This window comes from Solanum stenotomum, chromosome 10, assembly GCF_019186545.1.
Source record: "Solanum stenotomum isolate F172 chromosome 10, ASM1918654v1, whole genome shotgun sequence".
In the NCBI taxonomy this organism is placed as follows: domain Eukaryota; kingdom Viridiplantae; phylum Streptophyta; class Magnoliopsida; order Solanales; family Solanaceae; genus Solanum; species Solanum stenotomum.
This window is the reverse complement of record NC_064291.1, coordinates 55,841,803-55,972,525: the sequence shown is the minus strand read 5'-3', so window position 1 is coordinate 55,972,525 and position 130,723 is coordinate 55,841,803. Positions and strand designations below refer to the sequence as shown.

The window sequence follows — 130,723 nt, the reverse complement described above, 5'->3', positions numbered from 1 at the left end:
CCCCCCCCCCCCCCCCCCATATGGTAGCGCTTAAAATGTGATCCTCAGGTTATATAGAAAAGGACAAAATGAGTTTTTTTTTTAAACCGAGAAATTCGTTTGTGACCCGTCCTTTGGACCAATCACAGCCTTCTAAACTCGGTGGATAATGGGCCCGCCCCTCTACCCTTCTCCACTTAAATACCGGGCTTTGCTTTGCATGGTGTGGGGCTTGAACCTGCGACCTAAGACACAAATCCTCCACCTTTTGCCACTCAAGCTAGGCCTTGGGGGCAGGACAAAATGAGTTCACGTGATGAATAACTCTGAAAATACAAGAAGTATATTCAGCTTAATCATCAGCATAATTGGATAAAAACTGACTGTTCCTTAAGATTAGTGGTTGCAACTTTTCCACGTCCTGAAATGGGTTCGGGTTATAATCTACATGTATTTCGACTAATTCAATGGATACTTGCTACGTTTTATCCGTACATGTATCAAGTAATTCTATGTATCAAGACTTGAATAAAATAAGAGTAAAGTAAGCTTTTTTTTTTTCCTTTTATTTCAGTCTCTGTATACCTTATTCTTATGGGAATGCTTTTAAAAAAATTTATACCTAGCTAATAAGATCCACTGATTGATTTTTATTTTATTTTAGGAAACAATTATTGAGTTAGTGTTACGGTGGATTTGGACTTAATTAATTGAGAGACATTCTCACCGCTAAAGTAGTGCAACTTTTGTACTATTCTCAGTGGGTTGCCTTCATTCACGGACTGGAAAATAAGGTACAGATATTAAATTCATATGAAACTTTTTTCGTTGACACCTAACTATATTTAATAATGAACTGTCTCATGTTCTCGTAAAATTAAATTGGATATGTTATTGCATCCTTTTTGCAAATCGATTTTATCCAGATTCCAGATAAGAATTCCTCCTTCCATCAATCGTAATTAGGGGGTGATAAATGCGCAATTTGAGCCAAATATTTATTTGGTTAAAAAACGAATTATTGTCTGATTACTTGGACTGAAATGAGCTGATCATATAAGCTAAACAATAGATTATAATTAATCTCGCTCAAATCTTATTACGCTTTAATTTCTTTTATTTCCTAATAATTTGCTTAATTATCAAATAAAACTAATAGAATATTTATCCCTCCTTTTCAGTATAACTTTATACTATAATTTATCAAATAAAACCTTTTTGAATTCAAATGTATTTTCAATGAGTTTCATATGCCAACTTAGACTAAACATTTGGTTCAAATAAGCTCAACATTTAGATGAGCCGGGTCAAAATAATTTAGTCACTAAGTAGGTGGATAATCAATCCATTCAAACTTAAACATTGAACGTTTAGATGAGCCGGGTCAAAATAATTGAGTTGCTTAATAGGTTGATAATTAATCAAACGTTTAGATGAGCCGGGTCAAAATAATTGAGTTACTTAGTTGATAATTAATTGTTCAAACTTAAACAAATTGGACGGATTATACATTATGCCATCCTAGTAATAATATTGTTCATTCATGCATTTCGAAATTTGATGATAAATTCAGAATTGAGAAATAGGCAAATGCACAAAAAAAAAAAAAAAAGTTACCTGAGAGCCGAGAAGAACGGCGTCTTTGTCGAGATACAGAGTAAAATGGCTCGTCAAATTGAAACTCCCCGTCAGCCATTTTCCGGCAGGTACATACAGCATCGAACCGCCGTCCGATTGAAACTGGCTCAGGTGATCAACCGCCGTTCGAAATGCGTCAGTATTCAACGTCGTTCCGTCGCCGATTCCGCCGAAATCCGTCAACGAAGCAGTGTGTGCTCTGCAACTTATGGCGGAGTACTCTACGGTTTCCCATTTGTGTACTTTGTGCCGGCCGTGAACGTTACCGAACGCCGTTAGAATCACCACGGCGAGTAATAAAACTCGGCGAATTGCCTATCAGAAGAAATTAATTCAATTAAAATGAGAAAAAAATTTAGTAAATAATGAGAAATAGGGAAGAGAGAGAGAGAATTTACAGGAATGTGTGTGAGAGTACTAAGTGGAAACTCCATTGTTATGTATGTTGGGCTTCACGGATTTGTCAGACATATATACAAAACCGTTTTAACTTTTATAAAACGTCTCTCCATCTCCGCAAGGTACAGGTGAGATAAAATTCGCGTATATTCTATCTCGATATGTCATTAAATATACTATTGTTATTATTGCTACTAACATGACATTTCAAACTTGTTATAACATTTATGCGAGAATTAAAAAAATTATTTGCATTTTGTGTTTATATCAAATTAATGTGCTTCAACATAATCAAGTAATAATTGAGATAAACATGCACACCAATTTTGTTAATGATTTGAAGTAAACGTCCATATATTTTAAATTGTGTAGAATTTTAAACCATATAAAATTATTTTTTTATATGTATAATTAGTACTTTTATGTTAAATCTCCTAATTAATTTCTTTGTTTATTTATCACTTTATTATATTTTGAATTTCAGCGGTGATAATTCTGATTCTGACATTATCGATTAAGTGTTAGGTGAGAAGTTGAACTAATGTTTTGCGGAATGTGAGAGATTTTTGGACTGATGACTTTTTTGCAATTCTCCACTACTGTTCTTTATTACTTACCTTAGACATTTTGTTTTGATTTGCATTACTTCCAAGTTTTAAATAGTAGAGTATGATGCTCCTTAGGAATAATGTGTAGCTTTGGTTGTTCAATTTTGACGTAAGTTAGTTAAATTTGGATCGAGTTCGAGAAGGTCAGAAGAAAATTAAGAGTAAAATAATATAATATAGGTACTATACTAGCATGTGTTTAATTACAATTTTTATCTTAATATCATATATTTATATAAATGAGAACCCTAGACCCACCTACATGCGCGCGCCACCACAAGCTAGAATTTCCTTTTAAATTTATTTATTTTCAAAAATAGTCTTCCCCTTTAACGAAAAGATGTGACTTTTATGAAGAGCTGTGACTTTTACGAAAAAATGTGGCTTTTATGAAAANAATTAAGAGTAAAATAATATAATATAGGTACTATACTAGCATGTGTTTAATTACAATTTTTATTTTAATATCATATATTTATATAAATGAGAATCCTAGGCCCGCCTACATGCGCCACCACAAGCTAGAATTTCCTTTTAAATTTATTTATTTTCAAAAATAGTCTTCCCCTTTAATGAAAAGATATAACTTTTATGAAAAGTTGTGACTTTTATGAAGAGCTGTGACTTTTACGAAAAATTGCAGCTTTTATGAAAAGTTGTGATTTTTATGAAGAGTTGAGACTTTCATAAAATGTTGTGACTTTTATGAAAGGTTGTGCCCTTTTCGAAGGGTTGTAACTTTTCCAAAGAGTTGTGACCTTCCCGATAAGGCACAATAAATATTTGTTCACACTATCTTTTGTTTTCTATAAATAGAGGGATTTCGTCTCATTTTAAAACAACAAAAATTCTGAACTTCTTCTTCTGCACAATTAAATATTATTTTTGTATCAATACATTGCTGAATAGAATCGTTCTATCCTAAGAGGATTTATTCCTTTAAATCTCGGGTACTAGATGAGAATAATTTCCTTAAGGGGACATTGTCCATTCAATGGGCTCGATTTTTTCCTTCCTGTTTCATTCTATTATTACAGATCCTAGTATGTTTGTTTTATACTTTGTTGTTTATGTTTCTGCAAAGTTATTATTATAAGTATTTGTTATTACATATTAAATAACACACGTTAATTGAGTATTCACGCAAGTTTTCTCTACTGAAATTGTAATTTCAAATTGTACTTCATCACTCTGGTATGTTGATTTTTAAAAAACACCCAAATAAACTTAATAGTTTTATGTAATATTTTCCCTTTCAAGTATAGATAGTAAGTTGAATTATTGTCCTATATGATACATTCTCCCTTTAATTTTTCATTTTAATAATTACTTATGATACATTTAAATGGGAAACTTTAAGATGATATATGTGAAGCAAACAGTATGGCTAAACTTTCTACACGATATTTGTTCACTTTTATCAGTCTTTTAAATTTTATTTATCTCTTCACCAACGATTATTTATTTATTAGAAAATTTAATATCTTCGGTTGATGTTCATTTGATTCCCCAAAATATCAAATAGTAACACTTCTTGGAAGGAAAAGGATAAATTATAAAATCAAATTTAAGATGATTGATTGAAGGATAAATGATAAGATGTTATAATTGTCATCTTCCTTTACATTATTAATTGTTTGTTACTACGTAATTTTATATGTAAGATAATATAATGTTTTAGTTTTAGCAACTGATAGATTTTAAGTATTATTTTATAAATTTCGCGATATTAAATTCTCGCGCGAGGAGCGGGTTATTTTTCTAGTTTAATATATAATTAAGTAACTTAACTAAAAAAATTTTTATTGTAGATGATATTGAAATCAGACATTAATCTTCAATTTTAGTCTTATCAATTATCGTCACTTATAATTAAATAAAATATTCAATTTCATAAAAAAAAAATTAAGCTAGCACACGATGATTACATATTGAAGATATGAATACATAAATAAATAATATTATAATATATTATCTTCAACAACTTCAGATTTTAGAGAAAATGATATTGATTTTTAGTTAATTAAAATGGTTTGAATAAAAAATGGAAATGCAAGTTAGGTTAGTTAATTATGATTAAGTGCTAGAAATCTATAAAAAAATATATACATATATCAATTTGGTTTAACTGTATAAGTACTCGATAAATTGAAGTAGTTAGGTGCAAGTTTAAGACTATGACCATATTACCAATAATCAAACACATTGTGCGATTAACTTACTACCCTCACCTAAAATCTCATATCGTATTGTGATAGTTGAAATTCCTCTATCTATAATTAGAGGTTTTAAATTTGAGTTTTTTAGAATGGAAAAATTATATTGGGAATACTACCTCTAAAATTGCATTTTGAGATGCACAAATTTAAATTTAATCAGATCTCAATACGTATAGATCGGACACTAAACGTGAAATTGACCAACCAAATAAAAAAAGACTTGAGGCCAAAAACAACACGTTATTACCTGCCCATTTTGTTTGTTAAAGTTGACGTATGCTTCTAGTTTCACAATTACACAATGGAATTCCAAATTCAAAGCAATATTAAATTATTCCAACAAGCCATATGAGTAATTTTTCTTCTTCTCTTTTACTACTTGTTTTGGCATCTATCTAGCTAGTAATAATAATTTTAATACTAATTGAAGATCAAGAGTGGGATGCCTCATTTAGGCTTAGCTTTAAAGAAGATTACCGTAGCTTGTTCTCTCCAAAAAAATAAATGATAACATTAAAAAGATTGCCTAATTAAGTTTTAGGAAATTTAATAGGATTAATTCTTTAAGTTAATTAGCTACATATGCACATGTCATTCTTTAATTTTATATGGTAATAGCCCATGCTAGGGAGAAATTTACAAACGCTAAAAGATGTAGCACGTGAACTCAACTAGCGTACTAATCAGGTAAGATTGCGATGGAATGAATAAGATTCTTTCACTCGTAATCACGAGAGTGATACAACATGTATCAAAGGGATGTCAACTGACATGATCATTTTGTTGGAAAACTACGTTGTATAAATAATTTTTTTTTTATATATATAGACTATATGTGTTGTATCCTATACATTGATATTAACATTTCACATTTTGACTTTCTTTAATAAAGATTTTTGTTCAGTCCGCTATTGAACTAGGGGTTTCGAGTTCAAGCATCAGGAATGAAAAAAATTCTAGCTGAGAGGTATTGTACACTATAATTAAAATAGAACAAAAGAAAATTTTAAAAATATCCTTGCTGAAGCAGACACATCGATAGAGACCTATCTATTTTGTTTCGTCTTCCCCCTAATCCATCCCACCCCCACCCCCACCCCACCATCACATTGCTTGAAAGTAGAAAGCTAATGGGTACAAGGGAAGTTATGGAAAGAATTGCCACTTTTTAAAGTGANGCAGACACATCGATAGAGACCTATCTATTTTGTTTCGTCTTCCCCCTAATCCATCCCACCCCCACCCCACCCCACCATCACATTGCTTGAAAGTAGAAAGCTAATTATGGAAAGAATTACCACTTTTTAAAGTGATAAAAGTATAGTAACTCCATGGAACTCCACCTCTCATTCACTTTTCTTGCACCATATATATACCACTAAGTTATGTCCATCATGGTTTTAGGTTGGGGATTTTGGTACCATACCACTAAATTATATTATATATATTAGAAATTGTTGAACTACTTATAAATATTCTATTAAAAAAAATGTTTAGTTGACCATTGGTTAGTGGTATTTGTGGTCTACACATGCATGACGAGTTGAGGATTCTTTTTGTCGGATTTTGCTTCCCATTCCCGTGACTCATTTTCACCACCACAAAATTTGGTGTCATCAAATAAATTATTTCGAAAGGCGGAGCAGTGTGACTACTTCATTCGTAATCAGAGGTTTTGAGTTCGAGCTTTGGATATAAAGAAAATTATGTTGGTATCATCAAATAAATCTTACAGTATGCGATTCGAATTTAGTCGCGAATTCTAAAGAGCAGGTGAAAAACCGAAAAAATATATATACATTTGTTCCTTTTTGCCCACCAATAATAGTGCACTCTCCACATTCAATTAATTAAAATCACGGGTTATGGTATGTGGGGATGATCTACCACCTTAGGAGGGGACTAGTCACAGGTCACGGTACTTTTTTTTTCTTTTTTGAAATTTAATATTATATAATCACACTAAAATAATAATCAATAATCATATTACAATTTATTTTATGTTAATAATAATAATAATATATAATATACATGTTTTATACTATCACATAATTTAAAAGATAACTGATTATAAGTTATAACGACTTGAACTAATAATCTAAGAAATAAGATAATTTATTTGTTACAATAAAAATAAATTACTTAGGTCCTACGAAAAATTTAATACAGTATCGGTGTATATAAATTATATTTTTATTATATACACCGCACTAACTTCAAATAAATTGCTTTGAATTCTTGATTCTATTGGGATGGTGATGGTGAATTTGTCACTAGGATTAGTGACTAGTGGTGGGGTGATTAAGCACCACATGGCCAAATTAAATGACCAAATATTCTGTTTAAGCCTTATCTTTAATTTTGCGTCTATTTTTTTTTAAAAAAAATTGAGAACCAAAAGCAACTCAGCAGAATCACACTTAATTCTCAAATTATGGAGAAATTTCCTAATATCGTAAGTAAGAGGAAAACTTTGAGGTATGGAATTTTGCACATTCTTATAAGCAATGTCTTAATTAAGCTCTACGTAATTAGTTAAAGACGTAGCAACAAAGAAATTTCGTTTTGAGGTTTAATTATCTAATGTGTTATGGATATTTGATGGAATGACACGTTGCATGTCCATATGACCAATATCGAATAGTAAGAATTAAATTTATTTATTGAATTGGTATAAACGAGTACATTCTTTTCATGTTATGAATTTGTGGATGAAGAGTGAATAACTTAAATGGTCATTCAATTTTAGCAAATTTGATTAGCTCACTGAAGTCACTTATATTTATTTTGTATTTACAAACTCACTCAATTTAATCTAATTTTATCTATATAAAGTTATTATAGCCGTAAACTAAAGTGACAAATGATAATACCTAAACCTCACCTCAAGTTTCGTTGTTGTAATTAATTATATTTGTCTTTCTTGATATAATATATTTTTTAACGTAATTAATAACAATATAAAAAATATGATTTAACTAACTTGTTTTTTATGATATACTTATTTTTGTTTAATTACTTGTGCAAACATTCGTTTTTTTTCAAGGGAAAAAGTCATTTTCGAGAGATTCTATTTGTGCCTTGATTTATCTTGATTGATTTTTTATTTTTTTAAATTTTAAATCTCACCTACAACTTCGTACTTAACACGTGAAGATCAGATACATTATACAACCAGTAGTAATTGAGGAGAAATATTAGCCTACAATTTTTGAATTTTATGTCTAAAGTTGTATTCATCTCCACGATATAATTGATTGGACTGATTCATATTGACAACTCTAATTGAAACCATGATAGGATTATTTTTTAATCATAAAACTAAAAAGTGGCTTGTCAGTACCCGGAGTGGTAGGAGCGTGTCGAGACCATATCACCATAGAGTAACAACTATGTTCAGATTTGATCTATTTACTCAGCAATTCATTCGTTATTACTTGCCAGTGGATTAGGCCTGTCATGACCTGTCACTACAACAAAAAAACAACTTTTAGTGGCAATAAATATAGACATTAATAATGAGTGTTAAAGTTTTTACCGGCATTAGTTAAATGACATTAGACCAATGTCGCTAAAAGTTTTAGGGACATATACAAAGAGTGCTAATTGCCACTAAAAATACATATTTAATGTCAATTAAGCTATTGTTGTTAATTAATTGTCGCTAATGATCATTTTGTATGGTGTGTGATTAGTGGCTTTTCAGCCCAAATTTAATGGGTCATCTACAATATGAGTCCACTAGCCTTTTAGCCCAAATGGGCCATAACAAACAGCCCACTAGTCTACTAGCCCAAATGGGCCATTGGTTGTATGAGCCCACTAGCTTTTTGAACTCCCTAATAGGAAAGGTGACAAGCTAAAGAAATTATTTATATAAACCTTTACTTATATCATATCATATATGGATGATTTCTATTCTTAAGTTTATAATTTATTTGGAGTTTTAAGTACATTTTATAAATGAATTAATTGTTAAGTATCGTATAAATGATAACTAACATGCTATTACATGTTAAAAGTACATTGACATCCTAAAAGTCTTCTTTAATTTGTTGTTATTCAGTCCGCAAAATGAGTTTAAGTTATTCGCATTGTTGGGTATTAGGATTTTAATCACATTAAGTTAAATTCACTAAAACAATAAGCTCTTGACAAAATAACTAGTAGAAAAATATAAAGGCGGCCTCTTCAACAAGCTAAATTGATCATATAATGTAAAATTTCTCTATACAGAAGTGTCAGTACGTATACATTTGTAAAGTGTTAATGATATTCTTCTATTATTTTCTTCGTTTTAATTCGTTGCTTTTTTTTTAGTCAGTTTTAAAAAAATCTTTTTTTTTTTGTAATCTTGTAATTTTACCTTCCACGTGACATGTTTAAAAGGCAATAAGATTAAAATTTTTTTTATACATTTTATGTATTGTTTCCCCCCACACCCTATCAGGAGGATCTATTGTATTCTCACTTATTCTCCAACGTGACTCGAACCCTTAACCAACTAGTTGATGGTGGAGGTGCTCAGCCAAAGACCATAATATTAAAAAATCTACTTATTTTTATAAACTCGTGTCAAATTAAAATCAGACAAACAAATTAAAACGAAGAAAGTATAACTTTTAAGAATGGAGAGTACAAGTAGGGCAGGAATTAAGCAGCATGTCAATCTTAAACCCACCCCTGTCTGAATAAGGAGTCGACATGATTATAATGTTGAACCTTAATTATAACCATGCAAATGTTATCTCTAATCTAATCAACTCCTAGTCCCACATTATACATAATTAGTCAAGATCCACTTGTTATTAATTTGAAATTTGCATCACAAAATAAATGTGATTATTAATGCAGAAAATAATTAATTAACCACCATCAAATAACATATTCTACATGACAAAAATGACAATGTCTAAACCACTGAAAACAAGGCTTTAGTCATTTCAAGTTCCATTATCATTGTTCTTATTAAAAAAGTTCAATATTCATATATATTATGTATATAATAATGATAATGGGCTTATAAGTGGCTGGTGGAACAATAAATTTAATTACCATAAGAAGCAAAATAAGTAGAAAACAAAACTGAATAGTACTAGAGAGTACTCCTTGAGGAAGTTGCTATATATAACTGGAAAAATATTACTAGCTTTTTTCCCTTCTTTATATACAAAAATATAGCTAAGAGAAGAAGAAAAATAGTTTGTTGCATTACGTTCTCGCTTTGTGCTCGATTTATTTGGGGAAAGGTTGAACCACATTGTGTACTAGATGATATTATCTTGCATATTGATGGATGTGTTTAATTTGAACTCGTGACTTTCTGATCATACACTGATAAGTTTAATTATTGTACTAAGGGGGGGGGGGGAGGATCTAGGCTAGGGTGGTGGAAACAGATTTCTAGGAACCCAATAACTTTTGCACAGACCATGTATATAATTATATTGAGAAATCTATAAAAATCTATAAGAAATAGGTGTGGGAACACAATAATCATGAAAGTAGTTTCCTGGTCTAATGAAACTTGCTTAAGTTTTGTTACCTCTCTTGATTAGGGTTCAATTCCTTTTGGCCACATAAAATAAAGTTCTTGTTTTATTTTGTAATTATTGGAAACTCATAATCTTCAAATTTTAGATTCGTCTTTGTGCACATCGGGCCACATGCCTCACAGCTAGGCGTGAACCATCCACACCAAAAAATTATATTTATATTCGTAGATATTGATCAATTCCCTCAACTTTTTCGTATATTTACTACTTTAGTTTATATCTTGATTTTCCTTATAAAATTCTGACTCCGTCAATGACCGAGAGAATGGGGTTGGTGGGGAGAGAGGAAGTAGGGTTTTGTCCAAGCAAAGGAGAGCAATATCCCCACTAATAAGGAAAGTATCCAATTGCATCAGAGGCAGTACTGAAAATGTTGAGTTTTTTTAATTGAGAGCATGAAACTATAATCCATTCTTTAATTGTGGCCAACAAAAAAGGAACATAAAATAACTCATTTATATTCTAATTCTAAAAAGAGAGAAACAAAAGCAATGACCCCAGCAAATATTATTGGGGGGAAACTATAATATTCTATGAAAAGAAAGAGGATATTATAATTAATATTTGGAAAATATTTGTTCAATGCTCTTTTCAAATCAAATTTGGATCATGACAAACTTAGAACAATTAAAGAAAGCAAAGACCTTTTTATTACATTACAACCTATATATAAAATACATAATACTGAAAACCTTACAAACCCTAAACAAACTTGCATGATGATCTTCATCATATAATATACACAAATTAACTTCTCACACAACCACACAAATTTAGATTAATAAATTACTAATTAATACTAGCACACACAAGTACAAACATTGGAATTCCAAGATACAAGTTATATGCAAATTTAAGGGGGTGGACAGCCCGATCGCACAAAGTACTATCAATGTGTGATGTAGAAAGTTTGTCCTAATGCAAGCATTTTTTACTATCTTCATATGAGCTCGAACTCGTGACCTATAGGCCACACAGAGATGACTTTATTGTTGCTCCAAGGTTCCCTTGCATAGGCAAAACATAAATATTGAAACTATAGAGAAATTGGAAATTTCTCCATTATTCAAACCCTAATTAATTAAACTTCAGCCATGCTTAGAAGTTAATTAGATAGATCATGAAGAAATATCAAGACTTATCTCCAAACAAATAGCCCAATGATGAATCTCCTCCTGGAACTGAGTTCACCTTTGTTGATGGACGACCCTAAATTCAAATTTTAAATTAAATAAACAAAGAAAAATAATAATTAACAACTATATTATATGAATCAATATTGAAAGAACAAAAGAAAAGGTGCATGAAGAAATAATTAACCTTTAAGGTCGGCTATATAAATTCTTACTGATCATGTCGGTCTAATTAAGCTTATCTCATATCAACATTATACGAAACAAATGAACAAACTCTTGATAATAAACAAATAAAAATGAAAATCATTAGAAGCCCTCTCTATATATTTTCAAGCTACTAGTAAATAAATCTGAGAACTATAAATGAATAAAAGAGTAGAAAAGGAAGTAAATCAAATGAACAAAATTATTGATTATTAACCAAGATCAATTAAAAATGAAAAATCATTAAAAGTTCTTGAAAAGAAGGAATTAGACAAAATTTTGCTAATTTCATTTAGATATGGATTAGCGATGCCTTATAAGAAAATTCAATTAGCTAAGAGCTATTTAGCTACAATTATCCAGAAATTACTGAAAAATTTCATAGCTGATTCCATGTTTTCTAGTAGAATTCTCTATATTTTCAAGCTACTAGTAAATAGATCTGAGAAGTGAGAACTATATATGAATGAATGAAAGGAAAAAAGGAGAAATAAATCAAATGAACATAAACAAACTTTCTTGATAATTAATAATTAACCAGAGGCAATAAAAAAAAATGAAAATCATGAAAATTCTCCACATATTCAAGCTACTAACCAATAAATTTGATAACTATGAATAGATGAAAGGGAAAAAAATCAAATGAACAAACTTTCTTGATAATTTTTTTAAAAAAACCAATGGAAATCACTAGATCTAAGTTCTCTTTATTTTCAACATAATAAAATGAATATTCTTTCTTGATAATTAATTAACCAAGGACAATTATATCTATGTATATAAACATAAAATCATATATACTCACAGTAATGAAAATTCCTGAATTTTGGCCTTTAGATCTTTGATAAGTAATTGAAGTAGTATTAGAATTATTTTGTGAATAATTTGTATCATCATCAATTCCATAAGGAGGTGCAAGAATAGTTGGAGAAGGTGGAGGTTCATCAATTTTTTGTTGTTTTTTATCATCACCAAATAAATAACCTAATGAACTTTGTCCTCCACCATAGCTAACACCTCTAGATGAATTTGGAGATTTCTCCATTAAAAAAAAACAAATTGTATTGAGAGGGATTAAGGAAGAAAAAAAGGATTAATTAACTTGTGTTTAATAGAAAGAAAGATTTAGCCCTTTTGTCCTTGAAAGTTAAGTGTGGTTTCCCCTTTTATATTAGTAATTAGTACAAATAATGTAATTAGGTCATTCTCATAAAAAAAAAAATAGTTAAGTGAAATTTTGATGGCGTTTGGATATGAATTGATTGATATTTGAAATTAAAAGAATAATATTTGAATTTTAAATTGAAATAATTGATTAATTTGATAAATAAACACTTATATTTAAAATAATCTCCAAATTTTATTTCAAATTTATGAAATTAATATGGATAAACAAAATTCGTAATGGCAAATTGGCAATGGGGCTATAGAGAGAAGCAAGTGTCTTATTTAACCACCAAGAGTGTAGTGGGATTGTGATGGATGAGTCTATCTTCATTCTTAATTAAAAGTTTTGAATATAAATTCTATGAATTTATATTCATTTATATACTATATATTTAAATTTTCATAAAATTTTACACATAATTTTATACTTTATATCGAGAGTGTTGGGTTAGATGAACCTGGCAACAACAATACGTAGACAACTCCATGGACCATGGTATACCATATTATAATTTAGGTTTGAGAAAAGACATAAAGTGATACCTGAAGTTATCTCGAATTTTTAAAAAGACACCTTAACTACGCAAGCCTCCTATTACCCCATAAAAATATTAAATATCTTTGTAAATATATCATTTTGATCAATTTTCTCCCTATGTTTATGAACACGATGATGACAACGCTTGAATGTATCACTTTACTTCCAAAAACCAATTAAAAGGAGACACATTTAAGTTATTTTGTCCATTAATTAATTATTTCATTTTTAAATGCACCATCTTCCCCAAAATTTCAAGAGACCCTTTGGTTGAAGGTTTTAACAGAAAAAACTAACACTCTCCCTTTGGTGAAATCGGCTCAAAAAGATAAGAATTCGATTTAATTTTCAATCCAAAAAATTAATTAGAAGTCATTTGATAACAAAGTTGGAGAAACAGTAATAGGAGAAGAAGAACCAATTGGATAGCTATGGTGACGTTGAAAAGTTGTTCCACGGAGGGAAAAATGGAAATAGCCGTCATTGTTGTATATTGCAGGATCAAAAACTAGATATTTCTGAGTCAATTTAATCGATCTAAAGAGTAAAATTGTGAATTGGGTTGATGAATCTGAGTTAGAATTTTGTGGGTTGTTGATTAAAAATTGGAAGTTTGAAGGAAGATTTTGTGGGTTTTTCTATTTTTAAGTATTACCAAGAATTTTTGTTTATGAAACATTCGGATCAAGTTAATCTGCTTTTTAAATTAAATTTATTAATTAAAAGGGGTAATAATCACGCACTTGTTCATAGATGAGAAAATGGTTCAAAATGCTATGTTTGTAAAGGTATTTAATACTTTTGTGGGGTAATAGAACACTCGCATAGTTAAGGTGTCTTTTTGAAAATTCGAAACAACTCCAAGTGTCACTTTATGTCTTTTCTCTTTAGGTTAATCAATTATTTTTTACTTGTAAGTAATTATCATAGTGTATATATAAATTAAATCCATAAATATTAGCCAACATTCATACGCATAGGATTGACTAACGTCACGGTTGAGTCAATAAGATTGGGGGTCTAAAGTCAAACTTTATGAAGGGGCCGTAATATTTATTTATTTAGTTTAATTGTCACATTTATTTTTAGGGATGCAATAATTTAAATTATTTAGGAGTTCTTGATTATCGGAAACTATGCCACATTTTTCACCAACTTCTTCTAGATTTTCTTCTTGGATATTATAATCATCGAACTCAACTCTATTAGTGACTTGTTCTTTTGAAGAACATCCCCCATATTTTTCGATTCAAAATTTATTATTTGTTAAAAATCTATCAAGTGCTCTTTTTTGAGATTTATTTAATTCTTCAAAAAAAAATCTTTTTCTCTTTTCTTGTAAGATCGAAATCATTTTTTCTAGTTGAAATATTTAAATTGAATAAATTTTAATAATAACTAAAACAAGAATATATATACTTATGAACTAAGAATATCAACAATTACAAATTTTCAAGAAAAATCATAAAATAAAGTTAGAATAATAAAATCTAGCTCAAGAATTTGATAAGTTGATATAAAGATACCAAAATAGTGTTGCGTTGCTTCAACATAATGTTTGTGACACTTCTTGAAATTTTGAAGAAGACACCAAAAAATTGATTTTGTTTGTTTGTAACTTGTAAGCAACAATAATTCAATAAGTTTTATAGGAGAGAATTCAATATTAACAACAAAAATAATAAAATAAAGAATAAAAAAGATAAATATATGATAAATAATCAAATTATTAAGAAATAAATAAGGAAGTACAATCTCCTTTTCCCACATAAGGAAAAAATTCCCAATTCATTTCATTCTCTTAGGAAAGTGGAAATTAACCACTTTGAATAATTACTTCTTACCCTTTTGTTTTAAAGAAATTTAGAAGTACATAAAATTTTATTTTTAAAAATATATGTATAAGTACTCTTTCTTAAAAATGGGATCCACACAAATATGAAATTTCAAGTGATGACTTTAATGACTTATGAATTAAGACGCCCTGAGTAACGCAAAAGCAAATGTAGTGTTGGATATCAAGTACTTTGATTGTGAAATATAAATTTGTACATTTTTGTACATATAAGATAGAAAAATGTTAAATCATATTTTTTTCACTTTTTTTTGGTCAATGTTACCAATCAATTTTGCTTGACAGATATCCTAGGACTTAGGAGTAGTACATTCTAGGACATAGGTTTAGCATAGATCTATTCAATTTACATACAACATAATAATTTTGTTCTTTCATTGACTAGAGACAGGAAAAATATAAAATTATAAAATAAAGATTCTTGAATTAGCTAGGCCAAATAGATCAATGAAATGATCATGAACAGAAAACAACAACTTTAATTTATGTAACCTCGTAAGTAGGGTACGAGAAGAATAAAATATTTTATGCATACATCATCTCTATTTAATAAAGATAGAGATTGTTTCTGACAAATCTTAATTCAGATAAAACATTTCAAAGTATTTTGAAAAATGAAGTACGAAAATGAAATTAGTAATAACAACGAAATAGAACGTATACGACAATCAAATCACATATTATACCAACAATTGATGAACAAAAAAAAAATACAAGAAAGGGTTAATAGTATCGGACTAACATCATTCTAGCTATATTGGGAATATGTTAATGTAAAGTGTAAACTATGATTCAACTATATATTGTCAATCAACTTTATTGGGTGACATGAGTTGACCCGTGTTAGAGCTTAAAAAGAAGTTCATTAATGGTGTTAAATCAAGATAATTAGATATTCTTTTACTTTGAATAAATAAAAAAGGTGAGTAGTTATAGACTTGATTGTCAAAAAATATCAAATATGGACCCAAAGAGTGAATCATACTAGTTTTGAAAATTAAATGGGTAAAAAAAGAGGGTAAAACCGAAAGAACTAACTAGTTTTGTTTAGACCAGGGGTATAAAGATTTCGAATTCGAGCCTTCGAAATAAGAAAAATACTATTAGTGAGTATTTCTGAATAGGGTCAAATTCAAATTAATCAAGTTTTAATATGGATATTGAATATTAAATCTTGAATTTGAGCCTTGGATATAAAAAAATTATTATTAGTGAGTGTTCATCCTCAACAAGGTCTTACTAATGTGAATTCGAATTGATCAAATTTTAATACGAATACTGAATATTCGAACACCAAATAGAAAAAAAACAATTACTTAGTAAAAGGGAGAGTTCGGTAGGAAGGGTACTTGTAGGGTAAAGCTATTATATTGATTTGAGTCATCATCCTCTAGTTTAGCTTGCCCACTGATTTGTGATGTAATATCACTATCAGAAAATCACAATGTCCTATCAAAATTAGCTTATCCATAAAATATTTTCGAAGAAAGTAACATCAAAAATATCATTGATGAGTCAAACTTTAATGAATTTGATCGAAAATTGGCGATTTCTTGATAGTATATATTCTAATAATATATCAAGTATATTTTGATTCTAAATTAATTAAAATTGATTATATGAGTTTTATGTGTTTATTTCGTGTGTACCTAGCAAAAGTGGTGTGTATTTGACATATTTTAAAAGAAAAAAAAATAGCGTGTAAAAAATTTCCCGCTAAAATAAGAATTTTGATACAAGTTTGAGATTTAAAACAAATTACTTGTTCATGGCTCCCATTGTACTTCAGTCTTAGTTACACATGTAATTTCCAGATATTATTGACAATTTTAGACTTATATCGATGTCTTTTCAAATATATATCTTCATAAAATTAAAATTTTAACTTAGCTATATAGTATATTTTTTCGACAAAGCAACCCATACAATCGATTGTGTATAAATATAGCTTGTCATTGTGTCAATCATATTGATTAACACAATATCATCGTCAATAAGACATTTTAAATAAGTAATTGATATTTAGCTAATTGTCTTTTTCTTAAATACCTTGGACAGTATATTTATGATCACTCAATGAGGAATTAGAATTGAAAATATATAGTGATCTTCTCAATACAATAATTTTTATTATTTAATTTATTTTTATTTATTTAAAGAATAAGCAAATAAAGATTCCAAGAAATATAATGATGTTTAGTTCTATATGGCCCTCGAAAGACATCTTACACTAATTGAGGATGGCATAACCTAAATAATTAGCTGGCTGTACCCCATGGTTTAGACCAAAAAAATTTATCTCATTGATTTGTTAAATATTGTCTAGCAAAGGATTTAAGTAATTAACGATTTCAAATTAATATACAATAATTTACAATCAGATATTCATAAATAAAGTCGGATAAAAATTACTGAATTCATGTGAATCCATAAGCGATACTCTAAATTCCTCTGATTTAAGGACTTAAGTGCACATATATATACCCTATCTAGGACCATCATTTAAGTTATACGTCCCACGATGCATAAAAAATTGTAAGTTTATCCACTTTGAAATAACTTTAAATATATGGTATCCTAAATTTCAATGACTAATTGCAATGGATAAATAGTTATGAATAGGTACAAGTTCACTATCAGATGGCAGTAGGTTTAATGACTAATTGCAATGGGGTTACAGACAATTAAACCCCATTTAGGCTTAGTGGGTTCCAATTGTTGAGTTATGTGTTTTATGAGTTGTAATCTACTAATTAAGATGTTAGGTTTCATGTCTTTTTAGGTTGATATAAAAAAAACTTTCCACCTTAGTTAATTTTTCTCGTATTTATCATAGTAAAGGTGGATTTAAGATTTTATCATCCAATTTTTAAGATTTTAACATGAATTCATTAAAAAGTTTAAATTATTATTTCAGATATAATATTTGTTGAAATTTTATAGGTTTTTAATAAAAAATAAATCAATAATTCGTGGTAAAATATGGGGTTTGGATAAATTAAACAGCGAAACAATGCATATGACAATGACTACAATGCGATAGGGTGACTATGTCGTTATAGTCATGAAAATACAAGTAAAACCACATAAATTGCATGTTTTATCTTTCAAATAGTTTGATCTTTAATTTTACCTTTTAAAAATTGAATTTATGTCTAATATGACTTTATAAATGGAAAACATGCCCGTGCACAACTTATGATACAAAAATATAAACCTATATCCTACGAACTTTGGGTTTGGCTACACACGTTTTTTCCCTAAAAGTTAAAAACCGACACAAAATAGGGACAAAAGCGCAAATGACCCGTGAAATCACTAGTATAATGGTGGGAAAATTGTATGAAATAACAAAATATTAATTCAAATTAAATGCTATAGTCATAGTTTCTTTTATTTGTAATTTGCAGCAAACATTCCATGTTTTTGCCCTCCCATTTGTATACCGAAATATACAAATACAGGACCCATTTGTATACCTAAATATTCAAATAAATTGAAATATACAAATGCAGGATCCATTTGTATACCGAAACATACAAATGCAGAACCCATTTGTATACTGAAATATACAAATGCATGACCCATTTGTATACCGAAATATACAAATAGACCCAAATACATATTTTTATGTACATGTATACCGAAATATACTGATTAATAGCCATAGCAAACATAAAGTTTGTTATAGAGCGCAATTATACAAACTATATGTATAACAAACAAATATGATTTTTATGTTTGATAAACCTAAAATTTACTCTATAATGGTCCAGGTAAAGAAACGGACTAGCCCAACAATCTTCAAATGGGCTCTATTTGCAAATGTCAGTAATAATATAGGCCCAAATAATCCTCTTTCACTGAGGCCCATATTAAGGCCCAGCCCGTACCCAAAAACCCACTAGGCCCACTTGAACTTTCAAGAACATTCTCCAGCTCCTTTTTGTTCCGACCACCTTGGAACTGCTGACAACTTTCTAAGAGAAAAAAAAATCAGTTTTTTTTAGCAAAAAAATTTAAGATTTTGTGGTATGTTTCTTCAATTTCATCGATCTTTTTAATCATGGGTTTTCTTAGTTTGTTCCTTAATTCAACATTTTATGTTTATTTTTCACAAATTTCTTCCATGTTTTGCAGGGATTTGGTGAAATGATTCGAACTAAAACTTTAGTTCCTGGGATAAGCAAATTCAAAAACATATTTCCATCTGGGAGTAGAATTGGTAATTTCAAAACTTCTTTTATGTTTTATTTTTGAATAAACTTGGTATGTGAGCCAGTTTTCGTGCAACTCGACTAATTACGTATATTGTTTAATCTCAAAGGTTGGTAGTAAGATAAAAAATTATGCTTTCTTCATTTTTTGTGTGTAGATGTTTGACTGTATACAAATTTGTTTAACGTTGATTTGACTTGATGTATCATATTGATGGTAGTGGAGAAAATTTTAGTTTGCAAGAAAAATGAAACAAAAAAGTTCAGCATGTGAACATTGAAATGAATTTGAATTCTTGGAAGTTTTATTGATGTCGTGTAAAATAACATTATAAATGGAATAGTATAAGAGATTATCTCGTTCGGAAACAGGAGAGTGTCATATAAATTTGTATGGAGATAGAATTGTTATTACAAATGTACAAGAAGATTGTAGTTGATGAAAAAGTTGTTGACTATGAATAGTTAGAATAATGGCAAACTTTGATACAGTTGGAACAATGACCCCTAAGAAGCAAGCAAATGATGATGCTGGAGAAGCCCTGATGAAGGCGGAGAACATTGAACCCCTCGTTGCTTTTAGCAGGCCGCCTCCGGTCCCTCCTTTCCTTGGACCTCTAGTTGCTCTTTCATTGCTTGAATCATGGTCAACACGAGATAGCAACGATGATTGATAGCTGATATAGTTAATGGCTTATGCCTTCTGCCAATAGAAGTAAGAAAAGTTTTAAGGTTTTACTGTGCTTGTAATGAATGTGAAGTCTTGTCTTGTCTTCTACCGTCTATATGTATGTAGGGAAAGTGAAGTCTTGAATGTTGTCCGATGTCATGAGTGTCAAACTGTGTACATGTTCTACTCGTGGAATTTCTTTATAATGAACATGAATATTGTGTAGATAAGTGTAAGAAAGGCAACTATGATACTCCATAACTTGCGGTAGCAGGCAAGAATTGGAAGTATGCTTGGCTGGAGAGCTATATTGTAGATACTTGGTAACAGAAGGTGACTCATCAGAAACAACCCTGCATATGAATTTGTTTTTACCATGTTGAGATTATTTCTGTTCGCTTGTTTGATGTAAATATAAAGAACATAAAGAAATCAACATACATTCCGCAGCCTCAGGGAAAGCATCACATACTGAAATGACCTTCTGGAACACTTCCTGCATTTTTCAAGACAAGAACACCGCGTGCATCAATTGAATAGAAACTGAACAAGAATCAAGAATTGCAGTTGTTGACTTGCCAATATCAGGAAAAAACAATGAACGTCTTGGTACTGATATTCATACCAAAGCGAAGCTTCCTGGTTTGATTGGCGATTCAAGGATTACTTGAGCTTTCCTGCATGAATTTCCATTTCCAGGGAATTTAATGCTAGTGATAACAGAGTAATAGGGTTAAAGCTAACATGACTTTAGAAAACTTTTGAAGTTTACTTTATGACTAGTTCTTGATCTCCGTGTCTTGATAACTCGTAGCAGCTGCAGCCTCTAGTGAAAGGAACCTGTTTCTTGTTCCACTCTGCATTAACCAAAATATACTTTTGTCATGTTCCAATATTTTACATTTTCATCAGATGTAAGAAACAATTTATTCGTCGTTACCTAAATGCCAGTTAACCACAGTTGTGAGATCAACTCCCTCATAAATGTTCTCAATGTAGAACTTTGTGTTCTTCCCCATGCATGTGGTTAGTTTCCCCAGAAATTTCAAAGCCTCCTGCATCAATTTACAAATCGGAGATATAACCACTAGAGTATATTAAAGAATCCTTAGTGTTAGATAATCCTTAAGTACTTAGTTTAGACATATTATGGATCGAAACAGAGGATTTATGAATATACAGTTGATTGCAACTAGCTTGGGATTGAGCTCAGAAAGTTGGACAAAAGAAAAGTACAATTCATATCTCTGTGAGAAAAGGAGAGGTAACCTTTCGCCCTTGGAATGGTTTAGGAAAGGAGAAATCATCAAAGAAACAATCTTTATCTATTAGCAGTGCTAGTTGGTTCATGTCTTTGTTGTTGATGCTAGAGTAGAACTTCTTGATTGTGTCGGATGGAGAAAATGTACTCATACTTGTGCCATTCTCAGGATTTAACATCGAAAGTGTGACCAAACAGTTATATTTGCTCTTGATGCTCCGTATTTTAAGTCTTAGTTGTGATACTTTCGTAACTGATTCATGGATAGCTTTCAATGGAGGGACGCTCAGGGTATGCATAAACTCCGGTTTAGACCATATACTATGCTGGAGAAGTTGGCCTGAAAATGCCATTTTAGTGTATATAGCAGCACTATAGAAACTATGTGTTATCTATTTATGGACCCATAATAGGAAAAGGCATAAAAACTTTGGTTCTAAGCTTTGGCATTGAGAAAAGGACCTATTCTTTTCCTAAAATTGTTGCTTTAATGTCTCTGCCTTGCTCTGTACTTAAGGTACCAACTTAGTATAGAGCCAAATTTAGTCATCTTCAGATTACATGAGATTCTCTACTTTCTTGGTTTTCATTTTCTGATTATTTTCTTATCCTATTCTTTCATTCTTTTTTGGTTGGGTGGGGGTGGGTCCATATGTCCAATCCTTTATGGGAAGAGTTACCCAATACCTATGTTGTTGCTCGGTCGTAGGTACTGGTGGAATTAGTCGAGGTGTGTGCAAGCGGCTCAAACATTAATAAAACCGATGTTGGGAGAGTATGGGTTATGCTCCTCTAGTGGAATTAGAAAAGGTTGTAGACACTCATGCTAATACTGATATTTATAATAAAAGTGGAAATATGATCGCACTAGATTGATAAAGACCTTGTTTTCTAGGTGCTCTGGACACTAAAAAATTGTCATTACATGGAGGAGGAAACAATGTCTAAATACAAGAAATCAACGAAAGTGACACTACAAAACTCTCCAAGAACCCTGAGGTTACTCGACTCTGACTTATCAATCTCTTGCAAGATGGGGAGGGATTAGGGAAAAATGTCTAAATACAAGAGATTAGTGAAACTGACACTAACTGATCAATCTCCCATCATTGTTATCTCATGCATAAAGGATTTTTCACGCTTTCCATCCATCAACATACTTTTTAGATGATAACCACTCTTAGCTCCTCAAGCCTAGGATTTGGGGAGGAATTTGAACGTCGAGTGGCAGCCATGTTCAACGACTGCTACGCCATGGCAGCTATCCTTGTCATAACTTTCCCTCTCTTAGCAAGTGGTCTATGCCCTTTAATCTTCTTGTCAAGTAACATAGGAGTGGCTTCTGCATCATTTATTCTAGGGCCATCTTGCTGGAAGCTTCGTTTAACGACTAAACAAGATGATTATTAGTGTTTTGACAATGCAGTTGCATGAATTGTGACTATTTATATCAACCACTAACATTGCTTGCTCACTCAAGAAACGGTGCCCCTTTCGTTGTCGCTACGGCAGCTTTTGATGACAAAAGGACAAGTTATTAGCAACCTCTTGTAGTAGGTTCATCACTAGGTAAGTCAATGGGGAGGGTATGACAGCTAATTTTTTCTTGACCAGAAATTTTTCCTATATTTATTTTAATGTTTATTTTCAAATCATTAGTTGACTATAAAGTTAAATAAATCCATGCAATTCATTTGTCAACCAATGACCAATTAGTTGAACATACAAAATTGGGCAACTAATCATTTACAATATGTGCTTGTTTGGCTTTATGTGTTTTCTTTTTCTACGACCCATGTAGGCATGATGATTCTATCCTATAAAGAAAACAATGCAGAAGTTTTAATTATACTCTGTCTGGTTTTCCATTAAAGTAAACTTTTTCCTGAGAAAGAACTGCCACTTGGATTCATTTTAAGTCTTGAATTCTTATATATGGTTTGACTATTTTATTTTTAATGATTGTTAATGCACTGTAATCCTCCTATTCATGCTTATTTGGACAGGTCACGTTCTCCAAAGCTCACATAGACGGGTGTGAGAACAATTTTTTTTAACTTGTAGGTTTGGACATGTCATGCATCGATCTACAGATGCACCTGTTCGTAGGTTTGCTACTGAGAATCACTAATAAAGAGACTCACAACCATAAAAGATAAGTCTTTCCATAAAGAATTGCTTACCACTTGAATTTTTAGATCGAAATTCAACACAGTTTATTCAACAGTCAACAATAGAGATATCTGTAGTGGTTCCAATTTTTCTCGAACCCAACGCTCAATCATACAGTTGTTTTCGGGTAGATTTCATCAGATATGCTCAAGTTTTACTATTTTTAGTAGCACTAGTCTTATTACAAATATGGCCAAACATGCCTTAGGACTTAATTACAAAGCTAGTCATTCTTTGGAGTTTGATCCTGATCTTTTGAATGACTCCAAGGACTTAAGGTTGACATGTAATTGAGCCATGATGTGTAGCGGGAATAGGAAGTTATCAGTTGAGGACTCATCTGGAACAACCCTGCATAGGAAATTTTTTGCCCTGTTGAGAATAATTTTGTTCTCATGTTGGCGAAAAAATAAAGAACATAAAGGAATTAACATACTTTCAGCAGACTGAGGGAAAGCATCACATACTGAAATGACCTTCTGGAACGCTTCCTGTATTTTGTGAAGATAGGAACACGACGTGCATTAATGAAATAGAAACTAAACAAGAATCAAGAATTGCAGTTTCAAATTGCCAATATCAGGAGAAAAGAGTGAACATCATGTTGGTGAATTAGCTTGTCTAGTTTGTGCGTTTCTAAGATAGAATTTTGGTGGTATTCATACCAAAGCTAGATAACATAAGTTGATAAGTTAGCTTGTCTAGTTTGCGCTTTTCTGAAATAGAAGATTGATGGTATTCATACCAAAGCTATGCTTCCTGGTTTGACTGGTGATTCAACAATTACTTGAGCTTTCCTGCATAAATTTCCATTTCCGGAGCACTTAATGTTTGTGCTGACATAGTAATAGGCCTAAACGTAACATACATGGGCTTAGAAAACCTTGAATTTACCTTATGACTAGTTCTTCTCCGTCTCTTGATAACTCGTAGCAACTGCAGCCTCTAGTGAAAGGAACCTGTTTCTTGTTCCACTCTACATGAAAATATACTTTTGTCATGTTCCAATATTTACATCTTCATTGTAAGAATTAAGTTACTCGTCGTTACCTAAATGCCAGTTTACCACAGTTGTGAGATCAACTCCCTCATAAATGTGTTCAATGCAGTACTCTGTGTTCTTCCCCATGCATGTGGCAAGTTGCTCCAGAAATTTAAGGGCCTCCTGCATCAATTTACAAATCGAAGATATAAACACTAGAGTATATTAGAGAATCCTTAGTGTAAGATAATCCTTAAGTTGATCTCAACGAGCTTGGGATTGAGGCGTAGTAGTTGTTATTGAGCTCAAAAAGTTGTACAAAAGAAGAGTATAAATCATGTTTCCGAGTGAAAAAGAGAGGTAACCTCTCTCCCTTGGAATGGTTGACTGTAGGAGAAATCATCATAGAAACAATTTTCAGCTAGGAGCAGTGCTAGTTGGTTCATGTCCTTCTTGTTAATACTTGAGTAGAACTTCTTGATTGTGTCGGATGGAGAAACTTCACTCATACTCGTGCCATTCTCAGGATTTAACATCGAAAATGTGACCAAATTGTTGGATTTGTTCTTGATGCCTCGTATTTTAAGTTTTCGTTGTGATAGCTTCTTAACTGGTTCATGGTTAGCTTTCAATAATGGAGGGACACTCAAGGTACGTCTAAACTCTGAGTTGGACCATATATTATGCTGGAGAAATTGGCTTGATAATGCCATTTTAGTTGATAATAGCAACACTATTGAAACTATACATTATCTATTTATGGACCTATGATTGAAAAAAAAGCATAAAAACTTTGGTTTAATGCCTTGACATTGAGGAAAGGACCTGTTCCTTGCCCTTTTTTTTTTTTGCTTTGATGTCTCTGCCTTGCTCTGTACTTAAGGCATCCACATGGTATAAAGCCAAATTTAGCAAATCTTCAAGATGGTTTTATGACAATGTGTAACATGAGATTTTCTACTTTCTTGTTTTTGTTTTTTGGACACTGGAAATTTGTTACAAGACAGGGAACAAAAGATGTAATACAACAAACCAATGAAAACGACACTATACAAAACTCTCTATAAACCTTTGAGGTCAGTCGACTCTGACTGATCAATCTCCTGTCATTGTTACACGCTTCCCATGCATCAACGTATTTCTTAGGATTTTGGGGTGGAGTTTGAACGTCGATTAGCAGCCATGGTGATCATGGCTGCTAACGACTGCAACGCGATGGCAACTATCCTTGTCTTAACTTGCCCTCTCTTAGGAAGTGGTCTATGCTCTTCTATCTTCTTGTCAAATAACATATGCTTCATCTTACTTAAACCTTTGTTTAACAATAAAACAAGATGATTATTTGTGTTTTGACAATTCAATTGCATGAATTATGACTATATATAAAGCATAAATTTTGCTTGTTGATTCAAGAAACACAGCCCCTTTCTTTGTAGCTACGATAATAAGGTTGTTTTGATGACAAAATGACAAGTTATTAGTAGCCTCTTGTAGTAGGTTCATCACTAGGTAAGGCAGTAGGGAGGCAATGACAGCTAATTTTTTCTTGACCAAAAATTATTCCCTAAGTGGATTTTAGTGTTTATTTATCATTAGTTGACTATATATGCAACAACAACATATTCCGTGTAATTTCATAAGTGGGGTGTGTACGTATTGGTTGTTTCTGATAAGACTCTCAACTAAAGTAAAGCATTTCAAAGCACGTATGAAAAGGGGTATACAGTAGTGAAGAGAAGAACAGTACAACAACGTCTAATACTATGATAATTGAAGCAAAGAAAATAATAAGTAATAATAAAATCGAAGGATTAGTTGACTATGTATGAAGTTAAATAAATCCACGCAATTCACATTTGTCAACCAATTAGTTAATTTAAGTATACAAAATATTGCAACTAATCATTATTTAAATACACAATTAGAGTAGATTGTTAGCTAATAGAGGTCAAGATTAGGATTGATACATCATGGCTTGCTTGTTAGGCTTTTTGTGTTTTCTTTTACTACAAACCACAAAGGCATGATGATTCTATCCTATAAAGAAAACAATAGTACAAAAGTTGTAATTTATACAAATTTATACTCTTCGTCTGGTTTTATGTTCATTAAAATAAATTTTTTCGAAGTGTGCTACTTTTGCCTTGAGAAAGAATCGTCACTTGACAAGTATTAGATAACTCTGTCCACTAAAGCGTAATAGTAATTTTTTGAACTTGTAGGTTTGTGTGATCAACTAGATAATTCAAATATTTATGTATCAACTAGATAATTCAAATATATACTTCAATCACAATCAATAATAAAGAGATTCACAACCATAAAATATGTTTTTTTTTTTAATTTATAAAGAATTGCTTACCACATGCTACTGTATTTTGGAATGAAAATTGAATTATTGGTGACGTGCATTGGGAAGCTAGTGTTTTCATTAATTTAATGTAAAGAAGTTTTTTACTACCACTTGTTATCTCATTTGGTTGAAAATTGGATAAATGTCTAGCAATATAATTACATTTCTCGTTCTTTGATCAGTGATTCATTGACCACTATATCGATGATTAATTTACTCGAAAGAACGGGCAATTAGTGATCGAGACATTCACACTATATCGAGAATTATTGATGCATGCAACGAGTAATTTTGCCACCTTAGAATAATATTGTTGTTTGAGGTTCATCTATATTTTTATTCAAAGTTCGTAACACTTCTCCTTTGTCAACTTTCTTAAAAAGCTTTTTTTAAAAAATAAAATAAAAATATTCTATAAGTTTCCATTGGAATAGGAAACTGTTTATTTTTTTTTTCTTTTTCTGTGAATGAGTATTTTACCATTTTTTGTTGGTAATAGGCAACAACCTTACTGACCATGTGCACAGCAGCATAAAGTTATTACTATGTTGTTTCAATTTCAATTCACACACTATATTATATTTTCTCCGTACCATTTCATTTTAACGGTCGTTTTAACTTTTTTATATTCATTATAAAAAAACAATAAATAGAAAGTATAATTTACTAATTTACTCCTATTTATCCGTCTAAAATAATAGTTCACTAACAAAAGCGACAGTTGAAATAGGACGGAGATATATAAAGAATTGTTTTTATATTTTATATTACATTGGATAAGCTTGTCAAATTAAATTCATATTATGAAAATAAAAACCAGCAAAATCTTACCGATAGATTTGTATTGAAATTTGTCTGCCGCATACTTTATGTTAAAAACGTAGCAAAATGAAAACCAGACAACTCATAATGTATATTATAAACTGCTTCGTATACACGAATTTGTTCTCAGTCAGACAGGCTTATACCATTATACGATATTAAAGTGGAGTAAGCTATTACGTCAAAATGAATGAATAAATAAATAATTTGACGATTTCTAGATGCCACCAGTTGGGGAGAAAAGAATCTTGTTTAGCTAAGACAATCCTGCTGGCATGCCACCCAACTCCCCTACCTAGTACGCAAATTTAAGATTTTAAATTTATAAATATTACTTTCTCAATTTGCTTATGAGATTTATTCAACGTTTGATAAATTATTATACATATTAAAGTGAATTCAGTATTTTAAACATGAAATATAGATGAAGCTATTAAATTTCAAACTAATATCGATTTACATATGTAGAATCCATAATTTTTAAAATACTCTAGTTGTTATGTTGTGCTTTTCGAGAGGACTAATTTTCGATATTTTAAAATAAAATTTTAGATATTCAAAAGTTATACAGAAAAGTACTATAAATTGCAACATTTTTCATATCAATATGATTAAAAAATACGTTTTAAAATGTTAGTCAAAATTTACATCATTTAACTCTCGAAAAACATAACATGACAACTAAAAAAGGATGGAGGAAGTATAATATATTAGATGTTTAAATTATGAATCCGCCTCCATTCCAAAACCATTTGTCATAAAAACCTCTCCCAGACAAAACTTTATCTTTCCTAACCACTTGACAATAAACCTTTCCCAAACAACCCTTTCTCTTTATGTACACTTCTATATAAAGAAACCAACTCACTCAATCAACACCAAGATCAAAACCAAAACCAAAACCAAATTTATTTGACAATTTTGTCCTTATTGAGAACTTTCATAAAACAATTTCAAAATTACACTCACTAAATCAATTGAACATTCAAATGATGAATCACAAAATTGCTAGAGTTTCTACAACAGTAATTGAAGGTTTTAGGGGCACAAAGCCTTTGCCAAGAAGGGGTCAAATAAAATCAAGAATTGCAGCAAATGCTTTCCATTCCATCATTTCAGTGTTGTCAAAAGCTTCTTCACATCACCATTCTACACTACAAGAAAGTCGAGATACGATAAGAAAGTAGAGATACAATGACATTTATTTAGTGAGAGTCGTAGAAATCTTGAAAATGCCTGATTATGGTATTTGTTTAATTTCTTAGTTTATTTCTTTTCTATGCCCTGTAATTCATCAGAGAAATGAAATTACTATGTTGGTTGAATCTGAAGTGTTGGAGCAGCAACTTGATAAGTGATTCTGAATCACCGAGCGTTGTTGTAGGATGGATATAATCACTTCATCATAACTACAGGTCTCGAGTTTGAGTTTTGTGTACCAAAAAAATAAAATTCTAACTAAAGATTCATTAGGTTAAGTTGCCTCTTTTTTGTCCCCACTACTACATAATAAGCTAATTGACTGCCTCAGCAATAGCCATCTTTAGACACAAGCACTTTGGATAGCAAAAAAAATGGAGAAAATTGCAGAAATATGAAAATCGAAACTCGATCATTCCAAAACTTCTTTGGATTTGAACTGCAAGAAAGTCTTACATCTGAAAGAATATAACAGTTTTTCTTGCAACTTTTTTTTATGACCGACAAAAGGTAAACTTTCTAATACTTTCTCAGCAATGCTAACTGTTATCAGAGCCAATGGCTCAACCAAAAGAACTTGAAATCATCAGGACTGTCATCTTGAGAGCTCTCAGGGGAGTTGGAAAAAAAGTTTAGAGGATATCGACTGCATCCACGCGATTATAGCAGCAGGACAGAACATATAATGTACTTACGTTGATATTCAGGCAGGTACATACGACTCGAGCATCAGTTGAGCTGGGGAAGGTGATTTGATCTCAACAATCAAATATGTGAACTTCCACTGCTTATCCACCTTGTCTTGAAACATCTCTGTATAAACCTTGCCAGCTCCATGTGGTCCGCGAATATAAAAATTGACCTACATTCAGTTTTTAATTATATATGAGTGGGAACCTAAATATATTGGAGAAGAGGGTATCAAAAGATAGGGATCACAACAAGAAAAAGTCACCTCAACATGCTCAACTCCATCTTCATCAGTCCATATCCTATTAGGGATGCGTTGGCGCGCAGCACGATTTCTACTTTCTGATCCATAGCCTGTTACAGGGGATCCAATTCTTGCCTTGACCTGGAGTGAAGTAGCAAACACATGCAACTGATCAGTTCAAGTACAACCAGAATCAAAATACATAAGAAATTAGGATATTTAAGTGCTGACTCACAGTATTCAGTATACAACTCATTCTCAAAATTATATGCAGTAAATTCAAGGTAAGAACAATAGGGGCAACAAACATACTTGACCATCATTTTGAACCCTCTTGAGACCTTTGTTGAAAATTTTGTACCTACAACACAAAATTACTTTAAACTAAATTGAAAACAAGAACTCAAATTCTCTTTCAAACTATGTAGAGCATAAATGTAACCCTTACTCTTTTGGCTGAAAAATGAGTTCCTTAAAAACTCCATATGCTGCAGCACCGGCAACTGCAAGTCCAGCAAGAATGATAAGACTATAGGAAGCTCCCTCAGTAAACGTCACAGGCTTCTCTGGGATATTGTAGGTAGGAGCATCAAAAGGATCCTCAACAGTAGAAACATCCTTTCGAGCCTGTACAAGTCGGACAAGAAACAAACACATTCGTTATCATTGATTTGAGAAATGCATTCATTGTTACATTGGGAGATATACATTTTGGTGCGAGAAGGGTAATCTCCAAGTTATACACAATTCTGGGATAATTTTCCTCTATAATATAACAAAACAGTGCAACTGCACACGATAAAGATATGAGGTTCAGTATCGTGCTTCTTCTCCTCTTGAACTACTCTACTGGAATCATGTTTTGGAAAAACACCTTTACAATGTTGTATTGGGATACCACATCAATACATTAAGGGGTCATTTGGTTGGTAAACAAGTTAGGCCAGGAGTATAATATGGGGATTAAATAATGATGGGATTATTTAGAGGATATACTACTAATGGTAGATGGTTGATTCATAGGACTTAAAACAGGGTATGACTATAATATAAAACATGAGTTTGGTTTAACATGAGATAAATTGGGAAAATTTTAATTTCCAACTTTAACCTTGTCTTTTTTGTAAAGGACTTTCAGAGAAGAGCCTTGGAGAAGGGCATCTTTGTCATTGTGGTGTTTTATCCTGAGACTGTTAATCCCAGATTCAAAAGCTTAACTAAATGCGGAATTAAATGATCGTGTATTTTATCCTGAGATTGTTATCCCCTATCTCACGTCCTTTTGGTCTGCAAACAAATTATACCTAGATTATAATGCGAGGACTATAATCTGGGAACTAAATAATGAAGGGACTATTTAGTAGATATACTTTTATTGGTAGATGTTTAGTTCATTGGACAAAAATGGGATATACCTATATTAAACATGTGTTTGGTTTAAACTAGATAATTTGGATAAACTTTCATTTCCAACTTTAACCTTGGTTTGCTTAAAAATCTCTGGAAGAAAAGCTTTGGGTAAGGGCAAATGTGTCATTTTGTAGTTCAACCCCGGGATTATCCCACATGGAGTATGGTGTAAAATTAATATTACAATTGTGGTATGAACAATCCCGGGATTACTAATCCCATAATTGAAAATTCTACCTAATGTAGAATCTTTAAATACTTTAACCCCCCTGATAAACATTACACGTATTCGTATTTCACATTCTGTCATACATAAAACAATGTACAAATTCCCACATAATTTAATGCAGTTTTCATTTAACACAATCAACCAAACGCTGCACAAAATTATACATGCATTATTTTCATATGCGACATACTAAATGATGCATAAGTTATGCAGAAAATATTTTTTAATCTCTTTAACTCAAACATATGATAAATTTTATGTTGAGATTATTTCTCTAATCCATCCAACCAAACGGTCGCGGGATCAGCTCTAAAAAGAGAGAAATCTGATGAGGTGATCCTAGGATACCAACATTAAATAGGTTTCAGACAGGAAATTGTATTCAATAGGGCATAAATCTTAGACAATAAGAAATAGAAAAGACCAACAAGCCATGCTGTGGAAAAAACTTAGTTTTGACAGCAACAAAATCAATGATTTGTCAGTGTTACTTTCAAACATCATACAGTTTAGAGATCATGAAGGACAAATGACCTGATAGCAACTTAACAGACTTGGCACTGAACCTAACAGAAAATAGCAGTTGCATTACAAAGCTTTGTTATGTATCATCATATAGTTCATTAGCTCTAGTAACACTATGTGATCCAAAACTCAGGAGGTGTCTGTTAAAGAAGGTTCTTCACTAAAAACTTCACTCCTTTGATCCTTTCCCTTTAACTTCACTTATTTGGAAAGTTGTATTGCCCTAGAAAGTACACCTATTACATTTTCTTTGACTCTTCGGTATATAAAATTTAAAAACATAATAGGAATGACTTGTTGCAGGTACACACACCAATAAGGTCCATGTCCTAAAGCTTGACGTGGGTTTGGAGCATATGGTGGAACTCATAAGCATCTCCTACTGCAATTTGCATAAACTGTGGAGAAGATCAGAATTTAGGAGGAAAGCTATTGTAACATTCTCCTCATTAAATGAGCATCACACGAGATTTTTTTAAGTTTTGGGGGGAAATTATAGTGACTCTTTCTCATTGAATGAGCTGCTAGCAACCAGGTACAGGATAAGGGAAGGTAAACTGGTACAACATGCAGCTCCTTTGAGACTAAATAGTGCTTATGGTAAAGAAATATAACAACATTTCAGGACCAATATACATCAGTTGACTTGGTCTAGAGGGAAACATTCTTTCTTACTCTTTTGTGCACCGAGAGTAACGGTTTTTAGGGAGTGTAGAACTGGGAAACCTGAAACAAAGTGACTGTAGCGGAACAGTATATCCTCTTGTTAGTCCATTTTTGCCTTTTAAAGACATGTTATCTTAGATAGCATTGATTTGTGGAATGGGAATGAGTTTGAGTTCACCAGTAACCTATAAACATTTTTTTTTGATAAAGACCAGTAACTTATAAACATTTCACTAAGAGTGGGCTTCTTCAATTCATATGTCAATCTACTTAACTAAATTAATAATTGTTTCACAAGTTGGAATTGACAAGCTTAAAATAGTAAAATACCTTGATATTGGGATCACATGTTTCTTAAGTTGAGATGCATTTAATGACAAATATTGCTATTGGAAGGTAAAACAAAATGTTACTAACTCAAGATTGTCTTTCTATAAGTAATTTGGACCTAAATTTTGGTCATTCGAATACCTACTGTATTATTAACATAGTGGCGATACTTAATACATGATTTGCTGGGGAATTAGTTAAGTGTGGTCCTTGGAACATTTTACTCCTGTTTGCCTTTCAACTAAGTTCTCCTTTCACAATCTAAAAGAAAAAGGAAAGGCACATATGCATGATTTAGAGACAGAAATAACCTCTGATTGCTTTTGCCTCGATCCAGAAGCCTTTGATGCAAATGATCTAGCAAAGCAAGACGATTGAGGATTTACGCCAGCGGTATTGACAAGCTGCAACGGTGATCTGAAGGTCATTAAGCATGGTGTGCTCCTTCTATATCTGTATAGAACAGGAATTCCTGCAAGATCTACATCTAAGTACTTTTCTTAACATAGAATACGTTCCTACAGAAGTATTAAAATTGATATCACATGGACACAAGATTGTGAAATGGATTGGACACAGGAATTACATGGTTAGACACAAAATCTTACAATTAGAAGCAATTGCATGAATGCACATGTAGTTTTCTAAAGATCTCAACAGGAAATGATTCCGGTGAAAGCATAAAGACATAATTTAAAGTATTGATCCTTTCGGACATGAGTGCCACAACCGTTAGGCACAGCCATGATAATATAACAGAAGTTTCAACATGAAATTAACATCTGTACGCTAAAGTATTGACCATTTTTCGCAAGAACCCCACAACTGCAAGACATAGCCATGTAACATTATGACCCATGCAACATAGATGCAGAACATTCAATTAAACCTTTGTCCTTTTACTCCCCACATAAGTAGATAGCAAGTCCACAATATGTAGAATCAAGCAAGGCACCTCCTTTTTCTTAAGGAAAACAAAACCGTTCTCTATAACTATATGTTTGAAATCGTCATCTTAAAGTTCTCAAGAAAACATATATTTTCTGAGTACAGCAAAATTGCTCGAAGGATCCTTTTGAATGGCACACGTGAAGAACTAAAACCACTGAATGGATGAATGTTAAAGCAGACTCAAGATCCACTTTATGAAGAGAAATGAACTAATCCTAAATAAATATTCTTTGGAGATCTAACACTTGCAGAAATCCAAATTGTTCTTTTACAGTTTGCAATTCTTCAATCATGAATGTAGCATCTACTAACCAGCAGGTTCATCGATAACCTGCAAAACATAAGAATTTTGGGGGGCAAAAGTTATCAATAGGCAGCCAACAAACTTTAGGATCATCGTAGTAGCAAGACATTTCAACTCACCTTCGCAGCAGGATAAGAAGCATATACTGATCTCCTCGCACAACCTGATTTTACCAGTTCCTGCAAGTACATCATAATCAGAGAAAGAACAGAAGAAGAACCAAACATAGGATATGAGGATAGGCACACATCACGCGTTCAAGATCTGCTAAAAAGCCTAGTATTTAACTGGGAGAAGGGGAGGGCCCCATACTCCCCCAAGTTCCACATCTGTGTGCCAATCGAGTTCAGGCAGCTAACCCATAGGGAACTTCTCGGTTATTAAAAAAATTGGGACTAGAATTGGTACGTCTATGGATTTTCTTGCTGAATTATTGGAATACTCAAATTTTGGTGCTTGATCTGAAGTTCCAACTTAGACATAATTTGAGGAGCTGTAGTTCAATAGTCACACATAACTCAACCACTTAGCTCAGCAGTCATAAGTTTAGGCTGATACAACAGCAAAATGTAAGAAAATGAGCTTACAAATATCTACATTCATTACACGAGTCAAACTGAAACTATGGAGCAGTAGCTTTCAGTACCTTCTGGTACTCATCAGTAAATTTTCTACCTTTCTCATCAAAAAAGAAAAGAGAAACTATGGTGCAGTAGCAGATAAGTTTCATGGATCACTTTTGCATACACTGCAGCTTATCTTCTACAACTACTAAGCTTACCTCCACCAGTCTAACATAAAGGTGCTACATTACCACTAAGGGATCATTGGTGTGATGAATTAGAGAATCTACCAACATTTCTAATACACCCTATCCAATACTATTCTTAAACACTCTACCAAACAGCCCCTACGCATATAAGAAAAAGTCACCAGCTTCTTATTTTTGTCGATAAATCACTCTCATCACTATAAATGCAACAGTTGAGACAAAGTAACCCTTAACATTTGATCAAAATCATCAATCACAACATAGAGAAAGTTCAAAATGCAACATCTAATAAGTACTAAACTGTCTACAAGGCCCCAACAATTCATACATATCCATTCCAGCAGCAACAAGAACAGGAAAAATCAATCACAACAATGTGAAATTTTTAACACAATTTCACATACCCTTTTAGCAGAAACATTGAAAACAGCACTATCAGCAGCCATTGACGAGAAACGACCGATACCCACATCAGATAAGCTTCTTGATGGCACATATTCCAGTAAAGAATCAAACTTGTTGCATGATTTTGCAGCATTCGATAACAACCACCTCGTCTTCAATGAAAACCCGGTTCTCCTGACATGCTGCATCTTGGATAGTGAGGTTTTGATGGACTTGTAGAACAAGATTAGGGCACTAAACGGACATAGAAGATCAAAAATGGAGGAAAATTTGAACACAACGAAGCAATTGAAGAAGAAGTTCAATAGAAATTTTTGTAGTGACCCTAAAACCCCAAAAGAAAAAAAAAACCCGGACTGGGGTTTTTGAGTTGCAAAGGTCAAGTGCAGACGGGTCAAATTAAAATTTCAAGACAATAACGCATTGCGTAAAAAAAAATTTATTTAGACACTCGAATTATTGTTTGTCTTTATTGAACATATGATAATGTGTATCTATTTTATATTTTATATGTGCATGTTTGTGATTGCTCGTGACGTACATAAGTTAACCAGCTAAAGAATGTCACCTTCTTTCATTATACGAATTAGTTTGAGTAAGTTGTATAACCTTAGACATGTTTCAATTAAGAATGATGTGTATGGTTAAAGGAGATAGTATATTTTAAGTGATAAACTAGTTGAGTAATGAACATTTGAGATTGTGCACGAAATAATTTTTAAAATTCGTTAAAAGTGTTTAGCATAAACACTTTATCATATGTTCAATTGTAGTTCAAGTGTCTAAGTGAAATTTGCTGACAAATCGGATATGTGACACAATTTGAAGGAAAATGGGCAAGAAGCTATATTGCTTGATCCAAAAGAGTTTGGGCTCAAAGTTGCCCGGCAAGATTATTTTTGCAATTAAGAGCTTATCTCTGCATGGCCCAAAAACCCAAATTTGAACAATTTGAAGTCACTATGAACAAATCTTTCAAACACTTTTTTGGTTTTATGATCCCATCTTTCATTATCAATACCTATTAAATCCTCCCGCTTCAATTAGAGATCTCGGATTGATGCATTGAACATAAAAAAAAAAAATCTCATAAAATACAATTATTATAGTCCTTACGCGATGCAAATTCACAGAGTGTTGATATTCATTGTGATAAATAACAGGGGCGGGGAAGTGGGGGTGGGGGGAGAAGGAAATAGACAAGATTAGTTGGTTAATCCCTTCCTAAATTACCTTGTTGAGTGTAATTATCATGTCCTCTTTAAATAAATATTCGACATAAATATGATAACTATCTTTGATATATAGTGGTTTCTATTACACTAATCTTTTACCCAAATAGTAATTGAAAGATATAATTGTTTACGTTAAGTTGTAATTACTTTTATCTTTTTTTAGCAAATGATTCAAAGAATTTATCTTTGAACTATTACCATCAAGTGTATCACATATGTGTATATATATAAAGTTACGTTATAGGTGTTGAATTTTGGAACTACTTAAATTAACAAGTTATCATATACTATCATCTAAAATATTGTGAAGCATGACGTTCACATACATGTCATATTTCCCAAAAAAAAAAAAATCTGATATGAGTCATGATAATTCAAAGAATACCGTAAATATTTATTAATTTAAATTTGAAACTCCTAAAAATAATGACAATTTAAAATTTTATTAACTTATTCACTAAAAAAGAAACCAACAACAACAAAAAGTTGAGAATAGTGTTAAAAAAAATAATTTCCAATGTCTCTATCTTGTTTATTTCCATTTATTATAATTTTCTACTTAAAGAGGAAAAAAATGTGAAACTTTCCTTTCTTTTTTCTTTTTATATGGTGACCAAATTATACTTGTTATTATTTTTTGAATTTACTGTCAACATAAATGTGTGTTGTTACTAATTTTTTTTTAGATATATATAAGTCGTACTGAACCGACTCATCTGCTGAGCTAATATTTTCTTTAATTACTTTTCCTTATATTACAAATACTAAAATTAGTAAAAAAAAAACAGATATTACAATAGTGGTAAATACATAATATAATGTTGGATATATATAAACGCACAACAGACCAATGACGAAGATAAAAATAGATATACTTTTGGAGAAAAAGATTCAAATGAATCTTTTTTTCACCCTTTATATATACTCTACCTCTAATATTAACCAACAACATAACTATATATGATGGAGAATGGTCAGTTGAATTTTCACTATAAAAAAATTATGATGATTGAAATACATTATTATTATTAGACTATTAATCGTATATATATATATAACGTATAATGAACATGGATATGAAAATTTAGTCCAGGAAAAAAAGATACAATTACAATTAACGAGTAAATGTATGGCTATGACTTGTTAGTTAAGTGGAGGAAAATTAAAATTAATGAAGGAGTAGTAACTATGGGGCGTTATAGTTGGCATATTAATTAAAGACTTAAAGAGTAGAAGTATTTATTTATTTTATTTTATTTACCAAACCCAAAGGTATCTAAATTAATTATGTCATCCCTTTGTTTTGCACGGCAAAACGTTCATTAATTGTTCACACACCTAGATCCGTCAAAAAAAAAAAATCGTAAAGTTTAATCCAACACAATTATATTTTTATAACTTCAATATTTTAATTTCTAAATAAAATTAAAAAGTATTTGGAATTACAATATCTATGTAGTATTTCTTTGTTGGTAAGCTATAACTACCCTAGAGAGATCATGGACGAATTTATATGCAAAAATAATTAAAATATATGAAGTTGTTATCTCTTCGTAAAATTAAATATTTTTGTATAATATTATCTAACATCTGTTGTCACCCATGCTACAATAAGATTAAATGATGCACTTGGTTGAAGATTAAGTTATTTATCTTAAGGATCAGAGATTAATTTCCATTACATATATTTTTTTTTATTGATGTATTCATATTTTAGAAATTATAGATTCATCGAGACATAAAAATAACTTATTTGATTTTTTTCTCTATTTTCCCAAAAATATAACCACTTTTTACTTGGTAATTTTTTTTAAAAGGAATATTTAAGTTGGAAATGGAGTAACATATTTTCCACAAAAAAAAAGAAAAAAAAAATCCCCGACATTTGGCAGGTCGCAGGTACATAGATTTAAGTGGGTTCACATGGGATCAAATCCCACCGACCCAAGTAGCCAATACACAACACCGCCACGTGTTTTTCTCTCAGCTTTATTATTTAGACTTCACACGTGTCCCCAAAGCAAAGCACACCGACACAATACGAACTATTATGAGATGATTGAGATCAATCTGTCCTTAATTTAAAAAGTTTGAGTTTGAATCACTTGGAAATAAAAAAAAGAATAATCCTATCGTGAGTGTTTTCTATAGTATTAAACTCTACAATCCACGAATTCAAATTGAATCGAATTTCAAGCTAAATACCGAACGTGAAAATTAATAAGAAGTGGGTTGGAACTACCAACCCAACCTGACCCGACCCGATAAAAAAGTAGTATAATTAGAGCCTGTTTGGATGGGCTTTTAAGCTGGTCAAACTGGCTTAAAAGCCAGTTTTTGACTTATTAGAGTGTTTGACAATTATCAAAGTGATTTATTTTAAGTCAAAAATGACTTATTTTAAGCCAAAAATGACTTATTTTAAGCCAAAAGTTAAAAGCTAGGTGAGGGGAGTTTTTTTTTTTTTTTTTAACTTAAAAGCTCTTTTATGTTGACCAAGTATATTACCTTTTTGCCCTTAATTCTTTTATACAATTTTCAAATTGCCCATATTGAATTATTATTATTATTATTTTATTTTTTAAATTATTATTATTATTATTATTTTATTATATTATTATTATTATTTTATTATATTATTATTATTATTTTATTATTATCATTATCATTATTATTATTTTATTATTATCATTATCATCATTATTATTTTATTATATTATTATTATTATTATTCCTCTTATAAATAATTTGTGGTGGTAAAGAAATATGTGAATAATAGGAAAATATTATTACTTATGGATGTAAAATATAAATTAATTTTGTTTTAATTTTTTTTAAAGTATAAAAACCTTAAATTAATCAACTTTTCATCATGTTAACAGCTTAAAGGGTATTTCAGACATTTTGATAAAAAAGATGTTTACCAGCACTTATTTGCCAAACACATCAACAACTTTTTTTTTCAACTGCAACACTTTTATCCAAACACATAACTACTTATTTTAAAAATAAGTTCCAGCACTTTAAAAAGTTACTTTTTTTAAGTCAATCCAAAAGGGCTCTTATATTGTTTCATTATTTATTTTATATATTTTGCGGAAAATAGTGGTCGTGAATTGTGGGGTAGAATATAACTAAAGAAAATATAGTACGAAAATTAGTATGTGCTATCTTTTTTATATTAACATATCAAAAAAAGTCGAATAATTTTCACAATAACTTAAACATGTAAGAAAATAGCACATAATATTAATTGAAAGTGTTGGGTTTAATTTATTAAAAAATGTGGTTCAATATAGTTTAGTTATGTTCTAGGTGGACTACCAAATACACTAATCATGATTAGTTAGTATTGAAAAGGGACAAGAACTTATATTTATTTGAATGAAAAATCGTGTTAAAAGAGTTTATAATATGATATGACAAAATGATTTTCTTTTTTTAGAAGATCCAAAGTTTTCTTAAAATGAATGGAGATCTGGTCACAAGAAAAAAAATGATGAAAGCAAAATTATTGACACGAATAGCAAAAAGGTTGAGATTAAATTAATTACATGCATAATAACAAAGATAAAATATAGAGAATTTATTTAATTTAGTATAGTAGTCCCTACCTAAACAATTCAAAATTGAATGTACTGCGAAATTGCTATTATTAGAACTTTTCATATGGTTCAATTTAAATATAATATTTACCCTCTTCGTTTAAAAATTTAAGATAAAATTAATTTTTTTCTATTTTTTTCACAATAGTAGTTATTTTTAAAAAATTACAAAAGTTCAATTATGAGATAATAATACGTAAATAAAAATAAATATTTAATAAAATATTATGTTTCGGTGAGAAGATGTGAGAATTTGAATATAGCGGATTGTGAAAGAGGTCGGGAAAAATCGAAAAAAATATTAAAGAAAAGTCATTACTCGTTAGACATAGTATGAAATATTTGTAATTTATCAAGGACATAATTCAAATTAGAAGGATATTAAGATCGAGAATTAGAGTATTTCTTTTATACACTTTTCATTGCGGGAAAAATCGAAAAAATATTAAAGAAAAGTCATTACTCGTTAGACATAATATGAAACATTTGTAATTTATCAAAAATATAATTTTAAAAAGAAATATTAAGATCGAAAATTAGAGTATATTTTTTCATACACTTTTTATTACTATTTATTTATACATACGTAACTCTAACCAACGAGCTCCGTTGCATTATGGTTTGTTGCTCATCTTATGTTTTTAACTTAAGAACAAAACAAATTACTACTAAAAAGATGACAACTTTAGCTTAAAAGAACCCTCTTTTTTCCTTCTCTCCCTCTTAGCTGTTGCTGAGAGAAATCACAAGAGTTGCAGTTTTTCTTCTTCTTCTTCTTCTTGAAATCAGCAATTCCCCAATGCATGTTGTCCCCTTTTCTTCATCTCTCTGAAACCCCCCCTTACATTTTTTTTATAACCTTATCTCTTTATTGATTCTCACAATTCCTTTACATATTCACACACCCTTTTCTCATTTTCATCAGATCCATCACTCATCTTCTCAAAATTCTGTGAAAAATCCAAAATTTAGGCTGAAAAACTGTTACCCAAATGGGTTCTTGAAACATTGTTGTGAAGCTTCTGGGTTTTTTTTTGTTGTTGAGGGGTCGGTTTTAATGACGATGAAAGTGACCCAGAAAGTAAAAGATTCAGAAAAAATCATCTGGGATCAGATGAGAAGTGTTTCTGGGTCACAAATTTCAATTTCTGGTTCACATAATCGAGCTTTTTTGAAGTTTATGGTATGGCTTTTCCTTTTTGCTTCCACTACCTATATGGTTTATACACTGAAGCTCGTTTCGTATAAATCTTGTAACAATAACGACGTTTTTAGTCGTAATAGTTTGTTTATTCACTCATCGGAAATCAATTCCAGTAAATCCAGTAAATCGATCCGGCCGGTAATAGTTAAGGAAGAAACAGAAGAGAAATTGGAAGAGAAAACCGGGTTGGAGCATATTGTATTCGGCATTGCAGCTTCTGCGAAGCTGTGGGATAAAAGGAAGGAATATATAAAGTTATGGTGGAAACCGGAGGAAGAAATGAGGGGGATTGTTTGGTTAGATAAACCGGTGAAAACTTCGAAAGGTGACGGAGAATCTCTGCCGGAGCTGAGAATTTCCGGTGATACTTCCCGGTTTGCTTACAGAAACCGGCAGGGTCATCGGTCTGCAATACGGATATCGAGGATTGTATCGGAGACATTAAGGTTAGGGAGGGAGAATGTGAGGTGGTTTGTTATGGGTGATGATGATACTGTGTTTGTTACTGATAATTTAGTGAGGATTTTGAACAAATATGATCATAATCAGTATTATTATATTGGAAGTTCAAGTGAAAGTCATTTGCAGAATATTTATTTTTCTTATAGTATGGCATATGGGGGTGGTGGATTTGCTATTAGTTATCCTTTAGCTAAAGCACTTGAGAAAATGCAAGATAAGTGTATTCAAAGGTACCCTGGGCTTTATGGTTCTGATGATAGAATGCAGGCTTGTATGGCTGAACTTGGTGTTCCACTCACCAAAGAACTTGGTTTTCACCAGGTTAGTTTAGTTGCTATTTCATGTTTTTTTCTTATTATTTATGTTTCTGGCTATAATGCATTTGTTCATGGGTGAATCTTGAATATGTGTAATAAACAAAGACTCAAACTTGGCCTTAGCCGACAAGTAAGCACTCCAACTTTGAAAGTACACATCTAGACACCTAAACCTTGTCTCAATAGACAACTAAACACTCAAACTAGTCCCCATTGTGTGACACATAAATTTTGGAGGTGTCTAGATGATCATTTTGTAGGTTGTAGATAATCATTTTGTAAGTTGGAGTGTTCATATTTGTCGAGGCCACGTTTAAGTGTTTGTTTATGTATTATGTATTTGTATGATTTGTTTTACCATTTTACAATGTTCTCCATGCTCATTCTGACAACATCTCAGGATCTCACATGCTGGTTTTGTAAATTTGGCAAGCATTTTCACAATTGGTAGTTGGGTTCTCTTAATGAGTCTTAAAAGACATCACATGTGTATCTGCTTAGTGTAAGTCACAAGAGGAGCCTGGTGACTTTGTAAATTATGTGATAAGTCAGAAGAATTAATTGGCACATGTGTGCCAAATTCACAGAAGAAGAAAAACAAGAGTGGTAGTAGAAGCATCGAGACTTCTTTCTATACTACTTGAAGATGACTTTTTTATGTGAAAGAAAAGGGAATAAAAGCTCCCTTAATAAGCAGATTGAACTAAATCTGCTTCCTTGAAAAATATGGTTGTTTGTATTTGTTTTTCTCTGTTTAAATCTTTTTAGCATCCGGTTTGAGTTGTCCGTGAGAAAGTATTTATGTTAGTGATGAAATCTGGGATAATTTGGGGTGGGATATGGAAAGTAGTAGTTGTTCTTGGTAATTGAAATGCTAAATGATGTTTTTTTTTGTGTAACGAAAGATTAAATCAATTGCCGGATTCTGCATAGAATATCTTAAATGGTTCGTCTATATTTGTCTTTGTAAGCAGAAAGACCTTATAATCTGTGTGTTCTTGTTTATCAGTCTCTGGCTTGTGCAACCGCGAATTTATAGTGTTTTATTGTTTGACTGCATAATTTCACACTGTATTTTATACGTTGTTAATCATTTCAATGAAGGCCTATCTGATTATGACTTCTTTGGGATGCAGTACGATGTGTACGGGAACTTATTTGGTCTGCTAGCATCACATCCAATAGCGCCATTGGTAACATTGCACCATCTTGATGTGGTGGAGCCAATCTTTCCCAATGTGACTCGAGTGCAAGCTTTACGGCGTCTCACAGTTCCAATGAAGCTTGACTCGGCTGGTCTTATGCAACAATCCATTTGCTATGACAAAGCTAACGGTTGGACCATATCAGTGTCATGGGGATTTGCAGTTCAAATATTCCGTGGAGTGTTGTCCCCCCGTGAAATAGAAATGCCATCAAGAACTTTCCTAAATTGGTATAAAAGAGCAGATTACACTGCATACGCTTTTAACACGAGGCCTGTTGCGAGGAACCCATGCCAAAAGCCTTTTGTGTTTTATTTATCAAGTGCCAAAATGGATCCTTCCAGAAACCAAACAGTGATCCAGTATACTCGTCATCAAGTTCCTCATCCAGCATGCAAGTGGAAGACGACAGACCCTGCTGATGTTGATCGCGTTCAGGTTTATAAGAAGCCTGACCCACATCTATGGGATCGGGTAAGTTCCTTTTGTTAATTAGCTTATTTTGCTTCATAAACATCGAATATGTTTGCAACCACAGTGTCTTTCAATTGTGTTCTTAGCTGGACATACCTGTTCTTAGAATGATATCTGATAGGAATCAGTGTATTCTGTTAAGGGTCGATTTGAACTAGTACCTTACCCCAAAACAAAGAAGAAAAAAGATTTACAAAATCTCGATAGCTACTTAAACAACAGAATCGGAGCATGCTAAGGCACTTGCATTTGGAAAAAAATTGAAGTTAATTTCTTTTATTAAGTAACCAATTGTTCTCTACATATAATTGACCGGCGTATTTTGAAATTTGGCAGTCTCCAAGGAGGAATTGTTGCAGAGTCTTAAGCTCAAAGGGAAAAAACATGGTGGTGGATGTGGGTGTATGTAAGGAAGGTGAGCTCAGTGAAGTATGATGATGAATAACTCGAACCTCTCTCCTTCCGTCTTCTCTCATTGTATTCGCCCCTCAATTGATTCTCGAATGTATTACTTCGTTTGTTGAACTTAAGAAAAAATTTCTTGGATCCATCCAAGTTTCTTTCACTTATGACCACTATATTAGGGAAAAAGATGAACTAATGTAAAATATCCTAGGTATATAAACTAGATATCCTTGTCTGACTATTAGTGTAGCATAGTTTTTTCAGTAACTTTGATCTTTCTTGCTTCCAATAAGTTTTCTGAGTTCAATTTTCTGCAATTTAACTTGAAAGGTCTTATTCTTCTTCCTTCCTAGTGGCTCCCTCTTTTTTTTTGGTAAGTAACGCCTTTGGAAACAGTCTCTTTACCTTCATGAGATGAGGTAGGGGTATAGTTTGTGTACACTCTATTCTCACCAGACTCTACTGGTAGGATTTCACAGGGTATGTTCTTAGTGCTTCCTTCATAGTGTTCTTTAATATTTTCCATATAAACTTTCTATGTGAACTAGAAGCTAGTATACTATAACATCAATTTTATTATATGATTAAACATTTCTACATCTTAGTGGTACCTTTCCACAAGGGTACTTTTATATTATTATTGTGTTTATATGTCAAATATGTTGGACTATGCAATGTTGGACCTTAGTCCTTTGGACAACATTTGTCAAAGACAGTTCTTGGTCCTCACCTACAACATCAATGATTTGGTTAGTAAAATATTGAAGATTTGTGTCTCCATCAAGACTAGAAAAGTGGATCTTTTATTCATTATTTCATAAATAAAATGAATTTGTGGGGACACTTACCTACTTTTGGCTCTAGTTTGAATTAATGGTCTTTTGATTATTGGCTGTTAATTTTAGTACAATATGTATTACTTTTGTCAACAAGAAAGTATGGTGTTGCTTTGAAAAATATGGCAATTGTTCAAAGGCAGTGGAAGAAATGTCAATCGACATTTTACTATTCATACTTGGATTCGGTAAAAAGTCGTATCACTTGGCTAATACCTATGAAAAATTGAGGAAATCGCTTATTCATGTAAATTGGTCCCGAAATATTCAAAAATCCCTCTAAATATTGTTGTACTGCACTCTCAACTCTCTACAAATGGTTTTATAAAGTTGCAAAAAATTCGTCATATATTCATGGTTAACACATGAAAAATTGTGTAATTTATGTAAATTGACTCCTAAATGTCCAAAAATCATTCTAAAAATGGTGAGACTGTATGTACTGTTCCCTCAACTCTCTACAGAGGGTTTCATAAAGACTTTGCAAAAAAATCATTTGGAAGTCATATCACCAAAATATTCATTGACCAAAACATAAGAAAAATTGATAGAATCGTTTAATTTTTGTAAATTGGTCCTTAAATATAAAAAAATCACTCTAAAAATGGTCTTTATGTAGAAGCTTGCCTGAAATTTTTTTATGAGGACCTCCGTAATGAGTGGGGGAGCATTACGTATAATCCCACCATTTTTAAGGAACATTTTTGCATATACAGGCCACTTTTAAAAATTACGCGATTTTGGTGGTTTTTCGTGTGTATTAACCCATAAATTTGGAGCCCTGGGGAATCCAAAAAAAATTTCTGAAAAAATTTATGAGGACCTCTGTAGTGAGTTAGGGGAACATTATGTATAGTTCCACAATTTTTTTAAGGCATATTTTTATATTTATGGGCCAAATTTTAGGAATGACGTGACTTTGGCGGTATTTCGTGTGTATTAGCTCTTGGAATTGAACCTTGGGGCGCCAATTTTTTTTTTCTGAAAAAAAATTATGGAGACATCCGTAATCAATTGGCGAAGCATTACGTATAGTCCTACTATTTTAATGCATATTTTTACATGTACGACCCAACTTTAAAAATTTAAGCGACTTTGATGGTTTTTTGTGTGTATTAGCTCTGTATTTGTAGCCTTGGGGCGCCTAATTTTTTTTCCTGAAAAAACTTTATGAGGACATTCGTAATGATTTGAAGGAATATTACGTATAGTCCCACCATTTCTCTAAGGTATATTTTTGCATTTACGGGTCAACTTTTAGGAATTACATTACTTTGTCGGTTTTTCATGTGTATTAGCCTATGGATTTGAAGCCTTAGGGCCTCAAAAAAAATTTCTAGAAAAACTTTATGGGGACCTCCGTAATGAGTTGGGAGAGCATTACGTATAGTCTCACCATTTTAAGGCATATTTTTGCATTTACGCACCAACTTTTAGGAATTACGTGACTTTGACGTTTTTTTATGTGTATTCATTCACCTATGGATTTGAAGCCTTAGGGCGCCTAGAATTTTTTTTCTGAAAAATCTTTATGAGGACCTCCGTAATGCGTTAGGGAGCATTACGTATAGTCGTACCATATTTAAGGCATAATCTTGCATTTACGAGCCAACTTTTAAGAATTACACGACTTTAGCAGTTTTTTTGTGTGTATTAGTCCATGAATTTGAAGCCTTGAGGTTCCCCAATTTTATTTTTTTTTAAAAAAACTTTATGAGGACCGTTGTAATAAATTGGGGGAGCATTACGTATAGTCTCACCATTTTTAAGCATATTTGTATTTACAGACTTAATTTTTCGTATATGTTAACTCATGAATATTTTAGTGATATGACTTTCAAATGATTTTTTTTTGAAACTTTTATGGAACCCTTTGTAGGGAGTTTGAGGAGCAGCACCTACAGTCTCACCATTTTAAAAGTGATATTTAGGCATTTAAGAGCCAATTTAAAGGAATTAAGTGATTTTCTTTGTTTTTTCGTGTGTATTAGCTCATGAATATTTTGAGTATATGGTTTTCAAACGATTTTTTTGCGAAACCTTTATGTAACCCTCCTAGGGAGTTAGGGGAGCAGTTCGTACAGTCTCACCATTTTTAGAGTTATTTTTGGACATTTTTAGGGGTCTATATTTTTTGTGTGTGTTAACCCATGAATATTTTGGTGGTATGACTTCTAGACAAATTTTTTATGGAACCCTTGGTAGGTAGTTGTGGAGTAGTACATACAGTCTTACCATGTTTAGAGTAATTTTTGGGCATTTTAGAGTCCTATTTACAAGATTTAGGCGATTTTCTCAGTTGTTTTTTTGTTTGTGTTAGCCCGTAAATATTTGGTGTTATAGCCTCTGGAAGAACTTTTTGCAAAATCTTTATGGAACCCTCCATAGGGTGTAGAGGGAGCAATATGTATAGTCTCACCATTTTAGGGTCTTATTTACAAGAATTAGGTAATTTTCGTAATTTTTCGTGTGTGTTAGCCCATGAATATTTTGATGTTAAGGCTTTCGAATGAATTTTTTGTGAAACTTTTATGGAACCCTTCGTAGTGATTTGAGGGAGCAGTACGTACATTCTCACTATTTTAGAGTGATTTTAGGAATTTAAAAAAGTCAACTTACAAGAATTAGGCGATTTTCTTAGTTATTAGTGTGTGTTAGCCCATGAATATTTTGGTTATATGACTTCCAGATGAATTTTTTACAGAACCTTTATGGAACCCTTCATAGGGAGTTGGTGGAGCAGTACGTACAATCTCACCATTTTTAGAGTGATTTTTGGGAATTTAAGAGCCAATTTACAGGAATTAAGCAATTTTCTTAGTTTTTTAGTGTGTGTTAGCCCATTAATATGTTGGTGATATGGCTTCCGGACGATTTTATTTGCAAAACCTTTATGGAACCCTTTATATGGAATTTTGGGAAGTATGTACGGTCTCACCATTTTTAGAGTGATTTTTAGGCATTTTGGAGCCAATTTATAGAAATTAGGTGATTTACTTAATTTTTCGTATGTATTAGTCCATAAACATTTTGGTGATATGGCTTCAGCCGTGATTATTCTATTGACTAATATAGTTTGAGAAGATGGCAAGCATGGTTTCTCATCTTTGTTAGTATGTTAAATTGAACACTCAAAATTTGATTAATATGACAAAGGGTGCAAATACTTTTTTGACAAGATTAAAATTGCTCTAGCGGTAAGGGACCATTTTAATGTTTTTTTTTCAAAGTAATTTGAGGCCAAAATGATAGTATAGTGGCATTATGGTATAATAATAAAAAATATATTAGGTAAAGTGGCAAAAAGTCAAAGTTAGTGATGTGTGTTAGGTCAAATTAGTGGAATAGGAAAGTGGGGGTGGCAAAAACACAAACTTAGGGAACATGATTGTTTGTCCAAGGTTTCAACTACTCTTAGCATTTTTTCTTTTGATTTCCCACTCGATGTCTAGTATCCACATTAGAGTCTAATTAAATTTTGATTGGATTCACTCTTGAAAGTCCCATATTGGGATGTAAAGTGCTCTCTAACAAAGACGACTCCGTACCTAGAAGGACTCAAACTCAATACCTCTGATTAAAGATGAAAGAGTACTTACCATTCTACCACAACCTTGTTGGTCTTTTTTATGTTATAAACACACAACATTGAACTCGGTACATTCTTTACAGTTTCCTAGATACTCTATTTTATATTATTCGACTCATGTAGAATTGACATATTTTTAAAGAAAAATTTAATTCAAAGTATATTTGATTAAATTAACTTTATTAGTGATGTTTTGGAACTCTAAATTTGACGACTACTATATGAAGGGTGTAGTATGGAAAAAAGTAGTAATAAATCTCTTGATTTACTACAATAGGTAAGTAAAATGAAACATCTATTTTTGGTATAGAAGTCAAGTAAAATAAAACGAAAGAGAGTAAATTTTTTTAGTCAACTTTGTTGGAAACAGTCTTGTTGGATGGAAATGTAACTATTAGTCTCGATGAATTCTTAGTTTCTGAGAGAGTGAAAAAGAGTGATATTTTTTTTTATATTTAGAAATATTTACTTCTAAATTTCTTATAAGTTCAAAACCTAGAAACAATTCACGAGGATCCAATCTTGATGAATTTTTTTTATGTTTTACGTAATTTTCGACGTCCGAATGGACTATTCTATCTAATTCCCCTACAACCTCTGGGCTCTCACCAACACATATACCAGCTCGATGCAACAAAACTTGGATAAATGAAAAGATATCACCTAATGTTATTATTCCGAATTCCCTACTATGTTGTGCCTCATTTAGACAACTAAACTGCTAAAGAAGAGATTTTATTCATTTTAGACAGGCAATTGATTCTGAAACAACTTCTCTATCTCCACAGGGTAGTGGTAAAGACCATATAGACTCTACCACCATAGAGCCATAAAATGGGATTTCACAGAGTATTTTGTTGTTCTTAGACAGGCAATTGAAAGTAACCTACCAGAGTTTAATGCAAGAAGATGGTTTACAAACTTGGTTCAAGCATAAACAAAGTTAGTATTGTGGAATTTTTACAATGTACAATGTATGCACCACAAGGGGGGTAGGGGTGAGGGTAGGGTAGAGAAAAACTAAGAAGAAATACAATGAAATGAATTTACTTGAGAAAGAAAACACCAGTAAAACTAGTCTTCTTCTTCTTCATCTTCATCAGCATCATCAGCACCAGCATCATCACCTATACCTTCCAGCAATGTATCTACATCTTCACCTAGTTCTCTCAGTCTAGTGCTAAGTTTCTCCACTTTGCTTTGTTCTTGTCCGAGGCACACGAGCAAATCACTCAATTCAGCTTCACTCTCCTTCAGAGCTTCTTCCCTTGCCTCTTCCTTTAACGCCTCGATGTCTCCACTCTTCAAAGCCTCAACTTCTTTTTCTAGTCGGAAGTTGGCTTGTTCCAGACTGTTGTATGCATCAGACAAGCTTTTAAGATCAGATTCCGTCTTTCCAGCTAAGTTTTTGTATGTTGAAGCTTCCGATTCAGCCTTGGCCTTATCTGCTTTTAGCGTTTCTATACGTTGAGAAGCCTCTTGAAGATCTCTACGCAGAGTCTCCAGTTGAACTCTGTCTGAACCCCCACTGACTTTGCGCTCAAGCGAGGATGAGTTGTTCCCACCAGTTCTGGCCAGATCCTCTGCCAAAGTGGCATTCCGACTCAAAAGGTCCTATTTGGCATAAAACAGAGCAGGGAAATATTGTCAGGAAAGCAAAGGTATGAAGCAAAAGTAAAGGAGGAATGCAAACATGCATCCTCGCTATGCAGAAAATGCATAGGAAGCTATTTGTAGTATGAATGCTAGTTTTTGGCTGCCCGGTCGCATTGGAGGATGTGTAGATAGGAACTTTTCAAAGTATAAGAGAGCAAATTACTTGGCAAAGATTCAGAAACTTTAAGCAATATGACTAGCATTCAACAACATACCCAGTATGTATGCAAACCTTACCTCTGCCTTGTCAGATAGAGAGGTTGTTTCCGAAAGACCCTCAATAGTGAGAAATACAGAAATAGTAAAATACCGAAGATAAAACTAGTATTACTAGGCACAGAGACCAGATACGGAACTACGTACTACTAGCCTTCTACCCGAATCATTGACCTCCTCACCCAACTATCAAGGGTCACACCCTCCTAGCATTCATTTTGCAAATTTAATACAATGGTTTATGAGTGGAGGAGCCAGAACTTTTAAACAGTACAGACTCCAAAGAGGCTCATAGTTTAAGTAGAAGGATATAAAAAGAATTATACCACTCAGGAATCACACAGGTAAAATATACTCATATAAATGCAGAATTAAAATAGACCAACTCACTGAGGTGGTAGAGGTTCATTTTCACCTATAATGATGGTCCAACTAGTAACTTTACCTTTCTACGCTTATCAAGAGAAGATACTTTACCTTCTTTTAGTTGTCGTGCTGCAATTTTCAAGCATATTGAATTAGGATGACTGAATTATTTATAGAAAAAATTGTCATAGTTTTTCTCAAGTAGATTAAGTTTTTATTGAAATAGAATTCTCAAGTGAATTAAGTATCACCAGCTTTGTTTATAACTAATTTTGTCCTGCAGCTGAGACCTTAACTGTGCATGCAAAACTATATTCAGGTGTAAAATAGTGAGATGCAAATAATTCTAAGCCTGTACTAAATGGACAGAGTGCATTTTATTAGGACCATAATTTATCCAAAAAGTCCTTACTACCTGTATCTCATGACATTGCTTCTCCACAAAAGTTTTCAGCCGCTTGATATAGTCAACATCGTTTTCTCCACTCCTTTGTTCCAGTTCTGCTGGTACCACGGTCACCTGGCTCTTTGGGCTGCTGTAAGCTTCTACCATCTTTTCTCTAATATCAGCCTCTAAGCGCTTCAAAAAATACACGAATGGAGAATCAAATACTGATGCAAGCATTGGATGCTCATTCTTCTGATCAGATGATTCATTTGCGCCATCTTCGATCTCAGCCATACTGGCAGCGGATGATCTTGTCAATGATTTACGTGGCAAAAATGGCTTAGCAGATGTGAAAAGAGAGCTTTTCTGCATTTCGTCAAACTTTAAGAAGTACGATGTGAGCCCAACTTTTTGGCTTATGGCATCAACTATGCTATAGGCATCCCTTCCACTAGCATTGCTTTTATTGTAGATTACACATTCCCCTAATAGAACTGCAGCTAATCCCCTTACACTAACAGTTGTGGTAGGATTTGAGACCAGCTCCAGCAAATACGTTAGGTGAGGACGTGAATCCAGGAAGCATTGCACCGCATTTGGACAATCAGATAGCCAAATAATTAGCAGTTTCAGGATAATGGGCTGAACAAACACATTCTCAGATGTGCTTGATTTTCCATCTTTACTTTTCATAGAAGAGGCAAGAGCCAGATACTTCACCATACGGTGTAACAAAGGCTCCGCCCTTCCTAAAATGGGCGTAGGTGCTTCAAGTTCAATTTGCAGAACCTGCAATTCACTTATATGTTATAACCAAAGAATAAGGTAGACAAAACTTCTGTATCTTATAATTCTTATCACAGAAACAGCAACACAGTCCAGCATGACCGTTCTCCCGAATATAAGGTGTATCTTGCTGTATCTATAAAACGTAAATGAATTCTAGCTCCACAAAAATTTAATAGTTCAGACCACACACGAATACTGAAAGCAACAATAACAATATAGGGTGCTGAGAAAACTATTGACAACAGCACTCCAAGATGATTTTATTTTTGTTGATGGATAGAAGTTTTTATAAATACCAAGATCCCTCGCACCCACAAAAAATAAAAAAAATAAAAAATCCATTATTGGTTCATCCACTCCAAGATGAAAATATTATCTCTTTGTTCATGTGTATAAAAAAATTATTTCACTCAGATTAAGATCTTTGGATGGTAAGAGGAACATAGCATACCTTTTCCTTGCATTGGTTATTACCCTTGATGACATGCGAAAGAACACTGGCAGCTCTAGAACAAGTCTGCATATTAAAAGTTAACATGCTGAGTCAATAACAACATGACAGTTAACACTCCAAAGATGCAAATCAATACCTGAATCAATAGTTATGTCCCGACTGAGGGCGAAGCACCAAGATTTAAAATCTTTTGATACAATTATTCAACACATATTTAGAGCTAATTTAAACAAGAATTTTGCTTTCTTTCTTCAGAAATAATGATAGTGGAGTAAATGACAATGGATTCAAGAAAAATAATAGGTCAATTTTCACCTCTAACACAATTTTCTAATTCTCATGAAAGATGCAATCAGGAAATCGTAAAAAGTGGATGTTTTACCCAAGGATGTGGGCCTAGTGGTAGTGGTTAATGAAATTGATTAAGAACCATGAGGTCTTAGGTTAAAATCCCAGTAGGGACAAAGACACTAGGTGATTTCTTCCCATTCTTCCTAGCCTAGGTGGGCAGAGTTACTTGATACCTATTGCAGGTGGGAGGTGGCAGGTGCCTCGTGGAATTAGTCGAGGTGAGAAAATGAATTTGTTGCCTTTGAGAACATGACATCAAGATTGAAATAATTAATATCCCCTCACATGATTTAATAGTAAATATCCTTATAAAAATATCAACAACATACCCACTGAAATCCCCTGATAAAAATTATTAAATTATTAAAGTGTCTTTGAAACTTCTTCAGTAAAGTAACAAGCATTAAAGTGTCTATTTTGAAACTTCTTCAGTAACAAGCATTAAAGTGTCTATTTTGAAACCTCCTTCAGTAACAAAGTGTCTATTTAAAATTTTCAGAGAACCACCAAGAATGTGTATAAAACATATGACATTACCTCAACATCACCTTCATTTTCACCTGTGGTAAGACCATGTAAAAGCATGCTGCCAAAAAAGAAAGACAAAAAAAAGAGATAAATAGAAAAGGGGGGTCAGAGATGTGAAGGTCATATTGAAGCAAATTAAAGTGTTCCTTTTCTATATCTTTCACTTTTTTATTTTTTATTTTGAATGTGTAAGTGTATTTATGGGATGATCGGGGGTAATTAGTGGACACTTAAATCAATTAGAAGACATTTCGAATACTCTAAAAGTAAAACTAGGAAATAAAATATTCAACAGCATAGATTACCTTCCAAATGACATGTTAATATCCTCCTCAACAGGGGCATGAATCATTGACTGTGGCTGCAGAATTAGAGTAGATGCCAACATTGTCTGGCCATCTGGATTTTGCTGCACCGATCACATAGAACATGCTTTACGAAATGACACATTTCAAGAAAGCATAACACACAACTAAAGACCCAACAAAGGAGATACTAAAGGAAGCTCTGTTGAACAATATCTAACATCATTCTGAAAGCATAACATACAACTGGTCGAAATATCTAACCATTTAAGCAAGAACTCAGTTAAGATGCTAACCTGACAGAAGTTCTTAAAAAGATAGTCAGCTGCCATGAATTCTTGCTTACTAGAAGTGCGCAAAAGTATCTGGAGGACAGAATTCAAAGCAGGCTCTAAATCTGGTTCCTCTCCGAGCCTTTTGCTTGCAAGTTCTTCGAGATTCTTTGGGTGATTCGCAATCAGATCACCAATGCAATGAAGTGCCTGACATTGACAAAAGCCGTTTCGAAGATAAGAGTTACAAGAATCAACTAGCTATAGCAGCATCTACAGTGAACAATGTTCACTACATTATAATGTAAATGGAATTCAAAGTAGAATAGTCGTAGCAACCGGAATATCTGCTCACTCCCTTATACTTTTTTTAATTTAATTTTGCCTAATCAACTATTAAGAATTCAGTAAGAAACCATGAAAGTTGATTTAATTAGATAAGAAAGTCAAATACTTGAAGGCATAAAGAACTAGTCAACTCACCGCACAACGCACTGGAACTGGAGCCCATTGACTTTCAACTCCTAACATGAAAAGATGGTCCAAGACCTTTTTCTATAATATCAATCAGATAAGTTAGGAAAGTGATGCAATAATCCAAACGTAAGCAGTTTTCACACTGATGGAAAGAACAAACCTGAACCAAGACTGTTTTATTAGTCAGCTTATTTGAATCTCTGCCAGGATCAGTTTCTGGGCCACCAATGATTAGCAAATTAATGGTTTCTAGCACACTGAGTAGATTTATTGTCTACTGGCAATCATTTAAGGCAGAGAAATGAGAAAAGACCAGTAAGGCTTAGGTACATGAGAAAATCATATCAGCGGCACATGAATTATATAAATGGATTATGGGTTTAACCTTCTCTTGTGTAAATTTGTAGGTTGTCCCTCTCAGCTTCAGAACTGATAGCAACTGATCAAAGCCCATCGTCTCTCTAAGCAATACCTGCAATAGATTCATAGTAAATACTAGGAAAATTAAAATTATATGAGTAATGAACATTGGGGAGGCACCCAAGCAGAAACCTGATTTGATGCACTATTACGCAGGAGATTGTTCAGCAGTTCAAGACAGTCCTGAAGAATTCCCAAAGTAAAAGCAACAAAGGGGTTCAGATAAATGTTCAATAACAATGCAGTGATCAGAAATAATCTTCTTTGATATGCTTTTCCTTGAGCAGAGGGAGGGTCTATCGGAAACCTCTCTACCTCCCAATGCCTCCCAAGGTAGGGGTAACCCCATTTGTGGTATTACATTGGGTATGTTGTTGTTGTACTATCCCACATTTTCTAGGAACCCAGGAGCAAGTGCACTTGTAACACATATAGGCAATTTCTAGAAACCATGAATTACAAATATTTACAATAAAAATGATGGTGATTGAATGCCAGAAATAGGTAAGAACAAGACGGAAGTTATGCTCAGATATAATGAATAGAAAAGGTAAAAAGGCAAGATAATGACAGACTACACAAGTTCAAAACCTTTGAATCTCTACTATTCTACAAACAAAAACAAAAAAATAGACTTGAGCTTAAGATTACTTGTCCAAACCTGCACAACAACTCCTCCTTCTGAACCTCCCTCCTCTTTAATAATGCTGAATATCTTTTCAAAAGCACCTTCAAAGACCACAATTTTTTGAATTTCCTGTAGATTTTAAAAGGAGTCAAGCCAAATGCTAGACACAAAGTAAGTTAATTATGAAGATTTAAGACAGGGGAGGTAGCCACCAAGGAAGGAACAGCACTCACTTCAGCCTCACGGGTCAAGTAAGTCAGAAGTAACAGTGCCTCATTTCGTATGACCTTCAAGACATGCCAAAGTTAGAATCCCACAATGACAAAGAGCATAATAATTTTATCATTTCCACTACCTCACGATCCATAAGCATATCCATCAGCCGTGTGATACCACGGGGAATGCTAAGAATAGCTTCCTGTAACCTGAATATTATTTCAGCATGTCGTCTCCTCAAAATGGGCTTATAAAAACGTACTTGAAACAATATGCAGTGGAAGTACTAAACATACCTTTGTGGAGAATTAGTTAGGAGGGCCGTCAAAAGTTGAAGTGTATAGTATCGTACATAGAAATCCTCCTCTGACTGCCAGAGTATTATTAGATCAGCCAATTGAAAAGAGATTACTGACTATACAACAGATACAAGCAAGAATAATAGCAATAACATGCTTACCAACAAGCTTAAGAGAAGAGAGATATTATCTACTTCTCTAGAAAGCAAATCGCTATTCATCAAAGTTGGTTGAACCTCATTCGCAGGCCCTTTTGCATGACCAATTGGAGATAAAGCGCCCACAAGAGTTTCCAGAGCCCCCCTGACCTTCAAGTACCCAATATGAATAACTTTTAGTACTGATTCAGATGAGGAAAGTAATAATGTTGCATAAAACAGACATCAATTGACAAAAAAGGGAAGGATTTTTATCATTTGCCACCAATGGAAAATGAAAACCTTTTCAGTAAAAAGTTGTTGTGTATTTATTTTTTGATAAAGTTAAAAGTAGAGGCTCTATCATACAGGGATCAACCAAAACAACAAAATGCATTAGATCTTTCAAAAGTAAATACCTTGTAGTCCCAAACTTTAAAAGACAAAAGAAAGGGTTTCCACCAACACTACTGAGATAATTGCACAAAGTTTTTAGTTTTTAGTTTTGAGATAGTATCTACCAAGAATTGTTCTTCACCGGCAGAAGACCACGCAGTTTGATCAATGACACAAAAAAAATATTCCAGAGTAATAGTGAAAAAGATCTCAACAGAATTAGGAATTTGAAAATTATTTCAACTGTACTACTCTGATTGGCTGTTGGCCTTAGAAACTGATATGGAAAGTCGAAATTCCACAAACAGTTGCTTGCTTTCCATGGCGGTTGGCAGAAGAGGCAGTCTTGACACATAACAACCTTATCAAGAGATGATACCAATTATTCTCCAAATGTCACTTATGTGGAGAGGAGGCAGAAATAATCAATCATCTCTTTATGCATTGTAAGAAGACATATCAACTATGGAAGATATATCTCGATATAAGGGAAATCATGTGGGCTATGCCAATGAGAATACCTGAAGTTCTAGCATGTTGGAACAGAAACATAATCTCTTAAACTGGAAAGAGATGGAGAATTGTCCCAGCTAGTATTTGGTGGACAACTTTTTTTTTGTTTGTTTTTTGATTAAGGTATTTGGTGGACAATTTGGAAAGAAAGAAATTAAAGCTGCTCTGAAGATAAACACGGTATTATACAGAAGCTGAAGTGTCTAGTCCTTTTCATGTTTAGGTGTAAACAAGAGTACCTAGAAGATCTTGAATCTATTTTGATGTTTTAGAATCCTTACAAGAAGAGCGGATTGGAAACCTTCCTGTACTCCACACTTATGTTACCTTTTCCAAAAACAAAAAAAAATAGAGAGAGAGAAACTGTAGTTCTCAAAAAGATCCCTTCCTCTGGTTAGTCTCTTTTGAACAAAATCTAATATAAGTAGTAATTCTTAAAAAAAAAAAAAAAATCGAAGGGGAAAAAGGAAAGATCTTATATAACAACCAGTGCATAAATTAATGTGAGACATGTTTTATGCCTTTTAGAATCAATAAAAGAGACATGTATCCGCAAGTAATCATCACCAGCTGTAGGTAACGAAACATAGTTACAGACAACATTAACCTTTAACAAAAATAGTATTGATTTCACTCTTTTTTTTATGACAGTATTGATTTCACTCTGACCATCAATATGTTCTCCCAAGTCAAATTTACACCAATCTTTGGTACCACACAAGCAATAAAGCATCCAATTAGCTAGCACTATATACCAAACATCATGAAAAGACAAGATATTCTACAAACATATAGCTTGAACTTTCAGCCAATAATACACAGAATGCATAAGCCCCTCTAAAATAACATTAACATATCTTAGTGTTAAAATTGGCAACAAAGCAATTGTACCATCTCAAAATCATCACGCTCCTCCTTTAAGACGCTCAATATCACTGGGAATCCTGCAAGAAATAAAAGATTTAAATAAACATCATTATATGATGGTGAAGGAAAATAGGAACAGACTTCGCATGCAGATAACAAGATATAGACACTAACCCATTGCTCCAAAGGCCATTTGTCCAGCACGACTTTCAGAGACAACAGACTGAAGTTCGAGCATAGCAGCTCTCCTGTCCTCAGCCAGCACACCGTTGCTAATCCGGTCAAGCAAGCGTTCGACATAGCTATTGGTGAAGACAACAAACTAGATTAATTAACATGCTGGACAAGTTGGACTAACTGCCACATGGAAATTGTGTTGTCCTAACTTAAAAAAAGCAAATAGCAGCACAAGATAATCAGCTGGACAATCTAAGGGAAAAGCTTAATTTCCAGGATCATAATGTCTTTAACATTTCCCAATTCTAGAAAGAAGCATTTCTTCTAACCATACCAAAAATATTATTACTGTACATGATCTCTACCAAGGGCTCACATTTGATGGATGCTACAAACACTTAACCCATCAAGAAATATGATTAAATAAAAGTATTTTTCTGAATTCACGGTGAATAATTACAGAATGGAATCCATTTTCCTTCCAGGAAGTGGATCATTTATGTCATTATCTTTTCTTTGCAAGGTTATTAGGTTTAAAAGGTTTTTTCTTGATAACAGAGAATTCCTCAAAGATGAGCGGCAACAACTTGAACTTAAAGGATAATGGGTCCATCCCTTTACCTTTCTTCACTTATATTCCAATTTTTCAAATGATTTGAGTATCTTCCAAACGAGTGAGGATTCATATAGCCGACGTCAACTGATTCGAAATTGAGTTGGTAGTTATTTTTGGTTTCAGGTGCACCAATTGTTCATTGCATAAACAACAGCAATTCATAAATGCACATTAGAATTTATCTCATAAGAGACTGCTAAGTTACGCGGACACATTGAATTTATCTCGTTAGAGGCTGCTAAGTTGCGCAGACACATTGGAATTTATCTCGTTAGAGGCTGCTAAGTTGCGCGGACTCTTCACTTGCTGCACCTGTGTCATACACTACTTTTGGAGAATCCGCCCCGCACCCGTGGACATTTTTAAGAGTCCGAGCAACATTCACTTAGAGCTATCAATACGGGAATTGATTAAAAAAAAAAAAAAACCTTACCTATCTTCACTTGAACCTGAGTTTTCATTCCGAAACACCCTTCCAACTACACCCTGCAAAACAAAACATAACATATTCAGTCACACCTAGTTACACATAGTCAAAACATTGATCATCAGCCATCCACACTATCCTTTTTTATAACCGCGGTGTCTAGGCCAGCTTATGCAAACTCGACTAGTTCCACATGATACATTTCACCTTCCACCAGCAGCATGTACCAGGATTTGAACCTCACACCTGATGGTGCTCTCATTGACCACTAGGCCACACCCTCGGGTATCAACCATCCATACTACATTTTCCATGAAATAAAAAAGCACCCATTTTAGGAAACCAAAAAATACCTGATACTTTGCAACTAAATCCATCCGTCTATAAGCTGATCACAATTCTTCAAGTTCTGGAATACATGAACAAAAAAAAAAAAATCCCCTCTATTAACAATAGCGAACATTAGGGTCAAACCCAAATCTCAAATTCACAAAAAATCAAAACTTAAGGAGAAATTGACATTAATTTCAATAATTTTTTCTATGAAATTCAAAACTATAACAAAAGACTATTGACTTTACCAGAAAATCAACGAGAAGGAACAATTCAAAGCTCAAAAAAACCGCTTTCTCTGTATAAAAGAAACGAATAACGAAAAGCTTAAATAGGCTATGGTGTTGTGAATTTACCTGAGGCAAAAGATGAGATCGCAGAGAAGAAGTGAAGAAAGAGGGAAAGAGACGGAAATAGAGAGGGTCGGGTCAAAACGTTAAAAGGGTGTGGACTGGATTTGAAATGGGCCCGTGTTTACTTGGGCCGAACTGGATTTCGCGACCCGAATTGTAGCATTAAAATTTGGCCACTCTAAATAACTTAATTAGGCTCTATAGTTATAGTTTGCTAGTTATGATCCATAGCTACATGTTAAGGGAGGAGAGAGACGAGCAAGATTGGGAGAGGGAGAAGAGAGGCGAGCGAGAGAGGGCAATAATTTGTATAATTCGCATCTCGTTTGTATAATTCGTGGGTACGTTTGTATAATTCATGTGTATTTGTATAATTGAGTAATACAAATTATGGAATTATACAAATATGATAAAACTCGAAATAAAGAATTGATACAAACATAAACATATGAACTTAAAACAGTTATACAAAATATGAGAACTACACATTTATACAAACGTTAAAGAGTTATACAATTTTTAAAAAAAATGTATTGGTGATAAAACTGAAAAATCAAAGGAAATCGTTGTCATATATAAATACAAACCATCGTATACAAATACAAATCAAACGAAGAATTGTTAGTTGCGATTTATACAAATGTGGTGAATTATACAAACTTGGACCCAACCCACTTAATTAACGGTTACTGTTAGTCGCGAGTGGTAATTATAGCTATAGCTATAATGACTAATTAAGTAGTATAAATTTGCTTAACCGCGTAATTTTCCCTTAAAATTACATCATGAATAAAATTAATATATAATTAGAAGCCGAATCTAGAATTTAAAAATTTTGAGTTCTTATTAAGCTCCTAAATTAATATATAATAATGATTGGGTTCATAATCACATATTATAAATATTTAATGAAGGTCCTATACCAATGTTAATCACGATCCTCATGTCAACCCATAAACTATGCTATAGATGCATCATTGTATATAGTGGCGAGACATAAATTTTATTAAGAATTGTTAAAACATTAAAAAGAAGATTAAATAAAAAAAGTCAACATATTGTATTAATACACAAAATAAAGCTTTTAAGCTAGCCGAATAATGTTATATTCTGGAGTAGTGATAGATAAATTTCACTCTCTCCTTTTCAATTTATATATGAAATATTGTTTGATTGAACACAATTTAACGAAGAAGTATCATCAAATTGTTTTAGACTTATGTCTTAAATATGACTTTGTAGCTATATATATAAATCTTATTATTAGGAGTTATATAGAAAAATCAGGTTAACTTACCGGAATATACCTTGAGTTAATGGGTTTATAATTTCATTGCTGGAAATATTTGTTTGAAAACTTTACTTTAGGATTCCTATTCAAATTTGCATGTTTATATATCATTTATTGGAATTTTATACTCCTTCTGTCCTATAATATATCTTTCACTTTTTAAGTGTAAAATAAAGTAAAAGGTTTCATCAAATTTGTAAATGTCTTATGTCATATTGTTGAAAATGGAAAAAGTTCACTTGTTGAAAATAGACCAAATTAACTTGTGTTTCTGGCTAATTACGATTATTATTACGCGTCATAGTGTTTCTAATAAAGTAATTTCTAATTTATCTGTCATAAAAATATCGATAACAGAAAAAAGAGAAACTATCAAATAAACTACGATATCATCAAAAAGTTGTCTTTGCTCCTACTTTTGCTAATACGTCCACTATATCCTATTTTGCTCCTTAGCTTAAAGTTGTAGCTAAGCATAGGATCCCAAGTTGCTTATGTCGTTAAATTTCTCGTAACTAACTGAAATTTATGATAATTTATCAATTCATCGATAAATAGATTTAGCGATAAAATTTATTGTCTAAAATTTTTCTATCGCTAATTCTTTGTTTTTAGAGTATGATTACCTCATGCAAGTCAATGCATGTTTCAAAAAATAATTAAGGTTGTATGTTTTCATTTTATAGAAAAAGGTATCTAAAAATGGAAGTATCTAAAACAAACCATAGAAACAGAAATAAAGCAATAAACATAATGTTTCTGAAAATAGAATATTTACATGTGCAGATCTAAACTCCAACTACCAGCCATTTACTATCTTATTTAATTCAGCTCTAGACACAATATTTCACAAATGAAGTAAATAAGATACCATAGAATATAAGTAACTAATTAATTAAAAGGAAAATTTTTAGCCGGGACAAAAATGCTAGGTGATTTCTTCCTATTTGTTCTAACTTAAATGGACAGAGTTATATATCTAATATCTAGAAATTAATCGAGGTACGCACAAGCTGACTTGAACACCACGATTATTGAAAAAAAAAAGGAAAAACATGGTTTTTTTCTTCATGATGAATAGAATTTTGTAGATATATTATTTTAATCGATTAAACTCACATGCATGTTTTTCTATAGTACATATAAGCAAGTCATATATATTTCATTTAACAATAAGCTCTAGCTATATTATAAATAACAATATATAATTATAAATTATTGGAAATTAAGTAAAAATTACTATAATCTTAAGCTAACAATAAAGATAAAAGATATTGACTAAACTACAAAAAGAAAGGTCTCTTTCAATTCATCAAAGTTCATGTTACGTATTGTTTGTCTTGGTCCATCAAATTAAAGCTTATAAATTTGTCTTTCGAATATTTTCGTGATAACATACGTCTTTATGTATTATGTCACATGCTTTATACAATTCTTTATTTTTCTCTATTCTGATGGCATTCGTCTAAGGTATAACATGCACAACTTCTTTAAAAAAATTCAATCCTAGCCCGTCTTTCTGTTCAACCTGTCCTTTGTCATGGGCGTCATGTCACACTCGTGAAGAAAAATATTTTCTAAGCAACTTTTTGGTAAAAGAATTCATGATAATTGGAGAAATGATTGTTTTTTTTTGGGTGATATTATTCATGGACTATACGTGCAATTATGAAATAATTAATGATGCTTCATTTTTTCCAATTTCTGTTGGATGGTCTTAATCTTGATAATTGAGAGGCTAACTGATTTTGCAGCTTAATTTAATTCTCTTTGTACCAATCCCAGAAAACAAAAATCTTCAAAGCATCCTTACAAAATTAAAATTGTTTTTTTCTCATTTGAATTATTACAACCACACATGATTCCATCACTTATGCTACCAAAGTATCTCAAACACAAGAGAGGGAACAACAACAACATACTAAGTATAATTTCACGAGTCGAGTTTGAAAAAAGGTAAGACGTACATAATAGAGAGACTATTTTTGATAGATCAGTACTTCGACTTAGAAGAGAGAGATTTATAATAATTGTATTTTTTTTTTCAAATTGCAAAATATGTATATACTGATATTTGTTTCAATCACATGGCAATAATTTGGATGCATAACAATTACCAAAATTTTCACAAAAAAAAAGAAGCTATAGCATCCAAGAATTACCAACTATAGAAACAAAATTCATGTCATTACCCAAAATACCTAAAAAATTCCAAAATGTAGAATTTTTAATAATTGTATGATTCCAAATCACTTCTTTTAATTATCTATACCCCATATTGTTCCAACTACTAGCTATTACTACTTATAATATCCATCCATCTATCATCATTCATCACCAATATACATTAAAATTAGAGTATATAATAAGGTCCAAAATGAAGAATCTCATTTTTTAACCAGCCAAATCATGAAGAAGTTGTGCCCCCATCAAGTTTCTATATGGCAAATTCTGATTTTCACTATCCAAAAGTGATGAATATTGAACTTGATCATCATCTCTTGGATAAAAAAGTGAACTTTGATTATGAGATGGTTGTGATGAAAATGTAGTTAACCCCATTGATGATCCACCACTTCCACCATGTTGTTGTAATCCCAATGTTAAAGAAACACCCCCTCCATGATGATGATGATCACCACCACTAGTACCATAAGCAATATTTGTTGAAAAATCTAGCTCAATCGCGCCAAACGATTGATCTCCACCTCTAATTACTCCATAGTTTTGATCATTTTTCTCATGAGGTTGATGATTTATGATGGAAGATATGCATTCAGAGTCAATTCTTACAAGATTTGGCTTTTGATCAGCTTGATGATGATCAATGTGTGATTGATGAATTGTCATGTCATCAATTAGGGCTTTTGATCCATCTGGAGATCCAACATTTTCTTCTTCTTTTGTTTCTTCTATGTACATTTCTTCCACCATTGGCTTCCATAGCCTTACCCTTGCATTAATGAACCAATTAGACACCTGCCCAAAAAAAAGAAAAATCCATTGAATCTTACATGCATCACATGACTTTGTAAAAACACAAATACTTCAAAGTTATATATACTGACAGTATAAACAATTATAAGGTAACTACTATATGTACTAGTAAAGAGTATAAGTTCTATATACTGACGATAAAGATTCACACTATCAGATCACTTAAAAGATAACTATAAGTACAAATGGAACACAATCTTCTATTATATGTCAAAACACTCATAAAAAAAATCTTTATATTGTCATTCTATTAGTGCATATAACTTAAACTCAATATTACATCTCTATGATAAGGAAATGTGTGCAACCTGATAAAAATTATAATTAACTAGTTGATAATATAAAAAATCTTTTATATTGTCACTTTGTTAGTGCATATAACTTAAACTCGATATTACTCCTATATCATTAAAATGTTATGGTGGAGAAAAGGACATGCCTGGCTTCTTGAAAGACCAGTTTGGCGAGCTAAAATGTGTTTATCAACATCACTTGGGTACCTGCAAGAATATTGTTTCCATAAAGAAAGTAAATATAAATTGTACTTATACTATAGTTTATAATAACATATATATACATTGTACTTTCTATGTGATGTAACAAAATAAAATCAACAAAAATTCTATAGACAGAGTAGTTATGATACAGTATAGTTAAAACCGACAAAGGAAAAAAGAAAAAGGAGTTACTGTAACAACAAATTGAGAGTAACTCCCAAGATATTTAGCTATTTTTGTGAACAATGATTGATGGCCCATAGAAAGATCCTTGACACTACAACTACAAGTGGGGTTATATATATAAAAAAAAAATTAAAAATAAAACTTTGATTCTTTCTCAGTAAATAATTGCCGTCACTCAAAATAATAGCGCTAAGATGTATAATATACAACAATAATAGCATATTTAGTGTAATCCACAATTGGAGTCTAGATAGAAAGACTGTTCCAATAGATCCTCAACTCGAATAATAAAACAAATACAAGAACGAACAAGCCATGGTGAAAAAAACAAGCAACAACAACAACAAATAATAATAACTTTAAAATAATACCGATAAGAGAACTAGACAAGTTCAAATGTATAATATATAAAAATCATACATAATTTATATTTAACCGACAGCTAAATGTGTAACTTGCCTATAAGTAATATATACCATACTTTAAAAAGTATAGTAAGTTGAATTCATCAAATTTAAATGATGGATTGTCCGAGTGAAGAAAGTGTTCAAAGAGCACAACCACATACCATAAGTTAAAAAGTATGTACTAGTAAGTTGAATTCATCAAATTTAAATCTGGGATCGAACTTACGGGTGAAGAAAGTGTTCAAAGAGCCAAGCGCGGAGGACGGAGACTGATCTTTCTGGGAGACCGCGTTGCGGTCTCCATGGATGAGTCTCCATCATATTCATCTGTTGAAAAGCCTTTTGTTGCCTTAAAGTTTGATCAAGAAGTCTGAGTCTTGGTGTTTCCCCTCTTGTTGAACCAGGAATAAGAGTACTAGTACTGTCTTTTTCTCCCATAGCCATTTTTGTGGCCTTAATTTGTACCACAATTCCATCTCTTAAACATCTAAAATGCCTTGACATAGCCCTTGATGCTAAGGCTGAGTAAACTGTTGCTGCTCCATTTCCAGCCACTGCTTCAAATGATGATACGACAGCCTTCATTTGATCACAATAATGCTTGTACCTTCTATCCACCTACACATAATCCAAAAAAATTGAATCTTTTTTTTATCTCTTTTGCCTAGTGAAGTATGAACAACAACAACAACATACGTCCAAGTGGGGTCTGGAGAGAGTAGAGTACTGTATATATAGTACGCAGACCTTACCTTTACATTGGGAGGCAGAGAGGTTGTTTCTGATAGCGTTATGAAAAAGGAGAAAAGGGTTGTAGAGAATTAATGGAATAGTGAAATTGTCACCATGTGGGCAATTAATGGAAAAGGGCCTATTCAGCCTCTCAATTAGTTCTTCAAGATTTGAACTTTAAAGTTACAACAATAAAAAAATAGAACTTTTTCACCTATTTCATGTTAAAAAAGATTGAAAGAATATATATAATATACCTCTTCAAGCATTTGAAGCAATTTTGTCCTTCTTTTTTGAAGTTCCAAAAGGTCAAGAGACTGTAAAAGTTGCTTTTTTGAAGTACTAGCAGTACTCTCATGTTGCTTTAGAAGTACTTTTGAAGAAGAATGATCATTATTCTTCTTTATTCCGAGACTACAGAACTCACTGAGCAACTCTTGAGCTGGACCTAAATATTTCGAGTCCCTAACTTGATGATGATGATGAAAGTACCCTTGTTGTATATTTGTAGATTTACCCAAAAATCCATCATGTATTAGTCCTTGTTGCAAATCTTGATGTCTAAGTTCAAAAGATTGTAAACCAATACTTGATGGATTTGAGGAACAAAGAGATAATGAAAGTCCTTGACTTGGCCTTTCATTTCCTTCACAAGGGAAAACACATCTCATAGATGGATCATCAACAAGTAATGTTCTGTTATTATTGTGATGCCACGAGCCTTGATGATCATCATGATGAGTAGTTGTTGTTGTCAACATATTTTCATGACTACCATGTTGGTAAAATTGTTCACTAATGTTCTTAGAAGACGAAGGACCATGATCATCATCATCAACACCATTGATCTTGTTAAGAAAATTACCTTTCCACAAAACATGATGAGGATTATTGTTGTTTGGTGGAAACCCTATCATTTGATCCATACTAGAAGTAGTACTACTCAAATTGTACATCTCTGGATTTGTTTCAAAATTTTGCAACTGATGATTCACCATATTATGTGGTGTTGGATTAGGATTATTTGTATCTGATGAAAACCAATAACCAGTAGTAGTAACCATTGATGATGATCTTGGTTTAATCTCTTCGTGAATACTTTCTTGATGATGACTAGCCATCTATATACACATATAAAGATCTCAGCTTTATAACTCTTTAAGTACTTTCATGATTCTGCAACAAACAAAAATCCCATCAAGATCTGCGTATCTTTTATTAAAACAACCCAAAAATGGTAAAAAAACAACATAGGTAGAGTGAAGAACATCAAAAGGCAAAGATCAAGTGAACTACAAATATATTTTACCTTTTTTGAACAAAAAAGATTGAAGTTTTACTCACTAAAGTGTTTGTACCAACATAGATGACTAGTTTAAAACTTCAAAACAAGAAAACAAAAGGTAAAAAAAAAACATCAAATGAACTAAAAACTAAAAGGGGTTTTTAGTTACCATCAAAGTTACCTTTTTTTAACAAAATGATTGAATTTTTCCACATAGATGACTAGTTAAAAACATCAAAACAAGAAAACAAAAGGTAAAAATAGATCAAATGAACTAAAAACTAAAAGGGATTTTTAGTTACCATCAAAGTAAGCTTTTTTCAACAAAAAGATTGAATTTTTACTCACTCAAATGCTTAAATATACCAACATAGACGACTAGTTAAAACTTCAAAACAAGAAAACAAAAGTTTTAAAAAAAATGATCAAATGAACTAAATACTAAAAGGGTTTTTTAGTTACCATCAAAGTTACCTTTTTTCAACAAAAAGATTAAACTTTTACTCACTCAAATGCTTGTAGACTAGTTAAAACTTCAAAACAAGAAAACAAAAGGTAAAAAAAGAAGAAGATCAAATGAACTAAAAACTAAAAGGGGTTTTTAGTTACCATCAAATTTACCTTTTTTGAACAAAAAGATTGAATTTTTACTCACTACCAACTTGTTTTTGCAGATAAAACATCAAAACAAGAAAAGAAAAGGGAAGATCAAGAAATGAACCTTTTTTTTCTTTGTGTTGTTTTTTTCTCAAACAAAACAAGAAACATGGTGTACTATGAAAAAAAACATCCTTAGAAATTAGAGAGGATGATGAAGATCAGATGAAGGAGAAAACATTATGGATTTTCCAGAGGTTAAGGAGAGAGAGAGAGAGTGGCCTAAGGGGGTGTGTGATGATGACTTGTAAGCCATGTTTTTTCATTGATATATGCTTTTTTGCTACTCCGTCTGTCCCAATTTATGCGACACATTTCGCTTTTCGAGAGTCAAGCAATTTAAGTTTGACCTAGAATTTGCTCATGGAATCTTCAAATTTTTTTAAATGAAATTTATATATTTGTAAACTACATAAAAAGTATTATAAGTTACAATAATTGATAATTCAAAATATTTAAAAGGTATATGAAAAATTTACGGTCAAAGATAGACTTTTTTGAATCTCGAAATCCGAAATGTGTCACGTAAATTAGGACAGAGGGAGTATTACTTTCTCTCTCATGCAAAACAAGATAATCAATACGTACAAAATAGACTTCTTAGAAAGAAAATCAAATCAAATTAAAAACACCCCTCTCCCTCTTCAATAATTAATCCTTGAACCAATTAAAAGACGACGTAAAATGAATTCAATCAACGACAATAACATATTCAGTATAGTCCTACAAGTGGAGTCTAATGAGGATAGTTTGTACCCCATCTTCAATATATGATCTAAGTAGTTATACTAATATTCCAACCTTCTTTGAAATATTTTTTTCTTGAGTCCAGAGTCTATCAAAAGCAGCATTTCTACCTCTACCCTCGTCAGATCTTACTTGTGAGATTACACTGACTATATTATTGTTGTGGTAAGTTATACTAGTATTCTTTAATTGACACTTATAATTCATTTTACTCCTAATAACGCACTTTTTCTGTCTCAAAGTATATGTCAATTTCTCATTTCAAGAGTAAATTTGACTAATTTTTGTAGCTTATAAATTGGATTTGATCAATTGATCAATATTATAAAAGTAAAATTTAGATATTTAAACATGGTACGAAAAATACTATAAGTTGCAATTCATCTCATGTCAATGCAAATATACATTTAAAATTATTGATCAAAATTCACATAATTTAAATCTCGAGAAATAAAAAGCGATAGATAGGATCAAAGAGAGGATTTCATAGACACAAATATCATATCACGTTTAAAGTCATATAAGTTACAATAATCTATTTTTTATTTATTTTTTACCTTCAATATTCACATAAAATAGTCCAGAAAGAGTACTATATAAAATTCCAAACTAGTTTTTTTTTTTTTATTTCTGGAGAAATAAAAAATGTGATTTTGGATATAGGTCTATGAGTTAGAATATTTAAAAGATCATAGTCCTATATTACAACTTCCAAAATCACATGTTTTAAATTTTTTTGTTCTTGATTAATATACTTTATACTATATAATATAATAATCTTGAAACCCCAAAAACTCATTATGTCATTATTGGTTAATTGTGTGTTTTTTTGGGGGTGGGTGGGGCGGGGGAGGGGTTGTGAGTACCAAAAAGAAAAGATTACAAATCCCTAGAACTGAAGCTAAGCTATAGTTTGTAACCAGGCTTTTTCAGATAGTGTTTTTTTTCACAAGTCTGTTTCCTTCATTTGTGGGGCTATAACTATCTGATCAAAAATTCCAAAACTAGACCTTTTTAGAACAAGATTTTTGAGGGGGGTGGGATGGGAGTGGGGGTGAGGTATGTAAAGACAGAAAAGAGTAAGAAGAGTCAGCCTACTACTGGTTGGAATTAGATGCCATTAACATTGTGGCAGTGCAAAAATATTCCCAAAACTATGGCCCTATTGTCATCAGATGAGGTGGTCCTTTTTTCCAACTAATTCAAATTAAACACACCCCACCCCCCTTATATTAAAGCCACCCACCAATCTTTTTTCTCTACAATTTTTGGGACCATCATCTTTTTTCCCCTTCATATTTTCTCTGTTTCTCATTGATTTTACAAAAAGATAATTGAGTGAACAATTTGGTAACTCTAACTAGAGAGGTAGCTTAACATTGGGATGGTTGATTATCTTCTCACACTTTACACTTGCTGGCAGGACAGATTCAAAATTTAAACTTTATAGTATTTATGACTCTGATGGCAACACATGACATGTGGATGATATGATTCTTGAGGAGTTACACGATCATGTGATGATGCATCAAATATAGATGCAAGGGTGGATGATTCAGTAGGTCCTTGTATGAATTGATTGTGTTCAAATTCATTTTTAACATAAGTACTTAAATCACTTTTTATTCATAAATATAGTGCGTAGAATTTAAGCTCGATTTATATTATACTTATCAAGTTTGTCACTACTTGAGGTGCTACATATATGTTAGTGTAAGATATCAATGATGAAAAGTTAAATAAGAAGCTTCTTGTGAGATAGAGCTACTTGAACATCAATATTATTCCACACAAATAAAAAAAGAACTTGCAAGATATTTTCAGAAACATGTCAAAAAGAATCTTAAATATTGGTTAAATTAGCTCTTCAAGCATTTTCAATGTGTGGACACTAGAGATATTTCTATAAGCCAAAGGACATAAAGAAATCAAAACAAAAAAGATTAAAAGGCCAACATGAGACTAATAAAAGGGAGCCATAAAACAATAGTAACATTAATGTCTTTGTGTGATATCTATAGCCTATAGTTGATCACATGTTTAAGTCGTAAAATTAGATATTGTTACCTACGTTAAGATAGGTTGCCTACATTACATTCTCTTGAGGTGCACACCCTATTACAAATCTTACGTGAATACAAAATGCTTTATACACAAAAAATATCTTTTAAACTTGAGATTAATCAGATGCTCGCGTCAGAATAGACTATCTACAAATATTACACTCCCTTCGAATGCAACTCGTTCACTACTAAAATATCATTATTTTTCCATTGATATTTCCCATAAAAATTGTTCAACGGCTATTTTTGTAGATATTTTGATTGAATCGGTGGAAAAAGAAAAATAATAATGCTTTCATAGGAGAAATTAGGAAGTCTCTCGTTATTTCAATGAAAATTTGTTTCTTACCATACATTTTTTCATTGACCTGGTTAGACGGAATATAAATGAAAATTCATGCTCTATAACACAAATTTTCAACTGATTCATGATTGAAAAAAATAGTTATTTCTATTGATATTTCTTGAACATATAATGCTTCGAGCATTAGACTATCTCTTTTTAACATGAGGCTAAAAATATTTTCCACGACTTGGAGAAAAAGGAAGTAAAATTCTTATTGGTTATACAATATGGTTTATGAAAGTGGGGGCCAAATATTTTTTTAAAAGACAAAAGTAATACTTGTTGGAAAAAATCACATGATGAATTTGGTTATATTTGGGTTAGTATTTTAGCTAGCTAAGAATCATACCCAGTGGGGATGTGCCCACGCTTAAATCACGTGCGTGGACCTCACTACTTTTTTATTCCTAACTTTATTTTTTGTCTTTTAAAGCCAAAGTGGTCCTCTTACAAAACTTTAATTTCTTCGCCGCTTGTTATTTCTTCCGTCTCATATTTATTATTTTTAGCTTGAATTATATTAAAAAAAATTGATTTTATTTATAAATACATCAAGTAATTTGCATAGTAGTGGATTTAAGATTTTGAAATTTAAAAATTTTGTATTGTGATTGTTCTTACTTAAAAATTTTGTAATTCAAAGACAAAATTTGAATTATAATTATTGAGTTTTGTTGAATTTGGAATGAATTTTTATAAAATAATATTATTGAGAGATAATTGTTTTGTCTTATATAATATTTGGAAAATTATAAAAAGGAAATCGAAAAGGTGTTTGGCTTACAATCTGGTCCAATTTTCAACTTGAAATAGAGAAAGTGAAGTTTGAAAAATTGATTTTAATTAAGGTGTATTTCAAGTAAAATCATAATTTTCGCTCACAAAATTTGAGTTCTTTTCTACTGAAATTCATGCCTAAATACAAAAATACCTTTTTCATTTTCGATTCACCTTCAAATATTTTCGTTTTTTAAACATCGAACAAATATTGCTCAAACGCCTTAAAATTCTAAATTCATATCTGATCTATATATATATAGAGAGAGAAAGAGAGTTACATGAGATCTCATTCTATTTAACACAAAACTCATATTATTTAAATTCTGAATAAAGCGACTCTACCTACTATTCTCAATGCCTTTAATTTGTGTACCCATAGGTGTATATTCCATTGAGGGTATATATTTATACATATAATAGTTACAAGAATGATGGCACAAGTGACATCATGTGATATAGATATATGCGCAATTTCGATAATTGGAAGCATATATATGCACCAGTGTGCGTTAACAACTTTTAATTTTTCGATTCTCACTTAACTTGTTATTTATATTAAAGTCTGGCTAAAATTAAATTTTCATTAAGAGTTTTACATTGAAAAATAAAATATTCTCTAACAAAAGTGATTATATGTATCCATGCGTTAAAAGTATATAGTTAGTCAAACATATTTTTTCCAAAAAAACTGCAGTTACTAAAAGATATTTGATCCCCCCCCCCCGCTCCAAACCCTAAAATTATGTTTAACAAATGTCATTTTAACCTTTTAAAATAACTATTATATTTTGACTTTCAAAAAACTTAATCAAACAGACTATTTAATCGGTGTGGCCGGTGGCCGGTGGGCGTGTAGTGTATCAAAAGGTGTCTCGTTGCCTACGCAATTTTTTGTTGTATGCTTTAATGTGTTAGGCCCCCTCTCTTCTTTTGTAGGTCCATAGTAATATCCATTGTTTTTAATTATATAATGCATGTTATTTTTTGTACCATGTGCTTAATTACTTTTTATTCATATTTATCTACCTAAAAATAATATATATGTATATATATTGGATGTCAATATATCTTGATAGTGTAGGGATAATGCTTATCAGGTTTGGTTTGCTTTGTGGATCTAAATGAATCTTGTAATATCTTTTATTTGGATATATATGTATGTTATTGAGAAGTATTGTTTTTTTCTACATTAATTCATCTCAAATTATGATAACAATATTTGTAATTACATCAATAAAGTTGAGTAATATGGTGTAGCCTTGTGAAAGAACACGCGTTTAACTTCTATACATTAACAATATCGTAAATATTGATCATGTCACGTGAAGACAATTATAGGTAATTGTTCATATAAAAATGAGATAATAAATAAGTAAAATTTATTCATAGTTGATCAATCTTCCATGATACGAATGTGTCTCTTCCTTTGGTTATGTATGTTTTACCCGATTTTTAATCTGCTAGCTTGTGACTACTTACGATCCCTTACTTTTTCGGAGAATCTCAACTCATGCATTAATTTACTAAAATAACCTCTTTGTTCTCCCCCACTTCTTCTATAAGATACATCGCGAATTTTATATTATCACTATACATAAGTTAAATTAGACGAACATCGATCTATGTCAAAAAACAAAAGGCATCAGTCAACAGTATACATGATTCAGTTATGTTTTTGGAAATTTCTTTTTGCAGCTGGAGTTATTTGTACCATGTACATAAATAGTAGTACTCTATTATTTTTAGCCCTAGCTATTTTTTTTCTAGGTTTTATCTTTTTTAGTATAGTTTAGTGTGGTCCAATGGACCATCCTATATTGCCCTATGATATAATTTTGGTCTTGGTAAATGATTTACCTTTGGTTGACTCTCTGTTGGTAATAATTAATGAAGTATTTGTTTTTTAAAATATATAGTAGTAGTACTGTATGCAGTAATGATTGTAGCTTCTGACTTCTGACCCTATCTACATCTTTTTAATTCTCATGAGAGACTTTAATTATGATTAATTTCATTAATCATGTTATGAAATGTAAATAATGATATGAAGTTTTTATTACATTTCCTAATGATGAGACTTTTAGTTTTAGATAGTTGAAAGTGTTGCAATTAGTAATTTGGTAGTTCTACTCACACTTTTTTTTTTTGAATTACTTTGTTCTGTATTGTAGGTCCTAATAGAGTATCATGACGAAAGGTTTAAGTAATGCTTATCGATACTTTTTTTTTTTCACTCGATGTTTAATATTCCTATCAAAATTCAATTAATTTGGATTTTGCATTAAAATGTTCATTTTTTGGGATGGCATTTTCAACAAAATATTTTTTTATATCCATAACTCAAATTCAATACTTCAAATCAAGAGTGAAGGATGTTAATCATCCCATCACAACTTTAATCTATTCTTTTTGAGTTTTTCATAGGTTGATTGACACATTTACTATCTACAGAGGCAAGTAGGTTCTTCTCTGATTAACCATTTAGACTAATAGTACTCCTTTTCATGTAATTTTCAAATATGATTTACTTTCAAAAACTTGAATTTATGTTCGAATTTACATTAAGAATTAAATATATTGACTCTCATATTCCGAACCATACTAGACAAAGTGGAACGGAGACATTACTACATTTAGGAGTCGTTTCGTACGTAAGAAAATGATATCGATATAAAGTTCGATATTATACTATACTATATTTCGTTGCATTTCATTTCCCATGTAAAAAAAAATATACATGTATAACTTATGGGGTAGTAAATATACTGAATATTTATAAATAATTTTTTCAGAGGTGTAGTAACTAGTAAGCTATCTTTTTTAGAATTAAAAATTGTAAGCTTAAAAATATTATATCCACCTCTAATTGTCATCATATATGGAAGTCTTAATAAAGCATTTATTTCTATTTGATATCTATATTAGACTTCGATTAAAGTGAATTTGTAATTTAAGATCCGGTAAAATTAAAAACACACCCTATTAGAAATTTCAAAATTTAATCTAATAAAAAATAAAGACATTCTATTCATTCTATCGTAATCCTTCCGACCAAACAATTGCAGCTAAGAAAGGGAACTTTAAAAGCTAGGTGACACAGAATTATAAGTCACAAAAATCCCATCATATTAAGTCAACCAACCAATTCCTACGTTACAATTTAAAGTACCACAAGTTGTATATATGATTCATATTAAATCTTGAAAAATGTCACTTTCATATATCACTCCTACAACAATATTTAGTTTGTTTTTCCTACCAACCCTTTGGCTTATCATTAATATATAATAATAAATAATTATTATTATTAAATAAACACTAGATTTCAAAAACTTAGATTAATTAAAAATATCCAATCCCATGGTTGGTTCGAAATTATAAATTAATTGGTACGTTTTTTCTTTACTTGTATGTCTTATTATTTGACTCAATCTTTTCAATTAGTTAATGTTCACGTCAATCATGATGAGTTTGTCTTCATTTAATTTAGAGATCGACTAAATTTAAATTTACACATAGCAAAATTCAATTCTGACCGCAACAGAATAACATTTTTTTTGTATCTAACGATTCGAACCCGAGATCTTTGATTAAAGATGAAGGAATTCCAACCATCTACCGCAATCGATATTGATCAATTGTGAGTTGATAATGATATAAAAAATGTTTTATAAAAGTATATAACATTTGCCTACGTTATTCCCTACCGTTACTTTTTTTTAATGATTTTTATCGTACATTAGGAAAGATCCATAAATATTTCCATGTTTCCCTCTTCATTAGCAAAATCTTGATTAACCCTAATATTGTTTTTATAAACTTAGGGTTGCAATCAATTAATCCATCTATTTTAGCTGATGAAAAGAAAAAAGGTTTCATTTTGTTTCTCTAGCTATCTTTTTCTTGATTTACTTTTCTCAAACTTATATATTACCGACGACATATCAATATATTTTAACCTGTTATAATAAGTAACATATCTTTTTCATTAGGTTAAACATCACGCAATTTATACACCAGGGGTGAAACTAGGGCACACAAGGGACCCTTTCACCAAAAGATTATACTATATATACAAGGTCGTCAATAATTATTTATGTATAATAGATGTAAATCCCATTGAATTCTTCTTTTTTTACTTCCTTATTTAACGATTAAGCAAATGATTAACGTATATTATATATTTAAACATTACAGAGCATTTTTACGCAATAAATAATTAAACTAGTATTAGATTTACAAATATATTAAAATCAATGGATCGATCATTTTTTTTATTAGTAAAAGGGTAAAATCCTTTTTTAAATTCTATAAACTAATAATATTGACAATTTGGCACAAGTGTGCTTCCTAATAAAACATATAAAGGCGGCCCACGTAGGAAGGTTTTAATGTACATATAAAAAGTGACATGGACATAGTCGAATAAACTTGTTTTTTTATTTAATTTTTATTTTGTTTGATGCTTGTTATAACCAATGTTTATTTCTTCGTTACACAACAACAACTTTATATTTTTTGTTATTGAATGGACTGTCAATATTCTTTTTGATGCTTTCATACACTAATAAAAACACATTAACCTAATTTTAGTAATCGATTAATAGTATAATTCAAAAAAGGTAAATCAATGATCCTGAAAAAATGATGTTTTTTTAAAATCACTTGACTTTATTACTTAGCACTCATCACCGCTATAATTGGGGTTGCATCAATATATGGATGAGCCTTTTTTCTCAAATGAAATTAGCATAGGTGAACTAAACTTTTAATAGATAATATAGATGAGCCTTTTTGTCAAAGTTCGATGGCATATTTAAGCCTTTTCCTTTCATGATATATATGTTTTGGGGGAGCTCGAGATTACATGATCAGGACTTTAGCGTACGATTTCGGTTACATTGTTTCTTTCTCGACTTTGGATTTTAACATTCATGAAGTTTGTCTATATATATAAATGATCCTAGACTTATATTTAGAGTTTTTTTGGGGTTGGTAACGCGAAATGAAGTCACCCAACACAATGCGCAAAACTTAATAGATTTAGCACAAATTATACTTTTTTAAAAAAATGTTTATTTAATATATACAAGTTATAAATCTAGACTCAACAACTTAATTATTAAAATTTAAAATTTAATTTATCACCTAATTTGTGCATGGTAATAGTACTTACAAACACGTGGAGACACAAAGGAAGCAAGAAACAAAGTCCTTTTCTTTAAAATTATGTAAATGAAAGTGAAATAATATGATTTTGATATCTCAAAATAAGTTGGAACTTCAAATTGATCATATTATTATTGTATCTTTACTATATAGTACAATGTAATTGTCATACAGTTATTTATAGACAGCAATATCCCCATGCAAGTGGGATATTTAACACTTTCACTATATTTATTTTTTGTTTTGTTTCTTTAAAGATACTTTTTTTTCTCCATCAAGAAAGCAAAATATTTGAAGGTGATGTTCATATTCTCTTTAATCTTATCTACTTTTTTATTATTTATTTTTTCAATTTAATTTGGGGTGACCACTAAGAAAAGCAAGAAAATGACATTTGTTTTGTGTTCAATAGCAGCATCTTTAAACTTATAATGGTTTCCTACAATAATAAGTTATATAAATTGACAGTGTAATAATGTTTTACCTTCTCATCGTAATTTAATCGGTTATACTAAGTTTTCATGACTCTATTTCTCAAATTTATTGATAGTTGATGGTTACCCTATCATTGTAGGTCAATATATATATATGTTACGTAATGATATAAAAGAAATGTATACATAGTATACAACTTAAAACTCTTTTAAAGAAAAGTTAATGGAACAAAATCAATTTGCTCAAATGCACATATCATCATAAATGGAATATTCATCTTGAATTGACTGTATTATTTTGGCATTAACAACAAAAGGAAATAGTTTCAACTTCCTCATAATTGACTCATTAAATTAGGTTAAAATATTGTTTTTGAATCTCTATAGATTTTGATGTTATAACTACTCTCTCCCCGACTCAAAATAATTGTTTGTTTTAGCTAATTATATTCATTAGGAAAAGTAACATATATAAAATATATTTTACTAATTTATTCTATTTATTAGATATTTTTAAAGAATTTAGCACTATTAAAAAATAATTTATTAATATCAAAATATAATTAGAAACAATTATTATTTATTGTTTTAAATTCCTTTCATGAATATTTTTCAATGCTAAACATTTTCTCAAAAATATTTTCCCACCCTATTTAACAATTCTACACTTACTTTTTGGGGTGTGGAATATTTTGGGCCAGGATAGAACTTAAAAAATTGCCTGCCACGTGTCTTTTTGGGCCCAACTTTAGCAATGCTATATGAAAAGAGGAGAAATGATAACATCCAAAATACAAGTTTTGAAAATAAAAAAAAAATTACTCCTTCCGATGTTTGTTTTAATTTGTTTGTCATATTTAGAATTTTAAGAAAATAAAGATGACTTTTAAATCTTAACTATTGTGCCGATATAACAAACCACTCATTCAATTAACCATCGAAATATGACTTCTTTACTCTTCAATAGTTTTTGTATATAACAAAGATTTAATATTAGTTATTTTAACAAAAATGTTGTTTTAAATAGACTTTACTGAGCGGCTAAGCCGACAAGAGTCTATTGAAAAAACAATATCTCTTCCTTCACAATGTAGGGGCAACATTACATATACATGACCTTCCCCAGATTTTATTTTATTTTCTTATGAGATTACAATGAATAAATTATTATTGTTGTTATATTGGTAGAAAATATCATTTTTAGGTGGTTCAAGAAGTCACAAAAAGAAAAAGAAACATATCACTACGTATTTCTAGATTTTGACATTCATAAGCGTTGAGTTTTTGTCATATGTGCATAATACATGACCACACCTATTTACTACATAATATCACACCATGTTAAAAATCTTGTACTAATTTTCCACAAAAATAGACTAGCTAGAAAACTTCAAATACTTTACTCCCTTTGGCATCACGTAATTAGCTCTACTAGAAATCGACGTTCTCTCTAATTAATACAAGCTAGCTTTCATTTAAATCTCCAGACTTTCGAATACATTATTTTCTTGACGTTATCTTTTGATATGACATTGGTAATTCGATTAACCTAGTGCATTAAGTGCGTACAGACTCAGTGGCGGAGCCAGAATTTTCAATAAGGGGGTTCAAAATTCGAAGGAGTAAACATACGAACTAGTCTAAGGGGGTTCGACATCTATTATATATATCTAAAAAATAATTTTAACCATGTATATATAGTAATATTTTCAGCTGAAGGGGGATCGGATGACCCCCTAAAGACATGTTGGTTCCGCCCCTGCGTATAGTATACTAAAATAATAGAATTGGTAACAATAACATTAATTAATTTGTGTTATATCGATCGAGAGTCCTTTAAAGACGTGACTTTAGGAAGGTGCTGCGTAATTCTTTCTGCCAATGCTTAGTCTCCAACAATTGTCTTTAGAATTTGTGGAATTCCTTTTTTTTTTCTTTTTGTTAGCCAATGGGATGACAAAATTTGTGGCCATCAAATGACAAGATTGTAGCATAGAACAATCAACACAAAGTCAAGTTCACAAAGCAATTTTTTCCACATTCATTTATGTGTGGGGCTAATTTTTGTTGAAGAAATAATTAATATATATGGCCATTTTGCGGTCCTTTAATTGTTTCACATATTCTCTCTCTCTCTCACACACATATATATAAACTAGGTTATAATTACTATTTTCTTCTTATATTAGATGAAATATAAGTCAATATCGTGTTGAATTATATTTTATTTTTTTGAGGGTTTGAACATACTAGTTGTGCCATTAGAATAATCATAGAGTAAGATTTTAGTTTTTATGCACAAATCAATAAGTATTTGTAATAAATATTGTTTAATTAATAATAATCTTATGATATTTTAATTTTTATGTTATCAATATATATAACTTAAACCACGGTGTTTGCTTTCCTCTCAAAGGAAATATCTCTTAGTGAGATTCCTAAAGGAGAAAAGGGGGTTGGTGGAGTTATATAGTAAGTCAAGTTTCCTTATCTTTTTTCTAGAAAATAATAACTTAGGTAACTTGCAACTTCAAATGCTAAAAGACATTGATTTCCATTTTAATGGTCTAAATCACCTCATTAAATTATAATATTTTATGCAAACACAAACTAGAGATAAATCTAAATATTTTATTGTTGGATAAAAAAATCCAAATATGGTTAGTAGATTAATGCATATCTTGAAACTATTTCTTTCTTAACAAGTAAAAGTCTTCGATTATCAATATAAATTGTAATAGGATGATTATGATCTCTCCACCCTTAATTAAAAATAAGGTTCAAACCCATAATAATGAATTTTTTTGTTGTTGAGAACGCTGCCTTAAGAAATAGACCTTGATAAGATTTCAAGGCATATATCAAACACTTAGTAATAAACTCCAAAAAAAAGATAGAAGAAAGAAGTCTTTTATAGGACTAAGTGTTAGTGAAAACTTACAAGATAAATCATAAACAATTTAACATTAAAAAAAAAAACAAAAATTCTATATCAACAAATTTTGAAATTATTTTTTAAAGAAGTTATTTTAAACTTGCACGAATCTACCCTAGAATAATAATAATTTCCATAGACAATCACAAGAAGTTTCTAGGAAAATTTTCTAGTAATGACAAATTTAGTCTGATTCACCCATTTTGTTTTTATTAGACATTTATATTCATTTTTCTAATACGTGGCCCTCTTATTCCTTTTAAATGGATTGGAATTAATACAAAATAAATATAACCCTTATATTTATAATTTAAAATAAAAAATTGTATTCTAAGAGTAGTTATCAAGTAGTTCAAGTTATATATTGAAATTATATTATTTGATTTGATGTAAATATCTAATGCGACTAAATATTTTATAAAGTAAAAGTGCAAAGTGCAAACTATATATTGAGTTCCCAAATCGGTTATTTAGAGATGAAAAGTCTCAAAAGATACAATTATGGACAATTCTCCCCTCGGGAATCAATTCTCGGAGTTGAATTGGATCAAAACTCTATTCTCTTATTACTATAACAAAGTCAGATCATCCCAATTCTTGTTTTATTCGATGTTGCGACTAAAGACGAATTCAAAATTTATAGCTATGAGTTCTAAATTCTAGAAAAGATAGTTTACTATGATCTAGACAAATCATGTATACATTTTATGTGAATTATTTAACATATACACAAAATTTTAACAAAAACGAATTTCTTAACACATACAAAAATTAGACTCAAGATCTATTTTCTTATTATGAAACTTTGTTTCTTGCCTAATTATACTTATCTTCCCATTCACAAAAAAAAAAAAAAAAACTTGAAAAATATGCATTTGTATATAAATTTACTCCAAGGTATATAGTTCATGAATTTAAGATTCTATTAGATGTTGAAAAATATACCTCATATATCAAACACATGAAGGGGCATATCCATAAATAATTCACAATCATTATTTGAAGGAAGAAAGGCCATAAAAGTAAACAATATAGGGACACATTTTTCTAATGTTAATAAAGGTACATATATATGGCCTAGCTAGGCAAATAAATTAGGGCAATTTTAGATTGACTATAAGTCAACTTATTATACTATATAGTATTCCCAATCAATAATAATTGGGAGATTCTGATATATATCTTCCAATGATTGGTACTGTTACCAATAAAAAGTCCATTGTATAAATGCCAGCATATTTGTCTAAATAAGAATGTGTCTTAATATAATCAATAATCTCAACAACATACCTTAAAATTTTCCTCCAAAAAGAAAAACATATATATTAAAAGAAATAAGAGAAAATAACTCAAGAGAAGCATGTTATTGTTGCACTTTAGTATCATATTATTCTTTTATCTAGAAAAAGAAAAAAAATTATGCTTTACTTGCCTAATTAAGAAACCTTTAATGAAGGAAAAAGTGTGAATCGAAGATTTAAATTTTATGTATTTAATTTTTGAAGTTATTAACATTGAATTTATTATATTTTAAAAATTATGATTTCATATATATATTATTTGCTATATATTTTTTTTACTAATAAATATTTAAGTTTCACATCATAAACACTAAGTTCAGATGAATTTGGTGTTGCAAGACTATATCTGCCTTACCCCTACATTATTAAGGTAGAGACTAGAGATATTATCTTCAACGAACCTGAAAACAATGAAGAAGAGAACAATAGAAAATAATACGATAAAAAATGTGATTGCAAACCAGACTCAAAATTTTATTTTATTTTTGGGATTAGAACGGGATAAATACTATCAATTCTTCAATCTTTTAACCTAAAATTACACGTTTTTCCTTTCGAATGAAATGGTCTTTAGCATTCAAATTTATGTCTAGAGGGGCATAAGTGATAAGTTCTCTAGAAAGATGCGACCATGCATAACTTTTAAGATATTATGATACAAAAATATAAACTCATGCCCTATAAAAAAAAGTTGTTTGTTACGAGGGGCAAGGGTAAGCGATAGAAGCTAATTTATTAAATGTATAAATTATAGGAACCACATATTATAAGTACTAAATAACATTCTATCCCTTCTAGTTTTCTATTTACCAAAAATCCCTTAAAAATGATGTTTGCGGGATACATAGCGTTGTGCACGGGATACATTAGGTTTGATACATTCCACATAGCGGGATACATAGCGTTGTGCACGGGATACATAGCGTTTGATACATTCCACATAGCGGGATACATAGCGTTGTGCACGGGATACATGCGGGATACATAGGTAAATAAGGGATTTTTGAAAATTTTGAAATAAGTAGGGATAAATAGATATTAAGGTAAGTAAAGAAGTGTAGTTAAGTAATTTGTCCTTATTAAATTGGGGTTGGATATCTAGTATCAATGGGGTATCATTCAAGCCCATTAGAAAAAGACGTGAACAAATCCAGTCCAATAACCTTGCTGGACTTTGATATAAGCCCATTAGATTAAGTGGGCTCGATTAGAAATACTGGTCAAAAATTAGGTGGGGTAACTCGATTTTGAGTCGTTAATCAAAGTTTAGCCATCGTTTCAAATATAATTCTTATAAGGAAGTTGCTTTTTTTCGAGTTTACCATATGAGGATGACACGTTTAAACGTTGATACTTTCAAAATGTAGCTCTTATTTTACCAATGGTCGCATGTGTATGTATGTATTATAATGTCACTTAACTATGGTTAATTAATGAATATAATCACTCCATCAAATTATTTAACTATACTAAATTACATCAGTTTGGTGTAAACACTCTATACAAATAACTATTTACCTAACTTAACCTTAATGTGTGTCACAAGATCAAATTAAGCCCATATTTTACACCTACCAATCTACAAATGAAAAGCAGAAGAACACAAAAAATATCCCAATAAGAAGTAACAGCTGGTGTGTCATCTAATCAACAAGTAAGCTTTAAATGACAAAAAAAAAAAAAATACTCAACATATTTCTAAATTCTTGTTAATGCCACAAATTCATCCTCCCCCTCACAATTGTCCATCATGGTGTCCTCCTAGATAAGGCAAACAAATTGCTTGGCTCTTTTTTATTTTCACAAAAATACAATACAAACAAACCACTAAAAATCTCACTTCTCTTCATCATACAATATACAATATAACATAGGCTCACTAAACTAATATAGCTCTTTACCCACAATATCTCAATTCAAAACCTCAAGTTAAGAACAGACTCATCCCACTAGTAGCCTCAAAAGGGAGAAATAACTCCTTACCTCTAATTTCTCAATTTTCTGAACTTCAACCCAAAATCTCTAGTTAAGGCACTCATACAACTTTTCTTTATAATCGTGGTGTCGAGAGACGACTTACGTACACCTCAACTGGTTTCACGAAATATCTATCACCTCCCACCAGCAATAGATAGCAAGGAAGAGTCTCACACATCTCATCCCACTACTACAATTGGTCTTGAGGTTACATAGCTAAAGAACATTTTGTTTTAATCAAGATGAGTAACCTTTTCTCCAAGATTTATCCACCCTCTATCACAATAAATCATCAAAAGCTTCAACAAAATTCTAGTACAATAAGATGTTGTTCCAACTCCAATCATGATGAACATTCTAGTACAGAACACAATGGTTCGATACTTAATAGTTTCCCAGAAAAGAACCTAGTACCACATCAACATGGCATAATAAAACCACCTAGACCAAAAAGAATCATTCTTGTTAGACATGGAGAAAGTGAAGGAAATGTTGATGAAAGTGTCTACACAAGAGTGGCTGATCCTAAAGTTGGATTAACCGAAAAAGGCGTAATTGAAGCAGAGGGATGTGGAAGGAAAATGAGAGAAATGATTGAGAAAAATGGAGGAGATGATTGGAAAGTTTATTTCTATGTTTCACCTTATAAAAGAGGAATTGAAACATTGAGAAATTTGGCTAAGTCTTTTGAACGTTCAAGAATTGCTGGTGTTAGAGAAGAGCCACGTTTGAGAGAACAAGATTTTGGTATGAACATATTTTGTCCTTATTTTTGACTTGTTGTAGTTGTGTTTACTTGTTTTAGTGTCCTACATTGGTCGAAGGAATAAGTCGTTATATGATCTTGGATAATCTTTATAAATCGTTTCTTTTAGATGGTATCAGAGTTAAGTTCATGTCGTTTCTTGATTTACATAGTGTTGAAATTCTATGTTGTGTTGTCCTCGCTCTAAATGTCCTACAGTAGTCAAAGGAATATATAAGTCCTTATATGATCTTGAATAATCTTTAGTCCATTTTTTTTAGATGGTATCAGAGTTAGGTTCATCTCGTTTTTTGATTTACATAATGTTGGAATTCCATGTTGTGTTGTCCGCGCTCTAAATGTGCTACATACGAGGGGTATTAGGTGTTTCACATCAGTTGAGGGAGCTCAGAGTACTTACAACATTTGAAATTAGGAAAAATTACAGCCAAATACCATTCTGACATCTAGTTTATAAAATATGTACACTATGTATAGGTAGTGTATACTTTATACTAAATATACATATACATATCTACGCACTAAATATACAGCTGAAGTGTATTGGTATTGTATAAGAAGGGTGCTCATAACTTGCACCTAATACACATGTCACATGTTGTGCTCTTACCACTAGACCAAAGCCTCGGGGCATGTACATTTTCTTTGCATTAACTTGGCTTTGGTAGTAGTATTATAGCTACTTATGAATTGTATTTATAAAGGAAATTTTCAGGACAGAGAACAAATGAAGATAGAAAAAGCTGTTCGAGCTCGTTATGGTCGTTTCTTTTATAGGTTTCCTAATGGAGAATCAGCAGCAGATGTTTATGACAGAATCACAGGTGTGTCTGGTTTTTCTTGTAAGTTTTTTTTTGTGCATTTTTCCTCGGTTATGTGCTTGCTACGCCCTTGTGCCTTTAGTTGAAGTATATATATAGGTCGTCAATTCAATCAATCTTGATGGATTTTTTCTAGTAGGTAGCCAGAAGACTAGTAGTATCGACAAGAGGCTACAACAATAGGTGAAGATTTCGGATAGGGTAGGGTTGGAGTCAGAAGTCCTATTCTTCCCTCTAACATCCAATCGATAGGCCAATTCTGTTTTTGACCTATCGCGATGGAAGCCTTACTATCTTTATATGCTTTCGTCTCCCCGTTATCATTAAAACTGTGGTTGTCAAGCTTGCAGGGTTCAGGGAAACACTTAGAAGTGATATTGACATAGGAAGATTTGAACCACCTGGTCAGCAAAGTCCAAATATGAACCTTGTTATAGTTTCACATGGACTTACACTAAGGGTGTTCTTGATGAGATGGTATAAATGGACTGTTGAGCAATTTGAAGGACTACATAATATGACTAATGGTGGCATGATTGTCATGGAAAGAGGCTATGGTGGAAGGTAAACAAACACTATTTTGATGAACGATACGTTTGGTCAAACTTTCAAAATCTATACTTTGAATCTTAACTTCAAGCCTCATGGATCTTGACGTTTTTACGCGGTGCTTGTGAATGTATATGTAGGTACTGTTTGTCAATGCATCATACAAAGGAGGAGTTGCAGAAATTTGGGATGACTGATGAGATGCTAATTGACCAAGAATGGTAACACACTGTTTACTTTTTTGTGATTTAATTCACTTGGGGGGTTTTTGTTTATCTATTTTTCATTGATTTTTTTCTATGAAGGCAAAAGATAGCCAAGCCAGGTGAACTAAACTATGATTGCTTGATTACTGGACCATCTTACTTTACTCATTTTGATGATGAAGACAAGATTTTTGAGTTGTAAGATTATCAAGAGGAGTTTGATTCATATACACGGACAGTACAAAAGAATTTTTCACACTACCAATGTAGTTTTACCTGTTGTAACTAGACAAGGATCATTTTACCATGTTTAAAACAGGCTATCTATCCATGTTTCCTGTAAAAAGTTACATGTAATCGACTCTGATAATTTAACGATTTTATGTATATTAAACATGGCTTAGTTGAGGAAGTCGTGGAACATAACTGCAGCATTTGGTTCACTCCATATAGGGCATTAGGTATTCAACCTTAAAAAACAGAACAGCTACTATCTCACTGTATGTTGATAGCTTTTTTAGCACCTGTACTTGACATAAAGCTAGATGTCATATAACCCTAGGACAAGGAATCTCTTCCAAAAGTTTTGGATAATTGTGAGTAGCCAGCAATGCATATAGTAAGTCAAACAAAAGAAGACATGACTATCTTTCATTAAAGGTGCTAACCTAATCAATAAACAGAACAACAGTGTCTGATGTTACATAGAAGAATAACATCATAGTTCCCTATGCAAGAATCTAATGAGACTTGTAAAAGTATTCGCTACTGCTTACAACACCTTCATTGACTCGCCTTACCTCAGCAGACACATGGAATCGAACGTCACATGACAAAGTCAATGTCACATCATCAACATAGGAGAAACTGGGAAAACTCATTTCCTGAGGAACAAACACAGTACTAGAATCTGACTGTGGTACCGGATTTAGACAGATGACTACTGCACAGCCTTTGGATTCAAAAGAGAATCATATAACTGACTATATATGTTTTCATAATGCCATTACCAAATATGTACCTTAAAGATAGGCTGAGCACTGAGGAAAATAAGCAAATTAGACAACTATGATGATAGGTTCTGGACTGAAGCCGAGCAAACACCTTTCATGCAAAACAAATTTAGTGATTGGAAAGTTAAACATCAAGCAACAAGGTAATCTTCAGAAAATCTGTTCATCAAGGAGTGAGAACATTGAAAACCTTCAAAGTTCACACTGAGGAATATGGTGCTACAGTATTCACGCGAGAGAAAAACAGTGCATCTAATCCTAACGACCAAACCAAACTGGCTCACAAAGGGCATAGACATAATGAATTTCATTAGCAACCAGAAAGGCACAAATGATCAGTCTTGCTTCAACACGTGCGAGCTGATGATCTCAAGATAGATGAAGACCTAAGACAACAAGAATTCACCATGTTGCTGCAGTCCTTGGAATTGCCATCACGAACCAATAGTAATTTCCCTTGGTCATAAGTAGTGACAATCTCCCTTATGTCTCAAATAACCTAAATTGTCAACTTGCTTGAATTGTTCATCCATATCTTGTTATACTGAGGATATGAATTCTCCCTGTCACAGAATTTCAGCATTCAGGAAGTCGCACAACCTTTTAGTAGGATGACCCTTTGTGATAAAACCACTGATTCAGGAAATTCAGTCACAGACAGGAGAGCTCTACATGGGATCAGAAAGAAAAAAAAATTCTCATATCACATGACACCTAAACAGAAAAAAAAGTGTCTGGTTTCTTCCGGATTAAAAACCTTGGATCATAATCATCTCTGTAAGTTTGACTCTGCAGTATTGAGTTGTGCTACTTGTTTCAAAGTAAGAAGACAATAAAAATTGGTATAAGATGAGGACTGAAGAATAGCAAGAGTTGAAACAAGACAATCACAGAGTGATCGGGGACCTCATCTCATTCACGGGTAAAGTCTCAAGAGTTCTCAATTGTTGCAGTCATGACACGCATTTGACGAGGGCGTTCAGGCTCACCATTTCGCCTCCAGAAAGACCTTCTCCACCAAATTTCAAATCCCCTCTGGATATTTGGGCAGTCATCCCCGGAGTTCAAAAACCGATCAAACCAAGACATCAGAATATCTTGCTGCAACGCCATCGGTAGGGTCAGAATAGTATTGCTGAGACCATCTTCAATTAAATGCCGATCAAGACCTCTTGATGCCCTCCTCATCCATCCAAAATCCTCATAGAAAGGCACTAACCATGTCTGCAAAAGAGAGCACCTAGCATCCTTGGAAGCTAGTAATTGCCCTTTACCAATACCAACAAACAGTCTAGCCGTGACTCTACTAACCTCATACCTATGGAGTGCAGGCACCTTAGAATGTGCCTCAGATAATTCAGACTGAGAAGCCCAAGTCCTCAAAAAATCTTCAGCTATCTGTCTATCAATCAAGATATCCAAAATCCAATGTAGATTATCAGCCTGTCGTGCAATCTGACCCACATCCATCATGTCTGCATCTGCTGCCCGTAAAAAATGGTGGCGGAGCAATTGCAGGCATGCATTGCAAGCTGAATACAATGACTCTTTCCTCAAATCGTTATGAGATGAATTCTCATGCAACATTTTGGATACTAACCCTTTCATCTCTCGTCTCGCCTTCTCATCTTTCCCTTCAAGAACCACATGCAATAGCTTGAGAAGCACTTCCTCATTCCCATTTCCACTCTCTGTTCCCGATGTAACATCAAGAGATACCCTCCTTAAAACTTCCCCAGCACCTACTCCTTCAAGACGAAGCTCAGACAACAGTGAAGCTACCTTTTCTTCTTCATCCTCAGCCCAAGGAGCAGCTTCCAAATACTCCAGGCACGATAACACCCCCGCATCGAACCCAATTGCAGCAGAAACCTATAAAACAATATAATCAGCTAAGTTAAAATACAATTGCACGATTCTATTCACCCGCATATGTGTATGCTTCTGAGCATAAGACTAGACTTCATCTCTAAAAGATTTCACTATCCTAAAATAAAGTTGCACAGAAAATCAACTATCCCATCACAAAGCACATTGCAATATATTTGCAAGCAATTCAGATGCAGCCACATGAATTAACTTTTGGACACAAACATAAATACATGGGCTAATGAACAAAGACGATAACTTTGACGCCTAACTTCTATTCACAGCTCAAAATTGAGCAAGTATATACTTAATATTGAGGTCACACGTCTATCTAGCTAAGTGATTTCAACAATGATCAACCAAATCAGTTAGGGTCGGTTATGTGAATCCTCTATTTCATTAATTCAATCACAATTTACTTTAAAAAGAACACTTTGTCGCACAATTCCGTTACTAGTCAATAATTATACAACACAAAAAAGTAAATTTAGATGCATAAGCATTACCTTTAAGATCCCAAGGACTTTGGAAACATCTTCTTTCATGAGCCTTCTCCTCAAATCCTTGCAATACATCAATCTCAAAGTTTCAATATACACTTCAATATCATCACAATCCGCAATCTCAACAATGTAAGGACCTGAATTTCTCTGTTGCTTTACCCATTTCTCCGACAACTTCACAGCAAAAAAACGACTATGGACCACCAAGATCTGCCTATGAACATTCATAGCAACACTCAAACCATCGTTAGAACTCAATGTTAACTTCACATCACTCGAACCTGAATCATTAAACTGACTCCCTGGGCTTCTACAAGCTAAAAGATCCAAAAGTCGCTGTTGCATTAACGCCTGTTTGTCCAGTGGTACAAACGAAGCTGGCTTCTGATTTGAGCATCCATTTGAAATGGGTGTGTTAATTGTCGATCTCGTAATACATTCAGGTTCATTCGCCATCATTTCGAAAAGGGTCGGACTCGAACGAGTCTTATCCATAGAAGGTGGCGGTGACATTGGGTTCAGCAACCCCGCAGTAAGCGCTGAGTTGAATTTACTAAAAGACGACGGAAATCCTTCGTGGGTGTTGTTATTTGGGATCGGAGTACCACCTCCTCCACCGCCGCCGTAAAGGGTACCGATAGATTCCATTACTCGAGGGAACGTCGTCGGCGAGTATCGGATCTTGGTATTATCCGAAATCGAGGAGGAACAGGAGGAAATGGGTTGCGGCGGCGGCGGCAACGGCGACGGCGACGGCGAGGGTGATTTAGAAGCAGGACAACACCATGAGTTGTCTGGTGAGACGATAGTGGGTGTATCAACTTTATGAGTTTCGTTGAGGCATTGTGTCGAACAGTTGGTGGGTGAATAATGAGAAGGGTTTGTAGTAGTGGTAATGGTGGTTTCACGGCAACGTCGGCGTTTGGGTTTAATGGGTTGGATTTGGAATTTGAGATTTGTAGAAGTAGTAGTAGTTGCAGTTGCAGCCATATGGTAAAATCAGTGTGGGTCTTGGTAGTAGTAATATTTTGTGGTTTTAGTTTGTCCTTTAGGGCTTAAAATCTCATAGCATTCATCGTCACACATATACATATGGACAACATCAATAAAAATAGTGGTTGATAAACTCGGTATGTATCTATGTTGGTGAGAGATAGCAGATATCGTGTAATAAGTTGAATTAAGTGTAGTGGTTGATGAGCTTGGTATGCACATATGTTGGTGAGAGCTAACATGTATCACGTGTAATTAGTTGAGTTAAGCATACTGGTTGATAAACTCGATAGTACATGTGTTGGTGAGAAATAGAGCATATTGGTTGATGAACTCGGTACATACATGTGCTGGTAAGGAATATCAGGTATCACGTGTAATTAGTCGAATTAAACATCGTAGTTGATAAACTCGATAGTATTAGTGAGAAATAGCAGTTATCACATGTAATTAGGAGAACTAAGCAAAGTGGTTGAGAAACTCAGTACATAATTACATATCTATATTTGTGAGAGATAGCATATTAGTAAGTATCACGTGTAGTTAGTCGAGCTAAGTGTAGTGGTTGATAAATTCAGTACATACATGTGTTGGTAAGAGATAGCAAGTATTACGTATAATTAATCGAATTAAACAAAGTGAAGGATAAACTTGATTATGCATGTGCTGGTGAGAGATAATAGAAATCGCATGCAATTAATCAAACTAAGCATATAATAGATAAACTCAATATATACTTATACCGGTGAGCTATAATAAATATCACATATAATTAATGAAACTGTGCACAAAGCTGAATAACATTATCATATAAAAAGATAGTGGATGATTCAAGATTTTTATATTACTATATGTATATGTTGTTGAATGTCAAAGTGAGATGAGAAAAAAGGAATGGGAAAGGTATAATGAGCATTCAATGAAGGAGATAGAGTGGCTTTTAATTAAATTTTGTTTTTGATTAGATACTATGCTTTATTTATACGTATGGATATGGGGTTATCTTCATTACTCTTTTATCAACTTTACGACACAAATTTGGGGACCATCTAGAGTGAAATGACTACTAATTTCAATTCATATAAATAAAGTTGATAATGACATAATGGATAAATTTTATATTCCAATATAGTATTCGAGGCATAACATTTGTTACAAAAGAATATTAATATGATCATTAAATTATTACTGTAAAAAAATATTTAAATTTGAATTTCAGAGATGAATGACTCAGAAAAAATAAATTTATTTATTTACCTAAACTTTTTGGTTATTGTTATTGAAGATTTTAAGTACTCGTTGAAAATAAAGAAGACGATTATTATTTATAATTGGAAAGAGACAAACAAATGTACAAATTTTTTTTTAGTGAATGAAGATTTTACACACATAAAAAAGAATTGACAATATGAAAAAATGTAATTAACGAGATGAAAGTTTTTTCTCAACTGAATCAAACGAAATTATAGCTTATAGCTTATGAACAACTTTAAGTAGTGTACATAGTATTTTTCAATGTACCAAAAAAAATTCAAGATTAAATTTTATCGATCATTTAACCACTATTGTGTAATAACAAAGCAAAGCTAGAGGGACGGAAAGGAGTTTATATATATTACATGTTGACACTCCTTTGACTTCTATGCAATTTTGCTACTTTATATTTTGACACCTCTTGATCAAAATTCTGACTTCGCTATTATATATATATATATAATCTTTTAAAACTTGACAAGAGACAGAGAGAGGGTCCTCCCAAAAATAAACCCCACTTGAATTTAATTCTTTAATTGTTTTTTGTTNCCCCCCCCCCCCCCCCCCACACACACACACACCCCCCTTCACACAACAACTCCCTTTTTACTTTTTTTTTCTCCAACAAAATCAAAGACTAGCCATAGATTTGTGCCAGTTGTGAATTCTCATTGCAAATTGGTTTTGGATTTTGTAACCTTAGTGGTGAGTTCAATGATCATTGTTTTTGTCACATAGAAGCATAGGACCACAAAAGATCATTATTTTAAAGCATGTTTGTCAATATTCTTCTTCCAATTTAATAATTTTTATGCATTCTAATAACTACTACTAGTATTTTGTATAGTTTGAGGTTTGTTGGATTTTTCCACATTTAATTAGAAATTTCGCGTTTGAATTCTAAACATGGAGAATTTTTTAGTAAAAATAATTAGGAGTAACCTAGTTTGAGCTTATATTATGGTGATCATTTGATGCGAATAAATATTTACCATAAGGTACTAATTATATAAAGGCAGAAAAGCATTAAAAATGAGACCACATGATGGTCCCTTCTAAAATTTATCTGTCAGCCTTTATGTATAAAGAGCTCATAGGCAATGTATAATATGATTGATTCAGAAAAAAAAAATATTCAATTTGTTTCAATATGCTTACCTATTTTTTTAGTTTATTTAAAAAAAAAAGAGTATTATTTTTTTAAACAATTCTTTAGTTTCAACTTCCGCATGATCACATGTTTAAGATCATGAAATTAGAGGATATTTTGATACATTTGTCATTTTTCAATTTATTAAGACCACAAAATTCAAAAGTCATATATATTTTCTTAAACTTCGTATTAAATCAAAATAGACCAAACAAACTTAAACAGAAGGGAGTAGCATTCTTAGCTAGCCGGTTAAAAAAAAAGTTCACCCGTCTAGCCTATAGTAGCTTGTAGCCATATAGTAAAGGTATTGGGTTCGAGCCTTGAGTATAGAAAAAATCTTGTTGAGAGTGTCATTCCAGAAGCATGATTCGAATTTAGTCTAACTTCAATACAGGCTCTAAACATCGAATTGGAAACAAAAAGAAAAAGCTTCTAGTCGCGGTTGATGTTTATTATGTAAGTATATAGTGTACAAATTGAATATACACCATATACTTACTTAAGTTTATAAGAAATATAAAGATTAAATATATTTTTTGTTGTGTATTTTATTGGTGGGGTATTTTATTGCGTAAAACTTATTTAATTTCCTAGGATTGCTTTTTCACTTTATTCAGAGCTTCTTGAACTCTGAGTATCATGTGCTCATCTGCCCAACACTTATTTATTTATACCAAATTTTGGTATAATTTTTTTTAAAAAATAATGTATTTTTTGTTCTACCGACCAAATTTACAGTTACGTAGCCATATATATATAGTGAAGGGTGGCCAGTCGAATACACTTCACCAAAAAGTTGTACTATGTATATAGAAAACTATATAGGTCAATATTTTTCATACATATATATTCAATTTTGAATACTCTTAATAAAATTTCTGAATTTGTCACGGTAAAATTGGTACCATCACTTTCCAATTAACTTGCTCTTTTCTGCTTGTGCTTTTTGGGCCAAAATCAAGACCAAAAAGGGCCTAAAAATTTGGTTTCTTAACAATCAATTAGCCCAAGACTTTCTTGGAATGGGCTGGGCTAATATGAAAGAGTTTGATATGTGCAGCATGAATTAGGCAAAACTACCGAATTACACAAACATTCCAACCATAATATTTATTAATTCTCCCTATAGTTTAAAATAATTATATTTTATATCACTAATTCATAATTTTGTACCAAATTCAAGTCGAATAAACTTAGATACATGTATTTTTGCTACCAGATATAGATGCAAGCACAAGAGAAGGAGAGAGGCAAGTGGGATAGGAGAGAGATGCACGAGATTGGAGGGAGGCGAGTGATATAGGAAAGAGGCTTAGTGAGAGAGTCAGATATATGTGAACTCAATTGGATATAGTGTAACTAGAATAAATTACACCTAATTTTTGACCCGATGTATTCGAGATACATGTATCTGGACACGCACGGGTACATGTATGTAGAGACCAAAATCTGACATGAATGATAATTTTAAGAGCTCACGAAAAGTCACATAATTAAGTCATAAAGTAGTGAGATTTGTATTGTTTGCCCTTAAAAATTATTCAAAGAAGGCCTCACTTGGTTTCAATTAGCCCAAGACTTTCTTGGGGTTGGGCTGATTTGCTTACTGAATAATTTGCATAGGGCCTAATTTGTTTTCTTATAAATTTGCATGTCTATTTATTTTTGGAATAACTTCATATAAAAACTGCCTAAAGTTTTATATGATAAAGTTCAATCATTTTTATATGAAATTTTAAGTCATTTACCCCTAATTTTCATGTAAAAATGTATAAACTTCGGACATATTTAACTGCAGATACGGTATATATAAAGTTATTTCAAAGTGAGCATACATAGTTTTTCTTTTCTAAAGAAAAATATAAATTAAATAGCGGAATCCAAATTGGACTAGTGGAAAATTTACATTGTTAATAGTGCTAAGAGTGGTCATGTTATTATAACATAGGAATTTATTTAAATGTCACATAAACAATAACATGGGATCTTATACTATATAGTAAAGTTAAGTTTTAAAAAAATGTCACAATCTTAATGGGACCTTAATTATGTCAAATTAAACTGAACTTAACCGTCACTCTTACTCAAATTAAACATCATTACTAATTCACATTATTAGGGACCCACTAATTAATATTCTACTTTATACTTTATAATGTTGAAAATTGTCATTTTCTTGAGGTTAATTAGTTTTACCAATTAGAAGAGCATATCTTAAAAGTAGATTTTACAAGTACTCAAAGCAAGTTGATAACAAAACCAAATCATGAGAAAATTGATCTCAAATAATTAGTATATATTAATAATAATTAAATTTACAGTTAAATATTTGTAAATATAAATAAATTGTTTAATGCATAAATATATAGTTTTGTGCATTTTCATACACAAAAACATAACAAAAGAAATGAAATAAGTAAGTCTAATGAAATAATATATTAGGACCAATATTATAATATATTATATTAAAATAAATTAACCACCAAAAGATGTTATTCCCTTAATTAGGAGTCTCATTTTCGAGCGCTGGATATGTAAAAATTATTGATAGAAAGCAATTCCCCCAGAATGGATTCTATTTGACGCGAATTTAAATTAATCGAACTCCAATATTAATATCAAACAAATGAAAAATAATAAAAATATATATTAAAATAAATTAGGAAAAAGATGTTTGGTGGTCAAGGGAAGGTCACAGTCCCATGATTTGAAAGTTGAGACTGCTCATTGGCTTGCTTGCACTTTTTTTTTTTTTTTTCTCTTTTTAATATGATGTGGACATTTCAAGGATTGAATGCAATCTCTCATGTATTCAATGACACGAAAAAGGGATATATACAATGAATGGAATATACTACTAGAGTGTTTGAAAGCATTTGCAAAGCCAACAACGGGCACACAATATTTACACGTAACAAATGAATATCTAACACATCTAGGGGCTAAGGAATGTTCAAAGATTTATCCGAATTTTTTTCATCAAAAAATTACTTCACATTATAACTTAAAATCCTAAACAAAAAAAATTTGATTCCGTCACAAGACAAGTGTCTTAAATAGCACTATTTATTACTAAACTACTACATTTATGTCAATTTTAACCGATCACAATATCACTTGATCATAACCATGATAATATAATTTAATATAAACATCAGTTACAAATAAATTTTTTGACGAGTTTTCCCAAACCCCTAAATTACTCAAATTTGGGAGGGGAGGGTGGCGTGGGGGGCCTTGGGATGTCATAGTTAGGTAGAAGAACACCAGAGACATCCCACATGATAGAATGACCCACATATCTGACTATTTGTCTCTGCTAATATCGTTATCACACACTATATATATATATATAATAATAAATCAAAATTAGTTACGAACTTCATCGCTAAATAGCTAATAGTTAATTTTACTGTTTACCAGTCTTACGAACGAAAACATTTCAAGTAGAATATGTTATGATCTTCATCGCTAAATAACTTGTAGCTAATTTTACTGTTTACTGTCCTAGGTAGTGGCGGAGTCGGGAATTTCACAAAGGGTGTCCAGAAATAGCAATTTGTTATGTTAAGTGTGTCCAAAATATGCTATTTAATCAATTCGTGTATCATTTTACTTTTATATATGATATTTTTTTCCAACGAAGGATGTTACCACCATGTGGCTAAGCCACTGGTCTTAGGAATGAAAATATTTATTGTACGGCGGACCCTTTAATATATCATACATGATGTGAATTCAAATAAATCGAAATCCCAAAATAAATATTAAACATCAAACAAAAAATCAACGAAAAAGATAGTGACAAGACAGTATTATCCTATATGAAAGTAAAGAAAATGACGAGTAGAAAAAATACAAAGCTAAAGTTAGGTAATGTCCATATATATAATATAATATAATATACTATGGAAATATAAGTCGTATCTACTTAATTATAATTATAACGATAATTATGAAAGGGAAGCATGCAATATTAGGAGATGTACATTAATAAATCTTGATAATTACAAACATGAAAAGAACAAGATATAAAAAGATAGATTATTAGATAGAGACAGACAGCTCTGCAATAAAAGAAAATCCAAATCAAGGGTCAAAAAAGAAAGAATGGAAAATAAAAAAATAAAAAATAAAAACAAGAAATCCACATCAAAAGAGATAATGTTTTCTCCTTGTAGCCAATTTGAAGGACTCTAAAAAATTATAGGACCATTTTTTTCCATCTTGTGGGGACTTGAAAGAGAAAACCGAACTTGAATCTAACTTATATATATCGATAATCTCTAGCGGATAATATATCAAATCATGTTAAATGTATTTTGATTAGTTTCATTCAACTATTGTTATCAGAGCTAATGATTTGACAGAATGACAGAGTGATGGTGTATGTAGGATTCTCAATTTACTATATATTGTGTCAAAGGTAGTTCCACTTCATTTTTCATAGCTCAAAAATTAAAGTAATTAATTATTCTTCTGACATACACAAAACATACACATTAACAGTGACAGCTTTAATTATTTTAATTAGGAAACAAAACATGGTTTTACAGTTAAGCACTGTATAATCTCTGCACAAACAAACAATCTTTGTATTAAATTTTTTTTAAAATTTTTGTTTATTTGTGGGGTGTGGGGGACAAAGATAGTGTTATTACAGTATATGCATAGCTGTAATTTTGTCATTTTTATTGAGTCAAAAAGAATAAATATTACAGTAAATCAATATTATTGAACATGTAACATGCAGTGGAAACAACTAATAAGAGCAGTGAATAATTAACTTTTAGTACTAATTAATACTATTTAATTATTGATTATGAATCATCATGTTTTGTCTTAAGCTGTGAAACAATTTTAACATTAACAAACAAGTTTTCTGAATTGCATGTGATGGTCTTTACTAAAGTCTAGTAAAAATCATCATTTTTTTATTTACCCTAGAAAATTAAAGAAAAAGATTTTTATAATTAAAACTTAGATCTCTGTATAAATTCTAGATTTATGCGTTGTTTGTTTCAACTATGTCTGTAATTTTAAGAGCAACAAGTACTAATTAGTACTGTACTATATTGTATAATTTAATTTAATATAATGTAGGTAGAAATTAAAAGAAAACAAAAGAAATGATTTAATATTTTTATATTATTACTAGTGTATTGTGATTTGTTATTGATATCGAATCAAGGTGTATATATACATCGTCACATCGAAAACTATAGTTGATATTCAGGCGTATGCAGGAGGGGGTCATCGGGTTCACGTGAACCCATGCTCCCCTCCTGAAATCATATATAGTAGTGTTATATTTTTTTAATTTTTTTGTTAAATATAGATGTGTGAACCCACAATCAAAGTATCATATAAAGCAATGGTGATTGAGTGCACCTTTCAATGAGATAAGAAATTTAAATTTTATAGCTACATTGTATTATTTTTCTTTCTGAAATTGGTAACACCTCTCTAAGTGGTTATTGGTAGTACTTTTGGTGTTTTAATTAATAAAGCATTTCAATTTTGGACCTGTAAATTTCAAATTTTAACTATTTTCAAAGATATGAACCTAAATATCAAACCGATTAGATCCCCATTTTCATAATAGTGCACCCATCATCCCAAAATCCTGGATACGCCTCTGAATTTATTCAACGACTCATCACTTGACTCTTGTCATAGACAAGAACATGCCAAATAAGGCTAGTAGTCTGTGCTAATCACATGTCTAATTAAGCATGATTAAAAGAAACCTTTAACCTTTTCACTTTTAGATGCAAGTTGATATTAAATGTCTCATTAATAACGTGGTAATTAATTAATTTTCACCCATTATACATATTAAATAAAATAAAAACAAAGACAAATTCTGACACGCCTTGTAATCCTATACACTTAGACTTTATAATATGGCAGGCAACTCCTGATATCTTAATTATAAAATTAATAAAAAAATTTGGAACTAAACGCGTACAAATCTGGTTTAGTTATCATGGAAGTCTCCTATTTTAATTACAAGAACGGCTGGATTATTAATTAATTGATTAATTATTTTAATTAAGGGTTAGTGGAATTGCTTTGGCATAATTATAAAAAGGAATCAACAAGGGTGGGAAGTTAGCTGGCTTAACTACTATTTTTCTTCCTAATTAACAAAGCCAATGTGCCTTAAAAAAATTACATATAAATTACTAATATATATTTCTTATTTTTTGTAAGGATATTATTATTTCGGGAGTCAAATAATATACGTTTCATGAATATTTTTATTTATTAACGTATTATGACTAAGATTTTTTTTTTCTTCTTTCTGTGTGTATGTGAATGCATAGTTTCTCCTTTAAGAATGACTTTCTCGATCGGGGAATGCATTAGATATTTACCAGTGGTAATGCCATACGCAAAAAGGAACATTTAAGGTGAAGTAGGATCGAAAATAACGAATCTCTCTATGATAAATAGATTCATTTTACTAATTAATTATCATGATTCACGGATAGTTTTTATGTATATATAAAGTTTATTTTTGGAAAAATAATTAATTAAGGAGAACACACCGAGATCAATTTTTCATAAAAAGGCACTCTAAACCGTACGTCAAATCAAGTCTCTTTTATTTTTTAAATAAATAAAAAAATAAATAAAGGAGATAATGTTAATTACTTAATTCAATTTATTAATAAGTCAATATATAATTATTAGTGTTAATAAAAATATTCAGTCAAAAAGTAGAATTGACTCACTTGGACTAAGAAAACATTATACTGTATACACGCAAAACAAATAGATAATTGATCATCATCATATAATTTATAACTTTGTATATATGTGTGAGTCTGTCCAATTATTAAGTGCTGACTGAAAGCCACATCACTTTGTTAATTAGTTGTAAAATATATATATTGCCAAGTTAAATAATTATCTATAACAACATACTTCATATAAATCGTTTATTATTATCATTGACATATTTTCCACTCCTCTAAATTCATATTATCAACACTTAGCTAGGTGCTTGATACGGAAAAAAGTTTTCATAAAAAATATTTTCTTGAAAATATTTTTTGGAAAAATAAGTGTGTTTTTTGTTAATTTCTTGTGTTTGATATGTAGGTAAAAAATATTATTCTAAAAGAATCTTATATAATCTAGACAATTATTATAGGATCGGAGGTAGGGGATAGAAATGGGCGATCAGGGCTACAAAAGTAAGGGTGAAGATAATTGTGTTAGAAGGTCGGGAGGTTATAATCATGAAATGTGATTTGTGCTCCTAATTTTCAAAAACTTATTTTTTCAGAAAAAGTTATTTTTAAAATTTTAAAATTAAAATGGAAAATATTAGAGAGAAAATTACTCTAGTGAGTCATAAAAAGTTGTGAAAGTAAGGGAATTAATTTCTAACTGCTTATTAATTACTATCATAAAAAATAACTACTACATTATAAGTTCCTAGGAATAATATTATTTAATTAGCCACTGAAAATAACAAATATTTTAAATGCTGGTGAGACGAAAACTTTAATAGAAAGTGGTTCCTCCTATGTTTGTTTTAGGAAAAAGCCTAGGTAGTATAGTCCTACTCCTTTTATACACAATTTTTCTTAATATATGCTAATTAAAAAATACACACTTTTTCCATCCAACAATTTTTACTCTAGCTATAAGAAATTGGAAGTATTAATTTATTACACCAATCATGCAACCAAAAACAATTTCCTCCACTGGATACATGCCACTTCCCATCAACAACAGATATCTCTGCTGAGTTTTAAACTTGAGACCTCGGAATTCTTAATCACTTCATTGATTACTAGACCACATTCTTGAATATGAAACTATACATCGATTAATTTGAATATTATGATAAACTACTGATATTAATCATTATTTCTTAAAATGCGTGTAAAATCCAAAGTGACAAAGTAAATAAGAAATATAAAATTTTAAACTTTTCTTGAGAAAGTGTTTGATTTGCATAAGCAAATTAAATGACAGAATCACATAAAGAGAATGGAAAGGGAGCAGAATTGAGTGGAGGTGTTTTGGAGACTAGTGAAGAAAATATGTGTGAGAAAGGGTGCTCCCTTCCAACTGGTTGGAGGTGGGTGGGGTGGGGGTGGGGGTGGGTGTGGGACATTTCTCTAGATCGGAAAAAAAATAAAATAATAATAATACTATATATTATATGTATATTTCATAATAAGTATATACTCTTGTATAATACTTCCATTCTTTTGTAGGGCACCATGTCTTGGCCTCGTTAGACATGGTTTAAGGGTCAAGGTAATTTCCCTTTACTTTAATTTCTCTACTTTGTATTTCTTTTTTGAGGGGTGGGTGGTTAATTTGGGATAAGAAGTAAAGTTTGACTGATTCTTCAAGTTCTCTATTACGGATTGTTCCTATATAAAATTTTGATTAATCGTAAGATAATAAAAGCATTTCCTTTATATTTCGAGAGTTTACTTATCTGATTAATTTGGATTTGTGTTAAACCGTCTTTCAATAAAGGATAAATCACTTTCTATTGGAACATTTTATTTCTAGGACTTGGAATTACCCGGTGTACATAGTATTTCACATTCACCAAGGGCCCCGAATAGGACCACAACCCAAGAAAGTGTATTGTAGATAAGCGACTCTAATGCAAGCATTAACATTAGATTTCGCGGCTCAAACTCGTGAATTATGCATAATAGCAAAGCCAATTTTTTTACAAATGAAATTTAAAATATAAATAAGTAGACACAGGAAGAAGCAAATAGAATTTAAAATATGTTATATGTACATAAATAATAATACTGATCATATACATATAGTGAAAATTTTCAACAATGAGATACAGATCATGAACCCCGATTGCACCTTCCTACCTTTGAGCCTACCTAATTACAATAAAAATAACTTTATCGTTGATCCAAGGTTGTGCATCGAGTCTAGAGGAAGAGATAAGTGAGTGTTGGAATATTAGAGTTTAGTAGAAGATGTAAGAAACACAAATACCCTACACACCCAACCTTGGCCAAAAACAAGCCACGCCTATGCACTCAATCCAAAACCCACCCATGCTCTTTAGCTCATCACTCACTACCCCTTGCCGACATTTGCACTTTTTTTTTCTTTTGGCCATATGATCCCACAATAATATTTGCTTTCTTTTTCCTCTCTTTATATCTTAGGATTCAAAAACATATATTCATTTTTCATTATCTCAACATATTAAAAAAAATTATAAGGTAGATCTCACTACCCATAATTGTTGGAGTAAAAGTGATGGATCATGTTTCTTTATCCACCAACATCCATCCATTAATATTTGCACTATATTGATGTTATCTTTAATAATAATAATTTGTGAATGCCCCATGCTTATATAGTAGGTATCACATTCTATATGCACATGTTTTGCCTTCCATTTCATTAATGGCTATTTAGGAACACACATGAAGGGATTGTGACTGGACAACGATAGACTGATTTAAGATTTAAATTATATGTAGCGTGATCAGTAACAGAATCAAAAGTAATTAACACAAAAAGAAGTCAAGATAATTCAACATATACGTTGTATATTTTTTTTTCTTAGTGAATAGAGTTCAGATGAACCTCTTGCGTTCCTAGCTCGAACCTGATAGTGATTAATTAATTAAAGGGGAGGCAAATAAGAGAACATGGGAATAAGATTGAAGATTTGTTTAACAAAAGTGGACAAAATAAATGGGCAAAGTGGCACCCTAATGAAGATGCAACAATGACAACACAACGGGCATTTGCACCAAATAACACCCCACTAGCTAACTAAGGTGTGAGCCCCTTTCTAATTCTTGCTCCTTCTATTCCCCATTTACATTTTGTTCTTTCTTTATCATGTTTTTGGCCTGTTTTGTTTTTGTGAGTTTTCAATAAGCTAAGAAGATGACTTATATATTGTTTTTTCTTCATGATGTTTTGGCCTTCTATTTTTTTAAAATTATTTTTGAGTTTTTAATAAGCTAAGATGATGTATGATTGTTTTTTTGTTCTAATTTTGTTTTTCTCCTTGTGCTTTTTGACAAGGATGATTAAATGCTAGAAACTATTAGTCCCCACTTTATGCCTTTAGATATTGCATAATTCCTTCATGACTTTTCCGTTTTGGTCCCATTGCTTTTTTATTATTACTAGAAGAAAAAACCTTTTTTCACACATTATTTCAGTCGATTTTCTTGGTCCTTACCTTTTTTTACTTTGGAATAAGAAGCGAAATTATAAAAGCGGACCGAGTTTAGAATAACAGAAGTATATTTTTTGATTTTTTTTTAATTTATATTTAAATTAGGTAAAATTATCACATTAGATACCTAAACTAATAAGGAGTAACTAGAATATATTGTGGTCATTTTTCAATCATCATCTCATCTAGAGATTGCAAAAACTTGTACTCAAAATACTTTGAAAATAAAGAAGTCAAATTTCAATCAAAAGGTTGAAAAAAAAAGAGCTAAGCCCACTTTTACTCCTAGATGAGTCATTTTCTATCTACTATTTTTATTGGTACATGTACATTACCTAATTTTTGTCAAGTGAAAACTCACTTTTTTGGGGAGGAATATAATTGCATCTATCTATTTTTAACATGAACACACCATAATAATTGATTCTCAATTCAAACAAATTAGAATTAGCTATATAAATTTTCAGTAACAATATGTCTCCATTTAAGTTCAACTTATTAGATCATCATTATATCAAATAAAAATAAGAATAAATTAATAATAATAACAACAAATATTCCTATATTTTATAGGCATATAAATCAATGATAACGTTAAAATACTCTTAAAAAATATTTAAGTTCAAAATCAACGTATTAGCAAGACAAAAAACTTATTCTAAACTAGTAGACGTGGTGGTCTATATGAATCTTTTTCTTTTATGTCTAATATTTAACTAGTCTTTCAACAACAACAAAATAATTAATGTAATTTTAGATTTACTTCATTCCCTTTTTAACACATTCATTCTATAAACTGGGTGCGTTTATAGATCAATGTATAACATAAATCGAAACATCTCAAACAATATTATATCATTTACGTAAATATGGTTAAAATTAAACGTATGCATGAACAACTATATCCATGGTTGTTTTTGTACAAATAAATGATGTATATATACACTTGATGATCATAATATAAATTTTATTTTTATTATATTAAAAATAGATATATACAAAGATTAGTTCCTCGAAACTTCATTACAAAACAATATAGTACTTCTTTTTCTTCTGCTTTGTGGGCTGTGACTCATCTCTTAAAATTGTCATAAAAAGAAATACTCAACTTGTTTAAGGCATAATTACTTTCTATTTAAACATATGTTGCCATAATTAATTAATTCTTGAAGATGAAGGTTATTTTACTAAAAATTGAAATATGATCTACGTATTAATTAAAGTGACAGTGTAGGTAAAAAAAAAAAACTATGCTACGTAATTAACGTATATCCATACTATCTTTTAATATTCAACCAAATAATGTACTATACATTTAAAGGTTTATATATTATCTACTGTTGTATAAATTGAATTGTTTTAAACTACGTACATATTCCATTTCCCCCTTGAATTTTATAGGGATAAGGGTCTGAAAAATATCTCAACTTTGGTCGAATTTATTGTTGCGATACTAAACTTTCATAAGGATCTATTACCTCCCTAGACTATTTAATACAGTATTTTTTACCCCTGAACTATTTAATAGTGTATTTTAAAGGAATATATGCGCCCACGTGGACACATTACTATTTATAATTTTACATTATTTTTTATGTCCACGTGGGCAACTATATATGTTTAAAATACGATATTAAATAGTCTAGGGAGGTAATAGGTCTTCATGAAAGTTTAGTATCGCAACAACAAATTCGACCAAAATTGGAATATTTTTCAGATATTTTTCCCAATTTTATATATAGTTCATATATAATATATCATAATTGCCTTTTGGTCCACCAAATTTTTTTACGTCATCATTCTTATCATTAGATTTGTGAATACTTTTATTTATATTTAATAGAAAACTACAAAGATGATTTAAATTTGTCACAAAGTAACCTTCATCCCCTTTTTGAGTGACATGATCAATATATTTTTTATTTTTTTATTCTTTTTATTTTTCATCCAGGGTCTAAATATGCCATGCTCCACCATTAACTTAAAGTGAAAATTCATATGAGATAGATATTCCAAAATGTTTAATTTTACAAATAAAAAAAAAAGAAACTTTTCTCCAAATTACGTAATAGTAGTACAACAAGGGGATAAGAACATCCTCTTGATGGGATAGAGCTAGAGTCCATCTAAAATTATCAGATATTTTCATCAAATCAATCGATAGATAATTACAAATAACTGAAGTTTAACTATTTGTATATGTATTTCAATCATATTTACCTTTCAATCGTGCATGACTTAAATTATTTTGAGATAAATAACATACAATAATTTTTTTAAAACATATAATACATAAACATGTCTCTTAACTTGGCTTGAACTGACAGTTATATCCTCAAACTTCAAATGTATACAAATACAAGTAAATATTTAAACTATCATAAAGTTAAACAAATAAATATATATATATATATATACACATCTGATACGTCCTACATGACAAATAGTGTGAGATGAGTTAGTTAATGAGATTTGTCACGTAAGACATGTATGCCTACTCGTTCATAATTTAGACGTTTACTTGTATACACTCAAAATTGACTAACATAAATATCACGTTTATATATTAAATAACGATGTCCAAATAAAACACCGTTAAATCTTTTAGGTTAAAAGGGCAAAAAAAACACCACGTGTTCATCAGTGAGCGGCCCAAATTGTACGACTACTGCACCCCTACAACTATCAAATGGGACATTAGCGTATAATACAAATACATCGTCACGTCCCTACCTACCCCCACCCCCCTTCCACCCCCTATCCCTCAAATTCACACAGGTTCATCGCAATTTTCTCCAAAACACATACCCTTTTCCGTCATTTCACAACTCCCCCTCTCCCCCTATATAACCCACCTCCCCGTTTTCCGTTTTCTCTCCCTTTCTCAAATCTCATCTTCTTCGTCCCTTACTATCTATTATAACAACAATTATAATTTAGAGTTATCTTTTTTTTGTTCTTACCAAGAGAAAAGTTATGGGTTTTCCGGTGGGATATACGGATTTATTCCTACCCAAATTGTTTGTCCACTTGCTAACCGTTCTCGGTTTCATTAGAAAGTTCATTTGCACGATTTTCACTGTTTTTGGTTTAGGTGATTTCCTCGAACCCGAAGTGTCGTTTCCGACCCGACCCGAATCACACTCGGAGCTCCATTCAGTGTCGGCGGCGTTGATCCAGGAGTTACTTCCGGTGGTGAAGTTCTCTGAGCTGGTTGACCCGCCGGAGAGCTGTGCAGTTTGTTTGTACGAGTTTGACGGAGAAGATGAGATCCGACGGTTGACGAATTGCCGGCATATTTTTCACCGGAGTTGTTTGGACCGTTGGATGGATCATGATCAGAAAACTTGTCCACTTTGCCGGACGCCATTTATTCCGGACGATATGCAAGAGAGTTTTAATGAGAGATTATGGTTGGCTTCCGGCATTTCTGATATTTACGGCGAGTATTCTCCGGTCGCCGCCGGTTTGTAGCACTTTTTTTTTACTTTTTTGGTGATTTGGATTTGATAGTTTTAAAATGTATATATACTACAAGATAAAAAAAAAATGAGGGGGAAAATGATTATGGAGGAAAAAGTGAAAAAAGTTATTGTATAGTCTCTACAATTTTGAGAATATGGAATGAAGATAAATAGTTCTAATTTTCAATTTTAGTATATTTTCGGATTTGACGTATTGAGATTTGATTAATTCATATTTATAGTTCATTGAACGCAACTTCAAAGTTATATTTTGTATGATATCATTTCTAAAATTCAAAACTGAAACTTCTAATTTAGCTAAGCGAAGGAACTCACTTGTCATAATTGCAATTGAAACACTCCTTCAATTAATTTTCTTCCAAGTTGTCAATTTTGGCTACTATTATACTTTAGTGTTTCACAATTTGGTCAATAGTGTCAAATTTAAAATAAAAAAGACAAATCCATTCACAATTTCACATTATTTTACTAATTTTTGAATAAATACAATATAACAACACCGACTTTAATTTTAACTTGTTAGGAACTGAATTTATAATTATAAAAACTCATATAACAAGCGTATCTTAAATATTCTTTTATTTTTTTTCTAAGTTAGAGCTTATGATTAGAATGATGAAATTCGATCTCAAAATCTTTGTTACGATTTGTCTATGAAATTAAGATCATTGACTTTGCTCATATTACATATTACAATTTTATTTATTTTATTTTTTGAAGGTGAAGAATAATAAAGAGATAGTAAATATAAGACATGATGGGCTTGTAGTGTGGAATACTGTTGGCTTATCAGTGTTTGTACCTTGCCGGTTAAACCGGATCTTGTCTTCCACTTCAATAGTGTACCATATGTTTTAAAAAAAGTAAATTAATGATTAGTTATCTGAATTCTTCAATTTATTTTCGAGACGTTACCCCAAAACCTATAATCAACAACGGAGAAACTTCATCTAGTATTTTATTTCCAAAGTAGGAGTAATCAACTTTTTGTTTATAAGAATATGTTAATTAAACCTCGCTATACGTTATTAATATACAATTATCTTGTTGTTTGTCTGAACGAAGTAATTTCTAGTAAAACATATATTTATATATAAATATTAACAAAAATTGTAACGACCAATAAAAATGAACCTTTAACTTTTAAAGTAAATGAAGTACTACTCCATATAGTTGAAGGATGTTCATGTAAGTTAGAGCTATCAACTTCTTTTATGTCTTTTTAATTTGATGGAACTTTGGTTTGGTGTTTTGTGTCAGCATGGAAGAATAGAACCTAGGTCTTAGGTCTTAGAATATAATTAGGGTTTTCAGATGGAGTACCTAGCTAATATAATTCATGGCCCCTACCAACACAAACAAGACTTATCTATATATGATACTACCTCCGTCCTATTTTATGTGAGGTAATTTAACTCGGAACGAAGTTTAAGAATGAAAAGAAAACTTTTAAAACTTGTGGTCCAACATGAAAGATAGAAATTTGTGTAGCTGTAAATTATTTCATCAAGGGTAAAATAGACATTTTATAGTTAAATTATTACTTAATATAAAAATGTGTCATTCTTTTTGGGACTGAATAAAAAGAAAAGTAAATCACATAAATTGAGACAGAGGAAGTATTATACTAGCTAAGTTCTAAATTGACGACTTTAATTTCTTCTAAGATATTTTGTATCTGAAGTTTATTGATTCTATTAATTTGAACTCATAATGAATTATTCTGAAGTATTTCTTCGCTTAAATGCACATTCGTTTGATCTTAATTACTCATTGTGGATAAAAAAAAAAACCTACTAGATTAAACATGCACGATCCTCCTAATAATATCTATAAATAATACGTTTTTCATAATAATCACAAACCTCCATTTAAGATGAAGGAATTCCAATCATTCTATTGTCGCAAACTCTTAGTGGTAGGCAACACTCATCTCAATCAATAGGAATGAGTCTTAATCTAAGGTCACAATAACCAAAAAAAACAAGTGTCAAATTAAAGTAGCCAATCAACCTGGCCTCTATGGGCTGGTCCTAAGCAAAACTTTGCCATTTGTAGTGTTGGCCATTAATCTTGATCTTTGTGCCCATTTCTTGTATGTTTGTTTGTTTGTTTGTTCCCTTCATATTCAATTAATAGACACCTTTGTTACTGTCTCTTTAATTATTGAGATTGTTTATTATGTGTATGTATGGCTGTTTGATAATATTCCCTTTTCTTCTTTTGCTCAGATGTGTGAAAGCTGTCATGTACCAAAATTAAGAAAATTATTTTTTTCTTAAAAATAAAACCAATTTACATAGTTCTCATACTTAGGTGATTAATTTGAACTAGTCCAATAAATAGAAATGTACAAGAAATAAGTTGATGAAAAGTGGTGGATCATAGTGTCATAGTGGTAATAGTTCTTGATCTTAGCTTAATAATGTAGTGTCATATATAAGTAATACTCCCTTTGTCCCTAATTACCCGTCCACATTTCCTTTTATAGTTGTCCCTAATTACTTGTCTCTTTTGACAAATCAAGAAAGGACAATTTTTTTTTATCTATTATACTCTCAATTAATTACTTTGAAAAAGTTAAACTTCTTGAAAATCTTAAGTTTTTAATTCATCAAATTCATAATTAATAGGGGTAAAATGGTAAAGTCACTATGTCAATCATTATTTTTTTAATAGGTGTGTCATTTAAAAAATGGACAAGTAATTAGGGACAGAAAGAGTATAATATATACTTTTACGAAAATTAACAGGGCATAAATTTTAACAAACGAAATTAAAAGAGCTTCATGTCCCTAAAAACACATACCAAAACAAGTTGATTGGACGAACTGTGACTTCTCTTGACTCCTTATATGAAGAATCATATAAAGATTAACATTTTGTATTTATTCCTAACCAAACGTTTGAGTTCGATTTCAAAATATAAAATAATCTTTAATAAGAAGTATTCTACTTTAAAAGTGAAACTATGATCAATGTAAACTACTGTTCATTATCTTTGAGCTATCTAGTTTATAAAATATATACACAGTTATATATATAGTGTATATATTTTATATTAAATATACATATATTATACCTATCTATATACATCAAAGTATATAAATAGTATATAATTTTGATCATATATTAGTCAGGTCTCAAAGTTGATACCGAATGTGGAGAGAAACAAATAAAAAAAAACTATATTATACTCCGTACGTTGTATGTATTAGAGACGTGACCAACGCGTAATGAAACTTTCCTGGTTAATCCAACTATGAATTAATTTCATAGTGCCACGTGTCCAATGCCAGACAAATTCCACGTACTCTAAATATTTTAAAAAAAGTAGTGTAATACTTATAATAATAAAATATATTTTATTTTCATTCTCTTTACTTAATTACTTACTATAATTTATAAAATATATTTTTTGTTCATTCTTTATTCAATTTGTCGTTTTATAATTAAACCAATTTATTTTAAATTTTTCACTTGATATTCGATATCTGCATTGAAGTTTCAATAAAATTTGATTCACACATTATAGAGCTTAATTATATTAGTTTAAAAGGCTACACTTCCAATTAAATTTTCAACAAGCAGTCCCATCACTACAACAACGATTCAAGTTGGCAACAAAAGCCACCAAAATAAAGAGCCGCCCATACTTTATTTTAGGTTGTTTTTAGGAAATTATTATCCAAAAATGGAAACTATTTACAACTAACAGAATGTTGCTAAATTAATTTATATTGAGAGAGGTCATTTCTTCGTTGCTTCACGCAGCTAAATTAAATTAAATTATATTTCTCTTATTTTGTCTTTTATCATTATTTATTATTATAAATAAATCTTATTTGTTTATTTTACTTATGGTTATGAAATCCTAATTAGTCAAACATGGAAAGTCACAGGAAGCCGTCTAATTTTATATATAGCCGTCTTTTATTTCCATTAAATAAGTAATAAATATATATAATTAAATTCGATAATGTTTTGGTTGTACTTTTTTTTAACGAAGTATATAAAAGATTGATTATATTAATATTTGTTGGAGTAATTGATTTGGAGTAAGAGCTACAAAAATAGAGTTTATAAAAAATGATTTTCGTTTATAATTGAAGATATCATTTTGATCTCCTTTTTACAAAACAATGTTTGTTTTAGAATATTTTTTTAGTTATACCGTGTACGTAATAAATATCAGAAAATGACTTTATAATAGATAATTTTCATCTTTCATCTTAGTATGAACGAGCAAAATGAAGGTTATTGTATTAATAATAAAGATTTTTTTTGGAAAAATCGCTAAAAAATTGAACATATGTAGTAGGATTTGAACGAATTTTACTTTCATTTTTTTTTAATTTTCAACAAACAAACTCTAAATCTTTATATCTTTTAAGGCTTGAAGAAATTCTCTTGCTTTAGCAGATATATAATGGTACGACAAATTAAATTTAATATCGAAACACCAAATGAAGAAAATATATGCAACAAATTAAAATGATTTTTGTTTTTTCCTTGAAAAAGTAGATAAAAAGATGAAGAAAAAAGGAAATAAAGAAAATAGCCGCCCACGCTTCACTTTAGACAATAGTATACCTTTTAAAAAAATATAATCCAAAAGAGAAAAATTATTACAACTAACACACGATGATTCATGTTGCTAAAGTACTATATCCACAATTAGGCCACGTAACTTCTTAGTAGCTTTATATGGTTACTTTATCGATTTACGAATCATCAAATAGTTAATTCTACGTTAGATAGTTATCAAAAGTTACTTCATTTCTTAATTCGTTTTAAGTCAAGTGATCATATCAATGAGTCATTCTCTTATTTACTAAACTGAACTATAAAAATAACATTGATTTCTCAGATGATCACTCGATCAATAGTTATTATGTAGTCTCGATTCAATAGCATTGGATATTTATTTCTTTCCTCATTGGTTTATATATAAGGTTTATATATAGATGCAAAGTCAAAGATATATAGTCATAGGTCAACAGTCTAGTACTATAATATTGTAGTATTATTTTGTCTTTTACTCTTTTTTCTTTTTAAATTTCAGGTGAGTGGAATACTTCTTTTTAATCGTCACCAATTTTGTTTATTGTTCAAATGTATAATGGTCAATCATTAGTGAATTATTGAATAATAAACAAGGTACTATGCCCAATTATGTATTTTTGATTAACATGTGAATTTAATGTAAAGAAGTAATAAAAGAAGTAACCTTCTTTTTTAAAAAATGTTTTATTATAGTATATAGTTTCGAATTGAAAGTATTGATATATAGGTCTTACTCTAATTAACTTTATATGGTAACGGTTCCTTGTTGATTAAATGGAAAAAGTTTAAAAATACTCTAGAGCTATTGAAAATAACTTGCATTTATCTTTCATTTGTTTTGAGTGTCAAAAATACCTTTTCGGTCTATTTTCTAAACCACAAATGCCATTAAATTCTTGAATGTCCATGAGTCATTTAGATCGTTGACATGACAGTCCAACATGGAAATAAAGGATCAAAATTGCCTAAGCTTGTGAAAAACACCATGCCTAAGCTTCATGATATTATGATTATGAAAATTTGAAAATTGTAAAGAAAAAAGGGGAACTCGGTGCATGTAGTAACTCAGAGGAAGGGTCATAGACCACCAAGGAATGTAATCTAGACAACTTACTTTCGAACCCGTGACCTATAGGTCACAGAAAGAAAGAACATTGTATACTCATACTATCACATCGGCAAGGACTCTCCAGCTTTCCGTGGCTTCACATAGAATTTCATCATTGCGCTAAGACTCTCTTCGTACTAAATAAAGCATACAAACAAACAAAAAACATACATTTATGAATCCATGAACTAAGTTTAGCTAGTAAACAACAATCAAAAAATGAAAATTTTCCATTTCAGTTAGCACATCACATGTCACAAATTCAAACACCAAAAAATAACTCAGCTCTATAATGCATAAATATGTTCTGTTAATAATCACAAAAAGGCTACTATATATTTTCATGAGACAAAGAAATCTACATAGATCTCAGGACAAGCAAAAAAATATGGTTGCTATTCAATTTGTGGTCATAGAAACAACTCATTTCGCGCTTCATTAATGTGAAACGACATTAACAAATCTTCAAAATCATCACCTCCAGTAACCAGGTTGTTGTTGTGGTGGATAAGGTCCGGGACCAGGAGGAGGATAAGCTGAGGCCGAGGGTGGTGGATAAGCTCCGGGACCAGGAGGAGGATAGCCTGAGGCTGAGGGCGGTGGGAAGCCAGGAGCTTGAGCTGGTGCTGATGCTGGATAACCTTGATGAGGAGGTTGTGGTTGACCGTAAGGTGCCCCATAGGCCGGAGGATATCCAACTGTTGGCCCATAAGGCTGATCAATCCGCGACATCTGCTGAATGGGTGGTATTGACATTGGTGAAGGATCACCAAACTTGCCATCTCTTTTGTCCAATTCAACTTTGTGTTGTGTCTGCAATCTCAACAATAGTAATATCAAAACGATAAACGAGCAAATCAGGGTTAGCTATATGAGTCCTCGTTGACCATGTAGCAACTTAAATGATCAAACTATAACTAGAAAGAAAAAATTGGGACACAATCAACCATTTCCTACTTACCTGCATACAGGCACAGACCCTGCAATCAAATATGCAGCAAATTTAGTACAGCAACATTGAATTTTATTTGTTGGAATAATAAATAATGCTAACGAAGAATGTATATATAGAAGCTTACGAATAGTAGACCATGTCAGAGAGACATGTCAAAATATGAGCAGCATCCTCAAGTCCTTCATCTCCAGTAAGACAAGCCGCGATTCTACATAGGCAAGCAAGTTGTCCGAGTACTATCATGAAACCCTAGTAGGAAGGAAAGAAAACATGTTTGATGATCAAATTGCATATACATGAACTACGCGAGCTAACAAATGAGGAAGACTTGCAGAGAGGGAGAGCTTACGATAATGCAATTATCACATTTTGTTGTTCTGATGTTGAATTCATCTTGCAACAGGAAGCGAGTTGAGCTCACTGAATTTCCAAAGCAACAACAAACCTACTCGCGAAAGTCAAGATCAAAATTACAGCAGAACATACATTGCTATGCATATTGTTATACAAATATGCAACATCTTATTCCCAATTTAAATAAATGTACCAAAAAATTTGCTGACCTCAGTTACAAGGCAAAATTCAGGGCAACGACTTTCTCCACATTTACCACTGCAAGGCATATAACCAGCGCAGCACTTATACCTGTCGCAAACAAACGTTGCTTCATAAGAAAGGCAGTAACTAACGCGATAGTGAAGAAAAAAGAAAGCATCTTACCTTGTCATATCGCCATATAAAGCTCGTTTCCTTAGCACATACGATGAACATGGTCCACTGCAGTCGATGAGATCAGAGAAGCCGTTATATATATATATATAACTACTAGATCAGTAGAATAGAAGGGCAACACTACAATGGAAATTCTTTAGATTTGATCACAAATCCTCATGAATCGACGTTTCTGTCAATTCTCTTCTCTTGATGAAAAATGCTACATCATTTTAGCTATCAGCTAATCATGTCGCGTCCTATTAGTTCACTAGTGATATCTATTAGAGGACAAATATGAGTAAAGGCGTAATCAAGATGCAGGACACAATAAGCAGTGAAAGAGTAATAGTTCTTCAATATCTACTACGATACTAAGTTTCAGCAGAGGATTCTGTTCTCCAATATTTGCTGTGATACGAACAACAACAACAACGTATCCAGTGAAATCCCACGAGTGGGGTCTAGGAGGATAGAATCTACGCAAATCATACCACCAACATTTACACATTTATGTATCAATTGAGTTATGAAATCTTTTCAGCAAGACGATGAACTCCTTTAACACAAACATATACACATATAGTAATCAAACTCATGAAACAAACACACATAAAGAGCAAATCAACAGCATTGTAGAAAAATAAACAAAACGTAAACTACAACTCACCACCACAGCGCAAAACACCAAACTGCAAAACCAAAACATGAAAAACAGTTAGAAAGACAAACACATAACACTTTACATTCTTATTCCAAAAAGAATCACGAATTGCTCAGACTCTTCAAAAATGTCAGACTAGCAGTGGGTGTAGCTACATTGACCCCAAGGATGGCCACTCGAACACCCTTCATCGAAAAATTATATTATGCATACAGAAAATAACACCATGTATACAAATCAAAAACAACTTTTTACAGATACATATACGAAATTATTGAACGTCCTTAGCAAAATTCCTAGTTTCACCACTGCAGTGAGACGGGTGCAACAATATTTTTGAAGAGTCCGAGCAACATTCAGTATTAGAGCCAAATCATCCAAACATATTTTCTTCCAGAGATTGAGAAATTGTACATGGTGGATCGGCTTTAAGGGTGCCCATGAGATCTGTGCGCCATAGATTTTGAAAAAATTTACGATTTTCCGCCTTGTCAAGGTGTGCTTGTGCTGATGCCATTTTTTCATCAATAAAATCTTAGATACAATGAATGAATATGAAATCCTTTTAAGATTTCGATCTTCGTCGTCCACAAAGACGAAGACGATCGAATATGGTGTTTTATATACCATGAAAGAGGAGTAGAAAATTCACAAACCAATCGAATTTGAAAGACTCATCTCCTCATTCACTGTATGTTTTCTCCTCCATTTTTTCCGGTGAGAAATTGAATGTTGTACGCAAAAAAATTCAATGGACTGAAATTTATTTGGTTAAACAGAAATTCAACCCATAGTCAGATTTTGTCACTCCCCTTACCTAAAAATAAATAAATTTGAACACATTATATATTTAAGTGCTTAATTAAAATATATTATAGTTCATATATCTAGATGAAATTTAGTGAAAATTTCAATATATTCTACCAAAAATATATAAAAACAATATCAAGGCAACCATAGTACTTGATAGTCTCCTTACAAAAGAAATGGAAAACACATGACAACTCTTTAAATAAAAAAAGACAATTTATTCGTGCATAAAATATCTCATATTAGTAGTTCGAGAAAAAGTCACACTTCAAAAAAGTATTATATAGACAATCTATTTTAGATGAGTATTAATGATTGTTTTCATGATTCAAGAAAGAATAGCACTTCAAGAAGTAAGATATAGACCAGCTATCATATCTTAACATTAATGATTGTTTTCATGACTTGAGAAAGGGTTGTCCTTCAAGAAGAATGATATAAACAGTCTATCGCACTTCAAGAAACATGATATAGACGGTCTATTCTATATCAACATAAATGATTGTTTCCACTAGGGGTGTCCATGGTTTAGATAAAAATCGATCCAAATCGAAAAATTAAAATGAACCGATTTAATTTGGGTTTTGGTTTGGTTTGTTTTTAGATTGTTAAGAACCGATAGTATTTGATTTGGTTATGGTTTTGTTCGAAAAAAATTGAAGAAATAACCGAACCGAACCAACAAGTTATATACACAAATTTTATTATTATACATACATAATATATTATATTCATAAACAATTTTAAAGATTTTATATATGTTTCATCAAAATTTATTTATAATTTACTTATGAAAGAAAAAATGTCCAAGGTGAGAACATTTTTCTTATTGATTTCATGTATATGAATGTCTATGGAAATTATTTGTGGAATTGAAAATGCGATTATCTCTTCCTTCTATGCCAAAATAGTGAATTTTGAAGTTTTATTCAGAGAATTCAATAATCGAAAATTCTGTAATACCAGTCATTCTAACTATTTTTTTGTTTGAATAGATTGTTGTCACTTTTTTCACATTTTGAATGAATTGTTTCTTTTATTTTTATGTATGGTTAATAACCGAATAACCAAACCAAACCAAATCAAAACCGAAAACAACCAAACTGATAAATGTATATTATATTTGGTTTGATTTGATTTTGATAACTTTAAAACCGATTAAGTTGGTTTGGTTTTGATTTTGACCAATAACCGACCCAAACCAAACTGTGAACACCCCTAATTTCCACGACTTGAGAAAGGATTGTACTTCAAAAGGCATGATATAGACCGTCTATTTTATTCTAGCATTAATGATTATTTTCATGAATTGAGAAAGAATCACACTTCAAAAGCATAACAGTCCATCACATACAAACATTAATAGTAACTATTTTCATGAGGACTCAAACTTATGACTTATAAATCACATAGCAACAACTTTAATATTGAATACTTCCTCTGTCTCAATTTATGTGACTTATTTTCCTTTTTAGTCAGTCCTCAAAGAATGACATATTTCTTTATTAAGTAATAATTTAACTATAAAATGTCAATTTTACTCTTAATGAAATGATTTACAACCACATAAATTTCTATCATTCATTTTGGACCACATATTTTAGAAGTCTTTATTTCTTTCTTAAATTCCGTGCCGAACCAAACTATCTTACATAAAATGAGACGGAGGGAGTAACATATGATGAAAAGGACTTGATTGTTAAGTCTCCTCCTTTATATAATGGAAGTGGACTAGTCTTCTCTCCTTGTCTGTTTTTGTTTTTGCTTCCACAGAGAAAGAACACTCCAAATTTAAATTGTCTTCTTTCTCCACACTTGCAGCCCAGACAAAAGCAATAGTAAACACAAACTTTTTCCACCTATATTTCATCACTCAATCAGTACCAAAAAAATCAGAGAAAAAATGAGTTTCTTGTCTTCTTCCTCTCAAAATTCTGATTAAACAAGACATTTTTGTCCTGTTTTTTTTTTTTTTAAATAAACAAGAAGAAAAAAAAAATCTTGAAATTCACTTCAATTTCCTCAATGTCTTCAGAACTTTTTGTATTTGACAACTTTTTTACTGACCCTTTTTCTCCATCTTTCATAGATAACTCAATTTTCCAAGAAAACAACAATTTCACCATGCCTACCAACTGTTTGATACAACAACTCCCTGAAACCAAAATTGATGAAACAACTTCATTTGACCAAATCACTTCGACCCTTCTTTCATCTTCACCTCCAAGTCATCAATTTGAGAATCTTTCACTTTGTCCAATTGGAAATCCAAATTTTGAATTTGGTGATTACTCTGTAAAAGCAGAGGAATTTCAGGTCCATTTTGAATCTGATCATTTTGGTGCTTTTCAAAATGATGTGAAATTGATACAGAGGAGTTTTAGTAGTAATTGTTTTGATAATAATAATAATAATAATAATAGTAAGAAACAAAGTTTCTCTATTTTTACACCAAACTTTGATAGTTTAATTGAGTCTACAAATTTTCAAACATCAGCTGCAATTAGCTCACCTGAAAACAGCTTTTCTTCTGGCCAAATGAGAAGAGTTTGCAGCACTGGTGACTTGCAAGTTAGTCCTCCTATCTCAATTCCCATTTTTTTCTAATTTTTTTAATTACGTTTGAAAAAGAATGACATCTTTCCGCATTTTGAAAAGGGGGTTTTACACAAATCGTCAGACAAATTATACATAAATTCTAGCTTGTATATCTAGATTATACACGATCATATACATATTATAGCTCCGCCTCTATTTTCAAACGAAGAATCAACCTAAATAGTTGTTCGCCCACTAGAAGTTTGATAGAATTTGATATTTTTACGAGTTAGATAGAATTTAGTAGTTTTGATCCAAACATTATATTTGTATTTAAAAGATTCATTTACTATGTATAAAATAACCTAGTGAACTTATCAATTTCGAAGTCTATAAAGTCTAATTTCCAACGCATCAAATCGTCATTCATACAACTTCATAATAGAGACATATTCACATTTTTTAAAGTCATTTCAAGACTCCAAAACCCATTAAATCCCCCTTTTCAAGAATCGAGAATTCATGCACTCAAAAAATTATAAATTTCGCTTGTTTGAAAACTCTTAACTTATATATACTTACATCTTGACATGTTTAAAATCATAAAGACAAATTCTGACTTCTTAAAAGTTATGTTCTTTTTTTCTTAACCGTCATGCATAATCAAATATCGTTACATAAAATAAAAACGAATACATATTGATTTTTTTATTATTACTTACCCTTATATTTAACAGAAGATGAAGACAAGTCAAACAAGGAACACTTTATCAACAAGTCCATTATCAGGAGAAAGAACATTTATTGAAGAAGCATCAAATATCAAAGTGGGAAGATATACTGCAGAAGAAAGAAAAGAAAGAATTCATAGATACAGAGCAAAAAGAACTCAAAGAAATTTTAACAAAACTATTAAGGTAATTAATTATATAATTAATTAACACAATTTTTTTAAATTTTTTATTATTATTTGTATTAATTTTTTTTAATCATGGTACAACAACAGTATGCATGTCGAAAAACACTAGCGGACAATCGTCCAAGGGTTCGTGGCAGATTTGCTCGTAACGATGAAGTTGGTCTTGAGATTCCGAAAACTTCATCATCAACATTGTTTAATCGATACGAAGATGAAGATGATATTTGGGTAAATATAATTATTCTCTCTTACACTTTTTTCTTAAATTAGAAAAAAAAAAGAACCCCACTTTCAAAATCTTTTATTTTGTATCGACAACAAAGTTATATTCTTGCTACAAAATATAAGTGGTGGATTCAATAATGAGCTCGTAAGTTCAGCAGAACTCAGTCCTTCTAAATAAAATCCTATAAAAAGAAGTACATATATAGTTGAATATACATTTCAAAACTTTGTATCATAATGTCATGTAAAACCTATTAAACAAGAAAGTGCAATACTTCATACCAGGGTAATTTCCCTTCTTAGGGCTTGAATACGAGTTGGACGTCTGATTAAGGGTGGAGGGATCTTATTGATGCCCACTATAATCCTTAATTAGTGATATGCATATTTTAAGTTCTTGATTAATGAGAAAAAAAAATTAGTATTATTTAGTATTGTATTTTTTTTAAAAAAAATTAATGTATTAATTTTGTGGTTGTAGATTGAGGGAGTTCATGAAGAGGAAGAAGATCATCAAGGCTCAATAGGGAGAAGACAATTGTATCACAACTTTAGTTCAATGACACAATATCATCAACAATATTCAAGCCACTAAATTGGGTCATAATTAGAGATTAATTTTTATAATTAAGTCATTAAAGTTTGGATTAATTAACCATGATTAATAGAAGATATTAGCTATGGTTTAATTTATGAATAAATTAATTAGGTGCACTTGCAAGTGCCACAATTTAAATGTCTATGGAGGGAATAGACTAGCTATAGTATATCGAGCACAAATTGTTTTTCTGTCTTTTTTATTTTTTTTATTTAGGAGCTTATTAGTTATTATTAAGAGGTCATGTACAACTTATTGTCTTCTATTTTATTAAAAAATTATATAAGATTTCTATTAATTGAATCTGTAATTATATGGTTGTTTTTATTTATGTCTAATAATAGTATTGAGTATGAGTTACACATGCTTGGAAATAATCATTAAAATATGAAGAATATACGTAGGCTAAACCATGCAAAATGCATGAGATGCCTATTGCAGTTAAGATTTTTATTATAATTCAAAATATAAAAAAGTAATTAAATTAACTTATATACATAATATCTACTTACCTATCTCAGTGGCGGAACTAGAAATTTTACGAAGGGTGTTCAAGTATTACATAAGTAATTTTTTTATGAATGGATGCACTGAAAAATTTAAAATTAAACTACGTAATGTTAATATTACTTTTTTTTAGGAATAAATGTTCCAAAAATTTAAAAATCAAACTGCAGCCTCATACCACTGGCCGCATAAACTCATTGTGTCAAGGGTGTCCAAAATATTAGATTCAACCGTTTCAAGTAGTATTTGACTTATATATATGGTATAATTTTCCGACGAAGGGGGTTCAAGGACACCCTCGGGACATTGTAGCTCCGCCACATGACCTATCTACACATTAATTATATTTTTTTAATGAAGGAATATCAACTTACGTTTTGACACGTACACATTGGACAAGTGTGGCTCCGCCATAGCGCCAATGATGGACCTTGGAAGTATTTTTTTTTTTTTGAGTTTAGCTTCTATACATTAATAAATACAAAGAAGATAAAGAAATTTAACATATTATTAGTATATATACATAAAAAGATATTTATGTACAATGTAATTTTTTAGTAAAAAAAAAATATTTTCACGGGCACTCCACCATTTCCGACTATGAAAATAAATAAAACTTAGATAAAAAACAAGGCAGACAAATTAAATTATATTAAAAGTATAAAATTTATTTATATTTTCATTTATATAAATCAATTAAATTACTTAATAATATATAGTTGATACTGTTATATGCAACGATGAATGAAACTATATATGCATGATAAACTATATATCTATAGAGATAAATGATGGGACGATAATTAAGATCCTTTCATGTTTAATAGAAGGTTTTGGGTTCAAATTTTACGAAGGGAGAAATTATTGAAAACATTGCCTCCAAAATAAATTTTAAAACATATACTACAAATATAATCAGACTTTAACGTGAATACTTAAATAAAACTAAAAAAACACACTGAAAATTCAAGTGGGGAGCACATGAAGAATAGAAAGATAGTGGAGACAAGAAGAATAAACAAACAATATGCAGTAAAGGAAGACAAAGTGGACATACATGTACATATTAAAATAATTATATATCAGAGAGAATAATTGTGTTATTGTATTATAATTCCAAATTTATATTGTGGTTTAGTCAACTGCAAGCCATCACTAACTACTACATAGCATATATCTTTAGCCTAAACTCTAAACTATATCTATAGAAATTAAGCCCCCACCCTCCAAAAAGATAAAAATATTATAATATATAGGAGGGAGAATTTAACTTATATACACGTAATTATTCTTTTATACATACATTCTCAATATACTTTAACATGCTATATAGCACATATCTTGCCTTATTTTCTCGGGTACTATTTTTATGAAAAATCAGCTATAATTATCTTTTAAGTTATCCGATAGTATTATTTACACTATCAACTTACATAAGTTAAAAGTCACGTAGAAATACTAGGCTTCAATTTGATTTTAATTTTGGAGAGGTTCGATTCAAAGTGTAAATCATCTTGTAGTTTCGAATTTGAATTTTGAAAATTGGAAAATTTTATCCCCAAAGTGGGGTATATGACCGATTAATTAATAAAAATAAGAAAATGAATACCGAATACAAAATATATAAAAAAAAAAAACTAATATACTTTTGAAATTTCATCATGGTGACATATGGGATAGTTTGTAGTTTATGTATTTTTGGAAAATATAAAAATCCCACTCTTTATTGTTAATTAGTGTTATTCGTGCACATATGCTATGATTGTATCGTCTATCATTGAAAATCAGATCTTATTATAAAATTGGTTTAATGAACAAGAGAAAGATACTCGTAAGTCGTATTATTGGTCGAATTGATTGAGCAGGTGATCAATTGGGTCTCAAGTTTGCCCTTTTTGTATGCCTTTTCGATCGAGCTTACCTCTCCAATATTATTTATAAGTAAAATTTATTTCGTGTGCATCAAAAGAATAACAATTGCGAATTTTCCTCTCATTAGAAGAAGATGATGATGAAATTTTGACAAGTATTGAAGAATCGTTCTTCAAGAATAAGCAAAAGCCAGTCCAAAAACAACTTTTTTGTATTTTAAATTAAACAACATTTTTAATTCATTGTCTTCTCATTCCTCCCATAAATTAAAGCATTAAGTTTTAAATATATTTTTTTCAGGTATCTTACAATATTATTTTTGGTCCAATCGAACTCCTAATCTATAGCAATTGCAATGATAGGGTATATTGAAGTTGAAACTTAATTAGTACTATATCTTTAATTTAATAAAATTGGAATTATTCTTTCATGAGAAATTAAATTAAGAGTGTGTTGGTCAAAAGTGATCATATTCCTATTGGAATCTTTGTATTGTTGGGATTGTTTGTTGATCAATTTAAATATTAATTCTTTTTGCATTTTGCTCATTCCATTAACTTAGTAGTTGGTTTTCTCTTTTCACTATTTTTGTCTCAACAATTAATTAAAGTTACTCAAAATATTACCATAAGAAGAATATTGTTAGCAATTTAGAAATGGAAAGTGTTAAATGTAACCAAGATAAAGTTGACTAAAAATGCATTCTTTTTATATGGTGCAAAAATGCTGATATCCATTAAGTTTCAAGTTCGAATCTTAATTAAAAATATAAAAAAATGATATAGGAAATGATTTTCCTCTTAATTAATAGGCCTCACACAACGTGAAATCGGATTAATTAGGGGTGTGTTAAAATGAGTATCGAATATCAAGTGAAAAACTAGGAAAACAATGTCTCTTTTGCACTAAATTCATTACCAGGGCCGTCTTAACCCCTAGGCCACTAAAGTCATCGCTTGGGCCCCCTATTTTTAAAAAACAATTACTTTATATGTTTATATATATATATACTATGAGTGTTATGATTTCTACTAAGAAAATTGCATATGAGATGAAAATAAATCTGAATTTCGTAAGAAACAATTTGATTTGAACCAATTGAAGCATATGAAAATATTTTTGGTTTCTTATTTAGTGGTAAAATATTGAGATCACTAGATGATGAGAATTTAAAAAGCATTGTCTTAACCTTGAACTTTCTTTAACACGTAATAGTTATTCTGATATTGATGGTTTAGAGTTATTTTTTGAATTAGTGTTTAGTGAAATAATACAAGTAGAAGATAATGATCTAAAGAAAATACTCAATCAAATAAAAAGACTTGATTCTTTTTCAAATACACATATTGCTTGTAGAATAATGTTAACAGTTCCTGTAACCGTTGCCTCAACCGAAGAAAGTTTTTTCGAAATTAAAATTGATTAAATCTTCTTTAAAATCAACAATATCTCAAGAGATATTGAATGAATTAGCTATATTATCATTTGAAAATAAATTATTAAAAAACAAATTGATTATAAAACAATACCTAATGACTTTGCATCTAAAATAGCTAGAAAACTAGATTTTAAATAAAAGTATATATGATGAAAAAAGATATTAGGCCCCTCTCTTAAGTTTTGCTTTAGGCCCCTAATGTTGTTGAGCCGGCACTGTTCATTACTATATAATATTTCACTTGACAGATTTGTTCAATTACATGACTCTCGAGTTAAAAACAACTCTACTTTCAACATAAAAATTCAAAACTTATATAATCATGTCTTTTATTAATTCAATATTTTTTATAAGTTCTATGTATCAATATACAATGCTTTATTTAGAAGAAAAGAATAAAAAAAATATCAATCATTAAAAGGAAGAATCGCCATAAAAAGATTCTTGGTGTATCATAAGGTCAAATATGCAAATGATTTAAAGACCAATTAATTGGATAGAGCACCAATGTAATTGCTTTGAAAAATTTTAAATGATTTTATTGTGCAAACTTCAATTTGATCTTAAATTAAAGTTCATTTGTTGAGAAAAAAAATCTTACAAAGCATAATGAATTTGTTAGAAAATAAAAGAAATAGTATCACATAGAATAAACTATTAATAATTAAATACATAAATAAAGATCAATAATGACAAACACAGAGCTGTGAAAAAATAAATAAGATTCGGTCTTTGCATTAATCCCTTTTTTTGTTATTCTTTTGTAGATTCTTATTGCTTCTTTTGGGGGTTCATAACAATTTTATCTTAATTTCATCTTTGATAGGTGTCAAAAGAAGCAAAAGAGACGATTCGAAGCACAAAGCATTCCACGTTCACGTAGGATTAGGAAAAGGGTCAGATCTCGATGTGTAATGTGAACAGTCGATTGTAATGCAAATATTAGTGTCTCTTTTCGTAGCTCGTTGAACTTGTGACTTGTATATCACGAGGACAATTTTATTGCTACTTAGAAGAAGCAATGACAAGTACTATATTCTTTTATTATCATATGTACAAATAATTGAGTCACAACTTTTCTTAACCTAATAAGAAATTAATTGAAGATGGTATCGAAGTGTTAGCTAGTCAAAGAAAAGGGGTTTTTTGGGCATATTTTCTAAATAAAACTTTCATAAACTTTTTAGTAAAGGAGATAGCTTGTCATTTCATTAATAATAGTGGTGACAACTAGTATTAATTAAATAAAGTTGCTTATAATAAAAAGATGCTAATTAATCAAGCTTTGGAAAGTCTTTTATTTTTTTCATTTGTGCCTACTACCTAGAAAGCATGCTTTGGCTTATGAAATATCTATACAAATGAATAAATGCTTGGTAACTAGCGAGATGGACAAGATTTTTTTATATTAATCAGCGTTGTTGATTTTATAAAATTGAACGATATCTTAACGATTAGATCAGGAGCATTACCACGTACATACGTGAAATTGTGGATATTGTGCAGACATGCATATTTTTATTTTCAACCTAAGATTAATATGAAATGAAGCAACCTAAAGTTGATTTTAATTATGAGCAAGTAAAATCATAATTAGGTCACAATAAAATGTCAATTAAAAGACATTATGCCGACCATATTCTATCAAGGGCTCAAATAGTTTTTAGCAAAATTATAGTAATTATATATATATATATATATATATATATATCACTTGATTTGACAGCACACAAAGGGAAATTGATCAAAATATAATAATTTTATTAGGTTCTTTTTATTTTTTATTATTACTAATAATACTAATAAATTACATCTCCTAGGCTCTAGGGTTTGAAATTCCTTGACTGATCTTTTTGATAAATTATAAAAATAATAAAAGGTCCCATGTTCTTCTATATTTAACTTTTACTTAAAGAATTCAAAAATAATTTGTGCTAGCTCTATAGTAGTTAAATTTTATTATTATTTGTTGTCTTTTTAACGGAGAGAAATTATTCAACAAATTATAGGTTAAATAATATTGCACAAGTTGTTCATACTATAATTACAATTATGAATATACTAACATCTCTTTTATTTAGTGCAGCATAGAGTCAAAAATTAATGAAACCTAATAAGAGTGATATTAGGTGATTACTATTTTGAAAATTATGAGATTGGCTATTTTATTTGTTTTCTAGATTAATCAGTCCTAAAAAATTATTCAAAAATCAATAAATTGTACTCTTATTTGATTGATAAAACTTAAAAGTGTATAATTGAAAATTCGGTCATATATAGTCTAATGGGTACTTGTTCATTTTCCCAATTTCGAACTATAATGTAGTTTATCATTTCCTCAATTAACTTTATACTTGTTCAGTTTCAAAAATATTTTTTCACTTTATTTGGTAACTTTTAACATATCAAGAAAATATAATTATTATTTTTCTGTTTTACCTTCATCACTTATTTCCCAAATTAATTTTCATGATCTAATACTATAGATATTGTGATAATTGATAAAATATTCGTATTAGTTATTTATTCTTGTATTAAGGGGCATATGAATTATTAAATACAAATAAATAAGTAAAAATGAACGAAGAAAGTAATTGGTTTAGGAAAGTTTAATTAGCAAAATTTGCACAAGTTGACAGAGATTCTACCTAGACATATAATCCTTATTAATTTTTAATTAGAAAGCACACTAAAAATCTTTAGGGTAGGTCGTAATAATATTAATGGAACTTAATTCAATGAACCATAAAGTTAATTCTCTCCTGGTTAATGATTGTATTCAAAAGTAATCAACATGTCCTATCAGTGCCTTCAGTTAATTTAATGTAACAAAAAATAATTTTGTGACTTTATTATTATAATGAAAAAAATTATGCATTTGATTTTCTTTTTAAGCAAATGATAGAAAGGGAATATCTATCCATGATGTAACCCTTTTTTCTCGGCTTTATATCATTTTCCTTATTCTCATTTTTCATTCGATATTTAATATCCGTTTTGAGACTCGCTAATTCAAATTCATGTTAGAATTTGACTTTGTCACTTGAGAGGTAAATTACTCGTGATTAAAAGCGATTCATTTTTTGAGTTTGAATTCTATTTCAAAACTTTTGATGAAGAATTAAAAAAATATTTATCGTTCATTTAACCAATTGTGGTACATCTTCGGTTTGTAACATTTTCAACTTTCAATATTCGATTTCAAGTGATGAGAATCTTTTAAGTTTGTGTTGTAAAATGAAATGCTTTAGAAACTTTCTTGTACCAAATGAAGTACAAATATATATATATATATCACATTTTCTAACCCTATGGTCACTTACAAAATATATTCTTCTAACTTTTAGATAAGCCATAAGTTGTCCATTTTTATCTAACTTTTTTTTAAAAAAAATGCTTTTCCATGATGTCCTAATTTTGCAAAGTTTGTGGGGTCTTGCTATTAAGCTTAGTCTTGACTCTTAAGCTGATATTTTCCGGGACTTATAAAATGAGTTTAAGTTATATGTATCGATATATTTACGTTATAAGTTACATGCATCGATAACATCAGTATAAAGATCAGAAGTGCTTAATTTTAGTAAACATAAAGAACTAGAATAGTTCGAATATATATTTTTAAAAAAGACCAATTTAGACCTATCTTCAAACATAAATGTTATCAACTTAAATCCTTGTGGAATAAATGCTAGTTGTTAAAAAGAATATTGTAAAATCGTACTATATTATGTATTATTCAGCTTCTAATTTGGAAAAAGACTTATTTTCTTCTTTTTTAATGACAAAGACCTTAACTATATGTAGTGCTTTTGAGTTTGTAAGTAGCAAGATTCTCATTTTAGGTAGTTTTGATAGCTTATAGGTATTGCAACTTAAACTTGCCTTTTCAAGTCTAGGATTAGACATTATGCTTTTGAGTTTGGGACTTTTTTTTTGTTGTGATTGGTATTTCTGTAGTCGAGATGTGTGTAAGTTGACCTGATATACAATAAGTGTATACCGACATGAGTAATAGGTAATTGTGTTCGTTAAAGATAATTAAGCATATGATTACAAAAATCATTTAGCAATTAGATTTAGTTGTCTTTACTAGAATTTGAATCCAGATATTTTATGAATTTCATCCTATTTTAATTACCCCTAGACCACTTTTTTGAATGCCCAAGAGCATCTTTAGTCTTGAATTTGATTGTTCATCTTTTTACTTTTAAGAGTAAATGGTGAAAAACATATCTTAAGAATTTTGATCTGCTTATTTTCAAGTACGTATCATCCGCTGCGTTATCCGCCGTCTCTGCGGCCGCCAAAACCCCATCCCTCCCGGCTCACGTTCTCTACTATGATGTCCATTCCTTTCTGACTTCCCTGGGCAATCCGCCAGAGATGGATCTGGTCTTGTCGAACAGGTCCGGATTCGAGGTTTGAACACAAAAGCCCACTAGCCGAGATGAACTGGTTAGTGATGGAAGCAATTCCCACGGATTGCTTGCTTACCAAGCCATCCTGGCTTTTCGCTCCTCTCCTTACAGTCAAGTGGCTTTCACTCTTCCAGTTCTATTATTATTGACTTGACTTATTATTATAATTCTTTTCTTAGTTTCATATCTGAATTTTCAGGTAGGAAGAGTGAACAAATAAAGTTGAGGTATGCTTTAATAAATAGATGGCGATAGTTCAGCTAGTAAACTCGCACACCTGATAATTCCAAATTTAAAAAAAAAATTGAAATATTTAGTGCAAATATAGGCCTTTGAAAATGAGATAATAATTAGAACCACCCATTCTTGGAAGTTTTAATTTTTTAAAAAAACCCTTAGGAGTTTAATTTTTCTAGTAAAACCTAGGTCCCTATACAACACATGAGAACCATTTTAAGATATATAAATAGAGAGTATCCATTATATTATATGATCAAGTCATAATCTGTCCCTATAATTACTTTCTTATTCATTCAAACCCTATATATGATCTATGGTCACAAAGTTCTTTTAGGCTCTAAACTATTTTCCAACTTGTAGAGAAGCCACCTTTCTATTTTCTTTATGAAGCTTTAATTTCAGTGAGGCTGTTGTGTGCTTGTGGGGTCATAGTCTCATTAGAATTTCTCGATTTTAAGTCTTGAGAATAAAGAAATTCTTGACCAGAGGCGCTTTATTCAAGGGTTATCTAATATACTATAGTTGCGATTTTCTTTCTCTTTCGAAACCATTACTTTGGCTTACACCTGCATTTATTTGTGTAATTAAAACTCATTGAAATTGTTAAAAATATTATAATACGAACTGAGAAATCAAATAAGGTGATGACTTCAATATCTTAAACTTTAGAATTAAAATCTTGAATCTGCTATGAATGAAAATATCAGCGATAAGCAAAGCTTAAAGCAAGACCCCACAAACTCTCTTTTTTTGGTATCTAGTATTTAAAATTCACTGATACGACTAATTCAAAAATTGGCGTACAGCCTGCTATATATTTTTATGTTTACTTCAGAAGTATTTATCTTGACAATTAGTTTGGAATCGGCCCATTGGACCTTGCTTGTTCCAAATTGGGCCTATTGTCATGTAACATTGTACAGTACCTTGTTCATATTTTAAGACAAATTGAAAAGAATAAATATAAAATTTTTAAATGTATAATGTCGTATGAAATGAAAAATTATATTTATAGCATTAATTGAAACACGATACTCAACTAATTTGATTCAAAATTCGACTTGGCTCGATAAAAGATGGAGCTCGATTAAGCCAGCTCGACTCATTTAACTTGATTAATCGAGTAATTCTTTATTTAAAAATAACATTTATTTATTATGATCAATTATTATCTAAATTTTAGAAATCAACTTAACATATAGTAATATTGTAAATAGAATAAAAAAATAAAAAGTTGACGTTGTCGCTTAGAGTGTAGCGACAAACCAAAATAATAAAAAGAATTAAATATCGAAAGGATCATCACTCAAATATGAGTGTTTTGTTTAGTATTTTTCTGAAATAGTTGTTTCATTTGGCTGGAAAAAATGACGTTTTTAGCTCTGAATTCATCTTATTTCATATGTTGTTATATCAATTTCTGAAGGTTAACTTCTATTTCCTATGAGGATTGTTTTCTCGAGAGCTATATATGTGATGCATTATTCTTTTTTGGCTTAAGTCATCGACGGTCCCTTAAAGTTGTCCACATAATTTACTTAGACACTTCAACTAAGACTAGTACCCATTGAACACTTTTACCTATTGAAAAATTGTTCCTATTAGGCATTTTTTGATGATCACCAAAAAATATGAAAAGTGTGTGATACACTTGCGCTGACATGGCAAAACGCCTAATTAAAAAATAACATGTAGCACTGGGGCCCCAAAAATATAAAAACAAATAAAATTTTGTTTAAAATTATTTCAAACACATTTATATCTATTTTTTAAAAAAAATAAGAAAAGAAAAAGAAATGAAAATGTCAACCTATTCTATAGAACTCCACCCCCTTTCCATCTTCATCTTCTTCCCAAAACACATTCTTTCTCAAATCACAAAACCTAATTTCTTTTCAAATAACTTGAAGATTAACTTCTTTTTTTAAATTATATATTTTCATACTAAGAGTGAAGAAGAAATAAAATTTTGCCGGTGGTTATTCATTTCTACATCGATGACAAAAAGAAATTGATAGCTCAAAAATTAATTCTTTCAAATTTTCGAATATCATTTTTGATAAATTTAATGGGTTTATATTTGAATTTGAGTAAAAATATTTGTTCGAAAATTGTGATAAAAAAATATCAGCTAACTTTTTTATATGTAAAAACCATTTATCATCTTTCTTCTTCTTCATATTTGTTCCATTATTTTTATGAGATTTGAAATAAATAATGCAAAAGAAAGTCTTTTTTTCAAATATGAATCGTATGATTTCGTCATAGTTGATTTTCATTTATCTTCAAATTTGAAAGAAATAATAGTTTATATATATATAAAAAAAAAAGACAAACAATGTTGGAGCTAAAATGGAGAAAGTTTTGCAAACTAAATTTTGAAGAAGATGAGTAGTCTTCTTTTTTGAAAAAACTGTAAATGAAAGAAGAAAAAATGTTTTTAAGTTAATTATAGTGCCAAGTGTCAATAAAAGAAGAAAAATGTAAAAAAAAGTTTAAAAAACGCTA

At 31.1% G+C, this 130,723-nt stretch overlaps 13 protein-coding genes and 1 long non-coding RNA gene across 15 annotated transcripts in view; 4 read left to right on the top strand and 10 right to left on the bottom strand.

Annotated features, from left to right (window-relative positions):
• The window catches only part of LOC125878472 (probable polygalacturonase), a 4,091-nt gene extending 1,957 nt beyond the window's left edge, over positions 1-2,134 (bottom strand). The window contains exons 1-2 of the mRNA XM_049559732.1: positions 2,016-2,134; positions 1,597-1,932 (exon numbers count right to left, since the gene is read on the bottom strand). Of these exons, the coding sequence (XP_049415689.1) occupies positions 1,597-1,932; positions 2,016-2,051 (372 nt within the window). The 5' untranslated portion in view covers positions 2,052-2,134. The remainder of the gene's footprint in view (positions 1-1,596; positions 1,933-2,015) is intronic.
• Positions 2,135-10,961: 8,827 nt separating this feature from the next.
• Positions 10,962-12,897, bottom strand: LOC125841924 (protein SPIRAL1-like 5). The gene is made up of 2 exons (XM_049521113.1): positions 12,544-12,897; positions 10,962-11,607 (listed from the first exon to the last, which is right to left on the bottom strand). The coding sequence occupies exons 1-2, from the start codon at positions 12,781-12,783 to the stop codon at positions 11,530-11,532; spliced, it is 318 nt and encodes a 105-aa protein (XP_049377070.1). The 5' UTR covers positions 12,784-12,897; the 3' UTR covers positions 10,962-11,529.
• Positions 12,898-20,269: 7,372 nt separating this feature from the next.
• Positions 20,270-21,962, bottom strand: LOC125842690 (uncharacterized). The gene is made up of 6 exons (XM_049522020.1): positions 21,455-21,962; positions 21,126-21,240; positions 20,958-21,042; positions 20,811-20,862; positions 20,627-20,681; positions 20,270-20,538 (listed from the first exon to the last, which is right to left on the bottom strand). The coding sequence occupies exons 1-6, from the start codon at positions 21,797-21,799 to the stop codon at positions 20,369-20,371; spliced, it is 822 nt and encodes a 273-aa protein (XP_049377977.1). The 5' UTR covers positions 21,800-21,962; the 3' UTR covers positions 20,270-20,368.
• A 1,619-nt stretch (positions 21,963-23,581) lies between these two features.
• Positions 23,582-25,342, bottom strand: LOC125842691 (uncharacterized). Its single transcript, XM_049522021.1, has 6 exons — positions 24,966-25,342; positions 24,669-24,783; positions 24,513-24,594; positions 24,364-24,415; positions 24,055-24,109; positions 23,582-23,969 (listed from the first exon to the last, which is right to left on the bottom strand). The coding sequence occupies exons 1-6, from the start codon at positions 25,311-25,313 to the stop codon at positions 23,842-23,844; spliced, it is 780 nt and encodes a 259-aa protein (XP_049377978.1). The 5' UTR covers positions 25,314-25,342; the 3' UTR covers positions 23,582-23,841.
• Positions 25,343-29,385: 4,043 nt separating this feature from the next.
• LOC125842320 (probable mitochondrial import inner membrane translocase subunit TIM21) lies at positions 29,386-35,906 on the bottom strand. The gene is made up of 8 exons (XM_049521599.1): positions 35,501-35,906; positions 34,444-34,503; positions 34,333-34,351; positions 33,381-33,541; positions 30,358-30,536; positions 30,222-30,270; positions 29,931-30,050; positions 29,386-29,837 (listed from the first exon to the last, which is right to left on the bottom strand). The coding sequence occupies exons 1-8, from the start codon at positions 35,687-35,689 to the stop codon at positions 29,679-29,681; spliced, it is 936 nt and encodes a 311-aa protein (XP_049377556.1). The 5' UTR covers positions 35,690-35,906; the 3' UTR covers positions 29,386-29,678.
• Positions 31,355-33,373, bottom strand: LOC125842321 (uncharacterized). The gene is made up of 2 exons (XR_007443906.1): positions 32,959-33,373; positions 31,355-32,924 (listed from the first exon to the last, which is right to left on the bottom strand). It is a non-coding gene; the product is annotated as an uncharacterized LOC125842321 (long non-coding RNA).
• A 5,156-nt stretch (positions 35,907-41,062) lies between the features above and the next one.
• On the top strand, positions 41,063-44,673 carry LOC125842276 (uncharacterized). The gene is made up of 3 exons (XM_049521549.1): positions 41,063-42,328; positions 43,461-44,003; positions 44,340-44,673. Exons 1-3 carry the CDS (start codon positions 41,399-41,401, stop codon positions 44,436-44,438), a joined length of 1,572 nt encoding a protein of 523 aa, XP_049377506.1. The 5' UTR covers positions 41,063-41,398; the 3' UTR covers positions 44,439-44,673.
• A 5,029-nt stretch (positions 44,674-49,702) lies between these two features.
• Positions 49,703-60,082, bottom strand: LOC125878356 (golgin candidate 6). 2 transcript variants are annotated; one of them, XM_049559596.1, is made up of 20 exons: positions 60,021-60,082; positions 59,685-59,740; positions 59,338-59,390; positions 58,286-58,413; positions 58,136-58,188; positions 56,360-56,506; positions 56,196-56,269; positions 56,039-56,108; positions 55,917-55,970; positions 55,717-55,812; positions 55,188-55,238; positions 55,021-55,107; positions 54,796-54,909; positions 54,642-54,713; positions 54,183-54,368; positions 53,887-53,990; positions 53,591-53,639; positions 52,700-52,765; positions 51,487-52,248; positions 49,703-50,447 (listed from the first exon to the last, which is right to left on the bottom strand). In XM_049559596.1, exons 2-20 carry the CDS (start codon positions 59,706-59,708, stop codon positions 49,908-49,910), a joined length of 2,730 nt encoding a protein of 909 aa, XP_049415553.1. In that variant the 5' UTR covers positions 59,709-59,740; positions 60,021-60,082; the 3' UTR covers positions 49,703-49,907. The 2 variants fall into 2 exon arrangements, with proteins under 2 accessions (XP_049415553.1, XP_049415554.1); XM_049559597.1 differs by lacking the exon at positions 60,021-60,082 and adding an exon at positions 59,913-59,933.
• Positions 60,083-63,367: 3,285 nt separating this feature from the next.
• LOC125841942 (homeobox protein BEL1 homolog) lies at positions 63,368-68,361 on the bottom strand. The gene is made up of 5 exons (XM_049521130.1): positions 68,134-68,361; positions 66,385-67,303; positions 65,622-66,013; positions 64,745-64,805; positions 63,368-64,287 (listed from the first exon to the last, which is right to left on the bottom strand). The coding sequence occupies exons 2-5, from the start codon at positions 67,246-67,248 to the stop codon at positions 63,703-63,705; spliced, it is 1,902 nt and encodes a 633-aa protein (XP_049377087.1). The 5' UTR covers positions 67,249-67,303; positions 68,134-68,361; the 3' UTR covers positions 63,368-63,702.
• A 15,438-nt stretch (positions 68,362-83,799) lies between these two features.
• LOC125842585 (phosphoglycerate mutase-like protein AT74) lies at positions 83,800-86,443 on the top strand. Its single transcript, XM_049521891.1, has 5 exons — positions 83,800-84,568; positions 85,292-85,411; positions 85,759-85,972; positions 86,098-86,178; positions 86,263-86,443. Exons 1-5 carry the CDS (start codon positions 84,064-84,066, stop codon positions 86,363-86,365), a joined length of 1,023 nt encoding a protein of 340 aa, XP_049377848.1. The 5' UTR covers positions 83,800-84,063; the 3' UTR covers positions 86,366-86,443.
• Positions 86,444-87,254: 811 nt separating this feature from the next.
• LOC125841941 (BTB/POZ domain-containing protein At1g63850) lies at positions 87,255-90,642 on the bottom strand. The gene is made up of 2 exons (XM_049521129.1): positions 89,552-90,642; positions 87,255-89,048 (listed from the first exon to the last, which is right to left on the bottom strand). Exons 1-2 carry the CDS (start codon positions 90,536-90,538, stop codon positions 88,107-88,109), a joined length of 1,929 nt encoding a protein of 642 aa, XP_049377086.1. The 5' UTR covers positions 90,539-90,642; the 3' UTR covers positions 87,255-88,106.
• A 15,396-nt stretch (positions 90,643-106,038) lies between these two features.
• On the top strand, positions 106,039-106,656 carry LOC125842575 (brassinosteroid-responsive RING protein 1-like). The gene has a single exon (XM_049521882.1). The coding sequence runs from the start codon at positions 106,138-106,140 to the stop codon at positions 106,633-106,635; it is 498 nt and encodes a 165-aa protein (XP_049377839.1). The 5' UTR covers positions 106,039-106,137; the 3' UTR covers positions 106,636-106,656.
• A 5,971-nt stretch (positions 106,657-112,627) lies between these two features.
• On the bottom strand, positions 112,628-115,190 carry LOC125841956 (uncharacterized). The gene is made up of 8 exons (XM_049521145.1): positions 115,065-115,190; positions 114,657-114,678; positions 113,996-114,052; positions 113,839-113,920; positions 113,625-113,720; positions 113,400-113,524; positions 113,282-113,300; positions 112,628-113,133 (listed from the first exon to the last, which is right to left on the bottom strand). Exons 1-8 carry the CDS (start codon positions 115,165-115,167, stop codon positions 112,795-112,797), a joined length of 843 nt encoding a protein of 280 aa, XP_049377102.1. The 5' UTR covers positions 115,168-115,190; the 3' UTR covers positions 112,628-112,794.
• A 2,265-nt stretch (positions 115,191-117,455) lies between these two features.
• On the top strand, positions 117,456-120,006 carry LOC125841986 (zinc finger protein CONSTANS-LIKE 1-like). Its single transcript, XM_049521173.1, has 4 exons — positions 117,456-118,031; positions 118,736-118,915; positions 119,005-119,145; positions 119,624-120,006. The coding sequence occupies exons 1-4, from the start codon at positions 117,486-117,488 to the stop codon at positions 119,735-119,737; spliced, it is 981 nt and encodes a 326-aa protein (XP_049377130.1). The 5' UTR covers positions 117,456-117,485; the 3' UTR covers positions 119,738-120,006.
• The last annotated feature ends 10,717 nt before the right edge of the window (positions 120,007-130,723 follow it).

Bases quoted from the DNA above. Each gene is read 5' to 3' on its own strand.
- LOC125842575 (XM_049521882.1), top strand. From the start codon at position 106,138: ATGGGTTTTCCGGTGGGATATACGGATTTATTCCTACCCAAATTGTTT.
- LOC125841956 (XM_049521145.1), bottom strand. From the start codon at position 115,167: ATGGCATCAGCACAAGCACACCTTGACAAGGCGGAAAATCGTAAATTT. The intron at 113,921-113,995 runs GTAAGATGCTTT...TGTTTGCGACAG, and splicing joins TTATATGGCGATATGACAAG to GTATAAGTGCTGCGCTGGTT. The intron at 113,525-113,624 runs GTAAGCTCTCCC...CCTTCCTACTAG, and splicing joins AATGTGATAATTGCATTATC to GGTTTCATGATAGTACTCGG.
- LOC125842690 (XM_049522020.1), bottom strand. From the start codon at position 21,799: ATGGCATTTTCAGGCCAACTTCTCCAGCATAGTATATGGTCTAAACCG. The intron at 20,863-20,957 runs GTAAACTTCAAA...AAATTCATGCAG, and splicing joins GATCAAGAACTAGTCATAAA to GAAAGCTCAAGTAATCCTTG. The intron at 20,682-20,810 runs GTATGAATATCA...TGAAAAATGCAG, and splicing joins AACCAGGAAGCTTCGCTTTG to GAAGTGTTCCAGAAGGTCAT.
- LOC125842276 (XM_049521549.1), top strand. From the start codon at position 41,399: ATGACGATGAAAGTGACCCAGAAAGTAAAAGATTCAGAAAAAATCATC. The intron at 42,329-43,460 runs GTTAGTTTAGTT...TTTGGGATGCAG, and splicing joins AAGAACTTGGTTTTCACCAG to TACGATGTGTACGGGAACTT. The intron at 44,004-44,339 runs GTAAGTTCCTTT...GAAATTTGGCAG, and splicing joins ACCCACATCTATGGGATCGG to TCTCCAAGGAGGAATTGTTG.
- LOC125842320 (XM_049521599.1), bottom strand. From the start codon at position 35,689: ATGCAGCATGTCAGGAGAACCGGGTTTTCATTGAAGACGAGGTGGTTG. The intron at 34,504-35,500 runs GTATGTGAAATT...ATGTACTTGCAG, and splicing joins TCAATGTTTCTGCTAAAAGG to GAACTGGTAAAATCAGGTTG. The intron at 29,838-29,930 runs GTGACTTTTTCT...AACTGAATGTAG, and splicing joins ATGGAGTTGAGCATGTTGAG to GTCAATTTTTATATTCGCGG.
- LOC125841986 (XM_049521173.1), top strand. From the start codon at position 117,486: ATGTCTTCAGAACTTTTTGTATTTGACAACTTTTTTACTGACCCTTTT. The intron at 118,032-118,735 runs GTTAGTCCTCCT...TATATTTAACAG, and splicing joins GCAGCACTGGTGACTTGCAA to AAGATGAAGACAAGTCAAAC. The intron at 118,916-119,004 runs GTAATTAATTAT...GTACAACAACAG, and splicing joins ATTTTAACAAAACTATTAAG to TATGCATGTCGAAAAACACT.
- LOC125842585 (XM_049521891.1), top strand. From the start codon at position 84,064: ATGAGTAACCTTTTCTCCAAGATTTATCCACCCTCTATCACAATAAAT. The intron at 84,569-85,291 runs GTATGAACATAT...GTATTTATAAAG, and splicing joins TTTGAGAGAACAAGATTTTG to GAAATTTTCAGGACAGAGAA. The intron at 85,973-86,097 runs GTAAACAAACAC...ATGTATATGTAG, and splicing joins GAAAGAGGCTATGGTGGAAG to GTACTGTTTGTCAATGCATC.
- LOC125878356 (XM_049559596.1), bottom strand. From the start codon at position 59,708: ATGGATTTAGTTGCAAAGTATCAG. The intron at 55,813-55,916 runs GTGAGTGCTGTT...TAAAATCTACAG, and splicing joins ACTTGACCCGTGAGGCTGAA to GAAATTCAAAAAATTGTGGT. The intron at 52,249-52,699 runs GTATGCTATGTT...AGTGAATTGCAG, and splicing joins ATAACCAATGCAAGGAAAAG to GTTCTGCAAATTGAACTTGA.
- LOC125841941 (XM_049521129.1), bottom strand. From the start codon at position 90,538: ATGGCTGCAACTGCAACTACTACTACTTCTACAAATCTCAAATTCCAA. The intron at 89,049-89,551 runs GTAATGCTTATG...ATTGTTTTATAG, and splicing joins AAGTCCTTGGGATCTTAAAG to GTTTCTGCTGCAATTGGGTT.
- LOC125841924 (XM_049521113.1), bottom strand. From the start codon at position 12,783: ATGGAGAAATCTCCAAATTCATCTAGAGGTGTTAGCTATGGTGGAGGA. The intron at 11,608-12,543 runs GTGAGTATATAT...ATTTGAATTTAG, and splicing joins ATTCAGGAATTTTCATTACT to GGTCGTCCATCAACAAAGGT.
- LOC125842691 (XM_049522021.1), bottom strand. From the start codon at position 25,313: ATGGCATTATCAAGCCAATTTCTCCAGCATAATATATGGTCCAACTCA. The intron at 24,595-24,668 runs GTAACGACGAGT...ATTTTCATGTAG, and splicing joins TGTGGTAAACTGGCATTTAG to AGTGGAACAAGAAACAGGTT. The intron at 23,970-24,054 runs GTATGTTAATTC...TTTCCTATGCAG, and splicing joins TTTCCCTCAGTCTGCTGAAA to GGTTGTTCCAGATGAGTCCT.
- LOC125841942 (XM_049521130.1), bottom strand. From the start codon at position 67,248: ATGGCTAGTCATCATCAAGAAAGTATTCACGAAGAGATTAAACCAAGA. The intron at 66,014-66,384 runs GTATATTATATA...GATTATGTGTAG, and splicing joins TGCTTCAAATGCTTGAAGAG to GTGGATAGAAGGTACAAGCA. The intron at 64,288-64,744 runs GCATGTCCTTTT...TTTTTTGGGCAG, and splicing joins CTGGTCTTTCAAGAAGCCAG to GTGTCTAATTGGTTCATTAA.